The sequence below is a fragment of the Artemia sp. Qi Xiang Cuo genome, chromosome 8 (assembly GCF_049724085.1).
Source record: "Artemia sp. Qi Xiang Cuo chromosome 8, ASM4972408v1, whole genome shotgun sequence".
In the NCBI taxonomy this organism is placed as follows: Eukaryota; Metazoa; Arthropoda; class Branchiopoda; order Anostraca; family Artemiidae; genus Artemia; species Artemia sp. Qi Xiang Cuo.
The window spans coordinates 24231978-24358942 of record NC_142801.1 but is presented as its reverse complement, the minus strand read 5'-3'; the positions used below and the strand labels follow the sequence as shown (position 1 = coordinate 24358942).

General features: G+C 35.3%; 1 protein-coding gene across 2 annotated transcripts; it reads right to left on the bottom strand.

Moving 5' to 3' along the window:
* Nucleotides 1-25774: 25774 nt before the first annotated feature.
* Nucleotides 25775-111937, bottom strand: LOC148949263 (uncharacterized). 2 transcript variants are annotated; one of them, XM_089092897.1, is made up of 3 exons: nt 111715-111937; nt 63441-63583; nt 25775-26045 (listed from the first exon to the last, which is right to left on the bottom strand). In XM_089092897.1, exons 1-3 carry the CDS (start codon nt 111929-111931, stop codon nt 25896-25898), a joined length of 510 nt encoding a protein of 169 aa, XP_088949023.1. In that variant the 5' UTR covers nt 111932-111937; the 3' UTR covers nt 25775-25895. The 2 variants fall into 2 exon arrangements, with proteins under 2 accessions (XP_088949023.1, XP_088949024.1); XM_089092898.1 differs by lacking the exon at nt 25775-26045 and adding an exon at nt 48706-48763.
* Nucleotides 111938-126965: the final 15028 nt, after the last annotated feature.

Genomic DNA, 126965 nt, shown 5'->3' with positions numbered 1-126965 from the left:
GCTATATACTTTGCGTACGCCCCCGTACCAAACAGGTTGGGTATAATCTGTTTTGGTTCAAGTTTTTTTGACACAATTAACTGAATTTCTATTTCATGATATACAAGTTTTTTTTTTAGGTTAAATCCATGTCAGAAAAACCGGTGTGTCTTTTTTAGTTGCCAATATATACAATTATGTTTTGTATATATTCAGGTTTCAAATGAGGTTATTCAACAGTTTTGAATAGTTTATTCAATTTAACACTACTGATATTTTTTGTGAACATTTAAATAGAAAATATATAATTCCAAGCAATTTATGGTGAGTAAAATTGTCTCATTATTATTATAAAGAGAAATTGTCTTGTCATTAAGTTAAGGAAGAAATTCTTTCCTTACACTAGAACTAAGGGTACTTATGCACTTAGAAGCCTATTGTTTAGGAAGTGAAACCTCTATATAGTTCTCTTATAGACTGAAATTTATGGTGCGATTTTTATCAAGATCAGTGGGCCTTTTTAGGGATGTTTTTGAAAAAGTGCTTAGCTTTCGATCGGTAATTTGGGATTAGAATAAAATGTTGATTCTTTTAATGTATTAATTGTTACAAAAGCTTCCTTTTTATCAAGATCAGTGGCTTTTTTTTAGGGATGTTTTTGAAAATACTTCCAGGCCAGTCTGCATTTACGGTGCGATTTTTATAAAGATCAGTGGGCCTTTTTAGGGATGTTTTTGAAAAAGTGCTTAGCTTTCGATCGGTAATTTGGGTTTAGAATAAAAAGTTGATTCTTTTAATGTATTAATTGTTACAAAAGCTTCCTTTTTTTATCAAAATCAGTGGCTTTTTTTTAGGGATGTTTTTGAAAATACTTCCAGCCCAGTCTGCATTTACGGTGCGATTTTTATCAAGATCAGTGAGCCTTTTTAGGGATATTTTTCAAAAAGTGCTTAGCTTTCGATCGGTAATTTGGGGTTAGAATAAAATGTTGATTCTTTTAATGTATTAATTGTTACAAAAGTTTCCTTTTTAGAGTTTCGGTTACTATTAACCTGATTTGTTCCTTACTTATAGTTCGTTACCATGTACTGCTGAAAATGTATTTCAGTGATATTTTAGATCATAGTAGCCTAATGGTGCTTTTAGTCTTTAGAAGAAGAACCAAAACAATTTAGAATCTATGCTGCTTACCTTAGTTTAAGGGCTGAAAATCATTCTAAAAAATCTAAATTTGTAACAATGAGTATTTTATTTTGATAATAAAGGAAAATATAAATATTTATTTAATTGAAAAAAAAAAAAATTCCAGCTCCCCCTATTTTAACACCAGTTTTTTAATGCAAAAAATAGGCACATATTGCACCCTGTTTAAATCAGAATAATCCGTGGATTCTTAATCTTTATGACACAAGGACCAAAATGGTCCCATTCCCCCTGCCAGCTTTTTAGCAGAAAGATAAGCATCTTGCAACTTTTTCGAAGCAGAAAAAAAAGACTCAAGTAAGGTTTTGTAAAATTTCGTGGCAAACCCAGTTTTTGTCGAATTAAGATTCAATTGCTCAAAAAAGTAATTGAAAACCCTTGATTTTTAAATCAATATTTTTTTTAAACTAATTTAGATGCATAAAATAAACTTAATTATTTTCCAAACCCCAAATGATTTTTTTCTTCATGCTAAATTTTGCCTTTTTTTCAAGGAAGCGGATACGTGCAATAACCCCCCTTCTGAAAAGAAAGCAAGATGGAGCGAAGGTGTATTAATGTAAGCTGCAAGACCATCAATTATCAAATATTCCGTTAGAATTACACACGATCTGGACCATCCAACAAGCACTCAACTTATAGTGACAGAGCCCTCTAGCCCCAGTGTTAGCTGCACCCAAGCTGGAAGGAAGTTGAAGAGAGAATGGACTGCTGCTCATAATGCCTCAGCTCAGCCTACTGAAGATCGTGAGCTTGACCAACTTCATGTTTTGCCAAGGAGTTCAGATGTAGAAGCCCAGTCAGAATTTGTAAGTATATATATAATTTTTTCTGTTCCTATTTTCAAAAATAAGGTAAATTTTCTCAGGCGCATAGCTTTTGATGAGTAAAACTTAAAATTTGTTTCTAAACTATTTCATTTTCTTTCATTAACCAAATTAGCAATGTATAAAGGAATGCTTATCGCGAATTTATATAAAAAAAGGCTTACATTTTAAATTATACCCAACATAAATTATAGTCAAATAATTCCAATTTAAATTTAAAAAAAAAACTAAATATTTGAAAAACAAAAAAAAAAACAAAAACGATGTGCTATTTCACAGTTGACTTACATTCATAAGGTGGAGTATGTTTTGCAGTAAACTTTTGCGAGCATCCGCTTCTTGTCAGATCTTCCATCTGTAAATTTTAATTTTAATCCGCTCTATAGCTATAATTTAAATTCTAAGTGGGCTTCTTGTGACAGCATATGTATTTCCAATAAGATATATTAACACAGAGGAAGAAGGTTTTTATTAATCTCCAATTATGTCTTCACAGTGTTGTCAAGAAACATTATTTGGGGCGAACTCATTTCATTGAAACACTTAGGTGTTTTCGAGAAAGAATTTGAGGCTTTTCTATTTGAACAGTGCTGTGAAGTCCGATACCCCCAACTCGAAAGGGTATCGATCCTCCTACCTCGAAGGAAGCTCCCGGTCCCAAGGGTCCTCCCCGGGAGGGGTTGGGGGGGGAAATGGTTATTTTACATAAAAAATAAAAACTTTTTTTTCTACAGATTAAAGATATAGCACCACCAGTGACACCATTGAGTGATGAAGCAAGTGTATTTACAGAAACAATTCTGTCACCACCAGCAGAGTTCAGGGATGAACCTACACTGGTTCTAGAGAATTTGGAGTGGCATAGAGGGTTCCTTAATGATGTTTTTGGGGAAATGACTAGCCTAGAGGACTTAACCTGCGATATTGACATGCTTGAGGATCCGGAGTGGGCAGATAGTTTTATGCGTGAACATTTAGGTGATGTTACAAGTAAATCTGAACCGGGTCCTCATAACAAAATTCCATCAGAGGACAATACAGGCTGGCTCAATCAATTGTCCCCAAACACCTTGGAATATGTACTAGGAGACCTCATGCCACATCCCTCCAATGTGATTGAACAGACTGGGAATGATGGTGGTGTTATTGAAAATTCCCTGTCACCCTCCTACATCATTCCACTGAATAATATAGATAGTAGTAATAAAACAGCAGCTCATTTTTCCGGGGGCATTTTTAACAGCAAATTTACTTTTAGTGAATTGAGTCCTGAACAAACAGGGTCAGGAGAGGAAAATAGTGCAATGTCCCCGGAATTGCCTGATTTTTATCTGTTAGAATCTGCTCTAAGTCATTTGCAAACATACAGGGTAGATTTTAGCTCCCCCGAGGAAAACGCGAGCATTATTTTAAATGACCCTGTGAAAGTTCTCCATAGCTATATCGACAGAATTCGAGCACTTATTGAGATTCAGATTCAGAAACGAGGTGGTCGGGGGAATTACTACATCATTGCACTTAAAAGTTGACCGACGCCATTAAACCTCTAGAGGCGTTTTTTATTTTTCTTTTCCGACCGGCAGCTAGACTTTTTATCCATATCCATATAAATGTGTAGACACTTTTTTATACCTTACACATACAGTGTTTTAAGCTTTGATACATTTAATGAGAGAGGTAGTGGGTCCACCATTTTATATATTGAACGCATGGATCTGAATCTCAGTAGATTTAAAAAAACTTTATTTTAAGGGGGGCGGGGGCTGGTCTACGAATAAAATGCCATCCAGATTTGTCGGCTACCAAAGAAGTTCAAGGTTTCAGATTTGAAACGGGACTGCAATGTTTTAAATATGCATTTTTAGCAGCAGCCCATAAGACATTATATAATAAGTCAACAATGAAAAATCTTGTCAGACTTGCACGTAACGGTGGAGAAAATTTCCATAAATTAATTTTTTTTTGTTTTGTGGGAATTTATCCGTTGTCCTTTAAAGAATTAACAATATGCGAGAAAGCAATTTAAATTCTGGGGATGGGGGTGGTTGTTCTCCAGTATGACACTGAATTTGTAGATGGGGGAAAACAACCGGATAAAAAAGGAGTTTTTTATTGAGTGAGGACACCAATGGTGGAAAATGTTAAAAATTTTTTATGTGTTATTTAAAAGCCTCCCAAAGATGTAAATTCTTATGGTCATTTTTTCCCCGTTATTGCAATACGTCAGCTCCTATCTCAAGGCGAAAACAAAGGAGAACGTTTCTATTGCCCCAGGTGCCTTTCCTCATTTAGATCTGAGCGAACATTCTCAGATCACATGGGGCATTGCAAAATTCATGGAAATCAAAGAATTGAAATGCCGGCAGAAGGCAAAGACACTTTACAATTTAAAAATTTTCAAAATTCTCTTCTGCAATCTGATAAAGTGTCTTTAGATTGTGAAACAAGACTGGTTGAGGTATCGAACCCATCAAGGCCAAATATAGTCAAGGAACACAAACTAGTTGCATGTTCCAATGCGCACGCTCGTCGTGACTGCAACAATAAAATGCAATTGGAAGATTTTTTTTGACTATGGACGAGGAGGGCAGTATGGAAAAGCTATTGGTTTCTGTAATAAAAACGGCAAACAAGGCAATTTCACGATTACGTCATACCAATTATCCAATGACATTGTCGGATAAAGAGCAACTGGCGCTGGAAAAGAGGAAACTTTGCTGGGTGTGTAGGGGTGCACTTGCCCCAAAAGACGCGGTGCAGGACCACAATCACCTTATTGACCCCAATTCAACGGGAAAAAGTAACTTTCGTGGGTGGGCTCACAATTCGTGTAATTTAAAAATTAAACAAAGACTTTTTCTACCGGTTTTTATGCATAACTCTAACTATGATCTAAAGTATATGCTACCTGCATTGGAAAATCTTCAAAGAAATGGAACAGTGGATGACGATAATGCATTGGTGGTAGATAGCTTTACGTACAAAATAATGCCTAAATCATCGGGAAAGATGCTTGTTTTCGAATTTATGTGGAAACTTGTTGAGGCCGGCATTGAGTATAAGAATAAAATTCACTTTTTAGATTCCTACAGTTTTTTCCCCAAATCATTGAGTGAATTAATTCAAGTGCAAAAGAAAGATTACTGTAGCAATGCTTTACCCCTTCTCAAGCAACAACTCCTAAATTATTTATATGATTTGTTGACGGTCAAGGGCATATATCCTAGTGATTAGTGGTGTTTTATGTTAAGAGTTTCCGAGGAAGATAGCCCCTATAGATAATAGTTATTTGACAGCTTAAATGACAGGAGGTTTACCCTAGCAGACTACAGTTGTACTAAAAAAGTTTGGGCAAATGAAGTACGTTTCAATGGATATGACTATTGAAAGATGTATCAGTCAAGTGACGTAATGACCCTTTTAGACATCACGTTTAAAAATACGGATAAAATCTATGAGGAGTTTAATCTTGATTTGGGTTATTATTTTTCTTCGCCCCATCTAGTGACGGACCTCATCCTGAAAATTAGTGGGGAAAAAATTGGGCTAATCACTGACATTGATCAGCATCTGTTCATCGAGAGGTCAATGAGGGGGGTTTTGTTTTTCACGGGGACCGTATCTTGGAAACTGATCCAAAGGGGGAGAAGACGGGGACAAAATCGAATGCAGTTTTCCTCGATATAAATTCTCTCTACCCCTCGGCCATGTCCCATTATGCACGATCTTGCAGTGATTATAAATGGCTCAATGACCCTCAAGCTCCCCATTTCCCCAACATTAACAGTGTTGAGGAGAATGGGTCGAGAGATACCAGTCGAGCTTCACGATTCAGTAAAGGATTTTGTTTTCCCATGTATCAATAGACCTGTGACTAAGGACTCTTTGAGTCCTCGCAATAGGCGTTTAGTCGAAGTGGACGGATTGCATTCGGCACCTTCAAAACAAAAACTTATTGCTGACCCTCTGCCAAAAAAAAACACAGTTGTACATCATGTAGCGTTAAAATGGATGTGTAACAACGGTTTCAACGTCACAAAAGCTCACCGATCACTCGAGTTTAGTCAAAGACCCTATTTGAAAACATTTGTTGACACTTTTGTCAGCAAACGTTCTGCAGCACAGACGAAAGCCGAAAAAGAAATTTATAAACTCATTTTGAATTCGGCTGTCGGCAACATGTGTGAGAGTGTTGGCAATAGGAATCGTTGTGACGTTGTGACCGATCCAGAAAAATGTGATCAAATTATGACCGATCCAAGTTACAATTCCATCACAAATAGGAGTTCAGAAATGGTACGTTTGTATAGGAAAAAAAGATGCATTGCCTTGAATAAAAATGTAGCAGCAAGTTGTACTATACTGGAGATCTATCGGTAGCCCATGTGGGAATTCTACTACAATGTGGCTCGAGAAAAGTTGCCTAACCCACGGCCCCTCGAGGTCTGCTACGGGGAAATGAATTCTCTACTGCTCAAAGTAAAACACCAAATCTAATTGATGATTTGGCGCACGGTGAAATTATCAGCTCACGGTTGGACTACACCAATGGGTGGGGTGGTATATACCCTGAGCTAGTGAAACGTCGGGTGCCCAATCAGCTTCTATATTTTAAATCTGAACCCGGAAGCGACTTGATTTCCCGTGGTATGTTTGTAGGTCCGAAGATTTACTTTATACAGACATACGACGAGGAAATCAAGAAACGTTGCAAAGGAGTACCCACCCACTATGTGGACAATAATTTCGACCTGAACATTTATAGGAATTGTATTGTTGAAAATGCAATGCCACGAGCCAAATTGTTGGCAATTCGTTCATTGAACTACAGGAACTTTACTGTAAATGTAGAAAAAATAGCCATGAGTACCATTTCCGACAAGGTCTATGTTTGTCAAGATGGTGTGACCACCCTCCCCCTTGGACACTATTTAACTTCACACCGGATCGAATGTATTGCCCACAGGGAAAGTCTCGGTTTGAATAAAGTCCTGTAAATTATTTCCTAAAAACCTTTTGGGGGGGGGCCTCGCAGCCTTTGGGGGGGGGGGGGGCTCGCGGCCCGGGGGGGGGGGCGGCCGCCGCCAGCGCGGGGCGCTCCGTCACCAAAGTTATCTTTTTGGACTTAGAGCAGATTTTTTTTTTCAAGTGCTCTCTCTCTAATTTAATGTTTTTTTTTCTATAAATAAACAAAAAAAAGTTTTTTTTCTATCTCTGTGTTTGTAACTATGTAAATGTTGTTGTATTTTTTTATTATAAATAAATTTTAAAAAGTGTATTTTTTTTTCAAGTGCTCTCTCTCTCTAATTTAATGTTGTATTTTTTTTCTCTATAAATAAACAAAAAAAAGTTTTTTTTCTCTGTATACCCATTTAAATGTTGTATTTTTTGTTATGATTAAATTTAAAAAAAGTGTATTTTTTTTTCAAATCATTTTTACTTTTTTATGTTCATATAATAAAAGAAAAAAATATTATTATTTGTCTTTTGTCTTTTTCTTCTTCTTGAATAAAAGCGTCGTAGTAGGGAAAAATTGTTTATTCATTAGACAATTAGGGTCTACAGTTAGTTGTCAAGGTGAAATTTTGAAAGGAACATTTATCAATTTAAAACACCATTCAGATCGTTTCTGTGTGGGCCCTCAATGTCGGGCAAAACAACACTCTTAACTAAAATAATTAAAAATTGTGATAAAATGTTTGCGGAAAAGCCGAAAAAAATCTACTATTGCTATAGTATTTGGCAGGAGTCATACAATAAAATAAAAGCAATTGCTGCCGCCATGGGATTGATGCAGATACAGTTCATACAGGGACTTGATGTTTTCAACATTATTGAACCAAAGTCTTGGCTGATCATTGACGATCTGGCTGAATCTATTGAACAATAGTCCCAGCAAATGCTGCAATTGTTCACTATTCGCTCTCATTAGGAACAGATTTCTGTTACTCTAGTTCTACACAATCTCTTTCATCAGAGCAATTGTTTGCAATAACTTGCTTTGAATTACACTTACTACATCATCTACAGAGTTGTTCGTGATTCCAGCTCGCTAATAGCTCTCAATACACAGATCTATCCAGTAACCCCTAAAAACTTACTCTCAACATGTTATAAGTCAACAAACGAGCCCCACGTTTACAGCATAGTGCACCTTCATAAAAGTACACACAAGGAACTACGCGCATTTACGTACATTTTCATAAATGGAACTGCTGTATTTCTCTAGGTGACCGCTCGTAGGACCTAGTATGCGCTCTAATGAAACTGAAGAAACTAGACATTAGACATTTGAATAATAGACATTTGTTTTCAGTTCTGAAAATAGACATTTGTTTTCAGTTCTAAGCAATTCAAAACATCCGCTAAGGAAATCAATACTCAAACATGGTATTTATAATGGTTTCATTAATCTAATATCCGAATTTTGGTTAAATTTAACCGAGGGCAATGTTCAGCTACCAGAATTATTTAAGCAACTGGCAAAGCAACATCTTTCTTTTTTACGTACATTGTCTTCTAAAAACAAAGGAAATAATTTTAATAAGACACGACTTCTTCAGATAGGCAGTAGCTTTTTCACGCTTTTACTAACGATAATTGCAGGAATTGTAAACAGTTTTTTCTAGAGAATGACAAAACCCTATAAACTGACTCCAATAGAACTTTTTCTCTCACCCGTGGAACACTTTGAGAACAATATGAGTAAATTCCTCGACAATGAAACTATTGATGATGATAAAAAGCTGATTTTACTTCAAGATGCACTTCGCCGAGTGGACAAACACTATCGATCAAAGCCCACTGCTGCTGCTGATCCCAAAAAATAATCATCTTTTCAAGAGTCTGCTGCTGCTGCTGCTTTAAAAAAATTAAAGATGGTTTATTTTTATTAAATTTTATTTAAAATTTTAAATATATTGCCCACCAAAAATCGTTAAAAATTAACGCGATTCCTAATCTATCTCTAGGAAAGTGATCAAGTTCAAGCTGAGAGCAATGGGAAAAGGATTATATTTCAAGGCAAGAGCTAAATTCTACTTGATTTAATGTATGACATTTTTACAAATAGTAAAGGACTATTATCATTTGACACACGTATATACAACTTTTTAAATACATTCAACATCCCCAAAAGTCTTATCTCCAATAGACAAATTCAAAAAATATTAGATGAAGGTGCATCATCATCATCATCATCAACATTGAAAGATGAACTTGAAGAAGAAGAAAAAGATTTTAAATCAATTTTGGAAAATACTAGCACACCACTGGTAGCTAGACAAAAGCGAAGACGTATCAAGTTAACGTCTCCACCAGCAGCCAGTATAACAAAGGGTAGCGGACGTTACATAACGTGTTTACGTTCAAAATGGCTGAAGTTCTGAAAGGTGTTTATGAAAATATTGGCGAGGCGGGGAGTTTAAGTTCCCCCACAACTCTGTCTAAAGTCACGGGTGTTCGCACTGAAAGTGTACAAGACTATCCACAAAATGAACCAAGTTACACTCTGCATAGAAATCATAGACTTCGTGCCAATCAATATCGAAAAACTAAAGCCTTTTACCCATTGCATATAATGCAAGCAGATCTCCTGACTCTAGATGAGCTTCAAAAACGTCACAATACACCGTACATGTACATTCTACTTGCAATCAGTGTTTTTAGTCGCTATGCATATGCAAGTACATTGGAATCAAAGAAAGGTGTTGAAGTTACTCAGGCCATTGAAAGTATTCTCAAACAGGATTAATATAAGGAAATTCAAACGGATCGTGGTAGTTAAATTGTTAATCCCCATGTTGCAAGAGCACTAGAGAAATATAGTACACTACTCTATCATAGTCACAGTCCTATAAAGGCTGTATGGGCCGAACAATTGTTAAGAACAATTCGACTTTTAATTTCGAGATATTGTACACTGAAAAATATACCGGCTTCCATTCATGATCTAGATCAAATCATGTTGATTTATAATCAACGACCTCATCAATCATTGTCCAACTCTACACCAACGGAAGTTCATCATTCGGATCATAATACAATTGACACCTTTCTTAAACAATATTCCAATGAATCAAAAGCCAAGAAGAAGAAAAATAAATTCAATGTTGGTGATACTGTTCGAATTAATAGAATAACTAATGTTTTGAAAAGGGGAATTACTTGTGGTCCACTGAACTTTTTAAAGTGGCAAACGTCCTAGACACTAAACCCATAACTTATCGTTTGCGTGATACCAAAGATGAGGAGATTCTCGGCGGCTTTTATGACTATGAATTGCAAAAAATTAAAAATGCTAGTGAAATCTATCAAATTGAAAAGATATTAAAGACACATACTCGCGGGGGTAAGAAACAGTTACTTGTTCGGTGGCTAGGATACAACTCTGATTTTGATTCTTGGATCGATGTTGAAGATATTGACAATGCCCCATGATTTCAATACAACTTTCATGTCCAACGTTTCCGATCCTCTCCACACTGACTTAGATACGACAAGTGATTTTTGTACATAACTCTCACCCGCCATCAAATTTGACGGTGCATATGAAGTGGCTCTTGTCGACTGTATTCTCAAAAATACCTATGACATCCTGAGAAAGGATCGTAAATATGAAATAAAAATTAGATCCTATGATTGGCCGCCACCACCAGGTGATCAAGAACAAATTCAAAAAATCAATTGGATGGATTATCCATATATTGAATTACCCTACGAGGAGCTCACCTGCATGAATGATTTATGTCGTACTATCAATAAAAGAATTTCTGCTCGTAAAAAAGGAGCTTTTCATTTCAACTATTCAAAGGAGGAGGGCAAGATCTACATTAGTTCACCAATTGCCAATGAAAAGATTATTCTCAATGATAACTTAAAGAACGTTCTTGGCTTTAAGCTCAATATAATCAATGGTAGAAGTGCTGGGAACACTTATTTCATTTTTGCTGACTACCCGCCTATCTTTTCCTTGGACACTTGTATATTTCTCTACGCTTCATTTGTGGAAACATCTCGGGTTGGTAATTCAAATGTTCCCCTTCTACGAATTCTTGAACGAAAAACCAATCAAGAACATGTTCACCACTACAATATAAAGCATCTTCAGTATATTCCCGTAAACACTTCCTATTTGGAACTCTGTCAGTTAACACTAAGAACTGAATTATGTGATTCTCTAGCAATTTCAAAAGGCTTAGCAGTGATTATATTCCATTTTCGACCAACTGTCAACGACAACGGTACAATCACCTAAAATGAACAATAGAAGAATTCCATTTGTCTGTCCCAATATTGATTGTTATGTAAATGCTTTGAGTCCACGTCAATTACGCAATGGATTGGACTACTCCAAGGGGCGTACTACAATGTCTGGCTATGGTCTTGGTAGCTAGTTTGGTAGGCTATTTCGTTCTGTACTACCCCTCGCCAGAAAATATTTTATACCTGCTGCATCAAATTTTGCTGCTTCCACACGACAGGACTGGGGGTCAGGCAAGAATTTCAAGGACAGTGTTAAGGAAAATATTAGATCTTCAGCAAGAGCCGCTGGTGAACAACTAAAATCTCTACAAAACTGGGAGAGGTTAAAAAGGTCGCGTTCCCGTCATTCACTCATCAGTCTCTTCGCAGTCAGGAGGCTAAGGACATCAACTAGCACTTTGAGGACTAAAACAAGGAAGGCCAATAAGCAGAAGAAGAAGAAAAAGAAAAAATTTGTTAGATCAAATAAGGATTTCTTCTCTTAAGATGCCTTATCTCCCCCACAAGGAATCATATCCATCACTCAGTTCCTCATTGAATCTATGCAATGCTGAAAATGTTGATGTCAGTGTCAAGTATGGCTACTATGAACAATTTCACCCTCAACAACCCCTCTCGGAAAATATACACTTTCAAATATTTTCCAATGAAGACTATTTCATTGATTTGTCGTCAACATTTATTGATTTAAATTTTGTGGTGAAGAAAAACTCAGATAATACAACTCCAAATGCTTTCGTCGGTGTCTCCTATGAATACTGTATTTTACAAAAACTATTCAAACAAATTAATTTATTTACTAATGGAGTATCGGAGAGTATAATCAACAATTCGTAAAACTATAACAGTTAAATACAATTTATGATTATGAAGCCAAAGGCGTAAAAGGACATTAGAGAACAATCATTTGTCTTTGAATATTAATCAGGTGTAGATTTTGACTACCTTTTGAACTATTCAGCAACCCAAGAGTATTATCTGGTATGAAAATTAAATGATGATATATTCTATATATCCCAAATTTTACCCCCCAAAGTCAGGATTAAAATATTGCTAGATCTGGACACGTCGAATTTCATTTTAAGAAAAACACTTCCTGCAGCACCCGATGCGAATGTCATTATCACATCGTCAATTCTCCACGTCCGAAAACAACAGGTTATGAGCTCTTTTGCATTGGCAGTGGAAAAGCTAAAAGCCAATGATAACAATATTAAACTTCTTGTCCCCCATACAATCACCAATCAACGTCAAATTGCCACCGGCTCTCGTAGCTATGCCGATTCATCATTTATCAATGGAGAAATCCCATCAAAATTGGCTTTGGCCTTTGTGAAGAGTGGTAGTGCCATTGGATCCTAGACTAAATCCCCCCATGATTTTAATTTTTTCGATCTATCTAGCCTCGTGTGCAAAGTGAATGGTATTCCACTGTACACTCTGTCATTTGACAGAAAATCCAATAGAACTCTGTACGAGTTGACCATGCAATCCCTAGATCATGACTCTCAACTATTTGAAAATGGAATAACCAATTCAATGTTTTCAAAAAATCATGGGGTAATTGTTTTGGATTTGTCATGCATGCAAGATATGACCATAGTACGAACAGGGAATGTACGTTTATAGTGTACATTTGACAATTCTCTGACTGAGAGTATAACGCTAATATCACTGAGTCAATTTGAAACCTATTGGGAAATCACGCCCGACGGCAGTGTTCTACTAGACCAAGCACCATGAACACAAAAAAAATAATCAACGTATTTAGTATGGATCCATACATGTCCCAATACAAGTCCTATTGCATACCCTCGGACTTCATTGAAAAAATTCCAAGTGTTAAAAATACCCTAATCATTGTTAATAGCAGTCCATCGACTTTGAAGACCGGTCATTGGCTATTCATCTTTCAAACAACAAAGAATATTGAATTTTATGATCCTCTTGCCCTACCGTATAAATTCTATGCTCCATACATCAGCAACTTTATTGAAAGCAGGGGGAAAACCATTATTCAAAATCATCGAGGAGTACATGATTTAGCAACTATAACGTGCGGCTTTCATGTCCTACTCTTTTTCATATTCAGATGTTGTGACTATACCTACAAGAAATTTCTCAACATCTGCATTGACTTACCTCGATTGAACGAATTTCTAGTGGAGAATATACTTACAAGTTTATTTAATATTGATTTTAGTGCCCTGAGCATAAAATTTTCTAAGTATGCATGTTAAATTGCTAATTATTAAAACAAAAATTTATATACATGATAAAACGACTTTTATAATCTTTAGATTTCATCCACTACTAGGTATTTGTCGACAACAACTAGTGCAGGTAGATTATCTGAATTCACAGTGTACTGATCCTGATGAAGTGCAATGGCAGGGTCACATTTTCTAGAGTAGAGTGTAACTTCACTCTTCTCATATCTCTTTGTATAGTCAATGATACTATTCTCATTCATTCTATAGAATTCACATGTTTCAATTTGCCTATTTGAAGCAATTTCACAAACAGTGTCCTCAAGTGTCGAATCACATTCCGTCACTGCCAAATAAAAATCAGTGGGTTTATAATCATAACACCCAGTGTCTTCACAACGATGACGTAGAAACCATATTCTTTTGTTGTTCCAACAGTTGAATCGTTGACCCGGTTCCTCCTCCCAGAACAATCTAAAACCACGATGATACCAATCTCGTAGCAATAAACTAAAATCACGGTTAGGATTCATTCCAATCATACCGGGATATGTATTCTCCCACTTCTTATATTTATCATAATAACACTTGGAGACGAGATAGCTTCTGGGCTGCAAGTCACACAACTCTTCAACACATAAAGTTCGGCACTTAATTTGTACAGTATATTATCTATGCACTTTACACGGCTTGCATAAGCTACTCTTCTCATCATGTTCATCAATCATTGTGTAATTCTCACATGATGACCAGCTGCCCAGTGAGTACATACATAACGGACATGTATTGAACATTTTTCCATGTGTTAACGCTCTGACTGCCCCAATAAAACTGAGATAGCAACAAAAAAAATTGTCTGAGAGAGAGAGAGGAGTAAATCATCCTTGAGTACCATCTTTCTTATGAAAAAAAAGTCCTAAATCTCTAAACTAATGTTTAAAAGCATATCCACAATATCATTTTGTTGTGTCCTGATCAATATATCAATAAATTGTGTAAATGCATTTGGACCACAATTTAAAAGCTTCATACAAAATTTTAATTATGGGGAATCGGTTTTCAATATATCAAAAAGTATTCCCCAAAAAAATATTTTCCTTTGCAACTCTAGAAAATATACGCTAGAAACTCTAGACAATTCTAGAAAATCATCGCATAGAATTAAACATTCGTCAATAAGAATTATATTCCTCATGATTCGATCTTTCTCGAATCTATCCATTTTTTTGAGTCCTAACTCTCTCACGATCAACTTCAGACTAACAAGAATTTCTTTTTTCTACTCTAGAAAATATACGCTAGTCTACTATAGAAAGAAAAAAAAATACAACTGATTTAGAAACAGTTTTATTGAACATAATTATAATAATAATATTCACTGATGCATTTTGTTCTCATCAATATATTTCGATAGGATATCTAATGCTGACCGAAGTTTATTTATATGAATAATATTTACTTTTCCAGCAAAACACAGCTGTTCCTCCTGCTTAAATTTGCTTAATGATATCACGTATCTAGCATACATAGTGTCCCATTCAAGACATAGTCTACAGCCAGCAGTTATTTCCACAGCCACATTAGGTACTCGTTTATCGTTGCTGCTGCTGTTTGTCGGTTCCATCATTAATCTCCAATAGTGTAAATGCACCACTCATTTTTTTCTCCACTAATATCCTCTCTAATAAAAACTATTCTCTTTGAATTCAATTCTCTTACTAATATGAATTGTAAAGAAAACTATTCCTTTTATTCAAATCTGCATCACCAATCAAGTTATACTCGTTCCTCTTTGAAAGAGTGTAATGACCTGTAGAATAGGACTATCAGAAAAACCTGTTTGGTACGGGGGCGTACGCAAAGTATATAGCTTCAAGCAAATTCCATATGATATTTCAAATTGCTATAGCTTCAAGCAAATTCCATATGATATTTCAAATTGCTATAGCTTCTATAGAATCCAGACGACATTGCGAGGGGATACTCACTCTCTTTGCAAAGGTGTATAGCTTCTATAGAATTCATTATTAGCATTCTACTGAAGCCTCCTACAAGGAAATGTTATATGAAGGAACTCTACCGAGAGCTAGTGCAGCCTCACGTACAGCAAAGGCTCTTAGGTAGAAATTTGAGCCGCTCACTCCGTGAACACATCGAAGATGTCGCACAAATTGCTAGTTCTTCTGGAAGCCCAACATGTCAGGACCGAAAACGCAAAATTTGCTCACTCTGTCCCTCGAAACTCCGTAGGATGACGACCACCTTCTGTAACAAGTGTGGTGGGGCCATCTGTGCAGGACATCGAACGAAAATGTGCATCCCTTGTGGCAGCACGATATAAATATTGACTAATTATGCCATTTTTGTATTGTTTCCTATGTAGTCGATGCACTGTTAAAAATACTATTTGGTACCTCGGCTCCTCGATTTTTTGCAGGCATTCAAAGTCAAAGTCGTAAAATTTACGAAGCAACAGTATTAATGCAACTTTTAGGAACCAACAGGGTTAAATTCCAGGGTTAAAGCAAACGCATAATCACTTTGTCAGAGGGGGAAACGAAAAAGAACTATCCTTACAGAGGTGCATAAAATAGCTTAACCAACTTAGATAAATTTGTTGAGAAATTAAAAAGTTGCGATGAATTGACTGAACCATTCTTCTCTGAGATGACAGAAAAATATTTAGCAACTAGGTTAACGGGAAGTGAGTTGCAATACTTCGAATCATTAAAAATTATAAAAGCAAACATGGAAACTGTAATTGAATCGTTTAAAATTAAAGTTAAGGAAACAAGTCAATCAGAAAGGGTTCAAACGGAGATATCTACTTTTAATGTACCTACGATTATTCGTGAATATGCGGATGAAATTTTCAGGTCTATATATTTACAGTTGGGAAAAGGTGGAGCCAATGAAACCATACTGAAAGTGCAATTTCCCGCATTTATGCAGGGGCTACCTAAAAAAACTTGTTAGGCTAATACTATACTGAAAACATGAAAATCACGGGGAAGCTATTATTCTGGTAAAAAGGAAAATTCAAATCAATGAAGCAATGAAAAAAATTGAACAGACATCAGAAATATTAATAGAAACCGAGATAATGTCATCAGCGGAAAAGAGAGAAAGCGTGTAAGATTTGAGTAGTCGAATCTTAAAACTCTGAGGCGCAAAGAGGGCCCAGGTCCGTCTTCCAAAGAATATGACGGGCGTTCCCATGGTCTTACGTTCTTAACGGCTCGGCACACCAAGTATTATGGAAAGCCCACCCCCTATTTGCACCCGCAGAAAATAGTAGTGCCAACAGGGACAGGGCAAAAATTATATGGAAACAGCTATAGAACCAGCTTTGAGCAGGAACTTCCAAATCAGAATATTTAACTAGATAAAGCTGCAGTTGTTATTATTGTGAAAAACCCAAAACCACTGTGCAGTAGAATTTCATACCAGGATACGAGATGAAGGTTAACCCAGACGAGAGTAAACCAGTTTCGACCACAAGGTGGAATAGATTTAGAAAGCCAAATGCCAACTAATAGGTGGCAAGCACAAGCGACAGGACGTCTTTCAGGAAGGGAAGCAAGTTGCAATTTTTATTAATTTATAACAAAAAATCAGGCAGAAAACCATGTCTAATGCAAAACAAATACAACTGTAGGATCCTGGGAAGCACCAAAATTTTTTTGCCTAATAACAGCGAGCACTTAAACGAAGGACTCAGTCTGCGAGGGTCACCAGAGCTGTATCCTTCCACAGACCCTTTGTGGCTTAGAAATGACGGATGTCAGAAATTTTAGTGATTTACTCGACATTACCCGACATTCGACATTGGGGTTGAACGTGGAAAATGAAATGGGGAAAAAAAAAGGAAAATGAAATTTAAAGAGCCACCAAAATAGATACAACTTTGTAAGAATTTCAAACAAGGACGAGGAATATCGTTTTTTTCCAGCCAAATTTATGCTTCGACTAATACAAACTGAAAGCATTCAGTTCAATAGCTACATTAAGTAGCGTGTATAGTGGGAACTATGTGTTTCAACTTAATCACGGCGAAAAACTAGAAAAAAAATGTAAAAACAGATGGAAATGTTCTACAAGCTCCATTAGTGACACACAGAAAGTTATCCAGAAAAAGTAGAGAAATGGTCATTCTTGTGCCTTAATGTTGGTTTAGAAATTTGTTGGTTTAGAACGTTAAGCTGGTATCGGAAAAGTAGAGAAATGGTCATTCTTGTGCTTGTATGTTGTGTTGTCTATCTAATGTACTGTCTATTTCAGATGAAGGTTTGAAAATTAATTGTGCTTTTTTCACTTCTGCATCTTATTCCTGCAGAGCATAGGGTTGTCAAATCGGTGCTGAGCCACAAGATAGGTAACATGATAACATGAGACCAACGGAAGGGCACTGGAATATTGCAATGAGGATTAATGTATCATTTTTGTATATACTCGAAACCCAAGTAAGTATCCTAGCTAATAGTCTGGAAACGAAAAGATTAGAAATAGCAAAAACGTTTGAACCAGCCCCTTTAGTAAACTAAAATTTAATTACTAAAAATCCAGATTAACCCTCATTCAACATCAGAATGCTCCTTTGTTTAATATTTGAGCAACCAAATTAAAGATATTTCCGAAAGAGTTAGATGTTTGTCGATCATCTTGCAAAAACAAAACAAAAACAAAAATGATGAGAGGAACAAGACCTGTAATCGAAATATAAGAAGTATATTTTAAATAGCTGGCAAGATATCTGAGTAACTTTTTGGGACGGTGTCCAAAAGCACTTGAAAAAAAAAAGGAAAATTGTATAGGAAAAATCGCTTCATTCAGTCTTTTATTGGAATAATTATAAACACATCAGTAGTGAAAGTAAACATGTACTCTTGTAAGCAGCAAGCATGTCAAGCGAGAATAAAAAATTACCTCGGTGGATTCTCACCCTTCAGGCATACCATTTCAATGTTTGCAGCCGTTCAGGGGGTCTCAAGCGCCAATGCTGACGCCCTGTCAAGATATTGGGAATAGGCGACCTCTCCTTGTCTTGTGAATACTTATGTATATTTTTTGTTGTAGAATCCCGAACAAATATGAGCTCACCTACGACAAAGTGAGCCGATTGGGCAAATAACAGACAGCACTTTGCAGTGATGCCCTGAACTGGCGGTGTTTGAGTGGAAGGAACCAAGTGAGACACAATACGCGTGGAATGAGCAAGCCTATTGTTTACTAACTGTCTACTACTGCTGTAATTTTCCTAGGTCCTGTATTTAATCTAGTCCCCTGGTGATTTTGTAAAACTTTATTACCCTCATTAGCTATTGGTTCCCTCTACGGAGAATGTTATGTATCGGGTCAACATTCAAATTACCTGTATCTCTATTTATTGATATATTAGTAAGAAAATATTGTTTTTTTATTATTATTTTTAGTTCCCATTTCCCTAGCCCACTGTGTAAACAGTGGATTATTTCGCAAAAGAATAATTAGCTTCATTTTCATTTTATTTAATCCAGTTGCTTGGATGTTTTCATTTAAGCAGCTCTTATTAGCTCCTGTGACGCTCAGTCACAGCAGCGACAATTGTAGATATTTATATTGGTTATTTTATTTCTCGCATTTGGATTTTATTTGCTTTTAGGGTTTTTTTTATTTTAGGTTATTTTTTTTAGGTTTTTATCTTTGCTTTATCAGCGTTTAAGACGCCTTGTTTCATAAGGGCAAAATATCCACGTCATTTAGTTTTTATCTTTTCTTTCTACAGGCCGTAGTCCCGTTTGTTTCTTCATTGTTGAGATTTCTCTCTTTGTTGTTTTTAGCCATAGTTGGCCAGTTCAGATTTAGATCTTTCAAAGAAATTAATCTCATAATAGAAGCCTATATCTTGAATTGGACTGAAGGAGCATTTTTAGTTGGTCGGGTATTCCACTACATCAGACAAGAATTTTTGACCCTTGGAACATTGTTTCGTCAATATAATATTAGCTGCATTCCAACTTAATTTTATCAAGAAAAAGCCAAGAAAGAGAAGACCAGATGTATCTTGATGCATTGGTCCCTGATCCAAACTTCTTTTTTTTCAAAAAAAAAATATAAAAAAATAACGAAATAATGACAGTTTGAACGTTACATAGCTAAAAGATTGTCGGGAGCTCATTTTGTGTCGAAAACAAGAAACTGATTGAATTGAATATTCTTTTCTTATCTTAGTGTATCGGATATAGTTCCACGATTCGCATTGTCAGAATATAACGACGGCTTCAAGAGATGGTGTTCCAAGTCACGACTAAGCAGATTTATCTTGTTTTGAAAGAAAATTCCGACAGTGGTTCCGAAATTGCACTGTCGAATCATCGGTGCGATTATTCTAGTACTGGAAAGGTCTCTAATCTCATACTTAAAAAAAATTCTGATTTTTTCAATCTTACAAAAAGCTTTTTATTTCTTGTGTTTTTGTACTTGTATAATCAAACAGTTCTCAGACAGGCCGTCTTCATTGTTGAGATTTCTCTCTTTGTTGTTTTTAGCCATAATTGGCCAATTCGGCTTTAGATCTTTCATCTAGGAAGGGAAGTCTGATTTCCTGGTATTATTTGAAATAAGGATCAGAAATTAAATGAAAATACCAAGTTTCTTGAACTGAAAGTAAGTACAAATATTAAAAATTAAAACAAAAAGAAATTATTCCGTATGAGAAAAGGGTTTTTCCCTGGTCAATACCTCACTCTTTATGTTAAAGTTTAACTTTTTGTCCCAATTCTTTATCCTGAACTTAATTCCAATTCCAATTCCAGCTCCTAAAAGACAAGGGTTGTTTAATTAGAATAAGAAGCTATTTTAAAACTACTAAAAAATATAAGCGTGAAAAGCAAGGAATTGAGGATAAGGACACCAATAATATGAGGATTGATTTCAGTTCTTTTTAAATTTTATAGTTCCTCCTGACTTTTAGTTGGACAAATTTGTCTTTTTTTAATTTAATAGAAGAAAAAGGTACTTGAAAAGATGCAGAAGCTCTCCTAATATAGAGCGTAAATTCTAATTTCTTAGCTTTAATATTATTTTTAATTTCATTAGCAATTATTTTCTAATTCTTCCTGAAACATCCTCTGTTATTCACTGTTTTCATAGAATTATTCTATTTATCATTTGCACTATCAAGTCATACAGCCTCCATTTTCAAATTCAACTATTCTTAGAAAATTATTCCGAAAATCTCTTGCTGAAGTCTACCAACACCATATGTGCCTGAGAAGTAGTTATCTTCTGTAAAGTTTAACGTAAAATTCACTGTAAATACTTTAATATTCGGCCTAAAAATAAATCTTTGCAGATCTGGCTAGTTTAATTACATTTGTCATTTAATCTGGCTTTTGGATTATTTTTTATCCGTTTGAACTTCCTTTCTGACAGGAATTTTCCCTCCATAATTCAAATAGAAAAAAAAAATCTTAAAAAGCAGCAACAAATGGTAAATGGACATTGAAAAAGTCATGACTAAATTGTGAAAATCGTGAGATTCCAGGAGGATTGTGCACATAGGGCTGGATCTGAAATTCCAAGCTTTATGTAACCCTGGTTCAGTAAATACTCCTGAATTACAGTCCGTTACCACAAACTGTATAATGTGAAACTGTTGTCTGTAAATTATTTCGTCTAAGACAGTCACTAATATATTTGCATGTACTTTCTGGTGCAGCCAAGATGCATTTGTTTAGGATTGGAATGTCCCAAAACCATATTGGTCAGAAGAAGAAGATGAGTTTGTCTTAAGGCGATTTGAAAATGATTCCCAGTTTACGGAACTGTTTTATATAAGTTTATTTTCTAATAGTAATTTTCTAGCTATATATGATCGATAAATATAAGAAAAGGGCAGATTTGTAAGTGAAAAACCTAATTCCTAGGATGTTTTTAAGGCTCTTTTCTTTACTGCTTCAATTTTATCGTTCACTGCCCCCTTCAATCTAAATGTTCAAAAATAAACTGTCCCCCCCCTATTTTCGTGAAGTTACACCACCTTATGTGTGGCCTGACCAAGGACTTATGGGAGTCCTTAGTAAACATTTCAAATTAATGAATTTAATGATGTCTAAAAGCAAGGTATTTTTAACAATTATTTAAAAAAAAATTCCACAAAATAAGTTTTTCAAAGAAAAAAAAAGAACTCCATTAAACCAAAAATGAGCAGAAATAAAATAAAATAATCTACCAAGCGTGAAACTACCATAAATCAGCATCGATAAATAGATGAAACCCAAAACGAACAGTAAATACAATAAATAACCGAGTCAAACTCAAAACGAGCAGAAATTAACACGAGTAGGGCTCAAAACCTCTATGACTTCTCAAGGCAAGAATATAATTTGCTCTTTACTTAAAAAATACAAAGGTTTTTACTTTTATAACTTTAATAAATTAAATAATATTAACATTTTGATTAATAAACATCAGTATATGTATATTAAACTGACAATGCATATTCATTTGTATTTTTTTCAGTTAAGTGCTTTCCCTGAGAGCTATGAAGAGGTTATCATCCTTAAAGGATTAATTTCTAAAACTTTTAACTACGTTGAACAAAATGGCTATCTAAAAATTTTGATTGGATGTGTTTGGGGAAATGGTCGGCGTGAGAGGGGGACTACTTGCCCTCTAATCGCATTTGCCTGTCAAAAGTGGTCAACTCACTCTTACTATCCGATAAAACAAGCAGCTTTTCAAGTTTTTACAATAGAGCTTTCACTCTAAAACAAATTCGACGCCAAGATATAACTTACAACCCTTGCCACAAGGACTGTGGGGGGAGTAACATGCTAGAAGACATAATTTCCGGAACTTTCAACTACTTTGAACAAAATGGCTATCTAAAAGTGGTGATTTGATGTGTCTGGATAAATGGTGGGGGTAGAAGGGGTGTTAGTTGCCTTCCAATCACTTTTGCTTATTAAAAAGGGCATTATCCATTTCAGTTTCCAGTCAAATGAAACCTTTTCGAAGTTTCTACGACCAAACTTTCTATAAGAATCTTATATGCGCCCAGGGCATAACTTACAACCCTTGCCCTGAGGGCTTTAGGGGGGTATTCATCCAAAAAGACCTAGTTTCCAGAACTTTCAACTACGTGAACAAAATCTCTAGATCATAATTTTGATTGGATGTGTTTGAGGAAAAGGTGGGCGTGAGGGGGGGGGGGGTTTAGTCGTTCTCCGATTAGTTTCAACTTATAAAAAGGGAATTAGCCCTTTCAATTTCAAATCGAATGAGCCCTTTTTTTTAGGTTTCTACGACAATACTTTATATAAAATTTTATATGCCCCCAGGGCATAACTTACAACCCTTGCTCTGAGGGATGTGGGGGAGTGTCCCCCTCGAAAATGTAATTTTTATCTGGAAATCAACTACGCTGAACAAAATAGCTATCTCAAAATTTTGATTGGATTTGATTGGGGAAATGGTTGGCGTGGAAGGGGTGTTAGCTGCCTTCCAATAACTTTCGACTATTAAAAAAGGCACTAGCCGCTCCAATTTCAAATCAAATGGGCCCTTTTCGACGTTTCTACGACAAATCTTTCGATACGAAATGCCCTGGTCTGGAAAAAAAATAAAACATTGTGCCAACATCGTTCTTTACTTAGGCAGCGCGATAGCACTGCCTATGATAAAGAAATATTAACCAGCACTTTACATTGATAAATGTAAAAGCCCAGTGAATATAAACTATAATGGGACCTGCACCTAGTCGATGTTATGCGTCTTTAATTCCCAAACTGGGCATGTGTATTCAAGAAAAGAGCGTACGTAGCACGTGTACGCGAGCAATAATTGCTTTATAGGAAGCCCGAATCAACATAATGTGGTTAAGGATTGTAGCTTGTAGTTGTCCTTTTTCATAAGATTCGTAACATGTGAGCTAAATGATCAATCTTTACTGAACGTTATAGCAAAGACAACTGCAATCAGCTTGGTAGGGTCTTACAAAGCAAGTTTGAAGTTTAAAGTATAATCATACTTACTGACACATAGAGAATCAAATCAGTGTTTTTCCCAAAGAAGTTTTATCACTCAGAATCTGTTGATTTTTTTCTTTCCTCTGCAGAATTATTATTATTACAAGGTATTTTCATTGGTTTAGTTTGTTTTTCGATCTGATGCGATTTTTCAGGGTGTCTGTCTGTATTTTGGTTAGTATGGGACGTGTTGTTACTGTGAGTCGTTAAAAGTGTGTTACATCAACATGCAATATAGTTTTCATTTTGATATTTCAGTTACTATGGGCTAGAGTTCATTCTTTACTGTATTTCCCTATGAAAGTATTATTGGCCTTAATCTTGACCATTTTCCTCTTAAGATGGTTGACGAGACAGATTTTTTCCAAGATAATTACACACAGGAAAAAGCATATGGTTCTTTTTTTAGTTGGAAGAGTAAAAGACGAACCACAGAGAGTCTGGCAGCGAAGATAGTCAAATATTGCACTATACCCAAGGGAAGAAACTTTTCAAAAGATATTTGTTTTATATTATCTTGTCGAAACAAAAATGTTTTGCATCATCATGCATAAAATGATTTATATTGATACTTCAGACACTATTGGCTATAGTTCATTTTTTAATACAGTTTAAAATAATTATGGTTATAACCTACGGTAATGATGTCATTCATCATATGCATTCAAAAATGCAACTTTTCGTGAAAAAATATTTTATTTTAAATATTATTTTTTGTTGATCGCAAAAGGCACAATGCGTAGCAATTTTCTTTACATGAGCCCTTAAACGGCCCTCTATGATGTTCCAGTTCCCTTCTAGCTGCGGAAAAGAAAAAAAAAACAGATAAAATATGCTGCCAATACTAAATTTCAAGGTTTTTTTTCAAGCCAATAGATTTTCCTTTCAAGGGTCACGTTGATTTGATTAAAATGAAGATATAATTATGTAGGAGTCTCGGTATTTTAAAGAACCCCAGCATACTTTTTTTGGATCAATTTTGAAAATCCTTTTGACTGCTTGATTCAATCTTACTGTCCAATAGTGACGAATTCAACCTTTCCTTTTCTGTTAAAACCAATTTCTAAGGCTTACAATACTCTAGAAACCTCATTCAGGAATCTAATTGTCCAAGAGCTATCCCTTTACTCGATCTCGAATCACTGTATATTCTTTCGTGTGCACGTCTTACTTTTTTCTGCTTCATGGTGACCTCCCCCAGCCCCTAAATCTTCGCCATACTAAAAATTATATTCAGACTCCTTGTGTAAGGTCTGGTTTCAATCCTTTAATTACGGGTTTTATTGTAAGGAATGAGATGCCTGAATCAGCACGAAGGTGCCACTCATTCAAGTTGTTGAAAAAAATTGTTAAAAATACTTTGGCTTCTTAGGAGCTATTTTGATCTATTTATTTACTTTTTTTCTTATATATTATTAATTGATTAAGTTAGTTATTTTATTTAGTTATTTTACTTTATTTAGAGGCCACAGCCCCTAAAACATCGTAACACTAAGAAGCATATTCAGATTCCTTGTGTAAAGTCAGGTTTTTGATCCTTTAACGGCGGCTTCTATTGTATGGAATAAGATGTTTGGATCAGTTCGAAGGTGGCACTCATTCAAGTTTTTCAAAAAAAATGATAAAAATACTTTGGCTTCTTAAAATCTATTTTTATCTATTTATTTACTTATTTTTCTTATATATTATTATTTTATTGGATTTTGTTTAATCTACTTAATTAACTTAGTCTATTCAGTCTATTTAGTTTTTTTCTGACTATGTGACTCGTCATCCCCCTTCTTTACAGGCCAATGAGGCTTTGGGAGAGTGGTAAAATATAATATTGTATGTGTATTTCAGGATTAATAAATTTTATCTTATCTTGTTGTTCAAGCCATGCGACTATAATTTTCCTTTATAGAGTTTTCGGCCAATGTGGTTCCGATGATGTACCTTGTGTTTCGATCGTGCACAATTTTAAAGGGGGTTTCTGGTAATCTTTTTATTACTATGGGACGTATTCGTCTTTTAATAGGTTGAATCTACCGCTGCAAACACGATTATTTTTTGAAATATCTAAATCTAACCCTTTCTTTTAAAAGTAGAGGCTGAAGGATGTTGATGACTTAAAACGAATGACAAAATAAGGAACAAAATTCGTTGAATGATTAAAAACAAATTTTCATGTCTCCTAACTTTCCTACTATTTTATACGATTTTTTTCTTATCTGTGATGTGAACACTTCTGAGATACCTATGACTGATGATAATAAGAAGATAAAATAAAAACGATTTTATTGACCCTTTATAAGAAAAAAATACAAGCAAATCTGTTCAATACTTCAAACATTTGAGGAAATCAAAGCCAACTTCCAGATTAATTGCACTTTGTGATTCAATAAAGTTTTTCGTACTAATTTTCAGACTGAACTTTCGTTCTGAAGTGAGTTCTCTTCTCCAAGATTGCGATTAGAAAAGCTTATTTGAGTCTGTGAACTTCTAAATTTGGATTCTCCGATAAGACCACCAAAAGAAACTTCCTTCAAAAGACAAGGATCAGCTGTGTAAATCTGGAAAAAATAACGGTGCAAGATAATCTGTTTCGTATACTGAATAGTGCCTTAACATATGTTTAGCGATATTGATATTTTGAAGAAGCTTATTCAATTACCATGGAGTTTTATGATGTTCTGCTGAATTTATCGTTTAATTTTAGCCATTATTTTGAAAACCGGAAGAACCATCGTAATATTTAAGCAGAAAAACCAGACAAAAATTGGCCAAATTTCATTAAATTATTGAGTTGCTGGACACTGGAATGGCCTACCATGTGATACCGTTTTTCAAGAATCATTTCCCTGCCTGATAGAGTGTTAAGTTTTTCTCCTTTTCCCCATATTATCGTTCTTTGTGTTTTGTTCTTGCAGAATTAACAGCATCGCTGTAATGTATTCTATGATTCTTTGTCTAGACCATTGTTTGTTTTATTTTGTTTTATTATTACTGTGTAATATGCTATTTTTAAATGATAAACGCTATATTACTTCCTTGTTTACTTGATAATACCGTTGTAATACATTACGAGATTTCTTATACAGATAATCATCTGTTTTGTAATACCTTGTTATTAGTTTGTGATATGTATCTCCAATTTATATGTTTTTGTTAGGTCGAAAGTGTTGTGGCTTATGCCCTTTATCTATATTAATATTAATATCCTTAAACTTAATATCCTAAGCAGTGTCTGGGATGTTGCTGATACGTCCCTTTGACACTACTACTATTGCTACTAAAAACTCACCGCAGCACCAAGCTACCTGAGGCCAACACAGCTACGCACGTTCCTCCTCCATCCCAATCTATTCAAAGGCTCTATCTTTAGGTAGTCCCAGAAAGTTCCTATTTCTTTTACATCTTTATTTACGACATACTCCCACCCCAACCGCGGACAGCATGCTTTCCGTTTAGCCCTAGACGGTTGACCAAAAAAGTCAATCTTGTGCATCTGTCATCCTTAATCCGCAGAACGTGCCCTAGCCATCTCAACCTATCTCTCATTATAGCCCTAGAAAGCGATGTTGACCCACAATTTTTTGTACAGCCTACTGTTTGAAATAGGGTCAGTCAGCGAAGTATCTATAATTATTCGTGGGCGATTTATCTGGAAAAGATCAAGTAAATCTTCATCCACTTTTCGGAGCACCCATGCTTCAGAATCATATTTGACCACTGTCATCGCTGTAGCTTCCAATACTCTAATCTTGGTTTGCAGACATATCTTCCTATTTTTACAAACTTGTTTTAACTATGAAAAAACACCCTGAGCCTTGGCTACTCTACTTTTGACATATTCACTGCTCCCACCGTCTACTAATAATACTACCCAGGTAAGTAAAATTGTCCACATGATCAATCTTTTCGTTACCCAACGTCCCCTTTTCATCTTCACTTTTTCCTAGCCTTAGTGACTTAGCCTTCTTAACATTAATTTTCAAACCTATTCTTGCATCCTGAGCTCGCTAAACCTCTAGAAGTTTATTCATTTTGCTCACACTTTCTTCGGGATGCTTAAATGATCAGCATAATCTAAGTCCAGGTGAGTTTTTCCTCCCCATTTGGTTGCATAGTCTCACATTGTGTTTCCTGTGCCCCTTAAGACCAAATCCATCAAAATGCTCAAGGGGGATAGAACACAACCCTGCTTAATTCCTGATTTAATGCGAAACCAGGTGCTGACAAACCAGGCGCAGTAGTGTTGTTCTTATACATAGGACTAATAAGTTTAAAATGCATTTGTCTGGTATACCATAAAAAGATAAGACCTTCACTAAAGCTCTTTTATCAAAAGAATCGAACGCTCATAATCTATAAAACTATGGACCAAAGGTGTTTGATAACTGAGATACTTTTCAATTATTAACCTAAGAGTGAAAATTTGGTCGACGCATACTCTGCCTTCTCTAAATCGCACTAATCTTCTCTTATAGTTTTGTCTACAGTATCTCTCAGTCTAAAAGGTATCATATTACTAAGTAATTTACTACCTACAGAGACTAGACTAAAGCCTCAATAATTACCACACTCACTCTTATCACCTTTCTTATACAGGGGTTTAATTAAGGTTTTCCTAAAATCGCTAGGTACTTCCCCCTTTTCTAAAATCATATTCATATTCTTCAGTAAATTATTTCAAATCTTAGAACCATCATATTTAAGAAACTCATTTACCACACTATTACCACCTGGAGCCTTTTTATTTTTTAATCCTTTCATTACTGTCGCTAATTCTTCCTCACAAAATAAATCTTCATTCACATCCAAGGTATCACAATCTTTTTCATTTTCCTCTATATCTTTTCCTGCAACCTTGTTGCTTTATCTTAAAAGGGATTGATCTTAAAAGGTATTGATAATGCTTTGATTCTATAGAAAGTGTTCTTAATTGGTTTGCTTTTACTGTACCAAAAGTCCTATATTATTTTGTGTTTTCAGTAAAGCACTAGTTTTGTATAATCCTAAAAGCATAGGAAAACATAATTAGTTGGTCTTGTACTTGTTATATTAATATATATTAAATAGGCTGTGAAGTAATAATTTTTGCCCTTTTTACGTTTCAACTTCGCTCTTTACTTTCCTCGGAAAAACTTTGTTTTTTTAAATTAATCTTTGCTCGTTTTTTATTAAAATTTAATGCAGAATCAGCGCTGCCATGATCTTATTTATTTATACGGAATAATGTACGCTCGTTTTAAGTTTTAATATCACTTCTTAGTTTCAGTTGAAAATATTCACAAATATGACCTATGATTCAAGTGAACATACCACTCGATGCCTATATAATAATTGTTTTTTCCGTGAATTCAATTTTAAGCCCTTATGAAGAGAAGCTGTAACCTTTTTGCATCCTATGTACCATCCTACCTTTTTTTATGTTTTTTTTTTTTATATAAATATTTTTTCTATTTTTCTTTCCCTACTCAGCTTATCAAAAACTTGCATTTCCCCCTTATATCAAAGAACAATATATTTCCGCTATTCGCCGAAACAATTCGTAAATAGCAGAAAACACTCCCTAGAGAATATGGAGAAAGTAGGTCACATTTAGAAGTTTAGCAATTAGCAATGAAAATACTTCCTAGAATACAATATTTCTTATGTCATGTAAGAACACGAAAATTTTCAACAATTCATCTTTCATATTTTGAACTAGCTCATATTCACTAAGTACATAAATTGAAGAAAAAATGAATTCCATGGATTCAACGACTGATTTCCAACAAAAAATGGTAAGTCTATTATTATTTCCCTCAGGTTGTGAATGGAAAATATTTATGTTGATAGCTTGTTCTATTCAAATATTTGATCATATTTACTAAGGCAGGCACTGATGCCATAAAGAATTGCCCCTTCTCTCTCTGAAGAAATAAAATTTGAAACAAAATATCATTCAAAACATTGAATATATATAAGAAATTACTAATATTCTATTGAAGGGAGTGCGCAGGAGAAGCAGGGTTGCCACCCATAATGATTTATCACTATTTCTAGTAATTTTTTATTTTGCCTAGTGATTTTTTTCTAGCTAGGGGTTTTCGTTCTAAAACTAGTAATTTTTACCTAAATCTAGTGATTTATGATTCTTTGTTTTGATATGAAAATAAATTTCCTTTGTTTTTAAAAAATTAAATTTAGTAGCAATTTTGTCTTCAAGGTGGGGGACTGTAATTATCCAACAAAAGGTTTTGGACCATGCTGATTCCTATTCCTGATCATGATTTATTCATGATCCCCATCATGAAAAATAGGAAAATCTTCCTATTTTTGCACAAGCTTAGATGATTCTCTGAGTTTTCCAATTGAATTGACCTTTATCTTTTTTCTGGATTCTAATATAGGCTTCACTGAATATTTGTGGGAATACTTTGCAAAAAGGAATATTTTCTCATTTTTAAGCAAGTTTAAATCATTCTCTGAGATAAAGTTTAAGGCCATTTCTTCATTATGGCTTTTTAGGCAAATCTGCCCGTATTTTTTTTCACTCAGCCTCAGTCTCTATTGGTACTTTTTAAGGCTCAAAAAGGCAAATCAGCCACATCTGAATTGGTTTTATTTCATAATAACAGCGTAGACCAGAAGTATTCCCAGTAATCAATCAAGAGGGATTATATATATCAAATTCACATTTTTGGAGCGTTTTTTTATCCTCTCACTCCCCCCCCCCCCCAAAAAAAAATTATATGTTATTTGTAAACCCAAGGACATTTTTGCGGGGGAGTTTTCTGTAGGAGGGAGGGGGAAGCTTCAGTGGGAAGAAAAATTTTTGGAAGATATACCCTGAAATCTTCAACAAAATCCTTTTTATTTGGCATTCTTCCTCTTGGGGTGGTCAATTTTATGTATGGTGAGGATTTTGCTGGGAATTGTCCAAAGGAAATTTTCAGCAGGGATCAAAGAAGCTTCAATGGGAAGAAAAATTTTGGGAAGATAAACCCTAAAATCTTCAACAAAATCCTTTTATTTGGCATTCTTCCTCTTGGGATGGTAAATTTTACGTTTGGAGAGGATTTCTCTTGGAATTGTAGTCCCTTTCTCTGGTCCTATAGTCAAATTTAAAATGATATTCAAGAAACTTCAAACTACTCTTGAAGTTCAAACCGTGTTGATTGATATAGCCTATTTACGGTGAAACCCTTTGAGAAATAGCACAAAAAGTGCCATTTTAGTTCCATATAGCACTTGCAGATGGCAAAATTTATAAAAAAGTACGTAGATATGAGAAACAGTTTTTGAATGAGCCATTAGCAATCTCTATGATGTTCTAGTAGCCCGCTAGACCTGTTGAAAAAAAAGAAAAAAAAAGAAAAAAAAACAAAACGGGAGACAGATCAGTGCTACCGATGCAAAAAAGTGATTTTCCTTGTTGTTCAGGGAGGAGGACTATAACTTCACTGTACAAGGTTTTGACCATTTTGATTCCAATGGTACACTTTTCATTTTGATCTGACGACATTTTCGAGTGGTTTTGAGGATTTTTTCAAAATCAACATAAATTTCTTTTCGAAATAAACTTTTACTATTAAGACAAACTGAAATAATATTTTACATTCCTGAGTAAATGTCAGATGAGAATTTTTTTTTTACTAGGCAGTTTTTTTCAATACGCGTTTTTTAACTTTTGGTTACTATTGGCGGTGTTTTGCTCTTTAATAGGTTGCAACTGCCGCTGCAACCATGACACCTCACCGGGACATGCTTTAAAAAATGAGCCTAAAAAATGACTGAAAATAAACAACAGCAGATATCGATATTCCCAATACAATACATGCGATACAAATACGCACGATACCGATACTCGCGATATCGATACGCCCGATACCACATACAGTCCTTCCCCAGGGACTATGGAGGGCCATATCATCATCAAAACTATACATGTTGAACCTTTGAACTATGTTAAACAAAATGGCTATCTCAAAATTTTTATAGGACTTGTTGGGGGGGGCCTGTAGGGAGGGGGGGGGGCTATTTGCCCTCCAATCTTTTGGTCACTTAAAAAGGGCACTTACAAATTTAATGCCCTTTCGAATGAGCTATTACACACCTCTATGATGCTCTGGCCACCCCCTAGCCCTTCTAGAAAAAAAAGAAAGAAAAAAGGAGACACAGCAGGGCTACCCATGAAAAAAAGTAATTTTCCTTGTTGCTCAAGGTGGGGGACTGTAATTATCCCACAAAAGGCTTTCGACCATGCTGATTCCAATGGTGCACTTTTTATTTTGATTTGACGCCATTTTCAAGTAGTTTCAGGCTCTTTTTCGAAATCACCATAAATTTCTTTTCGAAATAAACTTTTACTTCTAAGATTAACCGAAACAAATGTTATCATTCCTGATTCAGTGTCAAATGGAAATTGTTTTTCACTAGACAGTTTTTTTGAAAGCATGTTTTTCAACTTTTGATAACTATGGGCTGTGGTTCGCTCTTTACTAGGTTGCAGCTGCCGCTGCAACCATGATTGTGCCCCCCGTTCCTATCTTTAAATGGAACAAGTCAAGATTGACTACTACCCCTCACTTTATTGATATGCCAGTAAAATAATTTACTATTATACCTTCCTTTTGACAACCTTCCTTCATATAGTATGTTTTGAGTTAGTTCAACATCGCCTCAACATTCCCTGAAATTTTCAACTTAATACCTTTAGTTTTAGTAGTACCATTAATAGTAACAGCAGTAGGAATAGTAGTAGCAGTACTAGTAGTAGTACCAGTAGTAGGAGTATCAGTAGCAATAGTTGCAATAGTAATAATAGTAGTCGCAGCAGTAGAAGTAGTAGTAGTAGCATGCAAATGTTGTCCTTTGGTTAGTTCAACATCCTACACAAAATGATCTGTAAGTTCCAATTTAATAGTGTAAGCCATTTCTAAGGTTTCCTTATACACCCTTTTGATAGCCTGTGTGCAAATAGTGTGTTTGGATTTAATTCAAATTCCCAATTCTCCCTGAGATATTTAATTTAAAACCATTAACCTTAGTGGAAGTCATAGCAGCATTTTTAGTAGTAGTAGTTGCAGTAGTAGCAGCAGCAATAGTAGTAAAAGTAAAGGTGGTATGAACATATTACCTTTTGGTCAATTTAGCCTTCCCTTCATCCTACCATTAAAGCCTTTACTTAATTCTCTTAGGCCGTTCCTAAAATATTGCTGATACGCCCTTTTGACAAACTGTATGCATATAGTGTATTCTGATATAGTTAATTTTCCCCTTAACATTCCCTGAATTTTTAACCTTAATATCCTGACCTTTAGTAGTAGTAGTAATTGTGGTAGTAGTAACAGTAGTAGCAGTAGTAGTAATAGTAGTAATATCAGTAGCTGGCACGTATTGCCTATTTGTCAATTGATCATCCCCCTTATCATTCCCTGAAAATTCCAACGGAATATCCCAAGCCCCTCTTGAGATACCCACTTTTGACAACCTGCATGTGCATAGTGTACTTTGCATTAATTCAACTTCCCACTCAATATTATCTGGAATTTTTACCTTACTACACTTAGCTTGGACAATAGTAGTAGCTGTAGTGGTAGAATTAGTAGCAGTTGTAGTAACAGTTACAAAAGTAGCACTAGTAGCAGTAATAGTATACGCACGTTGCTTTTGGGTCAGTTGAATGTCCTTTTTATCATGCCCTTAGAGTTTCAATTAAATACTCTTAGCAGTTCCTAAGATATTGCTGATACACTCTTTTGACAACATACATAAACAGATTGCGTTTCGATTGAGTTTAACTTTCCTCTTAGCCTTCTCTGAAATTTTAACCTTAATACCATTAGTTATAGTAGTAGTTGCAGTGGAGGAAGTATTTGTACTTGTTGTAGTAGTAGTATTTGCATTAGAAGTCGTAATAGTAGTATTAGTAGTAGCTGTAGTGGTGGTGGTAGTAGTATTTGTAGTAGTAGTAGTAGTTGTTGGGGTTCTACCCATGCTTCTTTTTTTTTTAGATAAATTGCCCATTTCCCTTTCTGTAATTACATTTACCAGTGACTTAAATATTAATCGTAAGTGAAATTCTGGTTGCTAAGTTACATGTATTCGCAATAAGTAAGCTTTGAACTAAATTCTATTTTTGACTTCCTGGTCTGAGTCATTGAAAGGTAAATTTAAGAAAAAGTAGAATGGATTTTGAATGGGGATTTCGAGGATTGGCCAGGGCCAAGCGAAGGTCCACCCCTATGCAGAGTTTGTGTACAGAACGAATATTATTTTAGAGTTAGTCTGCATTTAGACCCCGTTTGGGGAAGCCTATTCCTTTTGTGATATGTGACCTTTGGAAGATAAAATGTAAGATATTTTCTACAACTGTGTACTAATTTTCAAGGAACCCAGACAGGGTAGGAGCAGAGTTACAAGATACCGTCGTTATTATATTGACATGGGGGTTCGTTACCTTCAAGGAGATAGTTAAAGATTTTTAGTGGTGACCCGGGTTGGGTACTCACTTGGCCTTAAAGTGGCCATTTGACCGCTCAATCACGTTATCATACCCTGGGGCAGGGTATACTGTAAACTGGGTATTTTCAAACCCGATATTTAGAGAACCGTTGTGGAGAGTGCGGGTACCCATTGTAATATTGGGCGTCGCCGAGGGCTTTCCCCTCCAGTAAGTGGTGTAGCACCATTTTTGCACCAATAAATGGTGACACCCGTACCTTACCACTTCCACACTGGTGGCATTGTGGCCTACCGGTATAATATTGGTGCCAGTGGTGGCTACAACACTGGTGGCAGCAAGAAAAGGAGCTATCAACAGCACTGATAGTAAAAGAATTCCGCGTTTTCGAAGAGAGAAGTTAATTTAGCCTACGGAGTAGCCTATTGTGAATATATATAAAAAGACAAAAATACGCAATCAATTCATAGAATTATGAAGGTCTATAACGGGCTGTGCCTTGTTGGACAAATATAAAAAAGAATAACGTGAAATTAATTGAGTTTGAGTTTACAGTGGTGAATATCCGTATTGAAAAATATTACAGGGTTTAAGCACAGATATGAAAACGTTGAAGGCTGGGTTATTATTTGAGCGAATTGGCGGACTTAGATATAATCTTCAGTGACGAAGGTTTTAAGAGTATTGTAAACGGCAAATTAGGAGGATTTGTCAGTTTGTGAGCACATTGGACAAGGAAGGTGGGAGGCACCTGTCGTATTGAGTAATCTGCCTAGGAGAAGATTATATTTGGAGTACGAGTATCCAGGGAGGTTACGTGATTTGTTTTACAGGGTAGTTTCCCTGTTTGAGTTTTAGTCCAGCTAATTCACGAGCGGAATATTCGCACGGTTTTTCAGTTTACCTTCTTGTCCAACCCCTGTTAAGTCGTTTTTCGGAGATATATTTCACTCGCGTAAAATTGATTGCTGCGAAAGAAGTCGTTATTCCCTAATGAAGCCTAAATATTCCGGTTATTTGAAAAATTGTTGAATATCATTACACGGAGTTGACAATAGACAATAGTAATTACGTATCATAATTTTTGCGTGTGCCAATTGTTGAACTTGCCAAGATTGACTAATTGATTAAGAGATAATATAATCGAAAAGGAGTATACACGGTAAAATGAGGGGGTACGAAATAAACAAGGAAGAAATAATGTGTAAAAAAACAATGCAAACTCACCCCTCAGAGGCTGTGCCAAATGAAGGGGAGTTACGGGTAAGATAAAATACGGATAGAGAACGAACCGATTCAGAAAATGAATGATGAAGAAATAATGAAAGACGGAATCAAAGTAGTCCGAGTAGAAGGAGAAGTGTTGAATGATCCAGCAGGGGCTCGAGAAAAAGTACTCAAATAGATACGATACAGCAACTATTAAATTTCATGGAGAAAGAGAGACTAGCCAGAGAAAGAAAGGAGGATGAAGATACAAAAGAAAGAGAGAGAGATAGAAAAGAAAGAGAGAAAGAAAGAATAGATAGAGAACGAAAGGAAGAGGCAGATAGAGAGGATAGAAGAGAACTAATGCAAATAATTGCAGGGGAAAATTTTCAAACGTATAAGAGAACCGCATGGGTTAGAAGCCCGGAACAATATACAACTTCGTTGACTACGGGGGGGGAGGTGGACTGGCCCATAAAACAAATTGGGAGGCTGTGCCGCCCTGTCGGAAAAAAGAAATGCTTGATACGCGTGTTCAAAATGTTGATAATGCACAAAAACGGGATACAGAAGTAAAAACACAACATAATATTGAAAATAAGACGCGCGAAAATGATTTTTCAGGAAAATTTGCAGAAAATAGAAAACTTCAATATACTTTTAATGAATATGAGACGCTAACAAGTATAGGCCAAAATGAAACACTGATTGTACCAAAGAAAAATGAGACGATATTTATTGTACGGGCTTTTCCTCATAAAGTTCGAGAAATTTTAGTACAATATGAAAAACCAAATGTCGGAGTTCAGTTCCTATTTGATAACGAAATATTTGTTTCTGTGGTAAAAGTAAAGAAAACTAAAAGAGAGAAAAAATACGCAAGGCGGAACTACAATAAGGAAAGGCAGTCAAAGATGATGGACACTGGAGTCTAATTCAGATTTCATGACGATTTATTTAATCCTACTACAAAAGAAAAGAAAACTAAGAGGGAGAAAAGAGTTATTTAACGGAGAAACAATGAAGTAATGCAGTCAAAGATGATGGACACTGGAGTCTAAATCAAATTTAGCGATGATTTATTATTTTGTGCCATGGAAAAAATTGAGAAAATTGAAAAAGAAAAATTAATGCAAAAAAGAGACAAAATTTGGAGATTCAGCCTGCAGTGGCGAAAAATAAAAACAATGTTGGATGGGCTGTGCCTTGATAACATAAATAATAGGGGGGATAGAGAGGTCCAAGACCCATGGGGAAAAAACAAGATGATTACAAAATAGAGATGAGCGACCTACAACGAGCTGGCGAAAGGTTGGGAGATATTGAATGTCGGGTTGGACCGGAAAAACTTCGGAAGGAATCTGAGATTAGTATTATCAACTCAAAAGAGATTTCGATCCTTTACAAGGGGGAGGAATCCCTTGGGGAAGATTCCCTCTGGGGAAGTCACGAAAGATAGCCCTTTTCCTCAATCCACAACTGGCGGACAAGTTGTGATCCCTTTACCGAGGTTTTGCCTCTCTGATCTGGGGTCCTTGGGGGATACTCGCTCCCAGTTACTTCATACTTCACCCAAACCTGTGTCCAGTAATCCTATTCATAGTTGTTATTCTTCAATGCAATCAACGATTATTTCCGGCAAACCATATTCAGTATCTAAGTTTCATCTTCAATTAGCATCAACGCATATTCTGCATTTGGTTATCCCAGGGGAAGGAACCCAGAAAAAAGTTGATTCGTGGTTCGCTCAAAATTTTACTTCATTCCCAGTACCCTTGTCGTTTTCACAGGCCTGTGTACTTTCGGCCTTGGATTATTTGAAATTATGCCAATGGACAATTTACAGTTTAATTGAGATGTGGAGTTGTTTCCACAGATGGAAACTGAGATGCTACTACAGCCAATTTTTCAGGATGGCTGGCATCATCAAATGTGCCAGAAACTAACTCTTTGCTCCTCTCAAATGTAAATTTCGTGAGAGCGAGAAATTTTTTATTTTGCTGTGCAAGATAAAGTTCCACAAATCCCGTGGATTCTTCCTTCTTTGAAATCCCAAGCTTGATAAATAGAGCTGTACAGACAATAGCTTTGATTGGTTGGACAGAAATACGGAATGGCAATGGAACAAAGCCAAGGGGATGGTATAGTCGTGAAGCCATAAGCCAACGGTTAGCTGCAGTGGAGATGTACAAAAGAAAGAAGAAAAGAAAATAGACAAGTTTGGTGATTTTGAAGTTAGGCGTTATATTTGTAAGGGTGGACCAGCGTGGCGCGTTGGTGGTCATTTATCTTACGGTGCGAGGTATTCGGATTCAACCTCTGTTTCTTTTCTTTTCAAATAAATGACTTATTTTATTTTCTACAGTTACATTTGCCTATAAGATAATTTTTAATCCCAAGTTGAATTCTGGTTGCTAAGTTAGATTCTTTCACAACAAGTAAGCTTTGAACTAAATTCTATTTTGGACTGCCTGGTCTGAGTCATTGAAAGGTAAAGTTAAGAAAAGGTACAACGGATTTTGAATGGGGATTTAGAGGATTGGCCAGGGCCAAGCGAAGGTCCATCCCTCTGCAAAGTTTGTGTACAGAACGAATATTATTTTTGAGTTAGTCTGCATTTAAACTCCGTTTGGGGAAGTCTATTCTTTTTGTGATATGTGACCTTTGGAAGATTACAAGTAAGATGTTTTCTACAACTGTGTACTAATTTTCTAGGAACCCAGAAAGGGTAGGAACAGAGTTACGAGATACCGTCATTATTATATTGACAGGGGTGTTCGTTACCTCCTAGGAGATAGTTTAAGATTTTTAGTGGTGGCCCGGGTTGGGTAAACACTTGGCCTTAAAGTGGCCATTTGACCGCTCGATCACTTTATCATACCCTGGGGCAGGGTATACTGTAAATTGGGTATTACAAAACCCGATATTTACAGATCCAGTGTGGTAAGCCCGGGCATCCCATTATAATATTGGGTGCCGCCGGGGGTTTTTCCCTCCAGTAAGTGGTGTAGCACCTTTTTTGCACCAATAAGTGATGACAACCGTACCTTACCACTCAAACATTGGTGGCATTGTGGCCTACCGGTATAATATTGGTGCCAGCGGTGGCTACACCACCACCAGTAGTAATATTAGTAGTAGTAGTAGTAGTTGTAGCAGTAGTAATAATAAATGTGGTACTGATACTAGTTGTAGTAGTAACTTGCACTCATCGACTTTTGGTCAATTGATCATCCCCCTCATCGCTCCCTGAAAGCTCTTGCTTAATACCCTAAGCCATTCATGAGCTACACCCTTTTGATGACCTGTATGCATGCAGACTGTTTTGATTTTAATGAGACTGTCCCTAAACATTCCCTGAAATTCGTACCACAATACTATTAACATCAGTCGTAGCAATAATCGCAGCAGCCGTAGTAGTAGATTGCACATAGAGCATTTTGGTCAGCTCAATATCCCCCTCAAAATACCCTGAAAGTTTCAACTTGATACCCTAAGAGGCTCCTGGAATTTTGCCGATACGCCCTTTTGAGAACCTGCTTGCACATATTATGTTTTGATTTAGCTCAACATTGCGTTAACACTCCCTAGAATTTGCACCTTAGTACCATCGCTTTCAGTAGTAGTACTAGTAAAAGCAGACGAAAGAATAGGAGTAGTGACAGCAGTTATGGTAGTAGTAGTAGTAATAGTAATAGTAGTAGTAGTAGTGGTAGTAGTAGTAGTAGTAGTAGTAATAGCAATAGTGGTAGCATTAGCAATAGTATCAGTAGCAGTAGTGTCAGCCGTTCCTATAGTGTTGCTGATACACCCTTTTTACAACCTGAATGCAAATAGTTTGTTTACATTTAAATCAGCTACCCAATCAATATTCCCTAAGATTTTTACCTTAGAGCCTTAACCATAGTAGTAGTTGTACTTTTAGTGGTATTAGCAGTACTGGTATAAACAGTAATAGTAGCAGCAGTAGCAGTAATAATAGTAGTAGCTCAAAGTGCAACAGTAGTAGCAATAGTAGTAATAGTAATAGTAGTAGCATTATTAGGTGCATATAGCCTTTTGGTCAGTGGAACCTCCTCTTCATCATGCTCTTTAACGTAATACTCTTAAGTCATGTCTAGGATATTCTTGATGTGCCCTTTTTTGCAATCTGTCTGCATATAGTGCGCTCTAATATTTAATCTTCCCCTCAACTTTTCCTGAAACTTCAACCTCAACACGCTGAGCTCTAGCAGTAGTAATAGTTGTAGCAATAGGAGCAGCAGTAATAGTAGTAGTAGTAGTAGTAGCAGTAGTAGTAGTAGTAATAGTAGTAGTAGTAGTTGTAGTAATAGTAGTAGAAGCAGTGATAGTAGTAGTAGCAGTAGTAGTAGTAGTAGCAGAAGAAGATGTAGTAGCGCGCAAATATTGCCTTTTAGTCAATTGGTCATCCCCCTTATCCTTCCCTTAAAGTTCCAACTGAATATCCAAAGCCATTCAGGAGACAAGTCCTTTTGACAACTTGTATGCACACAGTGTGTTTTGATGGAGTTCAGCACTCCTCTAAACACATCCTAAAAGCTTCATCTTAATACCTTTGACTCTATGGACGCAAAGGGTCAAACATGCCCCCTTTCCTGATAACAAATACTATTGTAAACAATGGGAGTATTGAATAATTTACAGCCCTTGCTGCAAGGGTTGTAGGGGGATTTTCATCCTCATGGGTATAGTTATTGGATCTTTCAACTATGCTGAACAAAATGACAATCTCAAAATTATAATCCGACAAATTTAGGGGAAAACACGTTAGAGGGGGGTTTGTTTCACTCCAATCGCTTTTGACTCTTAAAAAAAAACAACACTGGATCTTTCAATTGTCATCCAATGAACCTCTTCCAAAGGCTTAAGACAACTCCTCCCATACGCAGTGCCCTGGAGAAAAGAAAAAATACATAAATAATACATAATACATAAAACTCACTTAACTCTTTACTTTGGGAGCGCTGTTGCGCACTATTACTAAAAGGGCTAATCTTTTGGCCAAATCTAAGAAATTTGGCCATTTTAGCTGAGTTTTCTGCAAAAATTAGTTTTCTAAGCTATTCTTGTGAACTCTGCTGAACCGTTACAATTTTGATGAACTTTGTTAAAAGCTTTTGCACCTTGAAGGTACGGAAAATAAGAGATCTAAAGCCGAACTGGCCAGCCATGACAAAAACAGAGAAATGAATCTAGAGATGACCAACGGGTCTATGGCTAGTAAATGAAAACGAATAGAACTAAAAATTAACACATATTTCACTCGTATACAACAAGGCGTCTTCAGCGGACAAAAAAAACAAACTAAAAAATATATATAAAATTAAAATAGACTAGCATAAAATATATAATATACAATTACTCACGTATACAATTGGCAGCTACCTTCATGATACCAGAAAAGTAACTGGATTAAAAATGTATAATAACAAAAGAACTAGATTATATTATTGCGACATAATTTTATGAAAAGCTTTTGATGCTGCCAGTCGTTTAAATTAGTTACTTGACCTAATCCCTTGGACATTTTTCAAGACTTTGTTTTTGAATATGATTCATTTTTAAAATAATATCGTAAATAGGATCAATATTTATATTACCAATATCTCTATTAATTGATAAACCTGTGAAAATATGTTTTTTTTTTATTTATAATGCTTCCATCGCCCATTGAGTGAAATAGGATATAGTGCAATGATAAAGATTTTTAAATTCTCTGAATTTGAGTTCTTCCAATTCATCAGCCAGTAAAAGAAAAAAAAAAGCTCGGCTGTCACCGGTACAGCATGGAAAACAAATTCTAGGATAACGAATGAATTTGAAAAACGAAGAGTGAAAAACAAAAAAGATCAGAACTTATTTGCTTTTTGCGTTAGAAATGATTTATTTTAACCACACAAAAACCTCAAAATGATGATAAAATAAAAGTTGAAGCTAAAACAAAGAGGGAAGTGCTCGAGTTTCCCAACAAAAAGTAATTGTCAAATGATAAATTCACATTTCCTCCCAATTTCATTTCTGCAAGGTACTTTAAAGAAAGAAGAATGGAAGTTCAAAAGAAAATAGGGTTTATTTTTGAAAAACAGAGATTCTCAGAAAATGTAGTGGAAAATCCAATGATCCGTCCTAAAAGAAGAAAATGAATTTGTTTTAAAAAGAATAAGTGAACTATCAACTTTCCTTTTCTTAAAAGTAAATAAAACTCTGGATGCGTTAGGTTTCCACAAAAGTCTGTTTTTTTCTCTAGTATTTTTTTCATGGATGGGGGGGGGGGTATCTTAGGTTTTTAAGGCATAAAATTTTAATTAATTTTGTTCTGGTAATGGCACTGAAACTTCAAGATCAAAATGATCGTAGTTTTTGTCCGAATTTTCTGCTAGTTTTCTTGTGTTCTCGATCTGTATTTTGTCTACAACATAACTCTAGTGGGGGCTCTGGAATAAATAGATGAAAAAATTAAGTTTTTCAATGCGGGTATAAGTAGCTTAAGTTAAAAGCATACAACAATTATAAAGTTTTACGTGGGAGGTTGGGACACCTTAAAAAACTCTACTTCGTAGGCTTTAAGTAAGCGTACAGAGATATATTTTTCCATTTGCTGAAAAACCTCAACAGTAAAAAAACAACGTGATAAGGATTTACGTCATAAGAAATTATTCATTTTGGATGCCTTCAATCCCTTTGCTTCAAAGTAAAGAGTGAATTATATCCTTTCAGGCTCAGAAGGTTGAGTGAAGGTGGTGGCAATACTCCTTCTAATGCATGTTAGTTTCTGTTCCTGTTCATGGCCCAGATTCTAGAAATGGGTAAACAAACAATCGAACATACAAAAAAGCATCTGATTTGTACAGAAAATTTTGAAAAAATTAAAAATATTAAAAATGCTGAGGAATTATTAAAGATCTTCAGATGTTGGGAGAAGGGTCATCTAAAGGCCACGATGCTTATCTACTGGACTTAGAATATACATGCATGTATATAGTTGAAACAAAATGTCTTAAGTAAGGTACGTATTTTAATCTGTATTTAAATATGCGGTATTTGGATTCAAATTAATGAGTGATATTTCAAATATTTCTCAAGTTCAAAATCTAGTAGACAGCCAGAATGCATCCCCGACCCCTTACAAACAATAAAAATTTACATACGCGAATGTTCTTCAACTTATGATTTGACCACTACTTAAGCCGCCTTTCTAAGATGTAAATACTGCTTTGCACTGGTCTGACCTAATGCTGAGGTTTGGGGGAAGGGTGTAAGGAATATTAACAAGACCTAGTAAAATCTTTAAGAAAGGTTTATTTTATCGCCTGGTTTTTATTTCTCTTCACAGGGGGAGGAGGGTCATTTCGAAGTTTTCTTTCTGGAGAAAGGGTTCGATTTTTTTTTCAACTTCTAGGTGTTCCACTTTTTCTCTGAAAGCTACTGAATATATTAATATCATGTTTTTAGTTCTGAAAACATAAGCACGTGTCCACATCCAGGATTGTCGTTAGGTTGGGGGGGGGGCTAGCAAAAGAATGAAGGCAAATGAGTTTCTCTCCCTGGACTTTGTCAAATGGCTTCGCATAAGCTAAAACCTAAGCTCTTAGCTCTAACCGTTACTTCATTACTTGCGGACACCTCCACTAGGCCTATTGTTGAATGTTTGTGTTTTTTTTTCAAGGCGAGTGTTGCAAAGTCAGGTTTGTCAAGTTCAATACAATCAGTGTTAACAGAAGAGAGTCTATACGATGATTTTTCTTCGCTGTAAAATGGCTACTAACTTTTCGAGGCAAAATAAATTTTTCTATGCATAGCGAAAAAGGCTATACCACCCAGCTCTTCTTGTCCAGTTGAACTACATAGCCAAGTTTTTGCCCTTCTAAGCGTAAAGAAACTTTCGTCTTGAGTAGCATTGGTTGCAGGTAACGTTGCAAGGACAGCAGCAAGAAGAAAAATACATTTGGAAAAGCTGAAGTCGCAAGCTTGAAGAGAAGACAGAGCACAAGAGATCACAGAAAGGTTGATAGAGCTAAGAAAACCCATAATTGATCCGCACCGCTCAACCTATTTTCTTACACAGATTCCAGTCATACTCTGTTTTTGTAAATCCGGTAGACGTTCTTCATTTTTTTTTTGTTTACACTGGGTTCTGGAAGATGAAACGCCGTAAAAGTTGTAGACTTGAGACCATTTTTAAATAAATGCGTAAAGGCTGTAAAGACTAGACAAAGTTCAAAAATATTTCTACTACAATGCACATGAAGTGCTTTGGGGCACTATTCAAGCATGGAGGTCTGACGCCAAAACCCCTAAAACCATCGTTTCAAACTAAGTTCAAGCTTTTCAGAAAACCGAAGAACTGAGGAAGGAAGGACGTGCGAAGTTAAATTAGTGACCAACACAAAACCTAGAAACTTCATGGAGGTTCTCAGTGGAAATGTAGCTAGCGCAAATAGATGGTTGCTTCACTGTTTCATCAACCGGCACTGAAATACAGGAATTGGGTTCACTTTTTTGACAGCCAACTCCTGAAATAGTTCGTCGAACTCCGTAACCAGACCATCCTGAATCGTCGATGAAACATATATGGCATTTTCAGCCACCAAAAGAACACATTTCTTTACATTAACTTCCTTAATCCGCAAAAGAGCTTCGAAGTTGCCATTGTTGCGAGTGGATTCTGTTCCTGGATTAAAATTGAAAGAAAATATATGTTACTCCAGCGATCAAGCTTTTACTTTTGAAAAAAAGTTCTAACTTCAACCGTTGAATTCAATTTTTGACAATTATCCTCAACCTGCATTTTCCTTGCTGTAACTAACTGATCGACGATGCTATTCTTCCTCTCCTCTGAAACAAAAATGACGTTGTATGCAGTTTTGTTGTTTTGTGAAGCTGTCTTTTACTGATGACTTGTACGAAATTCGATTGCATCGTCCCAGTTTTTGAAGGCTTTGCTGACAAGATTCTATAAGTCTTGAAGATTACTTCTGCAGGCTGTTTGGATTGAAAAGACAATACAAAATCTGTAAAAAGCAGTGACCTCAGAAGCAGAACTCAGTAGACTCAACTGAAATTTTCAATTTTGTTTCCTACATATTAAAAAAGAATAAGAGGTTTTCGAAGTTCAAGGCCTCTATAGAAAGGATAGTTAAGAAATTTAGTTAAGTGCTGACGATTTATTTAAAACACGAAAAATATGGTTTGGAGCCTTCGAAGAAGATCACACATTTATGTTTAGTAAAATGTTTGTAGGGGCATAAGGAAGAATCCGCAAAGGATTTGATAACATTAACATCAGATATTTAGGTTCAATCGGGCACGAAAAAAGGGTTATGTCACGAATTCTTTTCATTTAGAACCTTCATTTGGAAATATTCTTTGGAACCTTCGAAGAAGATCACACATGGATGTTTAGTAAGATGTTTGTATGGGCATAAGAAATAATCTGCAAAAGATTCGATAACATTAGCATCAGATATTTAGGTTCGCTCGGGCACGAAAAAAGGGTTATGTCAAGATTTCTCTTCATTTGGAAACTTCGTTTGGAAATATCCTTTGGAACCTTCGAAGAAGATCACATTTGTATGCTTAGTAAAATGTTTTTAGGGGCATAAGGAACAATCCGCAAAGGATTGGATAACATTAACATCAGATATTTAGGTTCACTCGGGCACGAAAAAACGGTTATGTCACGATTTCTCTTCATTTGGAAACTTCGTTTGGAAATATCGTTTGGAACCTTTGAAGAAGATCACACATGGATGTTTAGTAAAATGTTTGTATGGGCATAAGGAACAATCCGCAAAGGATTCGATAACATTAACATCAAATATTTAGGTTCACTCGGGCACGAAAAAAGGTTTATGTCACGATTTCTCTTCATTTAGAACCTTCATTTGAAAATATTTTTTGGAACCTTCGAAGAATTTCACACATGTATGTTTAGTAAGATGTTTGTAGGGGCATAAGAAACAATCCACAAAGGATTCGATAACATTAATATCAGATATTTAGGTTCGCTTGGGCACAAAAAATGGGTTATGTCATGATTTCTCTTCATTTGGAAACTTCGTTTGGAAATATTCTTTGGAACCTTCGAAGAAGATCACATTTGTATGTTTAGTAAAATGTTTGTAGGGGCATAAGAAGCAATCTGCAAAAGTTTCAATAACATTATAATCAGATATTTAGGTTCGCTCGGGCACGAAAAAAGGTTATGTCACGATTTTTCTTCATTTCTGTTCACTCAACAAAGTCATTAACTTAACTGACCGAACAACCAATCTTGTAACCTCTTCGTCTTTGCTCGTTGCAATTCTCTCGATGTGTGACTCTATTGATTTGAACCGTGATCAAGCGCAGTCTTACCGACGTACCGTTGAAAAAAGTTTGGAAGAATTGAAAGATAAGTCTTCGCATCAAGATTAAAATATTGGAAGCTACAGTGATGACGGTGGTCAAGTATGTTTCTGAAGCGTGAGTGCTATAAAAAAGGAGGAGGATTTGCTAGATATTTTCCAAAGGAAATTAACTACGGATTGTTTTGGGTACAAGACTAACTGACCGTATCTAAAACATTATTCAGTACGAAAAATGGGGATAAATCTCACTTTCTAGGGCTATAATGAAAGGAATGGATAGAGCACGGATAAGCAATGGATAAGTTGGAATGGATAGAGCACGTTCTAAGGATGAAGGATGACAGATTGTTCAAGATTAACCTTGTCGAGCAAACATCTAGGGCCAAGCAAAACGCAGGTCGTCTCTGAACGGGGGGGGGGGCGTAGGTGAAGGTTTGAGGACATTGGGAACTTCTTTGGAAGTTGTAAAGAAGAAGACTTTGAATAGGTTGAGATGGAGGAGGAGCTCGCTTGGTTGTGTTGGCCTCAGTCGGTTTCGTGCTGCAGTGAGTTTAAGACCAATTTAAGAGTCGAACGAACATTTCGAGGATATGGGGTTCAAATCAAGTATCTCACCTTGATATTTGTATAAGTGTCAAATTAAGTTCATAAGCCAGTTTGTTTAATGTGAAGTAAGTAATTGTTTTTCTTAAAGAGAGTAGTGTGTTCGAATATAATAATATGATGATGATGATGATGATGATGATAATCAGAATTAAACTTAAAAAAATCTCTAAAATATTCTGGAGATAATCTATTAAGCACCTGGTAAGTAAACACTCCCGCCTGATGGTCCCTGATCTGATGAATATTTAAAATTCTAAAACTAATAAAAGATTCCCGCGTATGCTCATACTGAACAAACTCACCCAGTACTCGTAGTGCCTTATTCTGAAGAATCTGCAGTCTTTTAATATTTGAAGTAAAATTATATGCATAAATACAGCAACCATAAACAATAAAAGGATAAAAAACAGTATGATATATATTTCTTAAAACACTTAAGGGTAACACATGTTTCAAACGCCGCATCACTCCAAGACCTCGTGCAAGTTTAGAAGAAATCATATTTATGTGCTTCTTCCAACTCAAATTATTATCAACATAAAATCCTAAATATTTATTTTCAAAAACCTGTGAAAGCGACAAATTATCAAATACTACGGAAGCACTATTTACAATTTTTCCTACCCTACTAAAAATCATATAATTTGTCTTAGAAGTATTAACAGCAAGGTAACTCAAGGAGGTAAACACCAAAAGGTTTTCCAGCGTTCGGTTTGCTTTATCCACTAGTTCTTCCAGTGACTGTGCAGAAATCGTCAAAGCAGTATCATCTGCAAATACTGTAACAGTTGCTTCAGGCATGTAGAACCTCAGAGTATCTATGTATACGAGAAAGAGTAATGGACCAAGGACTGAGCCCTGAGGAACTCCACATTTTACAGGATAGACTCCGCTAACTATGTCATCTATCATTACTTTAGTTGACCTTCCATACAAGTATGATTTAAACCAATCCAAGCAAACATCTTTTATCCCCAGACTAGATAGGCGACACAGCAGCAACTCAAAATCCACAGTGTCCAAGGCTTTTTTGAAGTCAACAAAGATCGTTAAAGGAATAAGACCTTTTTATAGAGTTCCATTGATTACATCCAGAAGATGATGAACAGCATGGCTAGTAGAATGTTTACTGCGGAATCCGAATTGGCTGTCACACAATATTCCTAGTTTATCCAAATATTCATACAGTCTCCTGTGAATTATCTTTTCATAGATTTTAGAAAAAATGGGCAATAACGAAATCGGTCACCAATTCGATAGTTCTTGTTTCTTCCCCCCTTTATACAATGGTATTGCCTTTGCTAGTTTAAGACCACTAGGGAATTCGCCGGTCTGGAGTGATAGATTTATTAAGTCAGCTAGACAAGGTAATATATAAACTAGGATAGCATTTACAGCCCTAAGATTAAGTCCATCTATTCCGGCAGAATTGGACTTCAGTCCTTTCACTGTGCTCTCGATCTCCTTTGCTGTGCACTTCTCGAACGAAAAACTGTGCCCTTCGCCTCGATTATCAATAAAGGACTTTAACAGATGTCTTCTAGACTTTTTAGCTACGTCTTCCTTAATACTCGCGCCTATGTTCGTGAAATATTTTCCGAATTCATCAGCCATTTCCTGTTTATCAGTGATTTCACTTCCATTCACCATCAGACTCTTTACTCCATCATTACCATTAGTCTTCCCTTTTAAAACCTCATTTATCAGTCGCCAGGTTCCTTCTGCATCACCACTTTTACCATCAAAAGCTGAAGCATTATGTGTTTTTTTCTCACTATGGCGCTTATGCTTAATTTTGTGTCTCAATTGTTTAAATTCTTCTAACAAGCATACATTTTCCGAGCTTTGTAAATGTTCTTCTAAAAGCTATTTTTGCATTTCAATCATTTAAAGCAATTCTGTGGTCACCATAACTCATTTCTCAGCTTATTCTTCTCTTTCCTCATTTTCCTCGGAAGACAAGACACCTCATATACCGGTAAGAGAATATTCATAAACCTGTCAAATGTTGTAGTTGCATTCTGCTCTTCGCTAAATTCATCCCATGCTATAGTACTAACTTGCTCTTTCAGCTTTCTCAAGTTATTATTTCTCATATCTCTATAAACTCTCTTACTTAGGTTTTTAGTCGAAGTTTTGATACTATTTATCATACAAACAATCGGGAGGTGGTCAGAAGCAGGTTGAAGGAGAACATCACAGAATGCTTGCCTCAATAGATTTGAAGAAACAAATATATTATCAATTAATGTTGCCGACTGAGCAGTGATACGGGAAGGAATCAGATTAACTGGGTACAAATCATGAGATAATGCAAGATTTAAAAATTCTAAATTAACACTATTTAAATTCAATAAATCAAAATTAAAATCACCCAGTATAACACACTCTGATCGATTAGACTGGGCCCTGCTTAAAAACATATCAAACTACTGAAAAAATTCCTCCGGACGAGCACCAGGGGGTCTATAAACCAGGCAAACAATTAACTTTTTAACATTATTTATTTCAATCTCAATGGAAAAAATTTCAATCTTACCTTCATTCCATAAATAAAGGTCCTCCCTTTCCTCAAAATTCAATCCCTCTCTCACCAAAAATGCAAGTCCCCCGTGCCCCATTGAATGCCGCGACTTCGATATCAGTTGGTAACCTGGAAAAGCGTAGGAAGAGAAAAGACTATACAAACTCAAGAATGATTCACAAATTCCCAAAACATCAATCACACTATCAATATTACTTAAAAACTGAACAATTTCTTCAAAAGCCGACGTTATGTGGCAATTCTATTGAGCAACACACAAACTATACAACTCTTTTTTAATTTGACCAAACTCTTCAAAACGAACGTAGCGGCTAGGACGGAGCGGCTTGGGGCATTCATCAACTCGATCATGAAAATGGAGTCCTATCTGATGTGATAAAACATCATCAACTAAGAGCGAATTTTTTTCAAGCAACTCTAACCGAGGTTTTGGGAGTAAACTAACCATAATAAGAAAGTAAAATAAAAAGCCACGATCTTGTTTTATTCATTAGGGATAAAACCCATACATAAACTAGAAAGAAAGGAAATAGGAATAACTGAATAATAATAAGAATAGATAAACACATATAAAGACTCAAAATTTAAACACAAAAAAAAACACATATAAAGACTCATAAATTGAATAGGAATAATTGAATAATAATAAGAATAGATAAACACATATAAAGACTCAAAATTTAAATACAAAAAAAAACATATATAAAGACTCAAAATTTAAATACAAAAAAAAAAAAAAAAAAAAAAAAAAAAAAAAAAAAAAAAAACTCAATCACGATCGAATATATCATTCAGAGACGAAAGTCTACGAGCAGAAGTTGCATTCTCTGGACGGACATAGATCCGACCTTGGTTTGACCACACGAACTTATTGCCGTATTTTTCCCTTGCAGCATTCAACAATTCTCTTTTTTTCTTTGTTAAGTTCTCAGCCACAAAATCTTCGTGTTCACAAGGTTTTTTTTGCAAGCAAAAACTTTCACAGCTGTGTGGCGGTCTTTAAACTTCACTAAAACAGGAGCAATTTTATCAGAGCGGCTATCAACAGAGTTCAACCGAAACCTATGCACAGATATAACATCACTATCAGCAAGACCTGAGAACGCCATCTTATTGCGTATAATATTCATTGTTGCATCTTTTATTTCAACGCCGGGGGGTTGCTTGACACCGTTGAACAGTAGTGTATCCAGTCTCAACTCTTGGTCAGCATCATCGATCTTGGCTTCAACTCTAGCAACTCGATTTTCAAGTAATTCAAGTTGATTTTGACATATTTTCAGGTCTTTTTCAATCCTGTCAAATCTCGGAGTATATTCCAGTATTATTGCATCGTGAACTACGCCAATTATCTTTTCAATTTCAGCAGCAGATGGTGTGGTCGAGGGATGAATTTTAAGTGCTTCGTTAACTTTTTGCGCTATAGCCTGTTTCATATTTTCTTTTGTTACTGCAACATCTTTAAGAGTTCGCTCAATAAGTCCCGTAGTATCTGAACTTGTAACCAAATTTTTATAAACAAGCGGGCTGAGAGCGAGTTCCTCAAAAGCGCCTTTAACTCCCTTTCCAACTTTTTTCATAGCTTCGGTTTTGTTAGATTCGAAATTTTTCACATACACATAACCTATGCATAACCAACTAGCCTGTTCCGTAGTCTATTCTTCTGTGTTAAAAAATTGTACATTAATCCGATAGATTTAATTTCTTGACTTAATTGTACAAGTGACTCACATTAATTTTTAGGCGTATGTCAGAGAGGGAAGAGCAATAACCCTTCCTTACTAACCAGTTTAGCTATCTTAAATTTGCAACTAATAAGCTGAATGAAAAGTTGAGACCAGGAGACCCAATTTAGTTGGGGATGGTTGGGGGAAGAAATTAGTTATTGCGCTCATTAGATTTTGAAAAGTTTTTTTTTTCACTAAAGCAACGATAAAACTTTTAAAAAAACTATCATCTAGCTTTTGAAAAGTCTTTTTTTTATCTTAATTTAAAAAACTAAAAAGAATCAATTCTCCATAAATTTTCAAGGATTAGCACTGCTGTTTGACTCACATAATACTTTACATGTAAATCTCCTTTTCCCTGTGTATATACTCAGACTTAAAACTACAAAACACAAGATAAACGGGAGAGAGTGAGACAAAATGACGCAATAGCAATCCAGGAAAAAATTAGGATTTTAAAGCTGTTCTGTTCTATTTTTACGGAAACGACTAATTTTACGGATTGAAATTAGACTGATTTCAAGGATTTTCCTAAAAACGACAACTATTTTTTATAGGAAAGGTGCTATTTTGAAATTCTCTCGAATAACACAAAATTCATATTAAAAGCCCGAAATAATCTTAAAGGGTGTCTACTTGTCCTTTAGAGATTATAAGTTCTTATTACGCAGCTATAGTAAAAAAATCTATAAGAGGAGTAATCTCTAAACATCTATTTATATAAGAAAAAATTTGTAGATGTTAATCCTGAATAATATACCAAGAGTCAAAACAAAAGAACAGAAGAAAAAATGGAGAAAGTGAAATAAAATTTCCATATGTCGTTTTATTAATACAGTATTTCACTACATTATTGTTTTATGATTTTTTTTATTTGTCATATTAATTATTATTTTTGTAAATCATATTGTCACATTATTTGCCCTCACGTTTCTAAAAATTGGTTGATACTACAAATGACAGAACAATATTCGGTGTTGGTGAATATTTGCTAGATTTTTAATATTTGTTCTTCAGTGTTTACAGCCTTTTTTATGTGTTAGCTACAATCAACAAAACTGTTAAGTGAGTCAATCTTGCTTTAGAAACTGCTAGTTCCTCACTAGTTCGTGCATCTGCATAATTTATTTTGAAGGACTTTCTAACTTGTTTTGAAGAAATATAGTCCCTCAAGCATCTGACAAATTTGCAAAGGCATGACTAGACTCTATAAATTCAAATCTGGCTTCAGTATAAAGAGATTTCTTAAAGCTCATATGTCTAGCTAAGAACTCACATATTTATTTGCTTAGTTCTTTCTTCTTTACATTCCTTATTCTTAATTTTTGTCTATATCACACATAATTCACGTTCAGTGGGAGCATAACTTTATATTTGCATGTAGATTCAGTTGTCTGTTTGTGCTTTTATGTTATGCCTGGGCCTCACTGGTCGATAAAAACAAAATTATGCACGACTACATCACCAATTACGTTTGAGTCGTGATTGGAACTTCAGAATTTATACCTAAATAAGCCTAACATAACCTAATATTAGCCATAAATAAGCCATAACAGCTAATATCCTCCATAGCCACTACTAAGCCACAGCTACTATCGAGATCATTGCGTAGAATCATACTTTTCTATAATAGTGGTTTAGCATGGCTAGGTATATTTATGGCACGGAGTCACAGTATGCTGGTAAGCCTATTCACAAATATAAACTTGTTTCTCACTGGTGCACGCTGGTCCTCAAAAATATAAACTTGTTTCTTACTGGTAGATTATTTTTAGCTGACTTATTATACACCGTTTTACACTCATACGTTAAGTCGCTCATTTTATGGAATGTCAATTGTGAAAACACTAAAAGACTTTAAAAAAGACTTTCCTTGCGAAAATCCTACCCAAGTTTAACAAACCTTATTTGCATGCTGGTCTAAGAGAAAACTTGCACTCTAAATGTAGAAGAAATTAATATAGGAGGCAACCAAGTATAGCAAGATGACAAGAGGAACATTTGCTTCTCTCCCTTTGTGTCTTTCTTTGCTTGAGCCGGTAAAGCTGCTAAGTCTTGATGAATATTTGGATTATCAATTGTGTTTTAACAGACAGGTGAATTGATTTTCCATCAGTTGAAACAGAACAGAGTTGCCACTTTTTGAATAATTTGAATCAACATAGACTAAACAATTTACCATTTTTTTTTATTTTTCTATCAGTCCTGCTAAGAAAAATGAAGATGACTTGTCTTTGTATTACTTTGTATGAAACAATCAGTTACCACCTACTAAGCACAGTCTTAAATTATAAATTTTATTCCCTTAGGTTAGAATCTCTTTTACGTTAAGGTGCTGGCAATTCTGCAAGAAAAAACGCAGTTGTTAATCCTCTTATCCCCTGAAATTGCACCGAAATAGTCGATCTACATGCAAAGATTCCAGTACAAAAGATTAGAGCTCAAAAACATAGTCTTGACAAACACTAAATATGTGGGAAATAAGGCAAAAGGTTGAATTTGCTCGTATTCAGTGGAAACAGGAAAAGAGCGATGAGAGAACTTTCAGGATGAACATTATCTTACAAATCACCTTCTAATGTAACATTGACAATTAATATCTTGGAAAAATTTAAAAGGAAATTCTGAAGGGTGTCTTGAGGAAGTTTCTTAAGAGTTTTCTTGGGTCCGTAAAATCACAATCTAAAATGTCTTATGACTTTATATATTCCAGATTTTAGTCAGGATTAATTTCTCAGCTATGCATGTTCACATTATTCAGGTTGAAAAACTGACAGGATTACGCACTGATGTTCAAAATATCAATTTACTTATTATTAAGAAACAAAACTACATATAAAAATAATGATAAATTTTTATTTAAGGGTATTGAGTTGAAAAAAGTACAACTTTTAAGTATTTAGGGTTTGCATTAAATAATAAAGGAAGTTGGAAGGATTATTTGAAAGAAATGGTGGGTAGAGGTAAAGCGGTTTCTTCAGCATTTTTAAAGAATTCAGATTTAAATGCAATTAAAAATATTAAAATGCATAACTATTTATTTCAATCGAAAATTCGCCCTACTATTCATTATGGTGCGGAGCTTTGGGGATATGAGGTGATCCCGCAATTATAAATGGTTCAATTATGATATTATAGAAGATTGGTTATGGTAGCCTACATGCTACAAGTCATACACAGACTCTTAAGGGAGATCTAGGTTTGTTCTCGCTGCATAAAGAAAGGTTATATATATATATATATATATATATATATATATATATATATATATATATATATATATATGTATATATATATATATATATATATATATATATATATATATATATATATATATATATATATATATATATATATATACATATACATAACACATGACATATTTTTTTACATACATATATATATATATATATATATATATATATATATATATATATATATATATATGTATGAAAAAAATAGGGCATGTGTTATATATATATATATATATATATATATATATATATATATATATATATATATATATATATATATATATATATATATATATATATATATATATATATATAACACATATATATAACACATGACATATTTTTTTCATACATACATATATATATATATATATATATATATATATATATATATATATATATAAAATATATATATATATATATATATATATATATATATATATATACATATACATATATATATATATATATATATATATATATATATATATATATATATATATATATATATATATATATATATATATATATATATATATATATATATATATATATATATATATATATATATATATATATATATATATATATATATATATATATATGTATATATATATATATATAGATGCATATGTATATATATATATATATATATATATATATATATATATATATATATATATATATATATATATATATATATATATATATATACTATATATATATATATACATATATATATATATATATATATATATATATATATATATATATATATATATATATATATATATATATATATATATATATATATATATATATATATATATATATATATATATATATATATATATATATATATATATGTGAAAATAAAAATATGTCATGTGTTTAATTATTATTAATGTTTGGTGTTTTCAACATAAAACAGGAAACAATTGTGTCTTAATCTAAATGCTTCCTTGCTATTTTGTATGTTTACTTTCTGGAAAAATAGTATTTTAAGAAAGTGGATTGATCAGCGATTCCTTAGCAACTCTGTACGTCCGTGTAATCTTCATTTGCAAAAAGCTTTATGATTCCATTACAGCCTTGATTTACATAGTATTTTGAGCATTTCTTAATAACTTCAGGAGATTACATACGTGACCTCCTAATTTAACAATCCAGCTGCGTAATAATAATGATGTTATATGGAAAATGTAGAGTAGTTTTGAGACCTTTTAGTAGTCTGAGGTGAGAATTTCAAATTCTGTTTTTATAATAATGTGATAGAGGTAATTACTTAATTAGGAAAAAAAGAGAGAGAAAAGAACTGTATTCCTAATCCAGCAATTGAAATAAACGAGCACTTGAACGAAGTCTTGGCCTTACTTATCTATCCAATTAACTGGGACAAAACACTATGACTAAACCGCCAACCAAATCGAAATGTCCAAATCCATGCAAAGTCGTCATTGATAAATGTAAGTCGTGTAAATTTATAAGCAAAAGCACCTCAAATCTAAAGAAATATTTCCAAGTGATTACCTCCCATTAGGGCTCTTCAGGGGAATACGACCTGCCTAAATGGGTTTCGAGACTTTAATTTCCTTACCCGAAGACGTGCAGCGTCTACCATAAGGTTTTTTATAATGTCCCTATGTTAGGTAAAACTTGTGAAATACATGCCCATTAGTAAAATTATTCAGAAAATACCTACAAAAGAAGAGTAGCTCTATCCATATTAGCAATTAGCATCCCTTAAGTCAGGGAAACTTAAATACAAAACTGGAACAAAGACAGACATTACGGGCCGGAGCTGGGTTATAAAACAACAAGCTTTATTGGCTTTTGGAACCAATTATAAATTTAAAGCCCTTCTAGCTGGTACGGGAACCCTGTATATATACAAAAACCCCAAAAGAAAAATGAAAGAGCAATTACATTAAACTATCCTTCAATATTTCTTGATAATTGTTTGTATATTTACCTAAAAGTTCATTATAAAGAAAACTAAACTTTTTAAATTGCCAACTAATTTTATTTGCAGAAGAACCTCTTAAGATCAATTTTTGGCTAAGCGTTTGACATCCATTTTAAAAATTTATGTAATTACTGCAGATTCTTGCGTACCTAAATAGTTGGGAATAAAAAGCTGAATAAGTGATAGTTGAATGTATATTACTTTCAAGGAACCGGAAATTAATTGCTTCAAAATTAAAATCGTCCGTTTTATTACCGTATATATTTTAAAAACTTATTTATTACTATCCGAGATATTAATATTTAAACCTAAAAAATGGTCATATTGTCCTGTCCCATAGCAAGGTTCCAGATTTAGCTCTAACGGATAAATATTTTTCGAAATCTGCATAAACTCCGCGCAATGTATCACCGTATGGTCCAGATATCTTTTATTATTTGAAACAGAATATTTTACATTACTTGGGCTACTTTTATTTATCATATATTTATATTCTAGCTGACTTAAAAACAGGTCCGCTATAAACAGACTGGCAATACCACCCATGGGAATACCTATAATTTGTTTATATAAATTACCATTAAACCTTATAAAAGTATTTAACAAATATAAAATCCAGTAAATCATATATCATGTCCAAGCTATAGCATCTTGAACTAAAAGTACTATTAAAGAAATTAGTCCATCTGGCTTTTTTTATTAAGAGTATTAATTTTTAAAAATCCCATATTAGACAAAGGAAAGATTTCCTAATGACCGTTTTCAATTTTTCGAATACTAAATTAAGTGACATATTTGTACACAGTGTAGTAAAATCAAATGAATCTACTCTTTTAGCTGAAACCATGGCCAAAGAGTCTATCACTTGTAATGAATTACAAACACTCCACTATCGATAAAAGTTAGAGAGTTTTTCAACTTCGGAGATACATGCTTTAAATTTATTTTTAATTTCCCCTATAATTAAAGATAGGTCAGTGGTCACAATTCTTGATGGATACCTCGCTGCCCCAGCAATAAAACGTGGTTTTGGTGGAGTCTTATGCTCTTTTTCCGTCCTATATAAGAAACAAAACTTTTATCGCTACCATTAATTTTAATATTGAACTTTTTCAAAATTATTTCTTCTATATTTTCAATTAAACTATTATCCTCTAAATAAGCCTTTTCGTATGTATTTGTTGTATGTAACTCTTTTGATAAAATATCAAAATAGACTTTTTGAAAAATTATGGCAAAATCATTACTAGCTTTATCAACATTTATCAGCTAATTAGCTTTATCAGCTTTATCAACAATTACAAATTTATTCTGTATAATAGCTATTGCTTGTTTCATATTAGCATTATAAAATATCGAATTTTTCGTAAATTTATCTCAATTAATTTTATATATATTATTTCGTGCACTAGTCAAAATCAAATTCATCCAGTTTTGGAAACTTTCTTTAATAAATTTTCTCCTTCTTGCACCATTTACCAAAAAATAAATTTAACCCACTAAGAATACTTGTTGGCTTTATGTGGTAGGAAAGACGGAATTTAGACCCCATTTTCATCATATTCTGAAGATCAAGTTGCTTTATAATGGACAAATCCCCTGTTACAACATGTTCGTAAGTTTTCAAACGTGATAATTACGCTGGAATATGTTATTACCAGATTTTTTCTTATGATTTTGATAAAAAAAAGGTCGTGGAGGCTGCAAAATCGGCAAATGGTTAGCAACCGACCGGAGTTGATAGATCAAAAAGGGATTCTATTCCTCGTCGGGCCTACATACGATCCGCTTCAAGTGATAGAGACTCTTGTTCGGACATAGAAAGTAGTAACTCTAGCGATAGTAATGCAACTGTCTACGAAAAGCCAATGACTACTGCGGATCCTGCCACACCAGGCGGAAGCCGGCTAAACGAAGGGTCAGTAAAAGGGAAAAGAACTTTAGATTCTATTAAAAGCCCCAATGATGACCACAAACAAGGAAAAAGAAGTGTAAGAACGAACAGTGGCTCAAAACTGGACAAAAAACCGAAAAACTGGTGGTTCCAGATGCCTCACGAAAAGCCACCATTCGTGTTTACTGGATAGGATACAGGCCACATACAAAAACTGTCCTTAGTCACATGGAATATACAAGGTTTAAGAAACAAGAGAGAGTTGTGTTTAAATAATTCATTTTTGACAGCAACGGTGACGTGTTTTGTAGAGGCATGGTTGTTGTCAGAGGAAGATGTTATAGTGAGTGGATACGAAGTTGTTTCGAGTGGACAGGGCTACATCGCCAAACTATAGATACTATGGAGGAATAGTTGTACTAGTTGTAAAGAGTGACATGTTCAAAAATTTGCGTCGTCTGTCAAGTAAATCTGAAAACTTGATTTGGTTGCGCGGAAAGTTTCTGGAAAAATGGTTTATTTTTGGATTTGTATATGTTTCCCCAGAAAATAGCTCATACTGTATTGAGGATACATGGTATATATTAGAGGAAGAGTTGAGTTCAGTGAAATCTCATAACCCAAGTGATTTAGTTTTTCTAGCAGGTGATTTTAACGCATATACTTCCGTACAATAAGAATTAAATGTAGATTTTGTTTCAGATGAAGATGACCCTTTATGTGAGATGATACCTTCACTTTACCTTAGGTATGAATGTTGATTAAGAGGATAGTGATTTTAGTATGTCTTCATTTTATTTATCCTTTTTCTTTTCTTTTTTGCTTTGTATATGGCTGTAAAAAGCTTTAATAATACATTATTATTATTATTATTATTATATTGGACAAATTAATAGTTGAAGTATGTTCGAAATTAACATTTAGTGACATATTTTCATTTTTTGTAGTTATTTATTCTCATTGATATTAAAGTATCAACATTTTTACAAGGTAGGCTATTGGAATCGCAAGATAAAGTATCAAAAGAGCACAAACTTGTGAATCAACAGACTAAAAGCACAATTTAATAATTTGTTGTGAAAACCATAAGCCATTGATGGTTCAGAAAGTATGATCACCACTGGGAAACTAAAGGGTGTTCTTACTTGGACCCTCTACTCAACACAGAATCAAGATTTTCTGCCAATCGAGGAACGCAACAGCGATCTCCAGCGAAGAGATAACTACGACTTAGATTCTGGGGCTGAGCAATCAATTGTGAAATTGTCACTCTATTTTTTTTATTATTAAACAATAAAAAAGCACCTCTTTTTAACGTAATTTTGCTATTTTTAGTGGAGAGCAGTAGCTTGAACCTGTAACTCCTCTGTCGACGGTTTAAAGTAAAATATATACTTGCAATTGTTATTAAACATTAAGGAAAGGAAATTAATACAGACATATACAATAAGTATTACTGATGACAAATAAATATTGCCATGAAATAGGTGTATGTGGAGAAAAACCCTGCCAAAACGCTCAGGATAATTTGTAGTTGCAGTAGTAGTATTTCAATAGAGGTATTGCCTGGAGAGCTATTTTCTAAGAATGGTAAAAGAAAATTACTGGTTGTAAAAGTATGGCTAATAAATGTATGGTTCATTTCTGTTCCATAGTTTTGGCAGTTGGAAAACTAATCCTTCGTGTGATCACCGTTGCCTAGGCCTCTTGATGTATGTTTCTTCATTGACGAGTCATAATAAGCATAGTAGTATAAATCGCTTAGTAGTATTTGTTATGTAGTATAAATAGTAATTTAGTTAGACTTGATCACGCAAACATACAGTTTCTTAAAGAAATAGTTTCAATATTTTTTGATCAGTGAGTTCCAAAGTCAATGATAACTGCCGTCAAGGATATTTTCCTTAAAATTAGTCACAAACGACACATGCATTAAAAGCTGTCATTAACACCAGACGTAATGATTATAGATTTCTACCAGGATTGCCAGTTAGGTCTATATTAGTAGAGAAACTCTTTCGTGTTAGGATGCATTACTTCTCAGAAAATCATAATTTAATAAGTAAAATTCAATTTAATTTTATGAGAAAGAGGTCGACGGAGTAAGTGTTGAGGAGGCCAATTACAGACAAACTGAGACTCCTTGTCCTCCCTGTGCTACTATTCAGATCCTAGGCTAGTTAAAAACTACAAAATAAACTTGCTGTAAAAGAAGCTATAAAAAGATTTTTTTTTAAATTTTCGGCCCAATAAAAGCAGTGGTAAGGAAATGGTTAAAATATCCACAGTTAACATCTTCTTTTTTTTTAGGCTTCTGCAATAGACTACATGATTTTGGTGAAAAACACTTGGTGAAGCTTTTTTTTTCAGGGAAAAACGTCAGTCAATATGTGGCACGTGAATCCGTAATAGTCATACTTATTAGCAAAAGAAAATCATAATTTAATAAATAAATTCAATTTAATTTTACGAGGAAGAGGTCTACGGAGTAAGTGTTGAGGAGGCCAATTACAGACAAGCTGAGACTCCTTACCCTCCCTGTGTTACTATTCAGAGCCTAGCCTAGTTAAAAAATACAAAAATAAACTTGCTGTAAAAGAAGCTATAAAAAGATTTTTTTTTTAATTTTCGGCCCAATAAAAGCAGTGGTAAGGAAAGAGGTTAAAATATCCACAGTTAAGATCTTCTATTTTTAGGCTTCTGCAATAGACAATAGACATGATTTTGGTGAATAACACTTGGTGAAGTTTTTTTTTTCAGGGAGAAACGTCGATCATCATGTGATACGTGAATCCTTAATAGTCACACTTATTAGCAAAAGAAAATAATAATTTAATAATTAAAAATCAATTTAATTTTACGAGAAAGAGACCGACGGAGTAAGCGTCGAGGAAGTAAATTACAGACAAGCTGAGACTCCTTGTCCTCCCTGTGTTACTATTCAGAGCCTAGGCTATATAAAAAATACAAAAATAAACTTGCTGTAAAAGAAGCTATACAAAGCTTTTTTTTAATTTTCGGCCCAATAAAAGTAGTGGTAAGGAAAGAGGTTAAAATATCCACGGTTAACATCTTCTTTTTTTAGGCTTCTGCAATAGACTAAATGATTTTGGTGAATAACACTTGGTGAAGTTATTTTTTTTTTCACGGAGAAACGCGAATCAACATGTAACACGTGAATCCTTAATAGTCACACTTATTAGCAAAAGAAAATCATAATTTAATAAATAAAATTCAATTTAATTTTACGAGGAAGAGGTTAACGGAGTAAGTGTTGAGGAGGCCAATTACAGACAAGCTGAGACTCCTTACCCTCCCTGTGTTACTATTCAGAGCCTAGCCTATTTAAAAAATACAAAAATAAACTTGCTGTAAAAGAAGCTATAAAAAGATTTTTTTTTTTAATTTTCGGCCCAATAAAAGCAGTGGTAAGGAAAGAGGTTAAAATATCCACAGTTAAGATCTTCTATTTTTTAGGCTTCTGCAATAGACAATAGACATGATTTTGGTGAATAACACTTGGTGAAGTTTTTTTTTTCAGGGAGAAACGTCGATCATCATGTGATACGTGAATCCTTAATAGTCACACTTATTAGCAAAAGAAAATAATAATTTAATAATTAAAAATCAATTTAATTTTACGAGAAAGAGACCGACGGAGTAAGCGTCGAGGAAGTAAATTACAGACAAGCTGAGACTCCTTGTCCTCCCTGTGTTACTATTCAGAGCCTAGGCTATATAAAAAATACAAAAATAAACTTGCTGTAAAAGAAGCTATACAAAGCTTTTTTTAATTTTCGGCCCAATAAAAGTAGTGGTAAGGAAAGAGGTTAAAATATCCACGGTTAACATCTTCTTTTTTTAGGCTTCTGCAATAGACTAAATGATTTTGGTGAATAACACTTGGTGAAGTTATTTTTTTTTTCACGGAGAAACGCGAATCAACATGTAACACGTGAATCCTTAATAGTCACACTTATTAGCAAAAGAAAATCATAATTTAATAAATAAAATTCAATTTAATTTTACGAGGAAGAGGTTAACGGAGTAAGTGTTGAGGAGGCCAATTACAGACAAGCTGAGACTCCTTACCCTCCCTGTGTTACTATTCAGAGCCTAGCCTATTTAAAAAATACAAAAATAAACTTGCTGTAAAAGAAGCTATAAAAAGATTTTTTTTTTAATTTTCGGCCCAATAAAAGCAGTGGTAAGGAAAGAGGTTAAAATATCCACAGTTAACATCTTCTATTTCAGGCTTCTGCAATAGACAATAGACATGATTTTGGTGAATAACACTTGGTGACGTTTTTTTTCAGGGAGAAACGTCAATCATCATGTGATACGTGAATCCTTAATAGTCACACTTATTAGCAAAAGAAAATAATAATTTAATAATTAAAATTCATTTAATTTTACGAGAAAGAGGCCGACGGAGTAAGCGTTGAGGAAGTAAATTACAGACAAGCTGAGACTCCTTGTCCTCCCTGTGTTACTATTCAGAGCCTAGGCTATATAAAAAATACAAAAATAAACTTGCTGTAAAAGAAGCTATACAAAGCTTTTTTTAATTTTCGGCCCAATAAAAGTAGTGGTAAGGAAAGAGGTTAAAATATCCACGGTTAACATCTTCTTTTTTTAGGCTTCTGCAATAGACTAAATGATTTTGGTGAATAACACTTGGTGAAGTTATTTTTTTTTTCACGGAGAAACGCGAATCAACATGTAACACGTGAATCCTTAATAGTCACACTTATTAGCAAAAGAAAATCATAATTTAATAAATAAAATTCAATTTAATTTTACGAGGAAGAGGTTAACGGAGTAAGTGTTGAGGAGGCCAATTACAGACAAGCTGAGACTCCTTACCCTCCCTGTGTTACTATTCAGAGCCTAGCCTATTTAAAAAATACAAAAATAAACTTGCTGTAAAAGAAGCTATAAAAAGATTTTTTTTTTTAATTTTCGGCCCAATAAAAGCAGTGTTAAGGAAAGAGGTTAAAATATCCACAGTTAAGATCTTCTATTTCAGGCTTCTGCAATAGACAATAGACATGATTTTGGTGAATAACACTTGGTGACGTTTTTTTTTCAGGGAGAAACGTCAATCATCATGTGATACGTGAATCCTTAATAGTCACACTTATTAGCAAAAGAAAATAATAATTTAATAATTAAAATTCATTTAATTTTACGAGAAAGAGGCCGACGGAGTAAGCGTTGAGGAAGTAAATTACAGACAAGCTGAGACTCCTTGTCCTCCCTGTGTTACTATTCAGAGCCTAGGCTATATAAAAAATACAAAAATAAACTTGCTGTAAAAGAAGCTATACAAAGTTGTTTTTTTTAATTTCCGGCCCAATAAAAGTAGTGGTAAGGAAAGAGGTTAAAATATCCACGGTTAACATCTTCTTTTTTTAGGCTTCTGCAATAGACTACATGATTTTGGTGAATAACACTTGGTGAAGTTATTTTTTTCACGGAGAAAGGCAAATCAACATGTAACACGTGAATCCTTAATAGTCGCACTTATTAGCAAAAGAAAAGATTTATGAATAGCATGTTTTCTTCGTTAATTTTCACGCGCCACTTGCCCCAAAGATACAAAAAATTGAAATGACAAGAACTCGCCTTGAAAAGCTTACATCGTCACTAATTTGTTCCCAAGCCATTCTCTACTACAGATCTTTGCATATTTTGTCACATTCATCGTATAGATAGAAAAACAGCTGTTCTGAGCTTCTTCTTTTTTGAGGTCAAAGAATTATGGCTTAAATCTTCACTCTAGTTGAGTTGGTCAAGCATAAGAATTACACTTAAAATATGAACACTGCTTCTCTCACCAAGCTATACATAGGATTATCGATGCTACAATAGTGTGTAATTTAAATTTATACATAATTGTGGCTAAAATATGACTCGAGAATAAAGTAACGTCTATTCTTACCTTTTGTAACTTTCCAGTGTCATAGCTATGACTGGGTATTAAATATTTACTGGTATTTGGCTGATTTTTCAGCTGCGAAGAGTCCCATCTTTCTATTTCATTAGTAACTAAGGAAATGCCATGGGGGTACTGCTCTTCTCTCCCTTGAAATGAACAAGATGGATGAATAAAATTGTTATATATTTCATTTCCGTCTAGTTAACAGTGAATAAGGTCAAATGGGTGCACACGAGAGACAGAGAGAAAGTGAGGGGGGTTTCATCGACTCTCCTTGCTGAAAATTAACGCTTTATAATAGTAGTAATAATAATAATAATTTATTTTTGCCCTCTTTCGATACATTAAAAATACACTAGAGGAGTACAAACAAAGAGAAAAACAGTTAACGATTATACAGTACCAACATGACCAACGCAAAAGGACAAACAAGTGGAAACTTAAATCAACACTAAAATACAGGACCTATCGATCTACCCAACCGTATATAATAAATGGTTAAACAGAAAATCAAATAATTTCTTACATCGGTCATCAAATGGCGAATAAATCGTATGACTCATAGAATGAATCCTAAGGCTCATAAGACATACATTAAAAAAAAAAAACAACGAGATGAGACATTAGAGACTTTTTTCGTTATTGATCACTAGTATCGTCACGGCGACGTTGACAACTCGGCATTCTTGGGGCTTTCTTCTCCTTACAATATATATGTATAACTGATATCCTCTTATGCTACATTAAAACAATAATGCACTAGAGAAGTAATAAAGAGAAAACAACAAACTCGAAAAATCATCAACTATACGACAAAGTGACAACCATCACTGACGAGAAAAACAACTAAAAACAAAACATTCTTCAGACTGGGGACTAAATATCTATTCCACCGTACATAGAAGATGGTTAAGCGGAAAGTCTGATATTTTCTTACAACGGTCTTAAAATTGAACCGATAATTCTTCCATCTTCTCACATATATCAAAGATGGTATTTTTTACTAATGTATGAGTTACGGAACAATAGAGGGTTACCAATAAAGAATCTAGCAGACCGGTAAAATTGAACCCTAATTTGTTTCTTTTCTGTTGACGAAAAAAGTGTCTAGAAGTGTATATAACGGACTTAGAAAAAACACTTGCGGTGCAAACATAGAGTTGGAGAGCTTTCCTAATGTATACTTGTCAAATTGCCCTTAACTTTTGCTAGCCAACCATATATTTTGCGAAGTTTCTTTTTCAACTCATTTAATACGCGTGTCGCTCTTATCGATGACCCAAAAGGAGCACCTAAATACTTCAGTGAATCAGACTTCGGAAGAGTGATCGAGCCTACTTTAGGGGACTCTGATTGTGTCTTTTCATTCGGGTTTACTATCATAAACTCAGTCTTCGACGGTTTAATAGCGAGGCCAATACCAGACAAAACCTAAAGAGCCTCAAAAGCCCTTTCCATTGATGAAAGATTATCAGCGAGAAGAAGTATGTCATCTGCATACGACAAATATCATTTTTTTTTCGGAAGACTGTGGAATTCTATATTTGAATGAATATTTATCACAACAAACTTTATTCACACCTACATGACAAAACTACATACACAATGAAAACTCACGATCATACTGATCAGTTTGCTAAAAAAATTGTACATGAATTAAACAATCTAAAACAGAATGGTAAAATCACATTATCACATAATCCTATCATGTCTAGTAGAAATATGACATCTTTTCTAGCAAAAGAAATCCTTCTTCAAGCCTTATCCCCGTCCAATGATAAATTTTGCAGGTTTGAAGAACATTTAGCAATCAATTATCCGCAGATCTTTGTGGCGTGGCAACCATGGATAATTAAATAGAACCTAATAGGCAAACATCAAGTCAGAATACTTCAAACGTGCTTTACGGTAAATAAATTATGACGTTTTTATTATTATTACTGATGACTATTGCACTGAGACTATTTCCAATACTATTTTTCTCTTCTTGCCAGTCAATCGTACCCCAATTAAGCCAAATTGTACATAATGTTATTATGCGTTGACAATTCGTATTTCTGAAAATAATCCAGCTCTTGGAGAACCCCTGATTATACACAACACAAATGATTCGTCCGCAGGTAACTGGAAATTCAGTGAGTTTCATTTGAACCCTTATCGATTTTCTAAGCCAAAGGGATATATAAGAAGCTGAGGCGTATCAAGGAAATGCTGGGAGTCTCAAACCCTCTCCGAAGGTCTCTAGCGTTACAAAAATGTTTTCTAATTACTAAAAAAAACATGGGTGTTCTTTTTTTTTTTTTTTTTTCCCCAGATCATGTCCCTAGTAACACACTGTAGGCTCCAGCACAATAAGTGAAAACTATCCTTTTTGGAAAAATGCTAGAATTATGCAGAGCTTTTCTAAGTGTAGTGTAATTTTCATAATTTTACCTTGAGGGCCACGTTTCCCATAATAACTGCTGCGGCTGGACCCTTACCACCTTCTTATAACAAAGGAAATTGGTGGCATAATAATATATAAATAAATAAAACAAATTTGATTAATAACTTTCAACTACATGCAGGGTTGAGAGCAAAGTTCCTTAGGCGTCTGAACTTATTTCGTCATTGTAAATTTTTCGAAGTATCTGGCTTCCTTTGGAAGAAAAAGAGAGGGGAAATTGGACACTTTTACTGAAACATTGTAATCGTAGGATATTCTTTACTGTTGAGCTTTCCACTTCACGAACATTTTCATTTTAAGATGCAATTAATTAGCCTCCTGACGCTTATTTGCCTTGCTTTCTGAGGCACATGTGTTCACAAGTTGACGTTAATGGAGAGTATAGACTAGCAAAGGGTCTTGGGACTGATTAGCTCTTATAAAAAATAAGTGTATACATTCATTAGTTAAGGGAAACACAACCTAGGAAGTGCAAAAATAGAAAGGCTGTTTTGATGTTAGAAAATAAAACTTCTTTCAGTGGTTTTCAATATGTTGTTAAAATACTTACTAGATAGATGAATATGACCCATACATTTGAAAAATCCAAAAAGAATACTAATTACGCTAAAATAAATGTCAAAACTGACAACTACAGAATCCCAAACTAAGGAAACACAACACGCCTAAATAATAATAAAATTGTATTTCAGAGACTTTTGGAAATATACATAAATTTTTACATCTAGAACTAAAACAAATAGCATAATTACATTTAAATAAAACATTGAGTTTGAGAGTCAACTATTTCAAGCTCTGCAGGACTAACCGAAGAATGGCTGGAGATTTTCTTTCAAGGCTACCAAATGTAACAAGGTGAAGTTGATATTAATAAGAGCCTGGTAATTTCTGTCCCTTTCTAAACCGTGATCCTCGAATGGACAAAATTAATGCTGATAGTACCTAAATGAACATGGTATAATGAAAGTCAACCCTCTCCCTCATGTGTCCGGTCTCCCTTCCCATAGACTTCTACTACTACTACTACTACTAACAACTCACTGCAGCACCAAGCCACCTGAGGCCAACACAGCTACGCACGTTCCTCCTCCATCCAATAGACTTCTGTTTAGGAAAAACACATTTACTTTTTTTTTTAAACAATGAATTATAAAACCTTCTATTTTTTCATGTCTCTAGAAGTGGTATCAAGATAAATAGAGTGAGGTTTGGGAGCCAGATTGACAATCGTATTCATCAGTGTTGTGATGTACGACAAAATAATAATTTAGTTTCTGTCATTTAAGCTACAACATATCATATCCCCGTCCTTAGGTGTTCAAATCGTACCTTCTGGACCAGGATATTCGGGTTTGGCTAACTGTTGTAAAGATAGCTAGTATCATGCATTTTTAAAACCCGATTCATTTACCGTACTGTGTGGAGTTTTATTGGTAAAGAAACTACCTTGAAGAGGCCCTGGGTGTTGGTTGCATTTGCGGGCAAATTATGTGCCACTTCATGGGGACACTGGGTGTCATATGATGAGGATGGCTCTAAAGGTAGATGGGCTTCGTTGTATAACCCCTATCAGCATCCAACATACGGATAGAACAACTGTTGTTCAATTGTGAGTAATTTTGCTATTATTGACACATTTTACTACAGTAATGCTGGCATGACATAGACTTAATTCACTTTATTGTGGTGACGATATTCTACAAATGGCTGAGATCTTCATGCAATATGAAGTGCTTTGAATGCTAGCATGAAGTTAAATGAAATAGGACATTCAGTTGACCCTTTGAAAATACTATTTCTTGTTTTGACTCCTAAAAGTTTGCTATTGTTACTATTCGGGTTGGCCCCATTAAAATCCTGGCCTTCACTTCACTTTTATTATCCTTGGGTCCCGTTTGATATATTCCTTAAAGGTGTGAGATCACTTATTATTAATGCTTTGAAGAGAGTCTTATAGTTTAATTGATAAGGTAAAGAGCAAATTTAACAAAAAAGTGAAAAAAGATCGTATCGGCTTTATAGTAAGCATCGGCACTGCTTCTATTTCTTAGAAAAACAGAATAAAAAACAGATGAAAAAAAAACAGAACAGAAACAGAAAAAAGTCCGTTAAAAACAGGTGACCTGTTTCTACGTTCTGTTCTGTTTTTTTGAAAAACAAAAAACAGCAGTTTTTATATACAAAACAGCTGTTTTTTTTTTTTTATCTTTCTCTCTTATAAGATGTTGCACCTTGCCATCTATACTGGGCGAGTTATACGCTGTAATTCCCAAGATTGCATATATAAACCACGTTGAAACCATCCCAAATCTACTAATCCATCTTATTTTTGATCAACCACATGCACATACAATACGACCCCGACTGCACAAGTCATTCTAAAAACTATAAGAGGACCTGGGCATAGCACAATTCCGTTCTTGCCATCTCAAGATGTTGAACAACAGAGTATGAAATAAAAGGAACAAAGTATTCCTTTAGATTAAAAATAAAAAAAACAAGTTTTTTTAACTGAAAGTAAGGAACGACGTTATAACTTGAAGCAAACAGAAATTATTCCGTATATGGAAGGGGCTGCCCCCTTCTCAACGCCTCGCTCTTTACGCTAAAGATTTTTACTGTTTAAAAAAAATAGAGTTGTGAGAAAGTCAAACTTTAGCGTAAAGAGCGAGGCGTTAAGGAGGAGGCAGCCCCTTCTATATACGGAATAATTTCTGTTCGGTTTAGGTTTTAACTTCGTTCCTTACTTTCAGTTAGAAAAACTTGTTTTTTTTTAAATTTTTGAACGTTTTTAATTAATGCAGATTTTGATTTTGGCTCACCGTACATGAATAATTAAAACAAAATTTGCCTATTAATTTTACTTTTATTTGGTTAAATGGCTTCCTCGAAACGTGTTCAATTTTACTTACGAACGTTTTTATTAGTAATAAATATATGTAACTTACGAATTAACTTACGTAAGTAGTGTGTATGTGCACAGTTTCACGCCTACATTCACACCTACAAGAATGTCCACAGTTTCACGCCTAAATTCACACCTAAAAGAATGTGTGCTGATTTCAAACTTACATGAAAACTTACATTGAATGGCGCAAGAAAAACCCATGGTTGTGTCATTAAACTCACGCGTGAATACTTTAAAAGTTGGCACACTATAATGGGTGTTATGAAACTAAAGTAGAGGTTTTTTTTAAACTTGGCAATGTATAATGTAGTCAAGCATGTTTTGAGAGTTTGGTCGTAATAATATAATTTAAAGCAGGGTTTTTTTCTGTTTTTGTTGTCGATTGCACAATGAATGTACGTCATGCATTCACGTGTACATTCTTAAAAAAAAAAAAAAAAAAAACTGGTATGATATGCACCACGAAACTTACATGAAAATATACACATGAATTGCGCAAGGAAAAGCCATGCCTGAGACACTACACTCACGCGTGAACATTTTAAAAGGATAATCTGCCTTGGAAACAGTTTGATGTGTTCGGGGAAATCACGTTCCTTGGTGTTGATTGAAATTTGCAAAAAAGGGGTAATTAGTGATAGGATAATTTTTTAACGTGAAATCTCTGAATAAAATATTTTTGGAGCATGTACTTGACGATGGAGAAAAAGGGTTAAGGTGGTTAGCAATTACGAGCGGGGATTCCCCACCTGTTCCTAAACATTGCAAAAAAGATAGTCAAATTGCGTATTTAGGAATGGTTTTTTAGGGAAAGCTGTCAAACACCCAATTTGCAAATACTTCAATGTGTTGTCAATTTTGGAGGTAAAATCAAATATACTCAGAATCTAAAAGACATGGGATCTGCCTCAATGTTAAGGCACAGGGGCCCTTCGTTCCCCCATTTCTGAAGGCAAGGGAGGAGGGGGGTCAATTTGGTAGGGAAAACCAAAAACACTCAGAATCGCAAATAAATGGGATCTGGCTCAAGGGGAAGGCTCAGAGGCCCTTTGTTCCCCCGTTTCTGCGGGCAGGGGAGGGGGGGGGTCAATTTTGGAGGGAAAATCAAAAATACTCAGAATCGAAAATAAATGGGATCTGCCTCAAGGGGAAGACTTAGAGGCCCTTCGTTCCCCCATTTCTGAGGGCAGGGGACGGGGGGGGGGTCAATTTTGGAGGGAAAACCAAAAATGCTCAGAATTGAAGATAATTTCCATTCATCTTAGTTTTTAACGATGCTCCTTATTTCTAGTTGAAAATGCTTATTTTTTAATTTAATTGGGAATGAAAAGTCAAACTCTAACATAAATAACAAGGTATTTTGGAGGGGGTATCTGATGAAATAATTTAGGTCGTATGATCAATTTAATTTATTTTTTAAATTCAATAGTTTTTCAGTAAGGACGTTCGATGTCCTAAAAGTGTCTGATTAAAACTTTTACCTTGAGCATCGATGTTGTTAGCAGAATTTCAAAAAGGATCGTTTATGAGGGCTGGAGTATCTGATGAAATAATTTAGTTCGTATTATCAATTTAATTTATTTTTTAATTCAGTAGTTTTTCAGTAAGGACACTCGATATCCTCAAAGTGTTTGATTCAAACTTTTACCTTGAGCATCGATGTTGTTAGCAGAATTTCAAAAAAGGATAGTTTATGAGGGCTGGTGTATCTGATGAAATAAATTAGGTCGTATGATCAATTTAATTTATTTTTTAATTCAGTAGTTTTTCAGTAGGGACACTCGATATCCTAAAAGTGTTTGATTCAAACTTTTACCTTGAACATCTATGCTGTTAGCAGAATTTCAAAAAAGGATCGTTTATGAGTGCTGGCGTATCTGATGAAATAATTTAGGTCGTATGATCAATTTAATTTATTTTTTAATTCAGTAGTTTTTAAGTAATGACACTCGATATCCTAAAAGTGTTTGATTCAAACTTTTAAATTGAGCATCTATGTTGTTAGCAGAATTTCAAAAAGGATCGTTTATGAGTGCTGGCGTATCTGATGAATTAATTTAGGTCGTATGATCAATTTAATTTATTTTTTAATTCAGTAGTTTTTTTTCAATAAGGACACTCGATATCCTAAAAGTGTTTGATTCAAACTTTTATCTTGAGAATCGATGTTGTTGGGTCTCAGTCCACCAGCCTGAATGGTTGAAATTCACTAGCTCAGTATTGGGGTCTCAGTCCACCTGCCAGAATGGTTGAAATCCACTATCTAATTATTGGGGTCCTAGTCCACCTGTCAGAATGATGGAAATTAACAAGCTCAGAAGTGTGGTTCCAGTCAACCTGCCTGAATGATGGACATTAACTAGCTCAGAAGTGGGGTTTTAGCACACCAGCCTGTATGATATAAATTCACTAGCTCAGTTTTAGGGTTTTAGTCGACCAGCCTGACTGGTTGATATTCACTAGCTCAGAATTGGGGTCTTAGTCCACCAGCCTGAATGGTGGAAATTCACTAGCTCAGAATTGGGGTCTTAGTCCACCAGCCTGAATGGTGGAAATCCACTAGCTCAGAATTGGGTCTTAGTCCACCAGCATGAATGGTGGAAATTCACTAGCTCAGAATTAGGATCTTAGCCCACCAGCCTGAATGGTGGAAATTCACTAGCTCAGAAGTGGGGTCTCAGTCGACCAGCCAGAATGGTTGAAATTCACTAGCTCAGAATTGGTGTCTTAGTCCACCAGCCTGAATTTTGGAAATTCACTAGCTCAGAATTGGGGTCTTAGTCAGTGTTCAGATTGGAGCGTTGGGGTCCGACTATCTGGGCTTTATTTATCAAGACCTGAATGCTAAGCGATGGACATGAGCTCGATTGGGACCCCATTGTGAAAACGGAAAACAAAAAATATATTGCTGGTATGTGTGTAGAGCATGGCATGGTTACCGCTAGGGCAACAGTCTAACCGTTGACGGTTTTAGGTATCCGTGAATAACTTCTAAGGGGAGAGTGGAAGTTGGGACAAATTTTTGGAGGTGCCCACCTCACCTGCCCAGAGTCTCAGGCAAGTGACCCTAAATTTGAAAATGTGGAAATTGGCATAGATTTTCTAAACTGAGCTGAGACAATGAATAGATACTATTGGGAAAGTGATTGGAGACGCTGGGCATCCGTGAACAAGTCCTAAATTGAGAGAGGAATTTGGGACAATATTTTGGGGCGCCCACCCACCCAAAGCCTCCGGCAGGTGACCCAAAAATTTAAAAAACACTCAGAGACGACAGACACAAAGAGACGAATCACACACAGAGAGGACAAACACACAGAAACACACAAGACACATAGAGACGACACATACACAGAGACGATACACACACAGAGTCAACACACACACAGAGATGAAATACACACACACAAATGACAAACACACATAGAGATGACACACACAAAGAGACGTCACACACACACAGATACGAAACACACATAGAGACAACACACACATAGAGACAACACACACACACACAGAGACAACATCCACACAGAGACGACACAAACACACAGAGACGACACACTCAAAGGGACGACTTACACATAGAGACGACACACACACGGAGACGACAAACACACAGAGACGACACAGAAAGAGATACGACACACACACAGAGACGACACACTCAAAGTGACGACTTACACATAGAGACGACACACACACAGAGACGACAAACACACAGAGACGACAGACACAAAGAGACGAATCACACACACACAGAGGACAAATACACAGAAACGAGACATAGAGACGACACATGCACAGAGACGATACAAACACACAGAGTCAACACACACAGAGAGACGAGACACACACACAGAAATGACAAAACACACATAGAGACGACACACACAAAGAGACGTCACACACACAAAGATACGAAACACACATAGAGACGACATACACACATATAGACAACACACACACACACACACACACACACACACACACACAAACAACATCCACACAGAGACGACACAAACACACAGAGACGACACACTCAAAGTGATGACTTACACATAGAGACTACACACACACACACAGAGACGACAAACACACAGAGACGACACACATAGAGAGACGACACACACACAGAGACGACTCACTCACAGTGACGACTTACACATAGAGACGAAACACACACACACAGAGACGACAAACACACAGAGACGACACACATAGAGAGACGACACGCACACAGTGGGGGGCTTAAAAAGGCAAAAATGGGTGAACTACATGAGTTTATCTGCCTTAACTTGAGAGTAGTTTGTTAGAAATGCGTCGTTGATAATTAAAAAATCGGATGCTAAACTCAGACAAACAAAAGGATTGTAACACCTGATTGGCTCGTATATTTTGCATGATATTTCTAAAGTCAATTAAGATGAAGAAATGTCGGAGTGTAGGTTCGACATCACCAGGCTCTTAGGAGGGAAATTCTTTGTTGGTGGGCGGCTTAAAAAGGTAAAAATGGGTGAACTACATGAGTTTATCAGACGGCTCTTGAAAATCCCAAGGTATTTTCTGATTTTTTGGACAATACCCATACTCCTATTGATGAGGACTGATGGTTCTAATTCAATATTTTTTCATGAAAACAAACTATTTTTTTAACAATTTTTTTTTTGACTTCGAAATTATTCAACTTTTTGTTAGAGTTCTAGTTTAGTCTAGTTTTAGTTAAGAGTTTAGAGTTTTACCTTAGAGTATTAGCTTAGAGGTTTTGTTAGAGTTCTAGTTTAGTTTAGTTTTAGTTAAGAGTCTGGTGTTTTACCTTTGAGTTTAAGTTAGAGTTCTAGTTTCGTTTAATTTTAGTTAAGAGTTTGGTATTTAACCTTAGAGTCTTAGCTTAGAGTTTTAGTTAGAGTTCTAGTTTAGTTTTAGTTAAGAGTTTAGAGTTTTAGCTTAGAGTCTTAGCTTAGAGTTTTTGTTGAAGTTCTATTTTAGTTTAGTTTTAGTTAAGAGTTTAAAGTTTTAGCTTAGAGTCTTAGCTTAGAGTTTTTGTTAGAGTTGAAGTTTAGTTATGATATTTCTAAAGTCAATTAAGATGAATAAATGTCCGAATGTAGGTTTGAAATCACCAGGCACGTGCGAGGGAAATTTTTTGTTGGTGGGGGGCTTAAAAAAGGCAAAAATGGGTTAACTACATGAGTTTATAAGACGGTTCATGAAAATCCCAAGGTTTTTTCTGATTTTTTGGACAATACCCATACTCCTATTGATGAGGACTAATGGTTCTAATTCAATATTTTTTTCATGAAAACAAACTATTCTAGTTTAGTTTAGTTTTAGTTAAGAGTTTGGTGTTTTAGCCTAGAGTCTTAGCTTAGAGTTTTAGTTAGAGTTCTAGTTTAGTGTAGTTTTAGTTAAGAGTTTAGAGTTTTACCCTAGAGTCTTAGCTTAGAGTTTTTGTTAGAGTTCTTGTTTAGTTTTGTTGTTGTTAAGAGTTTAGAGTTTTAGCTTAGAGTCTTATCTTAGAGTTTTTGATAGATTTCTAGTTTATTTATGTATTTCAAAAGAGTGTTTAATTTTTAGCTTTACGTAATATTTTAAACTTATTGATGAAGTTCTATCTTAATGTATTTGTAGTTAAAACTTTAAAGTTTTAGCTTGGAGTCTTATCTTTGATTTTTTGTTAGAGTTGAAGTTTATTCGAGATATTTGTAAAGTCAACTAATATGAAAAAATTTTGGAGTGTAGGTTTTGACATCACCCGGCAGGTGCGAGGGAAATTTTTTGTTGGTGGGGGGGCTTAAAAAGGCAAAAAATGAGTGAAATACATGAGTTTATAAGACGGTTCGTGAAAATCCCAAGGTTTTTTCTGATTTTTTGGACAATACCCATACTCCTATTCATGAGGACTGATGGTTCTAATTCAACATTTTTTTCATGTAAACAAACTATTTTTTTTTAGTTAGAGTTCTAGTTTAGTTTTAGTTAAGAGTTTAGAGTTTTAGCTTAGAGTCTTAGCTTAGAGTTTTTGTTAAATTTATAGCTTTTTTTATTATCATTTAAGTGTTTTTTATTTTTAACTTAACGTAATAGCTTTGAGGTTTTTATGTAGGTATATCTTTGTTGAGTTTTAGTTAAGAGTTTGTATTTTTATCTTAGAGTATTATATTTTTGTTTTTTTTAGAGTTTAAGTTTATTTATGATATTTCTGAAGTCAATTAAGATGAAGAATTGTCAGAGTGTAGGTTTGACATCACCAGGCACGGGTGCGAGGGGAATTTTTTGTTGATAGGGGGCTTAAAAAGGCAAAAATGGGTGAACTACATGAGTTTGTAAGACAGTTCGTGAAAATCCCAAGGTTTTTTCTGATTTTTTTGACAATACCCATACTCCTATTGATGAGGACTGATGGTTCTAATTCAAGATTTTTTTCTTGAAAACAAACTATTTTTTTAACAATTTTTTTTTGACTTCGAAATTATTCAACTTTTTGTTAGAGTTCTAGTTTAGTTTAGTTTTAGTTAAGAGTTTAGAGTTTTTAGCTTAACGTCTTAGCTTAGAGTTTTTGTTGAAGTTCTAGTTTAGTTTAGTTTTATTTAAGAGTTTAAAGTTTTAGCTTAGAGTCTTATATTAGAGTTTTTGCTAGAGTTGAAGCTTAGTTTAGTAATAGTTAAGAGTTTAGAGTTTTAGCTTAGAGCTTAGAGAAATTTAATTTAGGAAATTATGAAAAAAAAAATTTAGAAGGTTGTACGTGCGCGCACGTAACCCCGTCTAAATTTTTTTCTTAATTCCCCCATTTGGATGCACAATACAGAAATTTAATTCAAGAAATTATGAAAAAAAATGTAAGTAAGTAAGTAACAAACTCTATGTATTTTCTGCATCAATTGTCGGATATGTTGAATAAAATATGCAAAGTCGACATAGCTTTATTTCATTTTTTAAGGTTAATTTAGACGAGGTTACGTGCGCGCACGTAACCTCGTCTAAATTAACCTTGAACAATGAAATAAAGCTATGTCAACTTTGCATATTTTATTCAACATATCCGACAATTGATGCAGAAAAAGCATAGAGTTTGTTACTTACTTACTTACATTTTTTTTTCATAATTTCTTGAATTATATTTCTGTATTGTGCTTCAAAATGGGGAATTCATTAAAAAATTTTAAACGGGGTTACGTGCGCGCATGTAACACCGTCTAAATTATTTTTTTTTCATAATTTCCTGAATTAAATTTCTCTAAGCTCTAAGCTAAAACTCTAAACTCTTAACTATTACTAAACTAAACTTCAACTCTAGCAAAAACTCTAAGCTAAGACTCTAAGCTAAAACTTTAAACTCTTAACTAAAACTAAACTAAACTAGAACTTCAACAAAAACTCTAAGCTAAGACGCTAAGATAGAAATTCTAAACTCTTAACTAAAACTAAACTAAACTAGAACTCTAACAAAAAGTTGAATAATTTCGAAGTCAAAAAAAAAAATTGTTAAAAAAATAGTTTGTTTTCATGAAAAAAATCTTGAATTAGAACCATCAGTCCTCATCGATAGGAGTATAGGTATTGTAAAAAAAATCAGAAAAAACCTTGGGATTTTCACGAACTGTCTTATAAACTCATGTAGTTCACCCATTTTTGCCTTTTTAAACTCCCTATCAAGAAAAAATTCCCCTCGTACCCGTGCCTGGTGATGTCAAACCTACACTCCAACATTTCTTCATCTTAACTGGCTTTAGAAATATCATAACTAAACTTCAACTCTAACAAAAACTCTAAATTAAGACTCTAAGCTAAAACTTTAAACTCTTAACTAAAACTAAACTAAACTAGAACTTCAACAAAAACTCTAAGCTAAGACTCTAAGATGAAAACTCTAAACTCTTAACTAAAACTAAACTAAACTAGAAATCTAACAAAAACTCTAAGCTAAGACTCTAAGGTAAAACTCTAAACTCTTAACTAAAACTAAACTAAATTAGAACTCTAACTAAAAAAAAAAATATTTTGTTTTCATGAAAAATGTTGAATTAGAACCATCAGTCCTCATCAATCGGAGTATGGGTATTGTCCAAAAAATCAGAACAAACTTTGGGATTTTCACGAACCGTCTTATAAACTCATGTAGTTCACTCATTTTTTGCCTTTTTAAGCCCCCCACCCAACAAAAAATTTCCCTCGCACGTGCTTGGTGATGTCAAACCTACACTCCGACATTTCTTCATCTTAATTGACTTTAGATATATCATAACTAAACTTCAACTCTGACTAAAACTCTAAGCTAAGACTCAAAGGTAAAACACAAAACTCTTAACTAAAACTAAACTAAACTAGTAAAACTCTAAACTCTTAACTAAAACTAAACTAAACTAGAACTCTAACAAAAAGTTGAATAATTTCGAAGTCCAATAAAAAAAATTTGTTAAAAAAATAGTTTGTTTTCATGAAAAAAATATTGAATTAGAACCATCAGTCCTCATCAATAGGAGTATGGGTATTGTCCAAAAAATCAGAAAAAACCTTGGGATTTTCATGAACCGTCTTATAAACTCATGTAGTTCACCCATTTTTGCCTTTTTTAAGCCCCCCACCAACAAAAAATTTCCCTCGCACGTGCCTGGTGACGTCAAACCTACATTCTGACATTTCTTCATCTTAATTCACTTTAGAAATATCATAACTAAACTTCAACTCTAACAAAAACTCTAAGCTAAGACTCTAAGCTAAAACTTTAAACTCTTAACTAAAACTAAACTAAAATAGAACTTCAACAAAAACTCAAAGCTAAGACTCTAAGCTAAAAATTCTAAACTCTTAACTAAAACTAAACTAAACTAGAACTCTAACAAAAAATCTAAGCTAAGACTCTAAGCTAAAACTCAAAACTCTTAACTAAAACTAAACTAAACTAGAACTCTAACAAAAACTCTAAGCTAAGACTCTAAGCTAAAACTCTAAACTCTTAACTAAAACTAAACTAAACTAGAACTTTAACTAAAACTCTAAGCTAATACTCTAAGGTAAAACAACAAACTCTTAACTAAAACTAAACTAAACTAGTACTCTAACTGAAACTCAGAGGTAAAACATCAAACTCTTAACTAAAACTAAACCAAACTAGAACTCTAACGAAAACTTTAAGCTAAGACTATAAGGTAAAACTCTAAACTCTTAACTAAAACTAAACTAAACTAGAACTCTAACAAAAAGTTTAATAATTTCGAAGTAACAAAAAAAAATTTGTTAAAAAAATAGTTTGTTTTCATGAAAAAAATATTGAATTAGAACCATCAGTCCTCATCAATAGGAGTATGGGTATTGTCAAAAAATCAGAAAAAACCTTGAGATTTTCAAGAACCGTCTTATAAACTCATGTAGTTCACCCATTTTTGCCTTTTTAAGCCCCCCACCAACAAAAAATTTCCCTCGTACGTGCCTGCTGATGTCAAACATACACTCAGACATTTCTTCATCTTAATTGACTTTTAGAAATATCATGCAAAATATACGAGCCGATCAGGTACTACAATCCTTTTGTTTGTCTGAGTTTAGCATCCGAGTTTTTAATTATCACCGACGCATTTCTAACAAACTACTCTCAAGGTAAGGCAGATAAACACAGGTAGTTCACCCAGTTTTGCCTTTTTAAGCCCCCCACTGTGTGCGTGTCGTCTCTATATGTGTGTCGTCTCTGTGTGTTGGTCGTCTCTGTGTGTGTGTGTGTCGTCTCTATGTGTAAGTCGTCACTTTGAGTGTGTCGTCTCTTTGTGTGTGTATCGTCTCTGTGTGTGTGTCGTCTCTGTGTGATTGTCGTCTCTGTGTGTGTGTCGTCTCTATGTGTTAGTCGTCATTTTGTGTGTGTCGTCTGTGTGTGTGTGTGTGTCGTCTCTGTGTATATGTTGTCTCTGTGTGTGTGTGTGTGTGTTGTCTTTATGTGTGTGTGTCGTCTCTATGTGTGTGTCATATCTGTGTGTGTGTCATCTCTGTGTGTGTGTTGTTTCTATGTGTGTTTTGTCATTTATGTGATTGTGTGTCGTCTTTGTGTGTGTGTTAACTCTGTGTGTGTGTATCGTCTCTGTGCATGTGTCGTCTCTATGTCTCGTTTCTGTGTGTTTGTCCTCTGTGTCTGTGTGATTCGTCTCTTTGTGTCTGTCGTCTCTGTGTGTTTGTCGTCTCTGTGTGTGTGTCGTCTCTATGTGTAAGTCGTCACTTTGAGTGTGTCGTCTCTGTGTGTGTGTCGTCTCTCTTTGTGTGTCGTCTCTGTGTGTTTGTCGTCTATGTGTGTGTGTAGTCTCTATGTGTAAGTCGTCACTTTGAGTGTGTCGTCTCTGTGTGTGTGCGTGTCATCTCTGTGTGGATGTTGTCTCTTTGTGTGTGTGTGTTGTCTCTATGTGTGTGTTGTCTCTATGTGTGTTTCGTATATCTGTGTGTGTGACGTCTCTTTGTGTGTGTCATCTCTATGTGTGTTTGTCATTTGTGTGTGTGTATTTCATATCTGTGTGTTTGTTGACTCTGTGTGTGTGTATCGTCTCTGTGTATGTGTTGTCTCTATGTGTCCTTTCTGTGTGTTTGTCCTCTCTGTTTGTGATTCGTCTCTTTGTGTCTGTCGTCTCTGAGTGTTTTTTAAATTTTTGGGTCACCTGCCAGAAACTCTGGGGGGGGGGCTGGGAGCCCCCAAATATTGTCCCGAATTCCTCTCTTAATTTAGCACTTGTTCACGGATGCCCAGCGTCTCCAATCGCTTTCCCCATAGTATCTATTCATTGTCTCAGCTCAGTTTAGAAAATCTGTGCCAATTTCCACTTTTTCAAATTTAGGGTCACTTGCCTGAGACTCTGGGCAGGTGAGGTGGGCACCTCCAAAAATTTGTCCCAACTTCCACTCTCGCCTTAGAAGTTATTCACGGATACCTAAAACCGTCAACGGTTAGACTGTTGCCCTAGCGGTAACCATGCCATGCTCTACACACATACCAGCAATATATTTTTTGTTTTTTGTTTTCCGTTTTCACAATGGGGTCCCAATAGAGCTCATGTCCATCGCTTAGCATTCAGGTCTTGACAAATAAAGCCCAGATAGTCGGACCCCAACGCTCCAATCTGAACACTGACTGAGACCCAAATTCTGAGCCAATGGATTTCAACCATTCAGACTGGTGGACTAAGACCCCAATTATGAGCTAGTGAATTTCAACTATTCAGGCTGGTGGACTAAGACCCGAATTCTGAGCTAATGAATTTCAACCATTTAGGCTGGTGGACTAAGACCCCAATTCTGAGCTTGTGAATTTCCACCATTCAGGCTGGTGGACTTAGACCCCAATACTAAGCTAGTGAATTTCAAACTTTCAGGCTGGTGGGCTAAGACCCCAATTCTGAGCTAGTGGATTTCCACCATTCAGGCTGGTGGACTAAAACCCCACTTCTGAGCTATTTTATGTCAATCATTCAGGATGGTGGAATAAGACCACACGTATGAGATATTTAAGTTAAACCATTCGGGCAGGTGGACTGAGACCCCAATTCTGAGCTAGTGAATTTCAACAATTCAGGCTGGTGGACTGAGACCCCACAACATCGATTCTCAAGATAAAAGTTTTTATCAAACACTTTTAGTATATCAAGTGCCCTTACTGAAAAAAAAACTACTGCATTAAAAAATAAATTAAATTGATCATACAACCTAAATTATTTCATCAGATATACCAGCACTCATAAGAGATCCTTTTTTAAATTCTTCAAACAACATATATGCTCAAGGTAACATTTTGAATCAAATACTTTTAGGATATCGAGTGTCCTTACTGAAAATCTACTGAATTAAAAAATAAATTAGATTGATCATACGACCTAAATTATTTCATCAGATACGCCAGCATTCATAAACGATCCTTTTTTGAAATTCTGCTAACAACATAGATGCTCAAGGTAAAAGTTTGAATCAAACACTTTTAGGATATTGAGTGTCCTTTCTGAAAAACTACTGAATTAAAAAATAAATTAAATTGATCATACGACCTAAATTATTTCATCAGATACGCCAGCCCTCATATAAGATCCTTTTTTGAAATTCTGCTAACGCCATCTATACTTAAGGTAAAAGTTTTAATCAAACACTATTAGGATATCGAGTGTCCTTACTGAAAAACTACTGAATTAAAAAATAAATTAAATTGATCATACGAACTAAATTATTTCATCAGATACGCCAGCCCTCATAAACGTTCCTTTTTGAAATTCTGCTAACAACATCGATGCTCAAGGTAAAAGTTTTAGTCAGACACTTTTAGGATATCGAGTGTCCTTACTGAAAAACTATTGAATTTAAAAAATAAATTAAATTGATCATACGACCTAAATTATTTCATCAGATACCCCCTCCAAAATACCTTGTTCTTTATGTTAGAGTTTGACTTTTCATTCCCAATTAAATTAAAAAATAAGCATTTTCAACTAGAAATAAGGAGCATCGTTAAAAACTAAGAGGAATGGAAATTATCTTCGATTCTGAGCATTTTTGGTTTTCCCTCCAAAATTGACCCCCCCCGGCCCCGGCCCTCAGAAATGGGGGAACGAAGGGCTTCTGAGCCTTCCCCTTGAGGCAGATCCCATTTATTTTTGATTCTGAGTATTTTTGGTTTTCCCTCCAAAATTGAACCCCCCCTCCCCTGCCCTCATAAATGGGGGATCGAAGGGCCTCTGAGCCTTCCCCTTGAGGCATATCCCTTTTCTTTTCGATTATGTTTACTTTTGTTTTTCTCTCAAAAATTGACCCCCCCTCCCCTGCCCTCAGAAATGGGGGAACGCAGGGGCTCTGAGCCTTCCCCTTGAGCCAAATCCCGTTTATTTTCGACTCTGAGTATTTTTGATATTCCCTCCAAAATTGACCCGCCCCCCCTCCCCTGCCCTCAGAAACGGGGGAACGAAGGGCCTCTGAGCCTTCCCCTTGAGGCAGATCCCATTTATTTTCGATTCTGAGTATTTTTGGTTTTCCCTCCAAAATCGACCCCCCCCCGCCCTTGCCCTCAGAAATGGGGGAACGAAGGGCCTCTGAGCCTTCCCCATGAGAAAGATCCCATTTATTTTAGATTCTGAGTATTTTAGACTTTCCCTCCAAAATTGACAACACATTGAAGTATTTGCAAATTGGGTGTTTGACAGCTTTCCCTAAAAAACCATTCCTAAATACGCAATTTGACTTTCTTTTTTGCAATGTTTAGGAACAGGTTGGGAATCCCCGCTTAATTGCTAATCACCTTAACCCTTTTTCTCCATCGTCAAGTACATGCTCCAAAAATATTTTATTCAGAGATTTCATGTTAAAAAATTATTCTATCACTAATTACCCCTTTTTTGCAAATGTCAATCAACACCAAGGAACGTAATTTCCCCGAACACATCAAACTGTTTCCAAGGCAGATTATCTTTTGAAAATGTTCACGCGTGAGTGTAGTGTCTGAGGCATGGCTTTTCCTTGCGCAATTCATGTGTATATTTTCATGTAAGTTACTTGGTGCATATTATACCAGTCTTTTTTTTTAAGAATGTACACGTGAATTCATGACGTACATTCATTGTGCAATCGACAACAAAAACAGAAAAAAACCTGCTTTAAATTATATTATTACGACCAAACTCTCAAAACATGCTTGACTACATTATACATTGCCAAGTTTAAAAAAACCTCGACTTTAGTTTCATAACACCCATTAAAGTGTGGCAACTTTTAAAGTATTCACACGTGAGTTTAATGACACAACCATGGGTTTTTCTTGCACAATTCAATGTAAGTTTTCATGTAAGTTTAAAATCAGCACACATTCTTGTAGGTGTGAATGTAGGCGTGAAACTGTGCACATTCATGTAAGTGTGAATGTAGGCGTGAAACTGTGCACATACATACTACTTTCGTAACGAACTTCTATATTCATATATTTTTAATACGTATATTAGGGGGCTCGTACCCTATTCAATACCTCGCTCTTTAATCTAAAGTTCAAATTTTGTTCCAATTCTTTAAAAATGACCCCTTAATCACAAAGGCCGTTAATTAGAATAAATAGCTCTTATGAAAGTACTAAAAAGTCTTTGGCTTAAAGAGCGAGGTATTGACTAGGGGGTGAACCCAATCATATACATAATATTTTCTGTTCGTTTTAAGTTTCGATGTTGCTGCTTAATTTCAGTTGAAAAACTTGTTTTTTTATATTTAATTTCTGATCTTTTTTTTTAATAATGCCGGCAAGTCCGGCACCCCCTTAATAGAAATGTCTCTTCCCCATGAAAACTTCCTTCATGGAAAGATCCTCCATCATAACCCCCGATCCCCCCACTACCAGAAAAAATCCCTCCTGAAAACTTCCATATACTTCCCAATAACCAATACTATATGTTAACATTGGGTAAAGTTCATAAATTTCAGTCCTCCCGCCGGAGAATTTGGGAGACTAAGTCATCCTAAAAGACATAGTTATAATATTTTCGACCATGCTGAACAAAATGGCAATCTCAAAATTGTGATCGGGTGACTTTGGGAAAAAAATGTGCGCGGAAGGGGGCCTAGTTGCCCTCCATTTTTTGGTCACTTAAAAAGGGCACTAGAACTTTTAATTTCCGTTCCAATGAGCCCTTCCACGATATTCTAGGACCCTTGGGTCGATACGATCACCCCTGGGGAAAAAAAAAACAACAAATAAACACGCATCCATGATCTTTCTTCTGGCAAAAAGGCAAAATTCCACATTTTTGTAGATAGGAGCTTGAAACCTCTACAGTAGGGTTTGCTGATATGCTGAATATGATGGTGTGATTTTCATTAAGGTTCTATAGCTTTTAGGGGGTGTTTTCCCCTTTTTTCGAAAATCAGGCAAATTTTCTCAGGTGCGTAACTTTTGATAGCTAGGACTAAATTTGATGAAATTTTTATATTTAAAATTAGCATTAAAATCTGATTCCTTGTATGTATCTATTGGTATCAAAATCCCTTTTTCTAGAGTTTCGGTTACCATTGAGCCGGGTCGCTTCTTACTTACAGTTCGTTACCACGAACTGTTTGATTAAAAACGAGTCTTTTTAACTGAAAGTAAGGAGCAACAATGAACTTAAAACAAACAGAAATTATTCCGTATATGAAAGGGGCTGTCCCCTTTTCAACGCCTCGATCTTTACTCTAAAGTTTTTTATTACTTTAAAAAGTAGAGTTGTGCCAAAGTGGCAATCTTTAGCGTAAAGATCGAGGCGTTGAAGAGAGGACAGCTACTTTCATATACGGAATAATTTCAGTTCGTTTTAAGTTTTAATGTCACTCCTTTCTTTCAGTTAAAAGAACGTGATTCTTATATATATATTTAATTTCTCGACGTTTTTAAAATGATGCAGGTTTGAACTAGGCTCACCGTACATGAACAATTAAAACGGAATAAATTTTGGCAAAGATTCCCCCCGTGTAAAATTGCCTCTGGAAAGTTCATCTCCAGAAACTACCTTCCGAACGTGAAAATATCCGCATATAAAACCAAAATTATTTATTGTATGTATTAGGGGGCTGTCTTCTCCTCAACACCTCCGTCCTCACGCTAAAGTTAGACTTTTGTCTCAATTCTTCAAAAACGACCACTGAAACATAAGGGTCGTTTGAATAGAGTAATAAGAACCTTTCTTAAAAATACAGAAAAACTTTAGTGTTGAAAATATTTTCAACTATATGCAGAATATTGAAATGTTCCAATAGGAAGTGTAAAATAATATTAACTATTCTTAACTAGCACATTGCTAAAAAAAACAAAAAACAAACAATCTGATGAAAAAACTAAATAAATTTAAATAATGCCGGGAAATCTGGCACCCCTCCATGGAAAATTCCTTCCCCTCACGGAGCTTTTTATCCTAAATATGTATTTGTTTATTAGTAATTAGTGCAGTTATTAGTACACACGAAAACTCGTATATAGATAATTTCGGAGACCACACTGCCTTTCCATGACGATAAATAAAAGTTCAAATAGGGATAAAATCCTTTTAATAGACAGTGATGATAGAAATTCACAAAAATACCAGATATTTCGGTCACATATACAGTGACCGTCATCAGTAGTAAAACTAAAATAAAACAATTTAAAACAAAAGTTTATATACTAAATCAAATAACACTACATATTGTTTGAATCTCTAATTCTTTTCAAAGCAAAGGCGGAAGCTATTCTCTTTGACCTTCTTGGATTCGGTTCATTAGCGTTCAATGATATAACATTTGGACAAAGGTCAACTACATTGGGTGAATTGAACTTTACTCTCTCAGATTTTAATAAATTATCATAGATAAAGTTCAGCCCATATTCACCTGTATCTCGATTCAAAGCAATATTCTTGAATAAGATTTTCTTTATTTCAAGAATTTCACGAAAATTTTGCTTTAAACCCCGATCCCTAGAAATCAAAGAGACATTCTCGAACAAAATAAAATGGTCTGGAAAATTAAAAATATGTTCAGAAAGGGCTGAAGTGAAATCTTCAGACTTAGAAACTTGCTTTAAAGCCGAAGAAATAGAATCTTTGTGTTGTAATAATCTCATTTCCAAACTCTGTTTAGTACGTCCCACATATGAGCTTCCGCAAGTACATGGGATCTGATAAACCCCACTTTGTTGCCCCAATGAAGTTGGATCCTTCCCAGAATTTAGAAAACTACCCAAAGTATTATTACTCTTTAAAGCTACCCTTAGACCTTTGCTTTGTAAAATTCTTTTAAGTTTTTCACCTAGCCCGGGTACATATGGTAAGGAACAAAAAACATCCTTCTCCCGAGTTGTCTCCAAGACTTCCTTAGAAATCTCTAGAAACCTTTTTCTTCTTTTTGAAAAAGTCTGGTTAATTAACCATTCTGGATACATGTTACTTATTAGTATTTTCTTTTTCAAAAAGAAGAAAAAGGTTTCTAGAGATTTCTAAGGAAGTCTTGGAGACAACTCGGGAGAAGGATGTTTTTTGTTCCTTACCATATGTACCCGGGCTAAGTGAAAAACTTAAAAGAATTTTACAAAGCAAAGGTCTAAGGGTAGCTTTAAAGAGTAATAATACTTTGGGTAGTTTTCTAAATTCTGGGAAGGATCCAACTTCATTGGGGCAACAAAGTGGGGTTTATCAGATCCCATGTACTTGCGGAAGCTCATATGTGGGACGTACTAAACAGAGTTTGGAAATGAGATTATTACAACACAAAGATTCTATTTCTTCGGCTTTAAAGCAAGTTTCTAAGTCTGAACATTTCACTTCAGCCCTTTCTGAACATATTTTTAATTTTCCAGACCATTTTATTTTGTTCGAGAATGTCTCTTTGATTTCTAGGGATCGGGGTTTAAAGCAAAAAAATTTTCGTGAAATTCTGGAAATAAAGAAAATCTTATTCAAGAATATTGCTTTGAATCGGGATACAGGTGAATATGGGCTGGACTCTATCTATGATAATTTATTAAAATCTGAGAGAGTAAAGTTCAATTCACCCAATGTAGTTGACCTTTGTCCAAATGTTACATCATTGAACGCTAATGAACCGAATCCAAGAAGGTCAAAGAGAATAGCTTCCGCCTTTGCTTTGAAAAGAATTAGGGATTCAAATAATATGTAGTGTTATTTGATTTAGTATATAAACTTTTGATTTAAATTGTTTTATTTTAGTTTTACTACTGATGACGGTCACTGTATATGTGACCGAAATATCTGGTATTTTTGTGAATTTCTATCATCACTGTCTATTAAAAGGATTTTATCCCTATTTGAACTTTTATTTAAAACTCGTATAATTAGAGAAAACACAATAATGTCAGGGGAAATAATAAACACTTAGGCCTAATAAGGGCAAATTTCGGTAAAAATATGCCGCCAACTTGTGCTTGCATTGCCAGAGTACCAATGAGCTGATATAAAGCCATTACAATCAGAAATGTTTCCCCTGAACGGAGTGCTGGGAATTTTTGTATTTTCCCCCTGAACGGATACGTTTTTTGTGATTATCATTTATTTATTTTTCTAGGAGTGATTGTGTTTATCTAGTTGTCGCTTTGAGAAAGTTTTATTTTTTTTTACAGTTATGAAGCATAAAGGTGTCAAATATATTGGTTTTTGGTATTCAAAATTAAACTAAAAATATTGAATTAAAATTTTTTATTTGATTTTACTAATATTACTTTTAGGGTTTTACTTTGAACAAACTACTTTGATAATGCGTTACTTTTTATAAACAATTGAGTCTAAAGGCATTAAATATTATGGTGTTATTTAACCAAGTTCAAAGCTGCTGATATTGTTAAAAAATATCCGTCCAACGCTTCGGCATTGCTCAACAGAAGTGAATGCTGTGAGTTTATATCTCAGATTTGTAAGTAGGCTATTGTTTTTTGTAATTTCTTAAGTAATTACTTTTTCCATTTTTATATACTTTTACTTTAATTGACATACTTTTTCATTGCCTTTATAAAAAGGTTTGTCTCTAAACTTCATTAAATAAACAAAAAGTTTTTTTTCATCTGAAAGTAAGAAACAACATTAAAACTTAAAACGAACAGAAATTATTACTTATGTGAGGGGGGTTTCCCCTCCTCAATACCTCGCTCTTAACGCTACAGTTTTTCGGCACTTAAAATAAATTTACTCATTGTTCTAATTAGCCAACCCGTGTGTTTCAGGAGTTGTTTTTAAAGAATTGGGATAAAATTTAAACTTTAGCGGAAAGAGCGAGGTGCGGAGGAGGGGGCAACCCCCCTCATATAGGTAATAATCTCTGTTCGTTTTAAGTTTTAATGTTATTCCATACTTTCAGTTGAGAAAACTTGCTTTTAAAAAAATTGAATGTCTGATCATTTTTTTTAATAGCGCCACGATGCCTGGCTCCTTCTCCACGAAAACATCCCCCTCCCCACAGAAATATCATTTGGGCAATTTAATCCTGGCGAAAATTTATCCTGAACAGTTACCCTTAACATCATCACTCCTAAAACTGAATCGGTAAAAAAAAAAGCAAGACGTCAAAAGAAATTTTGTATAGGAATTCTGGCAAATTCACTAAGTGTAAAATTTTCCCTGGAAAGTTCACCCCCTTGAAACTTCCCTCTCCATGGAAAACTCTCCCCGTGTAAAATCCCCCCGGCAGAAAATTCCTCCCGTACCCACCCGAAAAATGTATGTATATTCCCAATAACAAATAAAACAATGGCTAAATTTTATAACTTAAAAACCGTTCCCCAGGGGCTGAAGGGGGTCATTTTATCTTTAAAGTCATAGTTATTAGGCCTTTCAACTATGCTGAAGAAAAAAGCTATCTCAAAATTTTGATTTCGAAAAAGGATGATTTTGGAAAAAGGTGGCGCGGGCCTAGTTGCCCTCCAATAATTTTAGTCACTTAAAAATGGGACTAAAATATTTTATTTCCATTGGAATGCACCCTCTCTCGACGGTCTAGGCCCACTGGGTCGATACGATCACCCCTGAAAAAAAAACAAATAAACACGCATCCGTGATATTTCTTCTGGCAAAAATTACGAAATTCCACATTTTTGCCGATATGAGCTTGAAACCTCTACAGCAGTGTCCTTTGATACACTGAATCTGATGGTGTGATTTTCTTAAAATTTCTTAGACTTCGAGGGGGTCTTTCTCCCTTCTTAGAAAATCAGACAAATTTCCACAGGCTCGTAGCTGTTGATGGTCAAACTAAACTTAATGAAACTTATATATTTGGAATCAGCGTAATAAACCAATTCTTTTGATATATCAATTGTTATTAAAATTTAGTTTTTTAAGTTTCGGTTGCTATTGGATCGGATCGCTCTGTACTTGCATTTCATTACCACGAACTGTTTGATTACTCCTCAAAACCCAAACAGAGATCATTCAAATATTGATTGTTATTTTTGCGTTACCAAAAGCACTGCATTCATAAAACTTTACTGTTTCATGAAATAATTAAACAAATAGAAGAGGATTTTCAACTAAACTGGGAAATATATTTCCTGTCACCCAGCCACCACTGATATTTTTGCATTTGCCCCCCCCCCTCCTCCCTTTAAAATTTTCTGCCGGCACCCTTGCAAGGTAGCAAGCTTTAATAATAGCGTAAACGCAAGTCCTTGGTTAAACTAAAAAAAGGGAACAGGTAAAAAAAAAAAAAAACAGAAACGGAAAAAACCAGGTTAACAAAAAACAGAACAGAAAACATAAACAGGTCCAACAGAAACAGATGTCCTGTTTCTGTTTTCTGTTCTGTTACAAAAAACAGAAACAGAAACAGGACAGATAAAAACAGAAACAGGATAGATAAAAACAGAAACAGCACCGATGCTTACTTTATAGTGGAACTTTTTGTACCCATTAGTTTTTTAGTGGCTCTTTCCTGGCAATTTTTCTTTTCAACGGAACACCAAGCCAATCTGCCCTGTATATTTATTTAGTTCAATTTTCTCGGTTAAATTCCAGTATATACTGGATGTGGAATTCTGAAATTCATGAAAAGATAGAAGAGCTTTAGATTATATTTAGTTACGGCACTGATAAAGTTGCTGGGTTTCCTTTAAGTTGTTGAACCATTTGTTGTGCCAAGCTCAAACAATTTATCTGTTTCGTATTTTATTTTCATTTTGATTTTTTTTTTGCGCCATTTTTGTTAGATATGCCATCACTCATGATTTTATTATACTATTGCGCTGTTTAAACACCGATCTGAGGTCAAACAAACAGCAGGTCAGCCCCGAGTTTGGTGGGAAAAGGCCACAAGAAAGGATTTAAAGGAAATCGGCACTTCATTCCAAGGGATAAAGAGTGAAACTTTGAATAGATTGGGATAGAAAAGGCGTGTACGCAATTGTATTGATCTTAGGTGGCTTGGTACTGAAGTGATTTGCTAGTAGTAGCTGTAGTAATTGTAGTAGCATTGACGATTTGTGAAACTCTTAATGTTGTTCGATAAATAGCGGATCTTGTATTCACCTTTTAGAGTTTTCTCTTAGTTTTTAAAGCTTTCCTAGAAACACCTCTTTAATATTGTATACTAAAGGAAATATAAACGACTATCATTAATATTTATAAGACAAATATACTTAACCTTTGGTTTCTTTACTTTACGTGTCCAGTAATATTTACCAAACATATGACAGACAGTCGCCTGCAACTACAGGTTCATATAAACAGTAGGAACGTTAAATTTAAAGCACAATTCTGCTCCAGGCCCTGGTTTAATTTTCTATTGCTGTGAGACTAGCTCATTTGCTTAACTGATTTTGTCACGTTTGTATCTGCTGGTGAGATAAGCTTAAGGTTTAATTCACTCCATACACAAATGGGACCATTTGAATCATTCCAGAGGTAAGATAAACTTTCAGATAAATTCTGTTTCATTCTAGTGTTAAATATTTCTCAGACCAAGGAAAAATAAGTGAGGTTCCTTTGATGGGATTTGGCTGTTTATCAAACAGTTCGTGGTAACGAACTGTAAGTAAGGAGCGACCCGGCTCAATGGTAACCGAAACTCTAGAAAACGGGTTTTTGATACCAATAGATATATCAAAAGAATCAGATTTCAATGCTGATTTCAAATATTTAATTTTCATCAAGTCTAATGCTACCCATCAAAAGTTACGCGCCTGAGAAAATTTGGCTGATTTACAAAAAAAGAAGGAAAGACCCCCTAAAAGCTACAGAACCTTAATGAAAATCACACCATCATATTAAGAGTATCAGATAACCTTACTGTAGAGGTTTCAAGCTCCTATCTAAAAAAATGTGGAATTTTCCATTTTTTGCCAGAAGAAATATCACGGTTGCGTTTTTTTTTGTTTGTTTGTTTGTTTTTTTTTTTTTTTTTTTTTCCAGGAGTGATCGTATCGACCCAGTGTTCCGATAATATTGTTGGAGGACTCATTTCAAAGGAAATTAAAAGTTATAGTTCCCATCTTAAGTGACCAAAAGAATGGAGGGCAACTAGGCCCCCTCCGACGCTTATTTTTTTCCAAAGTCACCAGATCAAAATTTTGAGATAGACATTTTGTCCAGCAGGTTCTAAAATATGATAAATATGTCTTTTAGTATGACTTAATAACCCGAAGTTCACAGAGGGAGGGCTAAAAGTTATGAACTTTACCCAATGTTAGCATATAGTATTGGTTATTGGGATGTATACAGAAGTTTTCAGGAGGTTTTTTTTCCTGATTGTGGGTGAGACGGGTGGGTCGGTGGTTATGTTGGAAGATCTGTTCATGAAGGAAGTTTTCATGGGGGAAGGGAAATTGCCAAGAAGGGGGTGCCGGACTTGCCAGCATTATTTATTGCTGAAGTATACAACCATTTTCAGGAAGGATTTTTTCTGGCGGGGGGGGGGGTAGACGCGGGGGTTAATCTTGAGAATATGTCCGGGGAGGATGTTTCTTTGGGGGAAGGGAAATTTCTATGAAGGGGGCGCCGGATTTCCAAGCATTATTTAAAAAACGATCAGAAATTAAATAAAAAAAAACAAGTTTTTTCAACTGAAATGTAAGAAGGAATATTAGAACTTAAAACAAACAGAAATTATAACGTATGTGAGGAGGTTCTCCCCCAAGTCGATACCTCGCTCTTTACGCTACAGTTTTTTTTAGTGCTTTCAAAAGAGCTATCTATTCTAATTAAACGGCCTTTGTTTTTCTGGGGTTTTTTAATAAAATTTTTTTTTAAATTTTAACATAAATAGAGTTTTATTGACTAAGGGGAGAACCCCCTCATATACGTAATAACATATACGTAATAAAAAAAACAATAAAAAAACAAGCGATACGGCTCAATAGTAATCGAAACTTTTAAAAGCGGAATTTTGATGTCAATAAATGTATCAAAAGAATGCGTTTATAATGCTGATTCTAAATATACAAATTTTATTAAGTTTAGTATTACTCATCAAAGGCTACGAGCTTGAAAAAATTTACTCGATTTTTTAAAGAGGGGGGAAACATCCCCTGCATTAACTAAAAAACGATCAGAAATTAAATAAAAAAAAACAAGTTTTTTAAACTGAAAGTAAGGAGCGACATTAAAACTTAAAACGAACATAAATTATTCCTTATATTAACGAGACTGTTCTATTATCTACGCCTCGATATTTACTATAAAGTTTTTTATTGTTTCAAAAGTTAGTGTAGTGAGAAATAATCAGACTTGAGCGTAAAGAGCATGGCTTTGAGTAGGGTATAGTCCTATTCATATACGGAATAATTTCTGTTCGTTTTAAGTTTTAATGTCGCTCCTTACTTTCAGTTTAAAAAACTTGTTTTTTTTTATTTAATAATGAATTCAGGGACGGTCCTACAGTTGTTGGCTCCTAGCGGCAGCTGTCGCTTGGTGCACTTCGTGACCAAATCCCCCCCCCCCCCAAAAAAAATGAAAATGACAATTCAAAAATTTAAATATGTTTGAATCGATATAGAAGACCCATTTTTATGAGAGAGAGGTGGATTCTGAAATTTCGAAATACATTTACGAACATAAGTTTTTATATATTTTTTGGAAGGTCGTCTAGATCGAATGGTTAAATGAAAAGTGTGGGATCAACAAGAAGGTAGTAGCCCTGAAATAGGGCCAAAAATTAAAAAAACATAATGGGTTGAATGAAAATATTTACATTTTTATCATGAAATGCAAAACTAACGTTGTAACCTAAAACGGAAAGAAACTAATCATATCAACACTTAAAGCTTAAAGAACCAGAAATTCCCTAATATCAGGAATTATCGTGGTTACAGGGGTAGCTGTAACTATTTATGCTGTTAATTTTTTACTTCACACAAAAATAACGCATTAATCAATTAGTTTGGTCATGAAAATTCATCTATATTTTTCACAAAGATTCTTTTTTATGAAAGGGTGATCATACGAATCCATTGATCGTAGAAAAATGACGAGGGTGCTGGACGAAAAAAAAAATATAATTGGGCAAAAATAAGATTTTGTAATACGGGGCAGCTGAATCTTGATGAAACTCAATGGACAGTAAATATTAGCGGATTAGTTATACTTTTGGAGTCAAGATCTAATCAAACGTTTGTAGCCGAGGCAAGGGGAGAAGCCACTGAATTATTATTATTACAACATCTAGCAGAAGCAGTGATCAAACGAAAGGGCCCTGATTGTGCCTGTTGTGAATTTATATCCGGCCAGGGCTATGGGTAAAGAATACCTAAATTCTCGTCACCAGGCTAGTTACAAGAAAGAGTTGTTAGATGTTAAAAAAGATAGGTGAAAAGTAAGAAATTGGTTATAAATAGTATTTTCAGGGGATTCAAACTAAGTTCCACCTTTGGAGGGTAGAAAAAGAGAAGAGGCCCTAAGCTCTCTTCATCAGAGTATTTAGAATATCACCTGTTATTGATTGGAAATAATATTTACCAGGATATTTACAACGAGGGGTAGTCGCATCTTAATGAAAATTAGTATCAAACAGTTCGTGGTAACGAACTGTAAGTAAGGAGAGACCCGGCTCAATAGTAACCAAAACTCCAAAATAGAGAATTTAGATGCCAATAGATATGTCAAATAGATCAGATTTTTATGCTGATTTCAAATATATAAATTTCATCAAGTTTAGTGTTACCCATCAAAAGTTATGCGCCTGGGAAAATTTGACTTATTTTCGAAACAAGAGGGAAACACCCCTAAAAGTCATAGAAATTTAATGAAAATTACACCATCGAATTCAACGTATCAGAAAACCCTACTGTAGAAGTTTCAAGCTCGTATCTGCAAAAATGTGGTCTTTTGTTTTTTTTGTCATAAGAAAGATCACGGATGCGTATTTTTTTTTTTTTTTTTTTTTATTTCCCCAGGGGTGATCGTATCGATCCATTAGTCCTAGAATATCGCGAGAGGTCTAATTTAAACGGAAATTAAAAGTTTTAGTGCCCAAAAAAAATGGAGGGCAATTTGGCCCCCTCGCACGCTCATTTTTTTCCCAAAGTCACCCAATTAAAATTTTGAGATAGCCATTTTTTTCAGCATAGTCGAAAATCTAATGAATATGTATTTTAGGATGACTTAATCCCCCACAGTTCCCAGGGGAAGGGCGGCAAGTTATGAACTTTGCCCATTGTTTATATATAGTATTGGTTATTGGGAAGTATACAGAAATTTTCAGGAAGGATTTTTATCTGGTGGGGAGGGAGCTGGAGGAGGGGGTTACTCGGGAGAGTCTTTCCGTGAAGGATGTTTCTTTGGTGTAAGGGACATTTATATGAAGGGGGCGCCGGATTCCCCAGTATTATTTAAAAAACGATCAGATATTAAATTAGTTTTTTCAACTGAAAGTAAGAAGCAACATTAGAACTTAAAACGAATCGAAATTATTGCGTATATGAGGGGGTTTGCCCCCAAGTCAATACCTCGCTCTTTACGCTGTAGTTTTTCTTAGTGCTTTCAAAAGAGCTATCTATTCTAATTAAACGGCCTTTGTGATTCAGGGGTTTGTGATTTAAACAAAATTTTAACTTTAGCGTAAAGAACGTGGTATTGACTAAGAGGAGAACCCTCTCATACACGTAATAACATATACGTAATGAAAAAAACAATAAAAAAACAAGCGATACGGCTCAATAGCAATCGAAACTTTAAAAAACAGTATTTTGATGTCAATAAATGTATCAAAAGAATGGGCTTATAATGCTGATTCTAAATATATAATTTTTTTTTAAGTTTAGTATTACTCATCAAAGGCTACGAGCCTGATAAAATTTACCTGATTTTGGAAAGAGGGGGGAAACATCCCCTACAAGTTAAAGCATTTTAATGAAAATCACACCATCAGATTCAGCGTATCAGAAAACTATATCAAATAGGTTTCAAGCTCATATCTGCAAAAATGTGCAACTTTGTATTTCTTGCCAGAAGAAAGATCACGGATGCGTGTTTTTTTTTTGTTCAGGGGTAATCATACCGACCCAGTGGTCCTAGAACATCAAGAGAGAGGTCATTCGAACGGAAATTAAAAGTTATAGTGCCCTTTTCAGTGACCAAAAATGCTGGAGGGCAACGTGGCCCTCTCCAACGATCCTTTTTTCCCAATTTCGTCTGATAAAAATTTTGAGATAGCCATTCTGTTCAGCATAGTTGAAAAACCCAAAAAATATATCTTTGAAGGTAACAAATTCCTCCTAGAGCCCTTATGGAAAGGTCTTAAAGTTTAAAATTTCCCAATTGTATACGTATAGTATTTGTTATTGGGAACTATGCATACATTTTTTTTTGTGGGGGGGGGGGGGGTGAATTTTATGATGGGGTCCTTTTCCGCAATGAAGATTTTCCATGGGGAGGTAAGTTTCCAGGGAGGAAACTTTTCACGGAAAATTTTACACTGGGGGAATCTGCCAAAATTCCAATACGAAATTCTTTTTATGTTTGTTGCTTTCATTTTGCCGACTCACTTTTATGCGTGGACATGTTAAAGGTAATAGTATGGGGTAAATTATCACCAATATTGAATTATCTAGAGAATATTTCTGTAGGGAGGAGGGATCTTTCTGTGGAGGTGGAGCCAGGTTTCCTGGCATTATTTTAAAAAACTATCAGAAATTAAATGAAAAAACAAATTTCTTCAGCTGAAAGTAAGAAACATTAATAAAACTTAAAACAACACAAGGGTTGTTTAATTAGAACAATTGCAAGTTGTACATTTCTATGAAGGGGGTTTTTTCAACTGAAAGTAAGAAGCAACATTAGAACTTAAAACGAGCAGAAATTATTAGGTATTTGAGGGGGTTCGCCCCCAAGTCAATACCTCGCTCTTTACGCAACAGTTTTTTTTTCAGTGCTTTCAAAAGAGCTATCTATTCTAATTAAACGGCCTTTGTGATTTAGTACTTTCAAAAGTTTTTAGTACTTTCATAGTTTTTTAGTACTTTCAAAAGAGCTATCTATTCTAATTAATTGGCCTTTTGTTATTCAGGGGTTTGTGATTCGAACAAAATTTGAACTTTAGCGTAAAGAGCGAAGTATTGACTAGGGAGTGAACTCTCTAATATACGTAATAAAAACATACGAATATGGAAATTCGTTACGTAAGTCAATTCGTAAGTTACGTCAGAACAAAATTTTCGAGAAAGCCAATTAGCCAAAAAAGGAAAATTAATATGCAAATTTCGCTTTAATTATTCATGTGTGGTGAGCCAAAATCAAAGCTGAATTAATTCAAAAACGTTCAGAAAGTATCTAAAAAAAAAAGTTTTTTTTTAGCTGAAAGTAAGGAGCGACATTAAAAATTAAAACGAACCGAAATTATTCCGTATATGAAAGGGGCTGCCCCCTCTTCAACGCCTCGCTCTTTACGCTAAAGTTTGACTTTCTCACAACTATTATTTTTTTTAAACAATAAAAAACTTTAGCGTAAAGAGGGAGGCGTTGAGGAGGGGACAGCTTCTTTCATATACGGAATAATTTCTGTTCGTTTTAAGTTTTAATGTCACTCCTTACTTTCAGTTAAAAAAACTTGTTTTTTCTTAGTTAATTAAGTAAGACCTAATGTCTCATTTGTCTCTTTTGGAGAAAAGAATCAGACCGAAGTTATGTGGCGGAGGAAAAAGAGTCTCTCTAAATACCCGTCATTTGGGCAGCTATTTCAACCCTCTAAGGGATAACGAAAGGCAATCCTATTCTCTGGTCTTCGAGATATCTTTCAGAAGAGTTCCTGTCAAAAGAAATTACTGTAAATTTCATTTTACGATTTGAGTTATTTTCCCCTTCGCACTATATCGAGAAGTCTGAATTTACCTGTCAGGCTATCTTCTGTAGATTGATTTTGCAAACTACTACTAATAAATCGCCGCAGAACCGATCCGCCTGAGGTCAACACAGTTACGCAAGCTCCTCCTCCATCCCGATCTATTCAAAGCCTACCTCTTAACACCCTCCCAGGAAGTTCCCATTTCATTCAGATATTTCTTAATGGCACCCTCCCACCCCTACCGCGGACGACCTGCTTTCCGTTTAGCCCCAGACAGTTCGCCGAAAAGGACAATCTTTGGCAATCTATCATCCTTCATCGGCAGAACGTGCCCTAGCCATCTCAACCTTTCTCTAATTATAGTCCTAGAAAGCGGGATTGAACCGCACTTTTCATACAGCCTGCTGTTTGAAATACGATCAGTCAGCCTGGTACCCAGAACAATCCGTGGGAAATTTACCTGGAAAACATCTAGCAAATCTTCATCAACTTTTCGGAGCGCCCATGCTTCAGAGCCATACTTGACAACTGTCATCACTGTAGCTTCCAATATTCTAATCTTGGTTTCCACACTTATCTTCCAATTCTTTCAAACTTTTTTCAACTATGAAAAAACACCCTGAGCCTTGGCTATCCTACTTTTAACATCTTCACTGCTTCACTTATTCCTACCCTTTGTGACTTAATCTTCTAAACATTTATTTTCAAACCTATTCTAACACCCTGAATTTGCAAAACCTCTAAAAGTTCATTCGTTTTGCTTACACTTTCATCTATTCATCTAGGATGCTTAAATCGTCAGCATAATCTAAGTCCAGTAGATTATTTCCTCCCCATTAGATTCTTTGGTCTCCCATTACCTTTCCTGTGCTTCTTAAGACAAAACCCATCAAAACGATCTATATAAAGGGCGATAAGACACAACCTTGCTTTACTCCTAATTTAATATCAAACCAGCTGCTAACCTCATTTCCTACCTTAACCGCAGCAATGTTATTCTCGTACATAGCACTAATCACTTTAATGTATTTGTCTGGTATACCATACAAGGATAAGACCTTTGCTAAAGCTCTTCTATCAAAATAATCGTACGCTTGCTCATAATCTATAAAACTGAGGACCAAAGGTGTTTGATAACTCAGACACTTCTCAATTATTAACCTAAGAGTGAAAATTTGGTTGACACATCCTCTACCTTTTCTAAAACCGCACTGTTCTTCTCTTATAGCTTTGACTAGAGCATCTCTCAATCTAAAACGTACCATATTACTAAGTAATTTGCTACCTACAAAGAAACTAATGCCTCGGTAATTACCACGCTCACTCTTATCACCTTTCTAATATAGTGGTTTGATTAAGGTTTTTGATAAAATCGCTAGGTGACTTATTTCTAGCCTCAGAGCTGCCATATTTAGGAAACTCATTTACCACACTATCAGCACCTGGAGCTTTATTATTTTTTAATTCTTTTAGCATTGTCGCTAATTCTTCCTCACAAAACAAGTCTTCCTTCGCATCCAAGGTATTTCAAATTTTTTGATTTCCCTCTATATCTTTTCCTGTAATTCTATCTCGGTTTAGGCCTAGCACATTCCAAACATGTTCCGCCAATTTCTCTTCAGCACTTTCCTTGTCATTAATTGTGGCCCCGTTCCTATGTTTAACTGGGACAAGTCCATATTGACTACTCCCTTTCAATTTATTAACATGCCAGTACAATATTTTACTATTATGTCGTCTAGCTGCATCTTCCAGATCCTCGGCAATTTTATTTATGGCCTCCACTTCGCGTCTCCTTAATTCATATTTTAAAGCTTTCTTCACTTTCTTTACACTCCTTTGTTTTCATATGATCTATCACTCATATAATTCTTGTAAAAGCCCTTTTTCCTCTCAAGCAAACATAAAGCTTTTTCACTAATATTCCTAGCTGTAGTCCTAACTTTCTTCCCCAAGACACCATCGGCAACTTCAAAAATTGTTTTCTTAAAGTTATTCCATTTATCTTACAAATTATCAAATCTTGAACTCTCCAGTTTAGCATTCAACTGTTCCTGGAAAGTTTTTCTCATCTTCTTATCCTTGACGTAGTTACCCTTCCGAAATTTAAGCTTTAAATTTACCCTGGACACTACCAGATGGTGATCTTTACTTTTAACATCAATAACAGCACTCCTATATGCCCTAATATCTTATATTGATAATGCCAGTATTTGGATTACAATAACATAATCAATAAGGTTTGCTGTCTTACCACCACGTGAATACCATGTTAACTTATGGGCCATTCTATGACCATACACCGTATTGAATATAATAAGATTGTTATACCTACAAACTTGCAACAGTCTATAGCAATTGATGTTTTCTTTCCCTACACCAAATTTACCTAGGCTAGGATACAATCTATCCCTATTTCTACCAACCTGGGCGTTAAAATCTGCTAATAAAAACACCAGATTTCTACTTGGGATCCTGTCTATTTGCTCCCGTAACTGTAAGTAAAATTCATCTGAGTCACTAGTATCTCCATCAGTTGGTTCTACAGGGGCATATACTACTATAACTGATATCCTGAACTTTCAAACAATTCGTGGTAACGAACTGTAAGTAAGGAGCGACCCGGCTCAATAGTTACCGAAACTCTAAAAAAAAAATTTAATACCAATAGATATATCAAACGAATCGGATTTTTATGCTGATTTCAAATATATGAACTGTATTAAGTTTAGTCTTAGCCATCAAAGGTTACGAGCCTGAGGAAATTTGTCTGATTTTCGAAAAAAGGGGGAAACAGCCTCTAAAAGTCAGTTGATTTAAATGAAAATCACACATCAGATTCAGCGTATCAGAGAACCCTACTGTCCAGGTTTCAAGCTCCTATCTGCAAAAATGTGGAATTTTGTCGATAAAATAAAAGTCCAAAATAGGGATAAAATCCTTCTTAATAGACAGTATATAGAAAATTCACAAAAAATACCAGACATTTCAGTCACATATACAGTGACCGTCATCAGTAGTAAAACTAAACTAAAACAATTTAAAACAATAGTTTATATAAGAAATCAAATAAAACTACATATTGCTTAATTCTCTAATTCTTTTCAAAGCAAAGGTGGAAGATAGCCTCTTTGACCTTCTTGGATTCGGTTCATTAGCGTTCAATGAGATAACATTTGGACAAAGGTCAATTACATTGGGTGAATTGAACTTTACTCTGTCAGATTTTAATAAATCATGGTAGATAGATTTCAGCCCAAAATCATCTCTGTCACCATTCAAAGCTATATTCTTGAATTAGATTTTCTTTATTTCAAGAGTTTCATGAAAATTTTGCTTTAAACCCCGATCCCTAGAAATCAAAGAGACATTCTCGAACAAAATGAAATGATCTGGAAAATTGAAAATATGTTCTGAAAGGGCTGAAGTAAAATCTTCAGACTTTGAATTAAAAGGAAGAGGGAAAGTGTAATGTTTAGATGTTATATTTTTGAAAAATAAAAATTGGCAGGAGTTTGAAACGCATATAAAACCGACAAAGAGCAGTAGACTCTTGTCTTGTAGTCTTAGTTATATTTGCCAACTTCAAATTGATTTGAACATCGCTCTACCTGACCAGATATTTAGTATTTTCTCTCCAAAATTTTTTGAGGAGGAGTTGTCTTTTCTAAGAAAAATACTAATAAGCAACATGTGTCCAGAGTGGTTAATTAACCAGACTTTTTCAAAGAGAAGAAAAGGGTTTCTAGCAATTTCTAAGGAAGTCTTGGAAACAACTCGGGAGAAGGATGTTTTTTGTTCCTTATCATATGTACCCGGGCTAAGGAAAAACTTAAAAGAATTTTAAAAAAGCAATGGTCTAAGGGTAGCTTTAAAGAGTAATAATACTTTGGGTAGTATTCTAAATTCTGGGAAGGATCTAACTTCATTGGGCAACAAAATGGGGTTCATCAGATCCCATGTACTTGCGGAAGCTCATATGTGGGACATACTAACCAGAGTTTGGAAATGAGATTATTACAACATAAAGATTCTATTTCTTTGGCTTTAAAGCAAGATTCTAAGTCGGAAGATTTTACTTCAGCCCTTTCAGAACATATTTTCAATTTTCCAGACCATTTTATTTTGTTCGTGAATGTCTCTTTGATTTCTAGGGATCGGGGTTCAAAGCAAAATTTTCGGGAAAATCTTGAAATAAAGAAAATTTTATTCAAGAATATTGCTTTGAATCGGGATACAGGTGAATTTGGGCTGAACTCTATCTATGATAATTTATTAAAATCCGACAGAGTAAAGTTCAATTCACCCTATGTAATTGCCCTAGTCCAAATGTTATATCATTGAACGCTAATGAACCGAATCCAAGAAGGTCAAAGAGGCTAGCTTCCGCCCTTGCTTTGAAAAGAATTAGAGATTTAAACAATATGTAGTTTTATTTGAATTCGTATGTAAACTTTTGTTTTAAATTGTTTTAGTTCAGTTTTACTACTGATGACGGTCACTGTATATGTGACCGAAATATCTGGTATTTTTTGTGAATTTTCTATACACTGTCTATTAAAAAGGATTTTATCCCTATTTTGAACTTTTATTTTATCGTCATGGAAAGGCAGTGTGGTCTCCAAAATTATCTACGTCATATTTATGGAATTTGTATTTTTTGCCAGAAGAAGGATCACGGATGCGTGTTTATTTGTTTGTTTGTTTTTTCCCCAGGGGTCATCGTATCAACCCAATGGTCCTAGAATATCAGGGGAGCGCTCATTCAAACGAAAATTAAAAGTTCTAGTGCCCTTTTTATGTGACCAAAAAATTGGAGGCTAACTAGGCCCCCTCCTCTGCCCCTTTTCCCCCAAAATCGTCTGATCAAAATTTAGAGATAGCCATTATGTTCACCATAGTTCAAAGGCCCAATAACTATGCCTTTGGGTATAACATGACCCTTCCACAGCCCCAGGGGAAAGGTCTTTAGTTATAAAATTTGCCCATTGTTTGCGCATAGTATTTGTTATTGGGATGCAGGCATACATTTTCGAGTCGGGGGGGGGGGGACAAATATTCTTCTGTTTTTTTTCAACGGGGGAATTTTCCATGGGGAGTGAAGTTTCCAAGGGGTGAACTTGTCAGGGAAAATTATACGCTGGGGGAATTTGCCAGAATTCCAATAAACAATTCTTTTTATATGTCTTGCTTTCTCTTTTCCGTCTCAATTTTACGAACAAAGCGATAAAGAGCAATTGTCCATGGGAAATTTGTACTGAGATTGATTTGTTTATAGGAGGTTTCCGTAGGGAGGGGTTTTGTCCGTGGAGGTGGGGCCAGATTTCCTGGTATTATTTAAAACCGATCAGAAATTAATTAGAAAAAACAAGGTTTTTTCAAATGAAAGTAAGGAGCAACATTAACACTTAAAACGAACAGAAATTATTACGTATATAAAGGGGGTTGCCCCTTCCTCAATACCTCTCTCTTTACGGTAAAGTTTAAATTTTGACCCAAGTCTTTAATAATAACTCCTGAAACACAAATGCCGGTTAATTAGAATAATAAGACGCTTTTTCAAAAGTATTAAAATAACTTTTGCGTAAAGAGTCAGGTGTTGAGGAGGGGGCAACCCCCTTAGATACGTAATAATCTCTGTTCGTTTTAAGTTTTAATGTTGCTCCTTACTTTCAGTTGAAAAACGTTTTTTTTTATTTAATTTAGTCATAAAATGATCGACTAGTATTCTATTATTAATGCCCTCCCAGCCTGAACAAGACTTAGCAGCTTCCTTATTCATCATGAGCCGTACTCCCTGCCTATGTACTCGATCCTTCCTGGCTTGGTAAACAAATTCTATATCACCTAATTTCATGCTACCTATCCCTGGGATATGAGTTTCTGAAACTCATAATAAGTCCAGTATTGTCACCAACTTGTAGCAAAACCTGGAATTTGAACCTTTCAGCCTATCAAATAGCTGAAAAAATTAACGAGTCAACAGATTTATGGCCTTGTTCTGTTGCGGTAACGAATTAATTTTGACTTCTCAGTAATAGTTACTGTTTTGTCTAAAGGAAAGGCACTGCTTAATGTAGAGAAAGAAACAAATAAAAAGGTAAGATAAAAAGTTTCTTTTTGTAAAAGTATAATATGTTTGGTGATGAAGATCCTAGGGAGTAGTAAAGGCTTTTATTGATACTTAGATCAAGCTCTCTGATCATACCAATCGTCAACAATGTAATAAAGTTGCAATATGACTTAGGAACCTATTTAGGTGAGACAAGGTTTATTTTAACGATGATAAAGGTGATTTAAAGATGATAGCAAGATCCATACCAACAGAGGAGAAAAGTGCTTTCTTATCTGCTGGAATTCATCTATGACACTCCCAAAACGAGGTAAACTAGTTCCATACCTGTAGAAGAAACAGATCAAAGATAACAAGTAGTTTACTGTCTTAAGTCTCTCATAGTAGGTTCTTTAAAAGAAAACGTATGGTAATCGAGAAAACAGTTACCATTTCTGCATCAGCTACAAATGGCAATTTTTTTCTCATCAGTATTTATTTTAAACGATTTTTCTTTTATATTACTCTGGGCCGTCGTTTGCTCTTTACTAGAATGCAGCTACCGCTCCAACCATGTACCAGCTAAAAAAAAGCCCGAAAGCTTTTTACTGCGTATGGAATATGTTTTTTGTTCAAAAGTGCAATCTGTTAACGTTTGATCAAACTATGTTGAATAGGCAAGTTGATTAATGATACAACAAATCATTTTCATTAAATTCGGAATAGAACAAAATAATGATAAAAATATGCCGCCTATCACAGTTCTGAATCCGAAACTACGGCTTCAAACTCCTGAAATTTAGAAAAAAAAATTCAAAAAAAAATCCTGAAATTAAAAAAAAATTGATGTTTCCCTTTTTTTAACGCGTTGTGAACGTTTATACACGTTTTAAATTTTTGTTACTATGGCTCGTGGTTCGTTGTTTACCAAGTTGCAGCTACAGCTGCAGCCATGATCATCAGAAATAAAAATGTTGCTTTATATCGTCTTTGAAATGTGAAACTCATTCTGAAAAGTATGAAAAATGAACTGTCAAAAGGTGACAGCCAAGAACTGTAGCTCTCAATTAAACTTAAAGGGGGGGGGGGGGGTAAAAGTAACGTCTTAAATTTACTTTTTGGGAGCTCCTCCTCCATCCCAATCTATTCAGAGCCTCCCTCTTTACACCCTCCCAGGAAGTTCCAATCTCAACCTTTCTCTAATTATAGTCTTAGAAAGCGGGATTGTACCGCACTTTTCATACAGCGTGCTGTTTGAAATACGATCAGTCAGCCTGGTACCCAGAACAATCCGTGGGAAATTTATCTGGAAAACATCTAGCAAATCTTCATCTACTTTTCGGAGCGCCCATGCTTCAGAGCCATACTTGACAACTGCCATCACTGTAGCTTCCAATATTCCAACCTTGGTTTGCACACTTATCTTCCGATTCTTCCAAACTTTTCTCAATTATGAAAAAACACCCTGAGCCTTGGCTATCCTACTTTAAACCTCCTCACTGCTTCACTTATTCCTACCCTTAGTGACTTAATCTTCTAAACATTTATTTTCAAACCTATTCTAGCACCCTGAATTTGCAAAACCTCTAAAAGTTCAGTCGTTTTGCTCACACTTTCATCGATTTATCTAGGATGCTTAAATCGTCAGCATAATCTAAGTCCGGTAGAGTATTTCCTCCCCATTAGATTCTGTGGTCTCCCATTACCTTTCCTGTGCTCCTTAAAACAAATTCCATCAAAATAATCCATATAAAGGGGGATAGAACTGCTTAACTCCTGATTTAATACAAAACCAGCTGCTAACCTCATTTCCTACCTTAACCACAGCAGTGTTATTCTCGTACATAGCACTAATCACTTTTATCTATTTGTCTGGTATACCATACAAGGATAAAACCTTTGCTAAAGCTCTTCTATCAAGATAATCGGACGCTTGCTCATAATTTATAAAACCGAGGACCAAAGGTGTTTGATAACTCAGCCCCTTCTCAATTATTAATCTAGGAGTGAATATTTAGTCAACACATCCTCTACCCTTTCTAAATCCACACTGTTCTTCTCTTATAACTTTGTCTACAGCATCTTTCAGTCTAAAAAGTATCATATTACTAAGTAATTTGCTACCTACAAAGAGCCTAATGCCTCGGTAATTACCACGCTCACTCTTATCACCTTTCTTGTATAATGGTTTGATTAAGTTTTTTTTTTTTAATCGCTAGGTGACTTATTTCTAGCCTCAGAGCTGCGATATTTAGGAAACTCATTTACCACACTATCAGCACCTGGAGCTTTATTATTTTTTAATTCTTTTAGCATTGTCGCTGATTCTTTCTCACAAAACAAATCTTACTTCACATCCAAGGTATGACAAATTTTTTCATTTTCCTCTGTATCTTTTCCTATAATTCTATCTCGCTTTAGCACATTCCAAAAATGTTCCGCCAATCTCTCTTCAGCACTTTCCTTATCACTAACTATGGCCCCGTTCCTATCTTCCACTGGAACTAGTCCAGATTGACTATTCCCTTTCAATTTCTTAACACGTCAGTACAATATTTTACTGTTATGTCGTCTGGCTGCATATTCCAGACCCTCGGCAATTCTATTTATTTCCTCCACTTCACATCTCCTTAATTCATATTTTAAAGCTTTCTCCCCTTTCTTTACATTCCTTTTGTTTTCATATGATCTATCACTCATATAATTCTTGTAAAAGCCCCTTTTCCTCTCAAATAAACATAAAGCTTGTTCACTAATATTTCTAGCTGTAGTCCTAACTTTCTTCCCCAAGACACCATCAGCAACTTCACAAATTGTTTTCTTAAAGTCATTCCATTCATCTTCCAAATTATCAAATCTTAAACTCTTCAGTTTAGCATTCAACTGTTCCTGGAAAGTTTTTCTCATCTTCTCATCCTTGAGGTAGTTACCCTACCCAAATTTCAGCTTTAAATTTACTCTTGACACTACCAGATGGTGGTCTTTACTATTAACATCAATAACAGCACTCGTTTATACCCTAATATCTTGTATTTATCCTGCCAGTATTTGGTTTACATTAACATAATCAATAAGGTCTGCTATCTTACCACCACGTGAATACCATGTTAACTTATGGGCCATTTTATGACCATACACCGTATTGTTTATAATAAGATTGTTATACCTATAAACTTGCAACAGTCTATAGCAATTGATGTTTTCTTTCCCTACACCAAATTTACCTAGGTTAGGATACAATCTGTCCCTATTTCTACCTACCTGGGCGTTAAAATCTGCTAATAAAAATACCATATTTCTACTTGGGACCCTGTCTATTTGCTCCTGTAACTGTAAGTAAAATTAATCTGATTCACTAGTATCTCCATCAGTCAGTTCTACAGGGGCATATACTACTATAACTGGTATCCTTAACTTTCAAACAATTCGTGGTAACGATCAGTAAGTAAGGAGCGACCCGGCTTAATAGTTACCGAAACTCTAAAAAAAATATTTTTAATACAAATATCAAACGAATCGGCTTTTTATGCTGATTTCAAATATATGAATTGTATTAAGTTTAGTCTTGCCCATCAAAGGTTACGAGCCGAGACTGAGAATATTTGTCTGATTTTCGAAAAAAGGGGGACAGAGCCCCTAAAAGTCAATTGATTTCAATGAAAATCACACATCAGATTCAGCGTGTCAGAGAACCCTAGTGTTCAGGTTTCAAGCTCTTATCTGCAAAAACGTGGAATTTTGTAATTTTTACCAGAAGAAGGATCACGGATGCGTATTTATTTGTCTGTTTGTTTTTTTCCCCAGGGGTCATGTATCGATCCAATGGTCCGAATATCAGGGGAGGGCTCATTCGAAGGAAATTAAAAGTTCTAGTGCCCTTTTTATGTGAAAAAAAAATTGGAGGCTAACTAGGCCCCCTCCCCCGCCCCCTTTTCCCCAAAATCGTCTGCTCAAAATTTAGAGATGGTCATTTTATTCACCATAGTTGAAAGGCCGAATAACTATGCCTTTGGGTATAACATGACCCTTCCACAGCCCCAGGGGAAAGGTTTTTAGTTATAAAATTTGCCAATTGTTTGCGCATGGTATTTGTTATTGGGATGTAAGCATACATTTTCGAGTAGGGGGGGAAATATTCTGCTGGTCTTTTTTTCACGGGGGAACTTTCCAAGGGGAGGGAGTGAGGTATCCAAGGAGTGAACTAGTCAAGGGAAATTATACACTGGAGGAATTTGCCAGAATTCTTTTTATATTTCTTGCTTTCTCTTTTCCGTCTCAATTTTACGCACAGAGTGGTTAAGAGTAAATGTCCGGGGTAAATTTTCACCGAGATTGAATTGTCTAGAGGATATTCCCGTGGGGAGAGGGTTTCTCCGTGGAGGTGGGGCCAGATTTCCTGGGACTATTTAAAACCGATCAGAAATTATTAAAAAAAAACACTTTTTTTTCAACTGAAAGTAAGCAGCAACATTGACACTTAAAACGAACAGAAATTATTACGTATATAAAGGGGGCTTCCCCCTCCTCAATACCACGCTCTTTACGGTAAAGTTTGAATTCTACGCCAATTCTTTAATAATAACGCAATGCCTGAAACACAAATGCCGGTTAATTAGAATAATAAGACGCTTTTTCAAAAGTATTTAAAAAACTTTTGCGTAAAGAGCCAGGTGTTGAGGAGGGGGCAACCCCGCTTAGATTCGTAATAATCTCTGTTCGTTTTAAGTTTTAATGTTGCTCCTTACTGTCAGTTGAAAAAAGTTTTTTTTTTATTTAATTTAGTCAAAAAATGAACGACTAGTATTCTATTATTAATGCCCTTCCAGCCTGTACAAGACTTAGCAGCTTCCTTATTCATCATGAGCCATTATCTCTGTCTGTGTACCCGATCCTTCCTGCCTTAGTAAACAAATTCTATATCACCTAATTTCATGCTACCTACCCCTGGGATATGAGTTTCTGAAACTCCTAATAAATCCAGCATTGTCACCAACTTGTAGCAAAACCTGGAATTTGAACCTTTCAGCCTATCAAATAGCTGAAAAAATGGACGAGTGAACAGATTCATGGCCTTGTTCTGTTGCAGTAACGAATTAATTTTGACTTCTCAGTAATAGTTACTGTTTTGTCTGAGGGAAAGGCACTGCTTAATGTAGAGAAAGAAACAAATAAAAAGGTAAGATAAAAAATTTCCTTTTGTAAAAGTATAATATGTTTGGTGATGAAGATCCCAGAGAGTAGTAAAGGCTTTTATAGATACTTAGATCAAGCTCTCTGATCATAGCAATCGTCAACAATGTAATAAAGTTGCAATATGAATTAGGAACCTATTTAGGTGAGGCAAAATTTATTTTAACGATGATAAAGGTGATTTAAAGATGATAGCAAGATCCATACCAACAGAGGAGAAAAGTGCTTTCTTATCTGCTGGAATTCATCTACGATACTCCCAAAACCTGTAGAAGAAACAGATCAAAGATAACAAGTAGTTTACTGTCTTAAGTCTCTCATAGTAGGTTCTTTAAAAGAAAACGTATGGTAATCGAGAAAATAGTTACCATTTCTGCATCAGCTACAAATGGCAATTTTTTTCTCATCAGTATTTTTTAAACGATTTTTCTTATTATATTACTGTGGGCCGTCGTTTGCTCTTTACTAGGATGCAGCTAGCGCTCCTACCATTTACCAGCTAAAAAACCCGAAAGCTTTTTCCTGCGTATGGAGTATGTTTTTTGTTCAAAAGTGCAATTTGTTTAGTTTGATCAAACTATGTTGAATGGGCAAGTACATTAATGATACAACAAATCATTTTCATTAAATTTGGAATAAAACAAAATAATGATAAAAATATGCCGCCTATCACAGTTATGAATCAGAACCTACGGCTTCAAACTCCTAAAATTTAGAAAAAATACTTAAGAAAAATTCCTGAAATTTAGAAAAGATTGATCTTTCGCTTTCTTTTTAACGCGTTGTGAACGTTTATACACGTTTTAAGTTTTTGTTACTATGGCTCGTGGTTCGTTATTTACCAGGTTGCAGCTACAGCTGCAGCCATGATCATCAGAAATAAAAATGTTGCTTTGTATCGTCTTTGAAATGTGAAACTCATTCTGAAAAGTATGAAAAATGAACTATCAAAAGGTGACAGCCAAGAACTGTCAGCTCTCAATTAAACTTAAAGAGGGGTAAAAATAACGCCTTAACAGTACTTTTTGGGAGTCACATTCTAACTCACCTATATGAAGGGTGGGGTCCCAAAACCTTTGTCATCTGCACGTTTGCTGAAAGGGAACGATAGATCCCAACTAGACTTGGTGGTAAGTCAGAGTTGATGTTTTAGCTGTTCTTTATGGTGTCTGACCGCAAACCAACTACTATTGAGGGAAGATATTCCTAAGCTTTTTATCATTTTTTATCATCCATGGGACAGAGTAAGGTCTAACAACTTTAATTATCATGACATCGCCAGAACAAGTTGCCAGATCAAGTGTCGGTGGCTTCTACATGTTTCTTCCTTTCTTTTCTTCCAACTACTTACATAATTTGAATTACACAACTATTTTCCCTAGGTCTGGGTGAGATTTATCACCTTTTTTAGGCAGATATCCTGTTCCAAAAATTTAGGGATGCCAATGTCTACAGAAGTCAGCACGTATTCGGACTCGAGTGGAAATCAAATTTCACTTTTCGCGAAATTTAGTTGAAACGAAACCAAAAAAATCCACTAGGTGTTCTAATAACAAGAATTTATCCTCTTCCTTGAGAGGCAGAATTGGATGTGAACCCTGTAAATGCACGGTAAGAAATTTGGTTCTACTTCCTATTAATTTTTGTACATATCTTGCAACCCACTGTGGTGATATCATGACCACAAAACTTCCCACTAATTTCTCCATATATTTACTTCGATCTATTTAACTTTTAAAAATAGAACTTAAACTCTTACTTTCCAACTTAATGAGCCTGTTCGTAAGTTTGTTCGACCATCCCTTCTATGTAAAGTGGTCAGAAGATAAGAAAGTAAAAAAAAACATATAGAGGTCATCGCGACTTGATCTGGAAACATGGCTATATCATGAAGACTAAAATTAATGTGCAGCATCCTTTCACATGGATGATGACAAGATGATAAGATATTAAAGGACTATCTCCCCTTGAAGTAAGTTGGCTTGTGATCAAATACCTAAAAGCACAGCTAAAACATTAACTCTTGCTTAGCACTACGTTTACTTGTGATCTAACCTTCCTTTTTGAAAGACGTGCTGCTGACAATAATTCTTGGACTCCCCCCATAGAGTTAAGGAAGAGAGGGAGTCCCAAAAATTACACTTATAACGTTATTTTTACCCCTTATTGAGTTTAATAGAAAGGTGACAGTCCATTGACTGTCACTCAGTTTTAACTGACACTTTTAATGGTTAAAATTTCTTGCCAATGTCATTGCGATTTTTCACCAAGTGTGAGGAAATGATCAAGATAAAGCCTATTTTGTGCGTTATATCTTGTGCAATGGCATGAAGTTGCATGGGAACTGCCTGTGCAATATGAACTGAATCATGGCAGTTAGATGGCTTCAATACAAACTGCTACCTAGCTAAAAATTCAAAGCCGTTTGTCCACCCGGCGGGACGAGGGTATTAAGGAGGCTATTCCTGTCAATTCAACTTTTTCTATTATTGACAGCACTAAGGAGTAACAAACTTACCGCGCAAGTTAAAACAATTGCAATCAAAATTTTAAAGGAACTACTACTACTACTAACAACTCAAAGCAGCACCAAGCCACCTGAGGCCAATACGGCTACACAAGCCCCTCCTCCATCCCAATATATTCAAAGCCTCCCTCTTTACACCCTACCTGGAAGTTACCATTTCTTTTAAATCTTTCTAAACCTTCGCTAAAGCTCTTCTATCAACAGATTCAAACGCTTGATCATAATCTATAAAACTGAGGACGAAAGTTATTTGATACCTCAGTCACTTCTAAATTATTTATACAAGAGTGACAATCTGGTCGACACATCCTTGTAAAAGGACACATCCTTGTATCATTTGTAAAACCGCCCTGTTCTTCTCTTATAAATTTTGTCTACAGCGTCTCTCAGTCTTAAAAGCTTATCATACTGCTAAGTAGTTTGCTACCTACATAGACCAGACAAATGCCTCGATAATTACCCCACTCACTCTTATCCCCTTTCTCATACAGTGGTTTAATTAAGGCTTTTCTAAAATCACTAGGTACTTCATCGTTTTCAAAAATCAAATTCATAATCTTCAGTAAATTGTTTCTAACCTCAGAGCCACCATATTTAAGAAACTCTTTTACCATATTATCAGCCCTTGGAGCCTTATCATTTTTTAATCCTTTTAGTACTGTTGCTAATTCTTCCTCACAAAATAAATCTTCCTTCATATCCAAGGTATTACAGATTTTTTCATTGTCCTCTGTATATTTTCCTGTATCTCTATCTTGGCTTAGCTTATTCTCAAAACTCAAGAGAAAACAGTTTTACTTGCCTTTTAAATTAAAATACGACGAAGTTAAAATTCTATGCACTGCACTGTTTTTTAATATTAAAGTTCTCCATAATCAGTCTGAGATGCATAATCGTTAGAATCGAAGAAAAACTCACTAAACAGCTATAAAACCGAAGAAAAATATTGTTTCAAGTATAAGTTGCCCTTCCCCCTCTGATAAATCATAACATTTATTTTATTTTTGCGTAAAGCCTACTTGTTTCGGTGTTCTGTCTGATTTGAGCAAAAATCCAAATATTAAACTTATAGGCAAATCGATTTTTATGAACCGACGCCATAGCTTTTAATGCTACCGTTACTATTCAAGCATATATACATATATTCAAAATATATTTAAACCGACCAGAATATAGTTCATAAGAAAAAAACCTTTCGTTTTAGCATTCGGGATAAAGAAGAAAAGGGGGGCGGATGGAATTTTTATAATTATTCGTTTAGATATTACCCTACAGAACAAAAATTACAGCACCTGGAAAAAAAAGAAGCGAAATAGTCTTATAATTACAGGTGAAGAGGGAAGAGGGAAGGGGATAAAACTCAGTTTCCCCTACAACCCGCTCCAGGTACTACCTTAGTAAGTCTGCTGTCAGAAAGAAAGGTGCTACGGTGGAACATACCTTTCGTATTTCTATAATTGCTTTCAATTATCAGGTCTGGACTATTTTGGCATTTTGGCACTTTTAATTCTATTTCAGTGGTATCTCCAGGACCTCTTTCAACTTGTTCATTACCTCGTTGACGCCGGACATGGATTGAGATGGCAATTCCTAGTGTTAGAAGAACCAGGGCAAACACACTTCCAATGATAGAACCAACTATTGGAGAGACTTGCATTACTGGCTCAGCTGCTGAAAATAAATAAATGAAAATACGAAATGAAATATAGGAATTTGGTTAAGTACAGCCAAAGTTTATAGAACACGGCTAGTACCAATACCAGAAATATAAAACTATTCCATCACCCCTATCCCAGCAACTCAGCGAGCACCCAGGTGGTGGATAGTGGAACGTCCTGCAGATATGCAGAGTACCTCTTAGGCAAAGAGGTGCAGACCAATAGGAGACCCAGTGTCTGGGGTTCTTGAAATATGGCTAAAGCACACTCATCTTGGTGTCATAAATTTAGATGGAGGAGGTGGGGGTTCCTCTGATTAGCACTGGGAAGAACCCATGGGTGTATGGGAATAACCGCCAGTATCAAACCTTCTCCCAGTAAGGGGTAAAATTACTGATGTTGCAGGCAGTAGCTATAATTAGCCCCTGCTAGGGACATAGAGGAGTGGCCTACCGCTGTCCTTAAACCAGCTAAGATACCCCTTCTTTACTTTAATGAATATGAAAAAGTGATCAAATATGAAAACCAGTTCTACCTCCTCCGGGATAACCAACTAAGGCCGTACGCTAAAAGCTATTGCGTTTGAGGCAGCCGAAGATTAAACGACCCCCAATCACTCAAATATGTCAACTCAAACTCAGAATGCCATTATATCACCCAAAATAACCTTGTTAGTTGATAGCCTCAATGTCAGAACCCTTGTTAAACTAGGAAAAATGACATATTTCTGAAAGAGATAAACCGGTTCAGCTGGGACGTTATCAATCTATCCGAAAACCACCTCCCAATCACTGGTGAAGAGAAACACGGTAACGTCATCCTTATCCTCTCTAGATGTAATGATGGAGAACATTGAAATTGATTTGGAATTTGGCTATCCAGAAAGGCTAGAAGATCTCTGGGTATTATTACTCTCATCTAAGGCCCACCTGTCAATATTACAGTTAACCAAGTTTACGCTCAGGATTCCAAGAGAGATGACGGAGAGTCTAAAAGTTTCTATATCCAGTTTTAAATCTAGTCAGTTCTGCCCTAAAAAAGGCATCATTTTGTCATTAGTGACTTTAATGCCATCATTAAGAACGCAGAGGCCATGAAGATGTGATCGGTAAATTTCGTCAAGGGAAACTAACCAAAAAAAATTAACCCATGATAAAATTCTGCCGGGATAGTCATCACAGACAAACTCTTCGAGCACAGACCGTGACGCAAAACTACATGGAACTCCCCTGATGGAAAAACTCAAAATCTCATAGAATGTCTAGGGGTTTGAAGTCGTCTGTTACTAACTCGGAAACACTGGCCAGTAGTGACTTTGATAATGACCACTCGCTTGTTAGGTCTAGTTTCAGAAAAAGACTTAAAATAGTTCCACGGTTCTCAAGGAATCCCCCCAAGTTTTGAATAGATCTCCTTAGTGACCAAGCAACCCAAAAAGTCTATATTACCACCCAATCCAAGAGGACCTCGGAACACTCAGAAATATCTCGGCTCTCTGCTGACTATGTCAAAAAATAATATTGACAAGCTGGTGACAAGCAGCAGACGGTTTGATATCGCTCTCTCCACATTGGGTGTTCAAAGGACTGGCCAGAAGCCTTGGACTATCGACGAATTCATACAACTTTGGGATGAAAAGTGCAACCTCGCCAACAAGCAAGACAGGGAAATCAGAGGCTAAAGCTCTAGAGAAAGCAATACAACTTGCCCGCAGAGCCATTATTAAGGAAAAATGTGAGAAGTGCGAAAAAGCTTTCAAGAAAGTTGCCTCACATTTCAGGTATAAAAGTATGAGGGAATTGGCTAAAAAGAAGGATTCAAAAACATGCTCCCTTTTTGACTAACATGGCAACCAGATACAATCCACGGATATAATCCGCTCTAGACGGAGAGAACACTTTGACAATAAACAGAATTCAACCATCCTCCTGGTGCTAGGCGTATTCCCCCAGAAACTCCCCCCTCCTGCTGAAAAATCCCTCCAGAACTGACGCGGAAAATTCCCTCCGGATAATTCTCCTAAAGGAAGTTTTTCAAACTCGTGACATTCGATGTGTAGCATTAAACTTAATGAACTTATTTATTTGGAATTTAGCACAAAAGAAAAAAAATTCAATGTATTAATTGTTATCGAAAATCCTTTTTTTAGAGTTTGGTACAATTGGCCCCGTTTGCCTCTTATATGAGGCAAAACAATTATAGTCATTTGCCTCTAGTTTTAATCGGTAAAATATCGTATGTTTCACCTTAGACTTTGGAGAATATATTTGTTTAGGTATTTGACGACTTAGTTCTGCTAGTGAGAAAATATGCAATTATACTAATTAGATAGGGTTTAACTTAGAATTCATTTAAAGTTTTTCTACCATTCTGTTATTCCTAACTAGATCAAAAGCTTTTTGTAAGTTCACTGCTATGTTGATGAGTAAATTATTTGGTTTTTCAAGTGCATTATATATTGTATCCATAACGTGAAGAAGATAGTGGATGGTGATATAGAGCTTAGGTTCTCTAATTGCCTGTGGTCAACATTAGGGGTTACCTTTACTTTCAACCACTTAGCTAAAAGGCTTTCGTGTAGTCTGAAGATAACGAGAGTAGGGTAATGGGGGGAAGACCGTTAAATCTTGCTTGTTACCTTAATTTCTTAAGAGCATTAAAACCTAATTTCGAACAAATTGGGAACTCACTGGTAGAAGCAATTTCATTAAAAACGAGGACAAAACTTTTCAAAGACTGTCAGCAAAGGCTCTAATTAGCTCGATCAGAGTGTCTAGCGGACAAAAACTGCCCTTTTTCATGTTCTTGTTTTTTGTCTCCACGCCTAAGGGTGAAATAACTGAAAAATCAAAAGAGTAGAAATTGAAATTGAGGGAAGGGCTCTTCTTGGAGCTCTTCTTCTTGCTCTTATTGGAGACGCAAGTTAATATTAATTTTTGTTCCCTCTCCGACTTCGTATATACTATTATACCATTGTTTTGGCTTAGTAGAAAACAAGTCCTTGGCATTATTTTTGTAACACGAAGAAGCACCTTTAAGCATCTATTTTTTTTAACGCAGATAGTTAGCTTCAGACATTTTAACATATTTAAGAAGATTCATTTTAATTCTAATTTATTTTTTTCACTTGAATAATCTCAGAAAAGGAATCCAAGAATTTTTTTTAAGCAGGTTTCGAAAATCTGGACCTGAACATCAATTTCATTGTCAAACAGTTCGTGTTAACGAACTGTAAGTAAGGAGCGACCCGGCTCAATGGTAACCGAAACTCTAGAAAACGGGTTTTTGATACCAATAGATGCATCAAAAGAATCAGATTTCAATGCTGATTTCAAATATATAACTTTGATCAAGTTCAGTGCTACCCATCAAAAGTTACGCGCCTGAGAAAATTTGGCTGATTTTCACAAAAAGGGGGAAAGACCCCCTAAAAGTTATAGAACCTTAATGAAAATCCCAACATCATATTCAGCGTATTAGTGAACTCTACTGTAGAGGTTCCAACCTCCTATCTACGAAAATGTAGTATTTTGTATTTTTTTCCAGAAGAAAGATCACGGATGCGTGTTTATTTATTATTTTTTTTTTCAGGCGTGCTCGTATCGACTCAGAGGTCCTAGAATATCGGGGGACGGCTGATTCGAACGGAAATTAAAAGTTCTAGTGCCCTTTTTATGTGACAAAAAAAATGGAGGGCAACTAGACCCCCTCCCACGCCTATTTTTTTCCCAAAGTCACCCGATCAAAATTTTGAGATAGCCATTTTGTTTAGCATGGTCAAAAATATCATACATATGTCTTTTAGGATGACTTAATCCCCCGAAGTCCCCAGGGGGAGGGCTAAAAGTTATGAACTTTACCCAATGTTAACATATAGTATTGGTTATTGGGAAGTATACAGAAGTTTTCATGAGGGTTTTTTCTGGTAGTGGGCTGGGTGGGTTGGGGGTTATGTTGGAGGATCTGTCCATTAAGGAAGTTTTCAGGGGGGAAGGGAAATTGCCATGAAGGGGGCGCCGGACTTGCAAGCATTATTTATTGGTAATTGGGAAGTATACAGACATTTTCAGGAAGAATATTTTCTGGAGGGGGGGGGCTAGAGGAGGGGGTTACTCTGGAAAACCTTTCAGTGGAGGATGTTTCTTTGGGGGAATGGAAATTTCTATGAAGGGGGCGCCGGTTTTCCAAGCATTATTTAAAAAACGATCAGAAATTAAATAAAAAACAAGTTTTTTCAACTGAAAGTAAGAAGCAACATTAGAACTTAAAACGAACAGAAATTATAACGTATGTGAGGGGGTTCTCCTCCAAGTAAATACCTCGCTCTTTACGATACAGTTTTTTTTAGTGCTTTCAAAAGAGCTATCTATTCTAATTAAACGGCCTTTGTGATTCAGGGGTTTGTGAATCAAAATTGTTTTTAACTTTTAACGTAAAGAGCGTGGTATTGACTAAGGGAGAACCCCCTCATATACGTAATAACATATACGTAATAAAAAAAAAAAGAATAAAAAAAACAAGCGAGACGGCTCAATAGTAATCGAAACTTTTAAAAACGGAATTTTGATGTCAATAAATGTATCAAAAGAATGTGTTTATAATGCCGATTCTAAATATTAAATTTTATTAAATTTAGTATTACTCATCAAAGGCTACGAGCCTGAGAAAATTTACCCGATTTTTTAAAGAGGGGGAAACATCCCCTACAAGTGGAAGAATTTTAATGAAAATCACACCGTCAGATTCAGCGTATCAGAAAACCCTATTGCATAGGTTTCAAGCTCATATCTCAAAAAATCTGCAACTTTGTATTTTTTGCCAGAAGAAAAATATACGAATATAGAAGTTAGTTACGTAAGTTAATTTGTAAATTACGTCATAACCAAATTTAGAGACATCCATTTAGTAAAAAAAAAGTAAAATTTTTATGCAAATTTTGTTTACTTATTCAATGACGGTGAGCCAAAATAAAAGCGGCATTAACTAAAAAACGATCAGAAATTAAGTAAAAAAAACAAGTTTTTTAAACTGAAAGTAAAAAGCGACGTTAAAACTTAAAACGAACAGAAATTATTCCGTATATAAAAGGGGCTGTCCCCTCCTCAACGCCTCGCTCTTTACGCTAAAGTTTGACTCTGTCTCACAACTTTATTTTTTAAAACAATAAAAAACTTTAGCGTAAAGAGCGAAGCGTTGAGGAGGGGGACAGCCCTTTCATATACGGAATAATTTCTGTTCGTTTTAAGTTTTAATGTCGCTCCTTACTTTCAGTTTAAAAAACTTGTTTTTTTACTTAATTCTCAATGAGAGTCAGCCAGTTTTCACTTGTAATCCAAGATACTAAATCAGAAAGGACATCATTGAAAATTGATAAACAAGGGAATTCAGTAACAGAAAAAGTTTGATTAAAACTGGAAAGATGTTTTATTAATTAATAAAAATAATAGCTTCTCCTAAAGGGGGCAAAGGAACTAAAGCGCTATAAGAAGTATGTATATTTGCGGAAATGAAATCAAGGGCTGAATTTTTTTTGGTCGTCGGCCTGCCTATTAATAATAATAATAATAAGAATTTATTTATAACCCACTTTTACACAAAAAGCGCAATAAAGTACACTAAGAAGGAAAAAAAACAATCAAATACACAGAAACAAAGATAACTTAAACCTTAATCACTGACAAAAACACACGGATAATATTATGGGTTTATCCTTGGGACACAAAGGAATTTATTGTCAAATTATTACTAAGTAATTCATACAAATTGGCAATTTTAAGAACACCATACTTCTCAATAATGTATGTATTACGATATGAAGTCAGAAGGTACAATAAAATTTACAATATCTAACATAAGCGATACGAATCTGACGCAAACCGTTCTTATTCAATAACAAATACATTCCACTTAAAAACAAGACAGAATGGTCACAATATATGGAATACATTTTAGCTAAAGCTCGGCGTGAATATTTTCCACGGTTAGGTACAATCTTCGCATATCCGATCTTCAACTTTTCTTTTACATCTCTCAAAACTTGAAGTCGAAAAAAAGTGAGTGTAGAACAAATACTAATTCCTAACCACTGTAAACTCGCAACATTGCGAATTACTGAGGATCCACAGGACAAATTATGAGCAGATGATTTGGGATTGAAAAATAAATATTCGCATTTAACAACATTCAAAAACAGACCAACATCCCGAAACATCATAGAAATACTTTGCACTGATAATGTCAAAATAGACTTGGTTCGGCTTAAAATTAACAGGTCGTCCGCATACGCAATATGAGGCGCATTAGATAAATTATAAAAATACTAAGGCTTGATCCCTAATAACGCATTTTGAATGGATGCATTAAATAGATAAGGTGATAGCACTCCAAACTATCGTAATCAGGATTGAACTGGTATATTACCGTAGTACTCTGTACCAGATTTTAAACGAAGAAACGAATTATTGTACCAAAATTTAAGTACATGTTGACTCCAAACTCTGACAAAGAGTGCCACACTTGTGTATGGCAAACTATCGAAAGCTTCAGACAAATCCAAAGTGTAAAAATGTAAATCATAACCTTTAGACTGTGCCTCATATAGAATTGAAGCTAAAACATTATGTGCATGTTGGCACGCAATACGAGGTAGAAACCTAAATTGGCTAGAGTTTTTCTCAGTTCGTTCAATAATATATGGAGGCAGAACATATTCAAAAACCTTACTAATATTGCAAGCAACAGTGATGGGCCTATATTAACTGCAATCAAATGGGTATCTTCCGTGTTTATGAATCGAAGAGACCGTTCCGCAAAGGAAGGAATCAGGCACCATTGACAAAGATAAACAGAACTGAAAAAGTAACTGGAGCTGAGCGACTAGGGCCGGACAATCACAACGTAAATGGTGAGCGCTAATCCCATCAAGATCACTTGATTTAGACTTAAGTTTAAGCATACAATTAATTAACAATACTTTTAGTTGAGATGGGAATAACATGACGTTGCAAAACTTTAGGTGGCAAAAATTTAGAAATTAAGCACTGAAAATGATAATGAACACTATACTGAAACTTACAAAAAATACTTTTATAATGCCCAGGCCAAGACGAATCTCGGATAACATCACTAGTCCCTAATGAATCAAATTTAGACGTATTAATGACTTGCTTCCATTGTACTGCACTTTCAGGAAACTCAGCACCATTATATCGAACCAAACGAAGATACCGTTTAAACTCCGCTTCTGTCTTACTTTTTATATCAAACACTTTGCCTCGTAAGGGCCGCCCACACGCAATCCAGATGTGAAACCAGAGTTTCGCACGATTTTTGACGGCTTTAAGACCCGGGTCGTTTTTTCAAATTGGACTTCGAGTTTTGAGTTTAACCAAGACAAGGGGAACAGCTACATTCTCAGTTTGTTTCATGCACTTGACGAAGTGAAGGTAATAAAAATTCAGCTGCACTCTTGCTTGTTGCGAAAAAACACTCGTGCACAATAGATTAAAAGGAATCTTGACGCAGGACAACAGAGCTGTTAGGGTAGAAATATATAAAGGCCAATTGGCTTTGCTCCACTCTCGTTTCGTACACCATTTTTTATTAGCAGCACAAGGATGATTAGATGGATCAGTGGTTAATGTCACAGTAAGGGAAAGGGGAAGGTGGTCAAAATCACGTTCGTCTTCATCAACATTAACGATAGAACAGGGAACATCGGCAGAGCAAATACAATGATCAATATTGGTCATAGTACCCCTATTATGAATATAACTGTAATTAAGGGCTTTGGGTACTATGCGGTAACCAATAGGCAACGAATCTAAAACTAAGTTGGCACGAGTAGAGGTGATATCATCACAATTGAAGTCACCTATCATTAGCCAACGATACCCATGCTTTTCAATATTGCATAACAGTTTTAAGGGATGAGCAGGCATTAGAAAACTTAGTAAGTGAAGCTAGACGTTTCTGATCGCAGGGAAGATATATATTTATCAATACAAGGTGACCAAGTAGTATTGTCATAATGTTATCATAGGAATGAAATAAGATAGGTGAAAAAGGAGTAGCTAATCGTTTGATAACACATACAAGGCCTCCGGAAGGTCGGCCTTTTGTTTTTCGGGCATTGGTGGTAAAGACAATATGGTGGCTACTTCTTCGTAGAGAGTTAACGGAGATGGCGGGAAGTAAATATTCTTGCAAGAACAGAATGTCAAAACCATTCTTTTTTGATTTAATGAGGCATCTTTATCTTTCGTGCCATTGATATTAAAAGAGCAGAATGAGACGAACAATTCGAGAGTCATTTCCGAATCACACATTTGCTCAGGACATCACGCAGAATACAACATTTTAGGCTATACGATGCATGATTACCCCCACAATTAGCGCATTTTGTGTGGTTGTTGGTATTATAAGTTTTAGCTTAAGGGAATAATATAGGGAATTTAACTTTAGATCGTTAGATTCATCTACTAGAAAAATACAGGCATTCAGGAATATGCAGAGGACAAATTCGGCACTACCATGCAATTGCTGGTAGAGTTACTGCCTTTGTGCAGCGTTTTGATTTTGGGATTAATAGAAGCAGCACAACACAGTCAAAATAAAAGTATTCGTTAAGACTTTGCGTTCTATACTTAAACAATTGATTTCTTCATTATCTGAAAGGTTGTGGGTATAAATTTAATTAGGGAAAAAAAATTTGCGTACAAAAAATAATATCCCTCCTTTTTTTTACCCACGGGATGGCCATGAGGGCGAAACTTTATGAATTGGGAGAGGTTATTAATTTTCAATAGGTTACGATTCTGTGCTTGGACCTCTGTAATGGCAAAATATCAATTGTATGCACCAGAGAGTTGGCCTCTATTTCAGGAAATTTGTCAAAATTTGGGCTTTCATCGTTTGTAATGGAGGACATAAAAAAAACAATTACTGAAACAAGTCGTGTGTTTTTTTTATCTGTAGGAGGTAGGTACGAGTGATAGGAACGTGAGATTTGGGGAGGAGTCCCAACTTTTTGGGGATAAAAACTGATGTCTGCCTGGGAGATAGGAAAATTATGGTGGGTTGTATAGGACCTGAGGGAAAACAAAGACAACGGATTATTTTCTGATATACTGTTAACTTGGCAGGGAACTACTGTAGCAGGGAGGTAATATGTTAAACGACTGTTACATGGTGACTGCCATGGTGGGAGTGATAATTCAGGTCGGTTGAGAAAACATTGGTTTGCAGGGAAGCAGGGAGGCTAATGGCCAAATTAACCACAATAATTTTGTACGGGGGAGGAGGTAGGTGGTAAGACAGGTAATAGCCAGATTTAGAGAGGTTGGAATGAGGATTAAGGCTTTTAAGACACTGGGTATAATATACAAACGACGAGCATACTTCTTGTTCAGGTGCGGAGGCTTGGAGTTGGCAAAAGAAAGGGGGACTTTGTGATGCTAGAGAATAGTTATTTAATCGCTGATCCGTATACCAGCTTCGATAGAAGTATTTTGCATGGTTACGTTGCACTAAAAGAGGGCGGCTAGAGAGGGAGAAGTGATTTTTACAATTTTTAATTTTTACAGACAGGTGGGATTTTCTTACCGGGGTGAGTAAAAAGAGGTGGACGGGGGGGGGGGGGGGTCCTTAGCGTGAGCGTCTGTGCAACCAAAATAACGGCGACTTGAAAAATGGTAGACCTATTTACATGATCAAAATTGCCCTCAAGCTTATTAAACTTTCCTCGTAAGTAGAATTTACATGATTGTAACAAACTATAATGATTTGATTTGCGCTTCCCACGTAAATATTGTGTACAAACTTTTATGTCACTGTTGCCAAGGTAAGGGTTCATCTAGTTTTAGCTATTATTAGAAATATTATATGTTGCTAACCCTTTGGGTTTATAAATTATTGATATATCATTAGTATTTTCATTCCGACTTATCCGTTCAGTAGCATTACAACTGCAGTAATTTGACAATCGTTTTTTTAGCAAGATGTGTACTTTCTGGACTTTTAACTTCCGCTGGATTGACGTCACGATTTTTTGGATCCAGCTTACTGAGTTGAAAGGGAAAGGGAGTGTCATCAGGATTGTCAGATATATTAAAAATATCCAACTGGAAAGAAATATCAGAATTTTAACATTGCAAACAGCGAATAATTATCGTAATTTAGCTTAAAGTCTCTTCTAGCTTTTTTTTTTTTAATTCCAAAAGCCACAATACAAACTGTGGTTTGAAGATTTCAGGCTTCATAGATCAGATCTCTGTCTGTTATGCAAAGTCTTTAAAAAAGGAATTCGGATACGTTGAGTTGTCTCTTGCAAAAATTACGTAAGGTTCGGTCTGAAATGATGGTACTTGTCTGTTAAAGGAAACACAGTCAAAAACTACGCTCTGCAAGACAAAAACTGGTTTGCGTAATGGTTAGTCCTAATGAAATATGCCAAAATATGATGATAATATACCAAAGTATGATGAAAATTTAATACTTCATTAACAGAATTACGGATACTACGACGAAGAATCATTGGAATCATTACTATATCTGTGTTTTTCACTGAGACAAAGCTAAGTGTCAATACAGACAATAAACCGGTTCTTCGCAGATTCAACAGATCTTACAGAGCGTATTTCTTGAGTGTTTCGTTTAACAGACAAGTACCAAAATGATACCTGTCGTGAGCAGGGGCACAAATTTCCATTGGTGGTGCAGAGAGTCGAAGGGGAGTGATCCGAATGGCGGCAGGGAGAAGCTGGAATAATTTTCTGCGAAAGAGGGAGGGGCAACGATGTATTAGTATTAAGCTTCTTGAGAACGGGGAGGATTGAACTATTGAATTCAGCGATCAGTGGGAGAAGGCCCATGGACTCCTTAAATCCTTGGGCAATGGAAATCTCCAACGCAAAATAAAAAATTGATCAGAAATTTTTTTTCCAAAAACGGAGCCGTTAAAAGAGCCAAGCTCTCTTTTTAGCTGGGAAATGGGTCTCCCAAATAAACTTTCCAAAAACTTTTCTATTTTTTTTTTTTAATTGGCTTGAAACTTTCAAGAACCGCTTACTACGGCTACGAGAACCAAAAGTTCTGCTGGAAGGAAAAGGCTGAAATGGGCCATGAAATGGTTGGAGGGGTAGGATGGATGGAAATGGGCCAAAAACCTGTTTTACCACCTCTGTTTGAAACTCACAGCATTAGGTCCCAGCGCCAAAGGGAACCCATTCCTAAATAAAAGGATATAATGGGCCGATATGGATATAACGAAGCTCGTATCTGAAAACCCCAGGGCCAGAGGGATCTGAAGTTTATTAGTTCGCCTGAGAACTAATCCAAAAAAAGAAAGACTCACAATTTTTTTTTTATCGAACATATTGAAATTAAAACTGTCAAGCCTTGCACCAATTATCCCTTAATATAAAGGAAAAATTGCTAGTTTTGAGCTCTGTCAACAATCTTATACAAATTTATTTCAACAAATGTATACACATTTGTGTTGTTCATTTCTATTCTCCTTTCTTTGTTCATTTTAGGACTGACCTTTTTAGTATCTGGTATCTTCATTTTTGAAATAATTATTCAGTTTTATTTTTATTCGTTTTTCATTTTTTTTTGTTGATTCACTGTGAATCCTACCCGTTTAAGATTTTAATTAATTAAAAAAAACTTTCTCCACAAAATGAGTTTTTCAAAGAAAAGTAAAGAAGTCAATTAAACAAATAATGAGCAAAAATAAAATCAAATAATCTACCAAGCGTGATACTACCACAAATCAGCAACGATAAATAAATGAAACCCAAAATGAACAGAAATTACAATAAATAACCGAGTCAAACTCAAAATGAGCAGAAATTAACATAAGTTGGGCTCAAAACTCCTATGCCTTCCCAAGGCCAGGCCAAAAAAAAGCCAAGGCCAAGGCCAAGGCCAAAAAAAAAAAAAAAAAAAAAAAAAAAAAAAAAAAAACACGCATCCGTGATCTTTCTCCTGACAAAAAATACAAAATTCCACATTTTTGCAGATAGGAGCTTGAAACTTCCGCAGTAGGTTTTTCTGATACGCTGGATCCGATGGTGTGATTTTCATTAAAGTTCTATGACTCTTTGGGGGTGTTTCCTCTTTTTTCAAAAATAAGTCAAATTTTCTCAGGCGCGTAACTTTTGATGGGTAAAACTAAACTTAATGAAACTTGCATATTTGAAATCAGCATAAAAATCTGATTCTATAGATGTATCTATGGGTATGTTCGTTACCACGAACTGTTTGATTTCTGCTTGTTTCGGGTTTCATTTACTTATCGATGCTAATTTGTGGTAGTTTCACGCTTGGTATATTATTTGATTTTATTTTTGCTCATTTATTGTTTAACAGAGTTCTTTACTTTTCTTTGAAAAACATATTTTGTGGAAAACGTTTTTTAAAAATTAATTTCTGTTCGTTTTATATTGACATAGTTTTTTCAGGGAAAAAGAAAATAATACTTTAAATCTTTTCATTTTTTTAAGACTTTATAGTTTGGCCTGCTATTTGTATGCCGGAGAAAAATTTTCAGCAATTTTTAGCAACATACACCCGTTTGAAAATCTGGACACAAATAGTAGTGTTTAATTTATTTGCATACCTCCTCTAGTTGACCTGAAATGGAAAATTTGATACCATTCGCAAAAAATCTATTTAATTTCTTTGATAGCTTGGATACACATACGCTATTTTGATTTGGTTAAGTTTTTAGAGCAGAAGTAGCCCAGAAAGTTTGAAAATAATACCCTCAGTCGTTTTAAGATACTACTGAGATGCCTTATTGGGAATTAGCATTAACACAGGGCATTTTGATTTAATCTTAAGGCAACATTTAGGTTTTAAGTATAATGGGCAAATGGGAGGGTGGGCGTGAGAGGGGGATTAGTTGCCCTCCAATTATTTTCGACAATTAAAACTGGCATCAGCCCTTTCTATTTTCAATCAAATGAGCCCTTTTCAAAGTTCCTACGGCAACTCCTTCGATACGAAGTGCCCTGATCTAAACAACAACAACAACAAAAAATAATACATTATACCCGCATCGATCTTTACTATCGATCTTTACCCACGTCCCGTTCTACTGTAAAGGAAGTCAACATCGGAAGCAACCGAGTAGATGTGGTTGAAGACTTCACTTATCTGGGATCTATTCTGTCGAATGATGGCTTGGTCACAAAAGAGCTTACATCTCGAATTGCCAAAGCTTCGGCACTTGTTGGGAGGCTTAGCAGCATCTGGCGAAAGCCAAACATAAGCCGCTTTACCAAAATGCGCATCTACAATGCGTCAGTCAGCACCGTCCTGCTGTATGGAGCGGAAACGTGGCCAGCTGCGAAATCTATCCTCAGCGCCATCGATGTCGCTCAGACAAAACATCTCCGAAGAATCGAAAGACTTCACTGGACTGACTTCGTTGGCAACCAGACTCTCCTATCACGTACGGCTCAATCCCTTTCTCGACGCAGCTCGCCCAGCGTACTGTTCGGTGGTACGGCCACCTCCTTCGCATGCCACGTGACGCCCCAGCACGGGTCGCATTCGACTTCGACCCCACCCTACACGGATGGAAACGACCCAGAGGACGCCCACCCACTAGATGGAAATACAAAGCCGATGAATTCCTCACCCAAGCCCACATCCCGGTGGAAGAAGCTGCGATCCTGGCAAGCGATAGGTCAACCTGGAGGCACCTAGTCTCATCGTTCTCTACGCCGAACCCTCGGCAGAAGTCTTAAGTCAAGTCAAGTAAGTAAGTCGAGATCTTTACTATAAAAATATTAAGCCTTCCAATCAGTTTCGACTATTAAAAGGGCACTAGGCCTTTCGATTTCCAATCGAATGAGCCCTTTTCAAGTTTCTACGACAACGCTTTCTATAAACACCTTATATGCCCCCAGGGCATAAATTACAACCCTTACCCTAAGGGCTGTGAGGGTGGTTGTCATCCTCTAAGACCTAATTTCCAGAACTTTCAACTACGTTAAAACAAAATGGCTATCTCAAAATTTTGATTGGATGTGTTTGGGGATATGGTGGACGTGAGAGGGGCGTTAGTTGTTCTCCAATCACTTTCAACATTAAAAAAAAGTCACTAGCCCTTTCAATTTCCTATCCAATGAACCCTTTTGAAAAGTTCTACGACAACACTTTCAATAAAAACCTTATATGCCCACAGTTTACAACTTGCAACCCTTGCCCCTGAGGGCTGGGGGGGGGGAGTCATTCTCAAAGACCTAACTTCCAAAACCTTCCACTACGTTGAACAAAATGGCTATCTGAAAATTTTTATTGGATCTGTTTGGGGGAATGATGGGCGTGAGAGGGGGGTTGGTTACCCTCCAATTACTTTGACTATTAAAAATAGCACTAGCCCTCTCAGTTTCCAATTCAATGAGCCCTTTTTGAAGTTTTTACGACAACTCTATCTATAAAACCTTATATGCCCCCAGGGCATGACTTACAACCTTTGCCCTAGGGGCTCTGGGGGTTTTGTCATCCTTAAATACATAATTTCCAGAACTATCAACTACATTGAACACAATGGCTATTTCCAAACTTTGATTGAATATTTTTGGGGAAATGGTGAGCCTGAGAGGGGGGGTAAATTACTCTCCACTCACTTTCGACTGTTAAAAAGGATAATTTGAATTCAATCAAATGAGCCCTTTTGAAATCTCTACAACAACTTTCTATATAAACCTTATATTCCCCCAGGGCATAACTTACAACCCTTGCACTGGTGGCTCTGAGAGGGCTATCATCCTAAAAGACCTAATTTCCAGAACTTTCAACTACGTTGAAAAAAATGGATATCTCAAAATTTTGATTGGATTTGTTTGGGAACGTTAGTCGCTCTCCAATCACTTTCAACTATTAAAAAAGGCACTAGCCCTTTCAATTTTCAATTGAATGAACCCTTTTGAACTTTCTACGACAAGCCTTTCCATAAAAACCTTATATGCCCCAGGGCATAACTTACAACCCTTGCCCTGAGGACTGTGGGGGGGGGGC

Bases quoted from the DNA above. Each gene is read 5' to 3' on its own strand.
- LOC148949263 (XM_089092897.1), bottom strand. From the start codon at position 111,931: ATGCAAGTCTCTCCAATAGTTGGTTCTATCATTGGAAGTGTGTTTGCC. The intron at 63,584-111,714 runs GTATGTTCCACC...GTTCATTTCAAG, and splicing joins CAATTATAGAAATACGAAAG to GGAGAGAAGAGCAGTACCCC. The intron at 26,046-63,440 runs GTAAGAATAGAC...TATTTTTTCCAG, and splicing joins ACACTGGAAAGTTACAAAAG to ATTTACACAGCTGATCCTTG.